The sequence below is a fragment of the Cydia amplana genome, chromosome 1 (assembly GCF_948474715.1).
Source record: "Cydia amplana chromosome 1, ilCydAmpl1.1, whole genome shotgun sequence".
Taxonomy (NCBI): domain Eukaryota; kingdom Metazoa; phylum Arthropoda; class Insecta; order Lepidoptera; family Tortricidae; genus Cydia; species Cydia amplana.
The window spans coordinates 6,288,905-6,407,391 of NC_086069.1; the positions used below are offsets into that span (position 1 = coordinate 6,288,905).

Below are 118,487 nucleotides of genomic sequence, written 5' to 3' on the forward strand. Positions count from 1 at the left end.
ACCAGAACATATCTGAGTATAACAGAAGTCTAAGTACTGTTCACGTTGCTTCCTCTGCCGCTCATACATACGTGCGGTCGTTTACTATGTAGATAAGCCCAAACAAAGCGGGTACCTATGCCTACCATAGGTAGGAGTATAATATTACTAGCCCGTAAATTCTTGCTTGCTGTGTCTGATGGAAGTTTTGTGATTAAAATTGTTATTAAAATGATGAAGAAGGTTCAAAAAGCGCTTCTACGCTTTGTTTACAAGAATTATGCATTAATATATTGCTCTACTATGTTTCTACTTGGCGTTTTGATTTTAAATCCCTGTAAGTGTGTAGAAGCTGCGAGCGGCTGGTTTGCGTATAAGGTGCTGCGGAACAAAATTAACTTATACATAAATCTCCTCTTTGAGCATGTCCTCAGTTGTGGCAATTCCCACTTCACCTCACGGTGATTGAGTCTTTCGTGATTGCCGTCTTTATATAATTGTATTTCATACCTTTTATCGAAGATAGCTTGTTTGTGAATCCGATCCAGATGCCTACCCTGAACACTGGAAATTCTTAAATACCTTTTCCAGGCATGTTGTGTATCTAACTCCTAGGTTAGACCATAATGATGAGGATTCGCGACCTTACGCTGAGAGGATGGCATCTTGCTATGTAGGTCTTTACATGACTGCAGTCGGTGACATCGTGAAGCCAGTGGTGACCTTCGATCTGTAGCCATCGTTTTCTTGTATTTTACACATGTATTATTTAAGTAGTACCGAAGGCTCGTGTGCCTCAGGAGGTCATTAAAGCAGACAGCCCTTAGCTTAACGCATCAAACGCGTTGCGGCCGTTTGGTAACGATACCTACTCAATTATTCATAAACTGTTTTTTGTTAATATTGCCTGGTGAAATAGAAATGGGCAATCTAACAATATAAATCATAAAATGATTATTATTTCTTTATGGTAGTCACGGAACCGAACCATACAAAAGTAAACAGTGCACAAAGATTCGTGATATTGCGAAAAAAATATGGTAGCCAAATCCATTTGTTCCTGTCCAGCTCGCCATGAAATTTCATGAATTTTCGTCTCGTTAACGAGTTTTGCATCGTTAGATACCCGCAGCTAATTTAGCATATTAAATGTGATGAAGTCCAGTCCGGCTCAGAAAAATATGTAATATAAGTAAATATTGCTTATGACTTAAACAAAGTGTTCAAAAGATCAGCAAACCAAGTTCCAATTTCATTGTTCCTAAATTACTAGGTATGCCTCTCTTGTCCAACCCCACTATCTACAGCAACACCCTATTAGCTGAAAAATAAGAATAACACTTTGATGAATACCTGAAAAATACGCGGACTACGCGGTCCCGTGAATTTAAACGCTAACAATAGCATTGTTGATCCGCGGAGAGTTTACACGCTCCTTAAGCCAAACCCTTTCAGTAATAACCGCAAAGCTCGTCGTCAAGCCTGCGGAAGCCTCTGTCCTGTACAAACTTGCGGCAGTGCCCGAAGGTCCGCTGCGCCGGCCGCTCGCGCTCATACCGCCCTGCGCGGAAAACATCGCAACTTCACCAAGTCAATAGGTACGATTACTGTGTTGTGTTCATAGAACATTATTCAAGCACTAAGGTAACACTTTTGATCTGTTTGTTATAATACTTTTTAAACAGTGATGTGTAATGTATAAATAAGTGATTACTTTCATTCTGTGTGAATTTATGTTAAGTGACAGGTGCAACTAATTTTCTTGCCCCAACGTAGGTAAGTGACGGTTTTAATTGAGTAACAACTTAGTTTTGATAAATGTTCAGTTTACAAGGTTGTTCCAAAGTTACAAAATTTACAGGCTTAGTTTTGTTTTAAAATACAGCAAAAGTTTTAATGAGTAAAACTATCAGAAAAGCCGAAACAAAGAATTCGGTACCTAATAAAACGAACCATTTTAAGTAACAGTATAAAACTATGCTTTTCATTTTCACTTACTTCATACCGACGTAGCGTGTCTATGACAAACATTCCCGGTACATAATAGCAAAACTTCACGCTACTTTCCAAGGCACTTTGCAATGTAATTTTATAAGAGTTCTACCTATTATAGTGGAGCTACAGACTGCTCTGAAAGCCGGGGCAAAGTAATGAAAAGGAATTCTCAAAGGCGAAGTAACCGAAGAATGAAGCCTGATATGAAATAAAAAGAATTGAAACATGCTCTAATAAGAAATACTATGCTGTGATAAAACGACAAAGAAAACCGTACTACGACGGAAGGAAATCGTTTGAGTCTTACTCTATAGTAATAAAGTGCAGAATAGGTTCAGAAGAGCTTGTCAGGCGTTAGGTTTTTAGCAGAATACCGCACATTTTATTAACAATGCGGAATAAAGGTTACCCTTTACGTGCCATTATAAGCATGCGTGGGTGTTATATGTGTGACATAGTGTAACCACGGAGGTAAAAGGATTAAAGGATTTATGTGCACACACTATGTATAAGCTTAGCACTCCTTTTTCCGTACCCAAAGGGTAAAAACGGGACCCCATTACTAAGACTTGGCTCGAATGGACAGGACTAAGTGGACAAATAAAGCCACCTTCTGGAAAGGCCCTGAAGGCCAGCGAAGGTCGGGCAAACCGACAGAACGATGGGTTGACGAGATCAGACAGATAGGCGGAGACAGATGGAGACATGAGGCGCAAGATAGAGACAAATGGAGACAACTGGAGGAGGCCTTCACCCTAAGAGGGGTCCTTACATAATTTAGATTAATAGATAATAGTAAATAAATTTTTAATTTAATTTTCATTATATTAACAAATGATATACCTAAGTGATAATTTAACTGTTGATAAAATAACTAATAATGAATGCATGCAAAATTATGTACTTCAAATAAGGAATTAAAAGGCTTTTTATTTTATTTTATTTTATTTATTTTATTTTTATTATTACTAAGACTCCGCTGTCCGTCCGTCCGTCCGTCCGTCCGTCCGTCCGTCCGCCCGTCCGTCCGTCCGTCCGTCCATCCGTCCGTCCGTCTGTCACCAGGCTGTATCTCACGAACCGTGATAGCTAGACAGTTGAAATTTTCACAGAAAATTTATTTCTGTTGCCGTATAGCAACAAATACTAAAAACAGAATGAAATAAAGATTTAAGTGGGGCTCCCATACAACAAACGTGATTTTTGACCGAAGTTAAGCAACGTCGGGCGGGGTCAGTACTTGGATGGGTGACCGTTTTTTTGCTTGTTTTTTTTGCTTGTTTTGCTCTATTTTCTGTTGATGGTGCGGAACCCTCCGTGCGCGAGTCCGACTCGCACTTGGCCGGTTTTTTTATTATTATTTCTAAATGTATGTCATAGTTAATCATAAGTAAAAAATATATTTAATTGCAGAGTCGATGACAATGTCTTATGATAATTCTTATATTAATGTTTTATGTTCTAAATACTTAATCACTTGCTAATACCAAACAGCATTGCTTCTTCACTTCAACATCTCATCAGAAACTTACAAACTACCCGCTTCCATCACAGTCACCCCCACCCGCGTTTGGAATAAAATGATTGATTATGCTTTTTCCCGAACTTTTGTTTGAACACGATCATTCGATTTGGGTTCCATGCGGTGGAAATCTGATAGGCTAATGCTCAAAAGCAACTAAGAAAGGGTGTGGGATACAAAGTTTTGTACGAAACACTAAAACACCGCATCAAAATCCGTTGCGTAGTTTTAAAGATCTAAGCATACATATGGACAGACAGACAGCGGGAACCGACTTTATTTTATATGTACTATGTAGGTAGTGATTTCAAATCAGCCTGAGCATAGGCACCTTTCTTAACCCTTAAAAAGTTACGTAAGGTTCACAAATTTAAAAATAACACTAGTTCTTAATGCTAGGTAGTAATAAAAGTTAGTTACATAATACATATGTATAATATAAAATAGTTAATAGTAGTTTATGCAACAGTGATATAATAAGGGTTCTTAAAATTCAAGGGTCGAAGTTACAAAACGAGACGTAGTCGAGTTTTGTAAAAAAAGACCCGAGAATTTTAAGAACCAATTATGAGCTGTTGCATACATTACTTTTTCTATGACAGCTGCAGCAAAAAAAAAAAAAAAAAAAAAAAAAAAAAAAAAAAAAAAAAAAAAAAGAGATTATTAAAAAAAGAGATTATTAAAAAAAGAGTTATTATTAAAAAAAAGAGTTGTTATTTAAAAAAAATTGAGTTATTATTTAAAAAAAAAAGAGTTATTATTTAAAAAAAAAAAGAGTTATTATTGTAAATGAAAACATACCTCTTTCAATCAAGATGATCGGAACTTGTATCTTTAAAAAAAATAAAGCAGTTGTATTATACTCATAAGATGACTGCTAGCAGTCATCTTATGAGCCTATAGACAAAGCATTCAAATGACATTGCTTTAGATATCACTGTCAGTCATTTAATTGACACATTTGAGTGCTGGAGTAGAAAAATTTAGTTATTTAGTTAATGACTTTATTATGTACCTACTAATATTAATTTAAGATTGAAATGTTACCACTGCCTTACGAATTGAACGGGTGGTATTGAATGAACGTGGTTTCATTTAATAACGTATACTTAATAAGAGCAATTAGCAATTAATATTCGGTTTCAACAGGTCGCGTTTTATTGACACGCTCCACTCACCACTATCAATATATGACGTGATATTCGAAAATCTATATATATAAACGTGAAAGACCTGACTGACTGACTTAAATCAACGCACAGCCCAAACCGCTGGGACTAGAAAGTCCAAATTTGGCAAGTAGGTTCCTTAGGTCTAGGGGTCCACTAAGAAAGGATTTTTCAAAATTCATAAAAAAAAATTTTTTTTAAATGTCTCCTGCGCGTGCGAAGCTGCGGGCAAAAGCTAGTATTATATGTAAGTGGTATTCGAAAATTCATTTACCTACCTAACTGTAAATCGTAATATTCTCACGCAATAAATTTCAAGTTCAAACTGATTATCCAATGTTGCTTACGAGTACTGTTGTTGAGCACTATTATGCGTGATGGAGCACTATTCTGATACTTTACGAATAGGTACGTAAGTTTAGTTTTTAATCTCTAATGGCATCAGGTTTTATGGTGTCGCCTGAATCGTGATCGCGGGTATGAAACAGTGATATCGACCCGTGCCACTCGGTCACTAGCCTCAGATATTGATTAAACACATTTTGTTAGGCCATTGATACAATGATCAAAGTCCAAACAACGTTTAAATACTCTTTTTCTACTCCAGCACTCAAATGTGTCAATTAAATGACTGACAGTGATATCTAAAGCAATGTCATTTGAATGCTTTGTCTATAGGCTCATAAGATGACTGCTAGCAGTCATCTTATGAGTATAATACAACTGCTTTATTTTTTTTAAAGATACAAGTTCCGATCATCTTGATTGAAAGAGGTATGTTTTCATTTACAATAATAACTCTTTTTTTTTTTAAATAATAACTCTTTTTTTTTTAAATAATAACTCAATTTTTTTTAAATAACAACTCTTTTTTTTAATAATAACTCTTTTTTTAATAATCTCTTTTTTTAATAATCTCTTTTTTTTTTTTTTTTTTTTTTTTTTTTTTTTTTTTTTTTTTTTTTTTTGCTGCAGCTGTCATAGAAAAAGTAATGTATGCAACAGCTCATAATTGGTTCTTAAAATTCTCGGGTCTTTTTTTACAAAACTCGACTACGTCTCGTTTTGTAACTTCGACCCTTGAATTTTAAGAACCCTTATTATATCACTGTTGCATAAACTACTATACTAAGCGCTCTTAGATGCTAAAATGAGTAGACAGTTAGATAGACCAGGCGGTCTAGCATGAGTTGCGATCTCGCGCGCGACTCCATACCAGGGATGTTGCGAACATCCGCATCCGCATCCGCAACCGCGGAACATCCGCATTATTTTCAACATCCGCATCCGCATCCGCATCCGCATAAAATCAATGCGGAGCTTATGCGGATGCGGATGTCGAACAAGTCGGTACAGGAACGTCTTAGCGGCGGCGTAAGTGCTAGGTAATTTCGTCATTACCTATAACGAAATCGTCTAGATCCAGAAAAGTCGGCGAAGTTACTGTTTATTAAATATAACGCACCTATATTCTTGCTCAAATAGGTACTAAACGTTTGATTTTTTTTAATAAAAAAATACTAAAAATTTAATATTTGACGTTTTCTAAGTACCTAATCTTGACATCCGCATCCGCATCCGCATCCGCGGATGTGAGCCTTTAAAAATCCGCATCCGCATCCGCATCCGCGGATGTCAAAAAATCTGCATCCGCAACATCCCTGCTCCATACATCTTGCGCGACTTCAAGTATGAAGTCGCGCGCGAGAACGCAAGTCATGCTAGACCGCCAGGTAAATGTTATTGAATATTAAGTAAGTAGTTGGAGGTAGTATACATGGAAAATAAAATAAAACGGAATTTTAATTAAATACCAACTTTTAGGCGTGCTGTCGCAAAAAAATTCAAAAGAATTGAATATTACATAAAAAAGAACCCATTCCTTTTTTTAAAAGGCCTGCCTACATACCTATGAAAAAAAAACAATTCACTTTTAGCCCACGATAATCCCTCTGATTCCAACGATTCTGTACAGGGAGTAATATAACTACCCCCACGAAGTGTACCTATGGTGCCCAAGATGTATGTAATAACATGTTTTTTTTATTAGTATCTACTCATTATTTGAAAAATTATTAATGTCGAAGCCAAAAATCCTTACATAGCACATCTAAGTAATATTTTCTCCTCAATTCTTCATCATGTTTTATTTATTCTGATCACGTCTTCGATATTTAGGAAAGGAAGTAGGTTCAAGTAACTCTATTACGTATAATCATACGTCTCGAGTAACTTATCCGACCGAAACTCTTATAATATAAGGGTCAATTTCTGAACACGATTTTTTTTCTGTCCGTGATGAAAATCGCGGGTTAGCATCAGATAATACTTACCATTTTTTTTTTACATAAAGAAGTCACCCTTTCACACCGAGTTCCATATGAATTCACTGATTAGTTGGTTTTTAGAGTACACTTAAAAATACCTAAAGGCTCAAATTACTACTCCCGTGCCCTGTCCGGAATCGACTTTTGAGCATAATGAAAAATCCTACGAAAAATTCTACATTAGTATCACTAATTTAGTGTCAAATACTTAAACTAGATGATATTTACTATCACTGAGCACATACACTATTAGCTTCATTGTGGTAAATAACTCGTGATCGATGTTTAAATTTTGTCCGAGCGCGCGAGTACAATTTCGTTGGCAAAACTCAAAGGGCTCTGACAGCCGACGTTTGTATTTGAACCGCCTCGTATCCCGCCTCACCTGTACTGGCAGTATTCGGCTGTCTCTCAAAGCAAGCGGATGTAAGTCAAGCCGCGGCGTGTTCGAGCAAATCGCGTAAGTATTTCGGAAGCCGGGTGGGCGACAATTTTTTTCTAATTTCGATGCCCCTTATAAATTTTATTTTCCACATAGCTTTTCAATAACAATTGTCATATTTAGGAGCCCTTTATGTATCTTTATGTAAGAGATAACATAACAGTTTGGTCAAACACGAATTAAATTTTTGGCGATTTTTTTTATTATGAATTCTAATTTCCGTGCCCTAATTCCCATAGCATATTTACCTAAAACAGCTGATTAAGTGGCACGGGAATTAGAAAGTATTACATATATTGTCAACAAATCTTTTATTGGGGGCACTGTAAGTTAATTGGCAATGTTTACATCATATTATTATTACATATATATATTGGCATTGAATATATATTATATGTAATAATAATATGAAGTATATCTTTTTATTTTACATTTAAGGAAATCTTAAAGAATGCACAAAAATCTGTGAACGGTTTGTTAGTATAAGTATTATAGTACATACAGGGTGGACCCGAATAACCCGGGCAATTTTAATACGTAAGGTAAGGTGGGGTAAGACGACACCGGGGTAAGACTATCACTTGTATGGAATCCTTGTACTGTTAGTCTTGCCCCACCTTACCTTATTCATTGATCATATTATAACATTAAAATATTATATAAACATAAAACTATTTCTGGAATGATTACATATTATAATACCTGTACCTAAGGTTACATGAAACAAAATGAGTCAAATTTGCAATGTTTTTTTTTGTAAATTTGACAGCTGACAGCGTATGCCGTATAAAGTTTAAATATCTGGGAGACTGAGCTTTGCTTGGAAAACATATACCTACCTAAAAACTCAAAAATGCGCGTGTTTCCAGAAATAACACCTAGCTAGATCGATTTTTCACCCCAGAAAACCCTCATATATGATCAAATTTCATCGAAATCGTTAGAGCCGTTTCCGAGATCCCCGAAATATATACAAGAATTGCTCGTTTAATAGATTAGTTGTTATAAATTAGCTTTTCTAATACAAGAAAAATTAAATATATCCTATTCTTACTATATTATAAATGCGAAAGTATCTCTGTCTGTCTGTCTGTTATCTCGTCATGCTTAAACCGCTGAACCAATATTATGTTGATGATATTTGGCATGGAGATAGTTTGAGGCCCGGGGAAGGACAAAGGATCTGGGGGCACGGCAGTGCCGCCGCCAAGTCGAGCAAAACAAAGTGGCACGGCCGTACCATCAAATCTCAATAACATTCTATCAAAATAACATTTAATTTGAACATGTAGTCTAAGAATTAATGCACTTTATAATCCCTTAGTTTTGTCACTGACACAATCACTCACGATTAGGGATTGCAGAACCGGTACTGTTTAAAAGAACCGGAATTTTTGGTACCGGGCAAAAACGGGAACCGGGATTTCCTGGTATTTTCGGTACTTTCGGGACTGCTTTCAAAAATCAGTTTTTTAAATATGTAAGACGTTTTGTGAAAAAGAATAAAAAAAATTGATAATTTTCGCATGCGTTCAAAATGGGCTGTGGACCTTCGAACATATAATAACAGAACTATCAATACGACAAATCAAGAAATTATTCAGCCAGAATTATTAATTCATTTAAAATATCGTTATCATATGTAAGTTTCTTATACCGTGTTTGAATTTGAATTAAAAGTAGTATTTTATTAATTACAAAATTGTCTCTATTTTTGCTTCTAGTTAGTATACAAATATGATATAACTAATTGTTCGTATAAAATTATTTATCGTACAAACATGTATGCCCTTAAAGTATCAAATTACGCAATTTTATATTGTCGGCATTGTCAAACCCATTGACTTTTTTTAAATTTATTTTAATGTAGTGGTCAGCCGTAAAAGTATTATTATCAGCCTTAGATTGATAAAATATATTTATTTTCTTTATAAAACATGATATTTCATGCTAAGTAACAGAAAGCAGTCAAATATTGTACCGGAAATTTTAGTCCCGAAAATCCCGGGAGTACCGGGATTTTAATTTTGAAATCCCGGTTCTTTGCTTGGCTCTAAATCCCGGGAATTCCCGGTACTTTCGGTACCGGTATTTCCCGGGAGCAAACCCTACTCACGATCATCATTATTCTAGGGTACTTCTAGCATACCCACAAGTTCCAAATTTGAAACGTAATACTGCAATATTAGTCATGTTCTAAAGATCTAATAACTGCATAAATAAGTTTGTAATCCTAGAAATATATGCGATAACAAATTTACCTTTTAGTTCTTACAACTAGTAGGGAAAGTAAAGGTACACTACGATGTACGATGTGAGTATGTATAAAGATGTGTATAGTTATGATATATGTGTATACATAGTATCAGTATGGTATGGGTATGATTACCTGAAAAGAAGGACAGCCTACAAAAAGAGATGGGATCCTATCAAAAACATTACATGTAAAAAGATGCAAGTCTCGCAACGCAGTTCTACTATAAAAAAGTTTTGAGATCAAGACCAAGTCGGTTATTTTAATCAGTGCCAGGGGGTATTAAAACCGTAATACTATTAGATACCTTATTAGGGTTCCGTAGCCAAATGGCAAAAAACGGAACCCTTATGGATTCGTCATGTCTGTCTGTCTGTGATAGTCTTACCCCGGTGATAGTTTTACCCCACCTTACCTCATATGTGGTCAAACAATTTTTTGTGTTATGAATTTATGAAGGCAGCATATTCGATTTCTTCAGATTAACTTACACAATAACTTCTTCTCTCTGTGCCCCTATTTATTTCTTAGTATCATTTCCTATACGGCCATATACCAGATCATACACCTTGTACCTATCTACATGCAGATACATAATGACACTTTTTAATGAATAGTTTTGTATGTAAGGCGGACAAGTTTACGCAACTACTCAAAGTATTGTTTTGAAATATGTATATTTTACTAAGAAAGAGAGATTAGTTGCCATTAAAATCAAGGAAACGATTAGTCAAATACGTAGTTTTTAGTGTATCATACTTTCGTAGATTTGTCGTCCGAAACTAAAATTAAAGAAGGTAAATATTCGATGCCACTTCAGTATGGTCGAAGTATATTATTGTAGATTAAAATATACATAAATAATAGTTTTAACTACCAAAATAAGTTAAGAAAACAATTCCTGTGCTATGTTCTAATTTACGTGCTAGTAAAATCTAATTTCCATGGACACACTAATTCCCGTGCCCTGACCAAACTTTTAAATTGAAATAACTTTTATAGTTTTATGAATATTTTTACCCCATAAGAAAATTAATATTTATTATATTTTTTATCAAATTATCAGCATAATTTTTTTTGTGTAATGTTGGTATTTCAAAATTCCATGGGAATTAGACAAAAATGCTCGTTTGGTGAAATTGACCCATAAACGTTCTTTCCCTGAAAACCAAAGACATTCAATCGCATAATTTATAAGTCCATACATTTCGGTTTAGGGTTGACAAAGTCGTAAATTTTTGCTTTACATGCCGATACTGGGTATCAAAAGCAATAGTCACAGCGTTTTAAGCCAATAGACTCGCCAATAGTAATTTATTTATTACAACAGCAGAAAAACTTATTTTGAATGAAAACAAAATGGTAACAAATTAATTTAATTAAATAACAATATCTGGGTGACCGAGCTTCGCTCGGAAAACATATAAAAACTCGAAAATGCGCGTTTTCCCAGAGATAAGACCTAGATCGATTTTTCGCCCCCGAAAACCCCCATATAGCAAATTTCATCGAAATCGTTAGAGCCGTTTCCGAGATCCCCGATATATATATATATATATATGTCGGCGACGGATGGTCCCGATGGCGGTGGGCGCGTGGGGGTAGTACCTAGATGTATTACTTCACAGCCAAAATAGTAGGTATGCTACCAACGCATGAAATAAACATTCGGACTCATTAACCATACTAGTGCCTACTATATTTCAGTACTAAATGATGAAAAGAACTAATTGCTATTAGAATGTTGACTGGTTAAATTGAAAATAAAAAGATCACATGAAATCGTTCAAATCTTTATTTCAGTCAAACTAAACCGGTTCCAACCCTACACCTCTGACCCGAGAAGATTTAACCCGGCAACAAACTCGGCGGGACACATCTTTTCAAAACAACACATAGTTTCTTTATTTTACAAAAGTAAGCTTATAATGGCACATAAGAAATCAAAATAACACTTGGAATAAAACACTTAGCTAAACGGTTAAAGAACGTGAGAATCTATAAGCTTTCAGAATAATCCTTCAGGTGTAAGCCTTCAGGAACGTAGCGAATTAGGCACGAGCTTGGCTAACGTCCGATCTCTAGCGCGGTCCGATCAAGAAGAAGGAAGCCAGTCCCAGCGGCGGAGCCAACTACTCCCGCCTCAAATTCAAGTTGGTAAACCTGCCTGACCAGTCTACCAACATAACGACAAAAATGCCTGCTCGTGCCTACGTTCACTCAAGATACGCCTCTTGACGTTCCAAAGCCTTCTACCTGTCATTTTCGTTCAACAATACACCAATAGATGGCGGATTATACTCTCTGCGCAACTTTATTATTTCGTTACAAGCAAATAATACGTAGCCAAACATTGCTAATCGATTTTATACAGGCGTCTAACTATGAACTGTAATGCTGCAATACGTCTTTCTGGTGTCTCGCTCCGACATATATATATATATATATATAAATAAATAAATAAATAAATATATAAATAACCAAGAATGGCTCGTTTAAAGGTATTAGATAGACCAGTATTTAAGAACACTCTGTGGTTCTGGTTTCCTAAATAAACATTATTTGAATATTGCTGTCAGTCATTCTATTGGTAGTGAATAAAGTACATAATTAAACTCTAGCGTTTTGTAGGTACACATATTTAATGATTGGTATGAACGGGTCTACCGTGATATAATTTCATTATTTTTATCTTAATTGTAATTGTATCTGAACATGAGTAATAGTCTATCTATTTATTACCAAAACTGCAGAGGGTTAAGATCTAAATTACATTCTTTGTACATGAATATCCTATCCCATTCTTTTGACATTGTGATCCTAACTGAGACATGGTTACATCCCGACATTGCCGATAGTGAATTCATAGACCTGCGATATTCTGTGTTTCGAAGCGACAGGGACCGCGTCGGCACTGGACGGCGCGACGGCGGCGGCGTGCTTGTGGCGGCGCGTCGCGAGCTCGGCGCGGCACCATACGTCGCTCCCGCCGGCGCCGCGCGTGCCGTGCCGGCGCCGACCAGCCCTATTGTTGATCACGTCCTACTTGAACTACCAGTGAACCGGAACCATAAATACGTCATTAGTGCTACCTATATCCCTCCCAATGAAAAACTAGAAACATATGCTACACACTTGAATATCTAGAAGCTATGCTACTTTCTCCTTCGGTTAGTGGTTACTGGGTTTTAGGGGATTATAACTTACCTACATTAAACTGGGTTCCAGTGGGCCCTTGCTGCACGCCTGATATTAATGCTCCACAAGTCCCACAAAATGACTGTGTTCGTAATTTTATGGCCATCACAGGTTCTTTTCAAATAAACACTCATAAAAACCTTAATAATCGTATACTAGATTTGTTTTTTTCTAACGACGCTGATTGTAAGTGCGCATTGGCACCTGTACCGCTTGTGCCAGTTGACCCGCATCACCCACCACTTGCCATACTAACCCCTTTAATAACCAGTAATAATACAACTAATATAAGCAATACCCCTAAACTGTTATTCTACAAAGCAGATTACAATGCCATAAATATGGAATTGTCTACCGTTAACTGGAATAGTTTATTGTTAGGTCTCAATGCGGAACAGGCGGTACAGACATTTTATGAAGAATTATACACGATAATAAAAAAAACTGTTCTTCTAAAACCTGTTTATCCCTCACGTTTTCCTGTGTGGTTCACTCCTGCCTTAAAACATATATTTAATAATAATAAAAAAGGCCTGGATAAAGTGGAAAAAATATCAAAATCAAAACGACTATGAAACTTTTTCAGTTTACAGGGAAAGGTTTAAAAGGCAGTCAACTGTTTGTTATAATGCTTACTCGTACTTAAAATTAGTGGAAACAAGCATTCAAACCAACATTAAGTACTTCTGGACATTTGTTGCTAATAAGCGTGGAACTACAAATATCCCCACCACCGTTTCTTACAACGACGTAACCACCAGTGACCCCGCCAAGGTGTGTGACTTATTTTCTGACTTCTTTCAATCTGTTTTTACACCTTCTAATACTTCCCCTCACTTAGATCCTCACGGATTAACAACTAGCCCATCTAATGTTCATCTTAATGATGTTCACATACCGATCCATCTTGTCATAGTGCACTGAAAACTGTTGATACATCGAAAAGTTCTGGTTCTGATAACATCCCCCCAATATTCCTAAAAAATGTAGCTGACAATATTACACATCCTCTGTATCACATTTATAATAGCTGCCTCAAAGAAGGTACCTTTCCTGACGTCTGGAAAATCGCAAGAGTTGTCCCTGTCCACAAGGGAGGTTCCAAGAAAGAAGTAAAAAATTACCGGCCTATTTCTCTTCTTCCCGTATTATCCAAACTTTTCGAAAAACTAGTTCATGATGCGCTTTATCCAAGTTTACACAACATTATCCTCCCGCAGCAACATGGCTTTGTTAAGAAAAGATCAACAACAACAAACCTAATTCTATATACCTCATACCTATTCAGAAGTTTGGACGTAAATAAACGTGTTGATAGTATATACACGGACTTCTGCAAAGCTTTCGATAGAGTAGATCACAAACCCTATTACAAAAAATATACTTCAACGGCATACGTGGAAACTTGTGGAGATGGTTTAAGTCATACATTACAAACCGCACACAAAAAGTTGCAGTCAACGGATATGAGTCTAAGTGTGTCCATGTAACTTCTGGAGTCCCACAAGGATCTATATTAGGGCCTTTGTTATTCACTCTATTCATTAATGACATAGACAGTTGTTTTAAATTTTGTAACTTTCTACTCTACGCCGATGATCTTAAAATCTACCATATTGTTGAAAACGAAGAGGACCGTCTCAAATTCCAAAGTGATTGAAACAGATTCAGCGAGTATTGTCATAAAAATAAATTGGGTTTCAGCTTGCCTAAATGCAAACAAATTACTTTTACCAAGAAACCCCACGCCTTTCCCACTTCCTACACCCTTAGCGGATCGACTCTCGAAAAAGTCTCGGTAATAAAAGATCTTGATGTCAATTTAGACTCAAAACTACATTTAGATTGTCATATCAGCCATATTATCGGTAAAGCATATAAAATGTACGGTCTTATTATGCGTCTCGGAATGGATTTTAAACAACCCTCAACTTATTAAATTATACAACGGGACTTTATCGCGTATCTAAGTTTTAAGATTTACCCCCGACGTTTCGAGGACGGCGTTGTCCCCGTGGTCTCGGAGAAGACTGGCTTAAGTTGACATCAGCATCGTCTAACCGCGCGAGTTTTTCGAACTACCCGCACTTGGTCTTGTTTATGCGCTTGAACGTTTTGCGCACTAGGGATGTCACTCTGTCGACACACAACACTAACGATATTCGATTTATCGACTGTCGATATTCGTTTACGCTTACATTTACTAATGACTGGATAAACAACAACAAACAACGAACGACAACGAATATCGACAGTCGATAAATCGAATATCGTTAGTGTTGTGTGTCGACAGAGTGACATCCCTAGTGCGCAAAACGTTCAAGCGGATAAACAAGACCAAGTGCGGGTAGTTCGAAAAACTCGCGCGGTTAGACGATGCTGATGTCAACTTAAGCCAGTCTTCTCCGAGACCACGGGGACAACGCCGTCCTCGAAACGTCGGGGGTAAATCTTAAAACTTAGATACGCGATTAAGTCCCGTTGTATAATTTAATAATGTGTAAAAATCGTGAAAGTTTAAATCAACCCTCAACTTACCTCTATTTATATAAGTCGCTGGTTAGGTCACAAGTCACAAATTGAATACGCCGTGTCGATATGGAATCCTTTCTACAATAAGTACAAAAGCTCAATAGAGACTGTTCCATGGTATAATAATATACTCCGCCTGGTACTCTCTTCCGAGATTCGCGAATGACCTAACTGTCACTTGCCTACGTCATCATGCTGTTTACAGGTTTTCAAACTTTAAAATGTGGGAGAATTTTAACCAACGCTGAAAATTATTTTAGCGGCATTAATTTTAAGTTATTCATGTAGAAACAGTAAATTAAAACAAATCTATACTGCACTTTTCACTCCTACTTTTACAGTTCCGAATAGAGCAGCCAACCATTTTCGTAACAAAACATTCATTACCAAGCTTACGACGTGAAAAGTTTGGAAAACACTGCGACTGCTGACACTGAGCGAGAAGGAAATAACAATTAACACGCGTTCGACAAGGATGACGGTCAGGGACAAAATGGCGGATTGTCAAATGTGACAGCGCTATCCTGTGTTGCCAGTAGTGTAAACAGAATTACCCGAACGTCTGAAATTTCTTTCGTGAATCGGAAGATATTGCTAACGAATAATTAAAAATTACGTGTTATTGTAAAATTTAAGATAAAATACATATAAATGAAAATTATAAAATTATAAAGAAATATTTTAACTTGTTAACCATAGATATAATGTACCCATGTAACATGTTATGTTGAAATAAAGTGGCAATGTTATTGTGACGTAGGCAAGTGACACTCTGGGAAGAGAAGACCATGTTTTATTAGACCATGGACTGTTCAAAAGAAATTCTTGCGTGCCATGCATTTCCGATGTTACCGTTCGCGTTTAAGTTACCAACAGCTTCTCGATACGTACAAATTACTCAACTTACAAAACCGACGCCTCCTCCTGGATGCGATGGTCCTATATAACCTTTGCCACAACAAATTCGACTGTCCCAGCCTGAGCGGCGCTATTAGCTATCGCGTACCGACGCGGGCGCGGGAGCGCGCTGCGCGCAAGCACCAGCTGTTTGCAGACTCGCGCTGCCGCACCCACGCTGGAGAACGTGATCCCATATACAGGCTGGTTAAATGTCACAATTTGTATTTTAATGAAATTGACATTTTCATGATGTCTGATAATGTGTATAAAAATAATTTGATTCAGTCGCTTCAAACAAAACATAATTAAAATGTTGCTCCGATGGGCCATGCTGTTTTAACTGTTTTTACTCGCTCGTTACATTGTATAGACTACTCCTGCTAATATGAATTTGTTACTGTATGTATTCACAAACCTATTTTGTAATCGTAGCTTTGTTACTTTTAGCTTTATGTTGTTACCTAGCGCTATATATTTTAGATTTATCAGTAGGTAATCTAGTAATCTGTGGACGATGTTGTTGGTCTCACACTTTATTACCCTTTGTATTCTATTTCTGTGTCTTAACCCTGTGTGTTACTGTTTTTTGTCCCAAATAAATTGAAAAAAAAAAAAATGCCGCCGTTTCAACTGGGTTTCACCAGCACCACCAGGGTTGCAAAGTATTATAGTTAAAAAAGAGTAGAAGTAATTGGTTACTTTCCTACTAGTCAAATCAGCTTTTTTTTAGAACTGTCAAAACGATTTGCCAATATGGAATTTATATGAAAACGTGTGTAGTGACGTCACGGTCAACTCGCCTACTTTTTATAGTGTTTAAAAATAACTTCTTTTGTTTTTCTAAGAATTATCTGGTGCTTTATTTCGTGCACGGTGTGAAATAATTTATTTTAATTAGAGGAAAGTACCCAATTGCAAAGATATAAGAGATAAAAGGCATAGTTACCCCATACTCGTACATGTTTATATTTTTTTTTCCAAATGAACACGTTTTTCTTCTTTTATGCTATGATAATTATAATTTGGCTAAGAGTGTAAACCAGATAAATCCATTTTTGAAAATAGAGTATTTGTACCCTACTTGTATACCTATATAGTTTAAAGTTAAAAATAAATCAAATTAAAAAATAGATTTAGCAGGTTTACACTCTTAGCCAACGATATCTATTTTTCCATTGCTTTTTATAAGGTCATTATTAGGTATGTACGGTTGTGGGTCCAAACGTCGTGCCGCTTCAGTTTAAGCGCATGCACGTCGTATATCAGGATGTCTCGCTCTCACACCGGAGCGGCGTGCGGATCCGCATCCGAAAGGAAGATGGTCTCATCCATCCTGACACGTCTGCTAGGATGTAAGCTGTGTCCGCAACATTTACTCGGGATTTCATACAATGCCGCAAGCATGTTGCGGGCTCTGCGAAATAATTCGAGTCGGTTTCCCGATCAAAATTCCTCTAATGGTTTGCATAATTTTCGGTTAATTAATCTCTCTAATTGGATTAGGATTCTAGAGCCGGTGCGGTGTGGTCTGTACTTCGCATAATCATCTGAGCTGGCTTTCTCGAATCGATTATTCTAAATTGGTTTACATTACATTTGAAGAAGGCCGTCACTAATTGAACGTGGATAGATTACACCACTTCATTGGGGTGAATGCTCATTAAATTGTGTTATTAAAAAATACAATGATTACATAGAGTTGATGAGACAGCGCGAGGGTTGATTATGGTTTTAAGAAAGTACATAACACTCTCACTGTATCGTCGCTAAAAGAACATTTTAAAAACCCGAATCATTAAAGTCTCATATTGAATCGCCTGATACCGCAAAAAAATACTTCAAAAACAAATGAATGCGATGAAAACTGTTGGGAACAGAATAACTCACAGGCTGGCCATAATAGTTAACCGCCTGCCGCAATTCAATAGCATTTCCATTTTATCTGTTTTCACATTTCCAATCAACGTTCTGTCAACAGGACTGTGTTTAAATACTTATTGAATAACGTCAATGTTAAGTTTTGTAACGTTATGATCATTGGATAATAAACTGATAATTTTCCATAATTAATGAACATAGTCGGGAAAGGTACGACGTAAATTGTGGGTGTCCATTATTGTGTTACACAATTTATGTTTATGGTCAACGCAGGACTTACATTTACACTTAGTAATTGGAAAGCTTCGTAATGATGTATTAATGTAGATATACCTATATATGTCGTAGGCAGGGGCGTATTTTGAAATTTGGCGCCCCGGGCCAATACGTTTCGCCGCCCCAAAAGTCAAGGAAGAAAAACAAAATGCAATCCGCTAGGGGCGGCATATGCCGCCCCATGCCGCCCCTGAGGTTTGGCCCCCGGGCCATGGCCCGGATGGCCCTAGGCCCTAAATACGCCCCTGAACTCGTAGGTGCATACATACACAAGACGGTCCAAGACTTGGCCGTTGCACGAGTTGAACTCCTTATAACACATGACGAGTATGACTAGCCGTTTTGTGGGCAATTTGCGGCTCCTTATTGTTTTTTTCTGACTGACGAAAAATTACGAGCCCCTAAAATTTCGAAACTACAACATCAGTCCAGCAAATAATAAGTCCGGTTAGTTGATTTTCCGGTGCATTTCGCTAAATAAATCAAGGTTTCTTTCAGTGTCGGCGCCATGATGGATCGCGTGTTCTGCCCACTGCGCCCATTTGTTACTTGTTAACGGGGGCGAAGAGGCGATTGTGTTCTGTGTCCAACAGTTTGTTTTTTACAGTACAAATAAATACGCTCCTTATATTATACCTAGGTAAAACCGGCAGGCAAAAATGCATTTACAACACCTACCTATACTGTGTTATGTGTACTCCTACTTGATAGTTTGAATCAGTATAAAATAACTTCGGCATATATACCCGTACGTCCCACTACATTAAAGACAGTCCTTGACTAATTACATTAAATATACTTGCATTAATTCGATACTAGTTGTTGCGAAAAGTCTTCGTATAAATATAGGAGTCTAATCCTTTCATAATCACATTCACAAACTTTGACCTAAGTACCGAATTAGTTTGAAACATTGCCAAATTTGTCATTTGCTAGTTTTGCTACACCCTCCGTAGAATTTACGCGAGTCAACCTAGTATCGCTTCGTAATAGCTACCTAACAGTTAAACTTACAGAGAGTGTTACTAATTACTTGTAGAGGACGTATAATAAATACAATAGCGTGCCTTGAACTTTGCCGCCAATCTTGCTATATTGCAGCTTCGTGGTCAGGCATTAAATCCCTAACCTAACAAGTTCAGAAATGACGCGATGTTATACGGTACAACTAGTTGATCGGGGCCTTTATGAAGGTTCTGAATATTTACCTGCGCTATCGCTTACCCAGGAAGCATTTGAAGCATGATATTTCAAATTTTGTGCGTCAGTAGTTTCGCTTAATACCTAAATATCTGGCACACCGAGCTTTGCTCGGAAAACATATAGAATATAAAAAATAGCGTTTTTCCAGAGATAAGACCTAGCTAGATCGATTTATCGCCCCCGAAAACCCCCATATACCAAATTTCATCGAAATCGTTAGAGCCGTTTCCGAGATCCCCGAAATAAATAAATATGCATGAATGGCTCGTTTAAAGGTATTAGATAGATTCAATGCATTATTCTGTATGTTGTTGATATGCTAAGTAGCAAAAATTGATTATTGATTAAACTTATTTTCTTTAAGCAAATCGCTTCAACCATCAACATTTTAAGTAGTCAAGATATTTTTTCTGGTAAAATAATATGATAAAACCAGACTTCAGTTTGACCTTCAAGGTTCATATTAGTTACTTGGCGTTATATACATTTAACAGCCTTTAGGTGAAAGTTCATTTTACACTTAAACTCTTCCGAACTCGTTGCGTCACTATCGAGAATACCTATTCATTTCATATAACTCTTACAAGACGCCCGCCTTAAAATATTCGATTACCATTTGCAATGTGTCTATCTCAATAAACATCACACTTATTGCAATTCAAGTATAAATTCAATTTCGCAAACTCTCAAATTCAACGGACACAGCACGGCGTGGAGTTGAAAGTACATTTACATTGAACATTTCAGGTCGGCTGTCTCGAAAGGAAGTTTCATCTTGAAGAGCATTCGCGCCAACCGGCCGGTGCCTTCGAAAATAGTAGCGGCGCTCTGCATATTTTCACGATAATAAACTTTTGAAATGGATGAACCGATGCACGATGAAAGGTAACTATTTTAAAGGGTTGCGTTTGATATTAGACCAAGCAAATATATACAGTGTGTGGTCTACAACACGGGCGAAAAATTAAAACGTAGATTCTACTCCTCAAACTAGACAATGTTTGTTCAGCGACTTTTAAAAATAACTTGTGGTTTGTATTTTAAAACACTTTAAAATTTATTCGAACACGCAATGTATTACGAAATTGATTATGCCTGTACGGTGACAAGACTGACGGGCAATGTCAATTAGACGGAATTTAAAGTACATTGAAAATATTATTTAGTTTGTTTGAAAAAGGGACAATTTTAAGACTACATAATTTCAAAAAGTTGTTGAACAAAAGTTTTATTGTTTGAGGAGTAGAATCTACGTTTTAATTATTCGCCCGTGTTGTAGGCCACACACTGTATACACAATAATGCACTACTGATTGAATTGACATTATTTTATTTAGCATCAACTGGTTTTCCTCGACGTCTTGGTGAAAACTAATCTTAAGTAGATTTTTTTGACTCCTTCAATTTAGCAAAGTAATTTAATATCTCGGTAATAAAGTTTGCGTTTTTCGCCTTTAAGTTATATAACTTTTCTAAACCCCTCCTGAACAAATATATAGTTGATTAATGTATATAAATATGGAATTTCTTCTTTACATTAACGTATTTTTCATTGTAGAAATGTCACGTACCTACTTAGGTATTGCAAATTACTAGGTACATTATCCTAATCACTTCGACTGATCAAATAAAGCGTTTTGTTATTTTATTTAAGAAAATCTATTATGGAACTTCGATCCCTTATTTGATTTTATACTTAATTGTTTGAATATCAAGATAGTATATTTTTTACTAATAGTACCTATTATTTCACCAAGACTAAGATTTATATGTAAACAAAAAACCTAATGTGAATTTCACAAATTAAATGAACTTCTCTTTAATAAACCCTCGGCGTGTGCATGTTTATTCATGATTTAAACTTTACTCTGCGAGTCAACAAGTCGAGCTCTGTAGGCATGAACTTTGAAAATCCCAAATAATTTATACAATCTCGTATGAATACGGTATCGGGTGAAGGTTCAGCTACTACATATATAGCTCCTATGAGTGTCATCACGTTAGCCTGCTACCCCATGCCTGAATATCTCACGATTGTGTCCATTTTATTTTATTTTTCCAAGGAATATTTTACAATTTACGTTAAAGGTTAACGTTGACTGGTAAAGAATGCCTTCTTGCATTAAGTCCGCCTTTTGTACGATAAGTTTTCTTTTGTGCAATAAAGTTTAAAAAATAAAACTATTTCTAGTTAGCCGGAGGATTTCATTTTTCAGCATTCAATTTAAATTTCCGTTTTGAGAATTTCCGTGGTTATCTATATATATAAATGCAAGTGTCCTGACTGACTGACTGACTGACTGATTCATCAACGCAGAGCCGAAACTACAAAAGCTAGAAAGTTGAAATTTGCACACTAGGTTGCATTTATAAAGTGTACAAGAGATAAGAAGCGATTTTGAAAAATTCAACCCCTAAGGGGGTTAAAAAGGGGATGAAAGGTTGTATGGGGTTCAAGTTTTATTTTAAGCTAGGAATTTAAAACTTTGTAAAAATGTATTATATTAAAAAACAAGAAAAGTAATTTCAGTGTTTTCGAAAATTCATCCCCCAAGGTGGTGAAAAAGGGGTTGAAAGTTTGTATGGAGATCAAATATTTTTGTGAGTGTGGGACTTGAAACTTTGTATATGGGTATATTATTATAAGACAGGAAAAGTAATTTCAGCGTTTTTGAAAATTCATCCCCTAATAGGGTTAAAAAGGGGTTGAAAATTTGAATCCATTACAAATGCTTTGAAACTTCTTAGAAAGGCACAGTAGCCGATTACAAAATAAAGTAATTGGGACGTTTTTGGAAATTCAACCCCTAAGGGGGTTAAAAAGGGGATGAAAGTTCGTCTTGGGGTGCAAATTTCATTTTAAGCTAGGAACTTGAAACTTTGCAAATAGATATTAAATTTAAATACAAGAAAACTAATTTTAGCGTTTTTGAAATTTTATCCCCTAAGGTGGTGAAAAAAGGGTTGAAAGTTTGTATGGATATCAAACATTTTTTCGAGCGCGGGACTTGAATCTTTGTATTTGGGGATATTATTAAAAGACAGGAAAAGTAATTTCAGCGTTTTGTAAAATTCATCCCATAACAGGGTTAAAAAGGGGTTGAAAGTTTGTATGTGGTTCAAATTTTATTTTAAGCTAGGTACTTGAAACTTCGGAAAAAGATATATTATTAAAATACAAGAAAACTCATTTCAGCATTTTTGAAAATTCATCCTGTAAGGTGGTGAAAAAGGGGTTGAAAGTTTGTATGGATATCAAACATTTTTTCGAACGCGGGTCTTGAATCTTTGTATGTGGGGATATTATTAAAAGACAGGAAAAGTAATTTCAGCGTTTTGTAAAATTCATCCCCTAACAGGGTTAAAAAGGAGTTGAAAGTTTGAATCCATAACAAATGCTTTAAAACTTCTTAGAAAGGCATAATAGCCGATTAGAAAATAAAGTAATTGCAACGTTTTTGGAAATTCAACCTCTAAGGGAGTTAAAAAGGGGATGAAAGTTCGTTCGTCTTGGGATGCAAATTTTATATTAGGTAGGAACTTGAAAATTTGCAAAAAGATATTAAATTTAAAAACAAGAAAACTAATTTCAGCGTTTTTGAAAATTCATCCCCTAAGGTGATGATAAAGGGGTTGAAAGTTTGTATGGATATCAAACATTTTTCCGAGCGCGGGACTTGAATCTTTGTATTTGGGGATATTATTAAAATACAGGAAAAATAATTTCAGCGTTTTGTAAAATTCATCCCCTAACAGGGTTAAAAAGGGGTCGAAAGTTTGAATCCATTACAAATGCTTTGAAACTTCTTAGAAAGGCATAATAGCCGATCACAAAATAAAGTAATTCAAACTACGTTGCAAGGCTTATTTACTGGACCTCCAAAAGGAATTAACGTATACTTTTGGTTGAGTGACCTTATAGATATTTAATTTTAATTAAGTTAGCACTTTTTTATCCACTGCGCATTGTTCGGTTTTGCTATCCTGTCCTATGTGTAATAGTGTAAATGTTTCTACTGTCCTTAGCTAGATATAAATTCGGCGGTGGCAGAATAACAGCGTCCGTTGCTGGAAGTCTTTAGGGCCGCTATGCCCCGTAGTCTTTTGGCACAGACATTAGCTGAGCCACCTTCCCTTTCAATTAGTTTGTAAGCATTATTGTGTACTTTTATTATGTACCTATGTTCAAACTCTTTGAATAAACGTCTTTTATTATTATTATTTATTATAATTGCGACGTTTTTGGAAATTCAACCCCTTAGGGGGTTAAAAAAGGGATGAAAGTTCGCCTTGGGGTGCAAATTTCATTTTAAGCTAGGAACTTGAAACTTTGCAAATAGATATTAAATTTAAATACAAGAAAACTAAATTCAGAGTTTTTGAAAATTCATCCCCTAAGGTGGTGAAAAAAGGGTTGAAAGTTTGTATGGATATCAAACATTTTTTCGAGCGCGGGACTTGAATCTTTGTATTTGGGGATATTATTATAAGACAATACAAGTAATTTCAGCGTTTTCTAAAATTCATCCCCTAACAGGTTTAAAAAGGGGTTGAAAGTTTGTACGGGGTTCAAATTTTATTTTAAGCTAGGAACTTGAAACTTCATAAAAAGGTATTATTTTAAAAAGGAAAAAAAATAATTTCAGCGTTTTTGAAAATTTATATCTCAAGGTGGTGGTTTGTATGGAGTTCAAACATTTTTGTGAGAACGGGGCTTGAATCTTTGTACAGAGGCATATTATTAGAATACAAGAAAAGTAATTTCAGCGTTTTTAAAAATTCATCCCCTAAAATGGTTAAAAAGGGGTTGAAAGTTTATATAGGGTTCAAATTTTATTTACTTCAAACTTCGTAAATAGGTAGTTAGGTAGTAGGTTTTATTAAATAGAGGACATGAAATTCTTCTAAGGGGGTTGAGAGGGATTATGTCGAGAACAATTTTATTTAGTTAGGGGCTAGAAACTTTGTAGGTTGTGAAAGACAAGTCTCATGCGTTGTATAATATTAATAATTAACAAATGATTAACCGTCCTACTGCAATATTTTGCTGCATAATGTTCTAAGCTAATGTAGAATATATAACCACCAATATACAAATCCACGCGTACGAAGTCGCGGGCAACAGCTAGTCAATAATATTTACTTACCTAATATGTAAGTAGGTACATCATGATGAAGTAGGCATGCTTTACTTTAAGCCCGCACAGAACGAACAGCGGCTACTACCGAAATCGGCAGAGAGTTGGTGATAGTAGTATTGAATTGGTAAATTTTTCATTGCTTAGTTATTGCATAACTGTTTCTTATTCATTAATAATAAAACAATTATAATAATGTTAGGTTTACTTCTTTTAGCACGAGTTTGACTTTGACATGATTCTTATTCTAATGTAAAAAAAATAATATGTAATACTCACACATTACAACGTAAAAGTTGTTTTTATTACTCGTACATTGTTGTTATGATTACGATATTTACGATTCATATTTCCTTAAACAAATAAGATAATAACGTACGTTACTAACTAGAAGCAATAAGTTACCATTTGCCTTCAGGAAATATTGCCTTACTTCAAAAAAAGAGGTTATAAAGCAATCCAGTTAAATACTTTGAATCTCTCGAGAGTTGTGAATTTATAAAGTTGTAAATCCAACTAGGTCAGACATAACCCAGCCGGGTCTGACCAGTATAATTCAAGACTGGATGAAGTGGGTGATACATCTTACCGTGGATAGCGATTAAATGATTATGATTATGATTATGAAATTCTAGGGCTAATGGCCTTAATTTTGAAGAATCAATATGTCAAACTGATATACACAGCACCTCTATAATTTTTTTTATTTTTCTATAGTACGATAGTCAATAATCAGATAATCATTCTACACGAGTCAGATTATTAACCCTTTAACCGCCAGAGTCAGATATATAAGACATTACATATCCAGCTCATTTCGCCACAGTCTGATAAATAAGACACAGATCTGATTTGGTTTTTACAGCACATTTATAACTCCCGTAACTATGCCAACCTTACTCTACGCGGTAAAATTACTGTCGGTGGCGACACGAGCACGCTTGATCAAAAATTGCTGGCGGTTAAAAGGTTAAAGCACCATCAAACTGTCGTAGTGAGTTCTCTCTTATCAACTTCCAACGTACGGTGTGTAGATACATTTTACCCCAAGATGTCAAGATAAATTATTACTATTATTAGTAACAACTCGAGTAGCTGCTTGTATTAATAGGCTATTTTGCTATTTACTTTAAGTAAATACTGGGCAGTCCTAGGCACTTTTAATTATTATGAGCCAATCCTCATAATAATTTAAATTAACTAATGGTTAGAATAAGACTCGAAAGTGATCTGTTTTATCGAATTATACTTATATAGAATTGTGTAGGTATACTTACACGTACCGGTAGTTGATACCTAAGTTAGAATCCCACTATGACTGGACGAAATTACCATTAATAAATACGGGCTTTGAATTCATCTACGAGTGTAATGTTTCATCCATACTTCTGTATAGGACATTTGAGTATTTAGAAGGCAAAATTTACCTATGTTAAATAAAATAAAACAAGTAAATTGACTGAAATCAAATAAAACAAGTGCGATTCGAAAAAACGACTTACTAGATCTCGTTCAAACCAATTTTCGGTGGAAGTTTGCATGGTAATATACATCATATATTTTTATTTTTATCATTCTCTTATTTTAGAAGTTACCGGGGGGGGGGGGACACATTATACCACTTTGGAAGTGTCTCTCGCGCAAACTATTCAGTTTAGAAAAAAATGATATTAGTAACCTCAATATCATTTTTAAAGACCTATCCATAGATACCCCACACACACATTGATGAAAAAAAAATTTTTGAGTTTCAGTTCTAAGTATGGGGAACCCCCAAAATTTATTGTTTTTTTTTTCTATTTTTGTGTGAAAATCTTAACGCGGTTCACAGAATACATCTAACTACTTACCAAGTTTCAACAGTATAGTTCGGAAAAAAGTGGCTGTGACATACGGACGGACAGACAGACAGACATGACGAATCCATAAGGGTTCCGTTTTTTGCCATTTGGCTACCGAACCCTAAAAATAAGAAACTAGTTAGTTAAGCCCAAAACATTAGCGTTAAAACAATTTCTTGATTATTTGTCATATAGTTTCTCAAGAATTTACATATGTTTCTAATAGTTATTTTCAAACTGCATCCGTGGTTGAACTTACATCCACTAGATACTAGTTTCGCTGGACGTTTATGACTTTACTTTGGTACTCTCGAGATTTAAACTTAATAGGTATGGTCCGCTCTTCTGCCGCAATGTACGTCATATCTCTGTTGAAACATGACATGACTGCAGTAAAAAATAAATGAAGAGGGTTTATGTCGAGTCGGCCACAACCCTAATGTAAAACTTTTAACTTAGTTTTGGTAGTCAATAAAGGATGACTCACATTAGACCGGGCCGTGTCCGGACCGGAGCTTCTGGCGCTTACTTTTCTATGACAGATGGTGATCACGTGATGCTTTCTATGGAAATCGAAGCACCGGAAGCTGCGGTCCGGACACGGCCCGGTCTAACGTGAGTCGTCCTTTATAAGGGGAGTAGCCGACAGTAAATATCCTAATCAAGGTCTTTGAGCAGTTATAATAAGACGAGTCGATTTATTTAACATGGACACGACGCGTTATTTTGTAGAAAGTGTTACTTACAATATTTTCTTACTTCTTTTTATTGTAAACTTGGTCCTTAAATGTTGTATATTTTATAATATACGCTCTTTTTGAGGTGATAAAGATATTTACTATAATGCTCGGGGCTTGAGCAAATATTTAGCACTGAGCATGAAATACGGGAGACGGTTTTATGCCACGCAGCGCACTTTATGAGTTTACATTTTAAATCTCTAGCTTGGCTGCTACGCTCGGCAAGATACATACTTATTATAATTTATGGTTAATATCAAAATGTTTCAATTTGTCTACACGAAAAATAAAATATTTATTTAGTCTAAAACGGCATCACAAAAATTCAGGTCACTGGGTATGTTTGTTTTCAGAACTACCAGAAAAAAAAACTAAACATATGTAGCAAAACATAGGCTAACTTGTAACACTCCCTTCGGTCGTGTTTTAATGTATCGCCACTCGTTGCGAATTTCCTACTTTTCGCACTTATACCTGTCAAGGTTCTTATTTACAAAGCTCTCCCACAATTTGCCACTACAAAAGTCACGATTCGCTAACGGCATAATAGCAATAGGAACAATTCTATTTTAAACAGTCGTAAAACAAATGGTACTCTTTAGTTAAAACCCGAACTCTAGTAACATTCTTTACACGGCTTCTAACAACGTTATAAGCATTACGCTGAAGTGAAAAATATCTCGGAAGCGCGAGAATTAAGTTTTAAGTTTGAGCTTTAGCCCAGACTTTCGTGTTACGTCAAACCTTGGAACGGAGTCAAAATAATAAACAATTTTAGCTAACAGGCACTTTACTAAAGTCTGTTTTCTGATCCCGGAAACTAAATTGACATTTCATGAGGCAACACATGAAATGTCAATTTAGTTTCCGGGATCAGAAAACAGACTTTATATGATGACAGAGTTTATACTTATTTATAGATATTGGTAGCTACTAATGGAGATGCGTACTATAATCATCTTATTTTGAGCCTACGCCAAAGATGACAATCGTTTGCGCAACGACAAAGAAAGGCTTTCTGTCTCTATCACTCTTCCATATTAGTGCGATAGAGATACAGAGAGCGTGAAATATGAATTGATTTACGATTTTAGTACAAGATGCATTGTTATTGAAGCCCTGTCGTAGGCTAACTTTTTATTACTTTTACGGTATAAAAGCAAACAGGTCATTTTGTAAATAATTTCTTATTGTTCTCTAGAATCCTAGTTTCAATATTACATACCTATTTGTTGCACTTATTATCAAGAGGTGATTTTATTTTAAAAAATATAATAAGTACTTATATTTCACTGGGATCTCCTTTCTCCCTTGAAAAATGTACATACATAACGCCACATGACTTTTCGTCCATTGTATCGCAAGATTCGCAAGTAAGCAAGGACTCCCGACATCCCAGCATGGAACGCGTAAATAATGAAAATGATCTTTACGAAACTCTTGGCCTACTTCCCAAAGTAGCCGAGTTCTTATAATGGAACGGAATCGCGGGGCCGCAGATACCACAGCGGCCTTAATGCAGGCATTTACATACATTTGACAACTGACATACGTACGGCTTCGGAGGATGCTATCACGCGGATTCATCCGTTTCTGCCGGAAAAGATAATGGGTTCGATGGAAACTGTTTATTCTAAGTCATGGCGCACTTATTCAGAAGTACTTATGACTTACATAGCTAAAATCACAACCCTTCCTGTTAGCGTTGCCGTAGTTAAATAACAAATCATGTAATTTTATTCCGTTGCGACACAAGTCAAAAACGTGGATAGTCAAATTAGTTAACGATTTGGGTAGGCACTGAATTAATAAAGAAAATGTTAAGTATAAGCGACCTAAATCCGAAGATATCCCATATTCACCGAACCTCTGATTCCGGATAAATTTTATAGGATTCATTTAACGACTCACTTTAACAGGTCGGTCGCCCGCATCCTTTGTTCGAGAACCTCCTTGCTTATAAAACTTTTACGTTCACTGTAATGTTATTCGAGATTTTTTTTTATTAAACGTAATAAATTTTCCATGAGTTTCTTACGTTTTATATGGCTAAGGGGAAACAACGTATTTTCATTTCCCTACAAGCTCACGCAAACTGCGTACCTACTGCACGTTGTGTATGAAATATTATCCTGTTCTTTTATTGCGTTTTTATTTTATAACACAATACGGAATGAGAATAAAATGTTATTTGTTTTATAAGAGCTCATTTAGCTTGTGGGATTTAATTTTCATATCATTAAACAATGAGCTACATAGCAACAAACTAACCAATTAAACTGATACAAAATTAAATTTGTCAGTTTTCTCGTATCAAGGACGGGAATTAAAGTGTGAAATATTAATTAAAGCCAAAATGTTAAATGGAACATTTTCTTTAAAATTACAACAGATCTTAAATTAACCATCATTAAAAAGTCAAATTGGCGGAAAGTAGCCAATTTGGCTACTTTCCTACTAGTCAAAGTCAGCTTCTTTTTTAGAACTGTCAAAACGATTTTCTAATATGCAATTTATATGAAAACGTGTGTAGTGACATCACGGTCAACTCACCTACTTTTTATATTTCAATCCAATTTATTAAATAGAAATAGTATTTAAAAATAACTGCTATCTATGTTTTTCTAATAATTATCTGGTGCTTTATTTCGTGCACGGTGTGAAATAATTTATTTTAAGTAGAGGAAAGTACCCAATTGACATACCTAGTCTTTTTTATTTTATAGTTTCAAACTTCCCTGGTTGGCTTGCCTTTGAAAACTGTAACTTTTACTTTGTATATCTATCTTGTACCTAAATCGCAAGTAAATGAAATGAAGATCTAGAACGATAAGGATACAGTGGTATAACTGTCAAAACGAGTCTCGTCTCGTCTCGTTAAGGACGTGGCACTTTTAAAACCGGATTTTTTGGATAAGTACCTACCGTACTACCTACGTAAAAGACTATCCGTTTTGTGCACGTCTGCGCTTCTAAATCGCGGATCCATTTCGAGGCGAATGAAAGGAAAACATTCGCGAGAAAGATAATTTTTAAAGCCAAAGTTCTTACACGAAACTGAAGACTGTATTATAATATTTTTCTACTCCCGTACTTTTATTTGTCATTTAAAGGGTCGTACCCACACCTTTCAAACCCTACTTTATAGTTGTCAAGACAAGTCTTTAGTTTATTCCCCTAAAAAAGCATTTGTGCATACACGCATTATCTTTTTGGCACTTTTTCGATACTTCGTATACCACTTAAAATATATTGAATGAAATACATTGTTGCCAACCTTATTTTAAATGTCATCTCTGACAAATAAGTGAACCATAGACCATTTTTTCCCGCCCATGCCCTCCATTCGTTGCTACTTCTTGAATGAAAAACATTTGTTACATTTACAATTTTATTTCCAAGTAAGTGCTTAGTCGTAGAAAAAGTATTCTATGCAACGTTGGAGTCAAAAAATATTCGTGGCGTCTTTATTAACAATTTTCGGCTTCGCCTCAAATTGTTACTCACGCCACTAGCCTTTTTTGATCTCTCTTAAACAACGGTTGCATAAAATACTATTATAATAGACCAATTAATGTTATGAATCAACGAGTGTGCTGGCGTATCGAATCAAGAACGAAGTGGAAGACTCCAGAATAAATTCCCTAGTGTTAACGAGGTTAGTTACAGTAAAAGTAGTTTCTACAAAATGAGCTCTTCATGCGACGGAGCACTATTAAGGAAATTGGAACCTGTTAGATGATAACATCAAATTTCCTTCATTCTGATTGTAAGTTCTCCTTGCAGGAAATCATCTCTGACGTGAATCAAGTTTAACAACGAACGAACGAACTTCGGAATTTCTAGCTAGCGTAAATACTCTGCGCGTTCTCCGCTATTTTATCATATTATTTAAGTACTTATTGAAGCAATTCCCCAGACTAACCAGTATAAATGTGCATACTCGTTACGGACTGGGAGTTCAATGTACCTATGTTGGGATCAAGTTCACGGTGGAGTCATTATATTTTGTGAATTCGGTAGCAGGCCTAGAGAGCTGTGTCTATTGTCATCTCGGACCAATTTGGCTCGTGAATTGTCGTGACATTTACGTGAATCGACAAGTTTTCATTCAATAGCACGCCTAGAGCCTCGTTTAAGCTCTGGCGCAGGCATGTCTTGAATGGTAAATAATATGTAGAGTCCAGCACTTCCAGCAGCCATATTCGAACTTTAAGATACGTCAAATATTAGACATCCAAACGATATGTATTGGATATGTCAGTGTCAAACAAGTGTCAAAAGTGACGTTTCTTCAAACAAAAACGTCACTTTTGACACTTTGACACAGACATATCTTGGTGATGTCTAATTGATATCTAATAGATATCTGGGGGGTTATTCGTCGACCGCCATTTTGGTAACATCGCCTCGTGATTCATTTCTTTGTTTTTGCTTATTAATATTGTTTAAAGTGTAATATTGATAGCGTATTATGCAGTAAACTAATGTGGAAGTGTGCAGATAATGAAAAAATAATCATGAAACGCGTTTAACCACCATTCTGGCGTCAACGCCGGGTAGCCCACGCGGGTTCTTGTAAAGTCCAGCTATCGCCTTACAAGAACTGAGAACCCAACTACTTACCGAACAACGTCGTGCTCTAGAGCATTTATTTTGGTATTTCTACCTCTAACCGTGGCTGGCTAGAGCCCTAGAGGCCATAATTTTATACTTTTATACCGTACACTGGCTGAATTTTATTACAAATAATCAAAATAATAATAATTCGATCCCACGTGGGATCCACTTTGACGTTGGCGAAATCATCGACAGTATCGATGGAGCCATATTACCCAAAGATTGATTGATTGATAGATATCTAGTTCAAAATCCGAATCCGGCCCCAGGTCCGCTTCTATCTGCTATTATTGAAAAACTATTTTGTACCAGATATTCTACGTCATCAAATATACTTGACACTTTACATTAATTTACATTAATTCTTGAACCCATAGTGGACACTGCTGGGAAACTCAATAACATATAATAAGTACCTACCTACCTACCCACAAAATCTTACTAGTCGTAGCACGTTAGTACTGTGCTAAGTAACGAGGCGGCATCGGGAGCGACTTACCAAGATTAGTTCCCTAATTTAATATCACTATGCACTTTCTAGGCTCAAACCTCAAAGGTCGCGCCCCCAACCCGCCTTTCATATCTAACTTTATTTTAGATCCAGAACCAGGTCACTTGCTAATTTGAGTGCTTCAGACTTTGGCAAGTTTATTCGACATGTTATGTTCTAGAAAATTTAATCTAATTTTAGGATTATCGATTAGATTAGGTTTATACATAAAAGGAAAGTAAACTAGGTCTATAAAACGTTTTATTTGTAGAAATTGGTAATTAAAATGTAGTGTGGATATAACAATTATCTGGCACAATATTAAGTAGGTACCCAACTAAAACCTAGACAGTGTAGGAAACGCTCTATCTTGCAAAATCTATTAACTACTTAAGTTGACGTTACCTTGTTAGGAACCTGTGAGAGTCAAGAAAATTCCTTATTAATTTGTCCCAATCTAACCCACAGCAAGAACTCGGCTACTTTGGGAAGTAGGCCAAGAGTTTCGTAAAGATCATTTTCATTATTTACGCGTTCCATGCTGGGATGTCGGGAGTCCTTGCTTACTTGCGAATCTTGCGATACAATGGACGAAAAGTCATGTGGCGTTATGTATGTACATTTTTCAAGGGAGAAAGGAGATCCCAGTGAAATATAAGTACTTATTATATTTTTTAAAATAAAATCACCTCTTGATAATAAGTGCAACAAATAGGTATGTAATATTGAAACTAGGATTCTAGAGAACAATAAGAAATTATTTACAAAATGACCTGTTTGCTTTTATACCGTAAAAGTAATAAAAAGTTAGCCTACGACAGGGCTTCAATAACAATGCATCTTGTACTAAAATCGTAAATCAATTCATATTTCACGCTCTCTGTATCTCTATCGCACTAATATGGAAGAGTGATAGAGACAGAAAGCCTTTCTTTGTCGTTGCGCAAACGATTGTCATCTTTGGCGTAGGCTCAAAATAAGATGATTATAGTACGCATCTCCATTAGTAGCTACCAATATCTATAAATAAGTATAAACTCTGTCATCATATAAAGTCTGTTTTCTGATCCCGGAAACTAAATTGACATTTCATGAGGCAACACATGAAATGTCAATTTAGTTTCCGGGATCAGAAAACAGACTTTATATGATGACAGAGTTTATACTTATTTATAGATATTGGTAGCTACTAATGGAGATGCGTACTATAATCATCTTATTTTGAGCCTACGCCAAAGATGACAATCGTTTGCGCAACGACAAAGAAAGGCTTTCTGTCTCTATCACTCTTCCATATTAGTGCGATAGAGATACAGAGAGCGTGAAATATGAATTGATTTACGATTTTAGTACAAGATGCATTGTTATTGAAGCCCTGTCGTAGGCTAACTTTTTATTACTTTTACGGTATAAAAGCAAACAGGTCATTTTGTAAATAATTTCTTATTGTTCTCTAGAATCCTAGTTTCAATATTACATACCTATTTGTTGCACTTATTATCAAGAGGTGATTTTATTTTAAAAAATATAATAAGTACTTATATTTCACTGGGATCTCCTTTCTCCCTTGAAAAATGTACATACATAACGCCACACGACTTTTCGTCCATTGTATCGCAAGATTCGCAAGTAAGCAAGGACTCCCGACATCCCAGCATGGAACGCGTAAATAATGAAAATGATCTTTACGAAACTCTTGGCCTACTTCCCAAAGTAGCCGAGTTCTTGCTGTGGGTTAGATTGGGACAAATTAATAAGGAATTTTCTTGACTCTCACAGGTTCCTAACAAGGTAACGTCAACTTAAGTAGTTAATAGATTTTGCAAGATAGAGCGTTTCCTACACTGTCTAGGTTTTAGTTGGGTACCTACTTAATATTGTGCCAGATAATTGTTATATCCACACTACATTTTAATTACCAATTTCTACAAATAAAACGTTTTATAGACCTAGTTTACTTTCCTTTTATGTATAAACCTAATCTAATCGATAATCCTAAAATTAGATTAAATTTTCTAGAACATAACATGTCGAATAAACTTGCCAAAGTCTGAAGCACTCAAATTAGCAAGTGACCTGGTTCTGGATCTAAAATAAAGTTAGATATGAAAGGCGGGTTGGGGGCGCGACCTTTGAGGTTTGAGCCTAGAAAGTGCATAGTGATATTAAATTAGGGAACTAATCTTGGTAAGTCGCTCCCGATGCCGCCTCGTTACTTAGCACAGTACTAACGTGCTACGACTAGTAAGATTTTGTGGGTAGGTAGGTAGGTACTTATTATATGTTATTGAGTTTCCCAGCAGTGTCCACTATGGGTTCAAGAATTAATGTAAATTAATGTAAAGTGTCAAGTATATTTGATGACGTAGAATATCTGGTACAAAATAGTTTTTCAATAATAGCAGATAGAAGCGGACCTGGGGCCGGATTCGGATTTTGAACTAGATATCTATCAATCAATCAATCTTTGGGTAATATGGCTCCATCGATACTGTCGATGATTTCGCCAACGTCAAAGTGGATCCCACGTGGGATCGAATTATTATTATTTTGATTATTTGTAATAAAATTCAGCCAGTGTACGGTATAAAAGTATAAAATTATGGCCTCTAGGGCTCTAGCCAGCCACGGTTAGAGGTAGAAATACCAAAATAAATGCTCTAGAGCACGACGTTGTTCGGTAAGTAGTTGGGTTCTCAGTTCTTGTAAGGCGATAGCTGGACTTTACAAGAACCCGCGTGGGCTACCCGGCGTTGACGCCAGAATGGTGGTTAAACGCGTTTCATGATTATTTTTTCATTATCTGCACACTTCCACATTAGTTTACTGCATAATACGCTATCAATATTACACTTTAAACAATATTAATAAGCAAAAACAAAGAAATGAATCACGAGGCGATGTTACCAAAATGGCGGTCGACGAATAACCCCCCAGATATCTATTAGATATCAATTAGACATCACCAAGATATGTCTGTGTCAAAGTGTCAAAAGTGACGTTTTTGTTTGAAGAAACGTCACTTTTGACACTTGTTTGACACTGACATATCCAATACATATCGTTTGGATGTCTAATATTTGACGTATCTTAAAGTTCGAATATGGCTGCTGGAAGTGCTGGACTCTACATATTATTTACCATTCAAGACATGCCTGCGCCAGAGCTTAAACGAGGCTCTAGGCGTGCTATTGAATGAAAACTTGTCGATTCACGTAAATGTCACGACAATTCACGAGCCAAATTGGTCCGAGATGACAATAGACACAGCTCTCTAGGCCTGCTACCGAATTCACAAAATATAATGACTCCACCGTGAACTTGATCCCAACATAGGTACATTGAACTCCCAGTCCGTAACGAGTATGCACATTTATACTGGTTAGTCTGGGGAATTGCTTCAATAAGTACTTAAATAATATGATAAAATAGCGGAGAACGCGCAGAGTATTTACGCTAGCTAGAAATTCCGAAGTTCGTTCGTTCGTTGTTAAACTTGATTCACGTCAGAGATGATTTCCTGCAAGGAGAACTTACAATCAGAATGAAGGAAATTTGATGTTATCATCTAACAGGTTCCAATTTCCTTAATAGTGCTCCGTCGCATGAAGAGCTCATTTTGTAGAAACTACTTTTACTGTAACTAACCTCCTTAACACTAGGGAATTTATTCTGGAGTCTTCCACTTCGTTCTTGATTCGATACGCCAGCACACTCGTTGATTCATAACATTAATTGGTCTATTATAATAGTATTTTATGCAACCGTTGTTTAAGAGAGATCAAAAAAGGCTAGTGGCGTGAGTAACAATTTGAGGCGAAGCCGAAAATTGTTAATAAAGACGCCACGAATATTTTTTGACTCCAACGTTGCATAGAATACTTTTTCTACGACTAAGCACTTACTTGGAAATAAAATTGTAAATGTAACAAATGTTTTTCATTCAAGAAGTAGCAACGAATGGAGGGCATGGGCGGGAAAAAATGGTCTATGGTTCACTTATTTGTCAGAGATGACATTTAAAATAAGGTTGGCAACAATGTATTTCATTCAATATATTTTAAGTGGTATACGAAGTATCGAAAAAGTGCCAAAAAGATAATGCGTGTATGCACAAATGCTTTTTTAGGGGAATAAACTAAAGACTTGTCTTGACAACTATAAAGTAGGGTTTGAAAGGTGTGGGTACGACCCTTTAAATGACAAATAAAAGTACGGGAGTAGAAAAATATTATAATACAGTCTTCAGTTTCGTGTAAGAACTTTGGCTTTAAAAATTATCTTTCTCGCGAATGTTTTCCTTTCATTCGCCTCGAAATGGATCCGCGATTTAGAAGCGCAGACGTGCACAAAACGGATAGTCTTTTACGTAGGTAGTACGGTAGGTACTTATCCAAAAAATCCGGTTTTAAAAGTGCCACGTCCTTAACGAGACGAGACGAGACTCGTTTTGACAGTTATACCACTGTATCCTTATCGTTCTAGATCTTCATTTCATTTACTTGCGATTTAGGTACAAGATAGATATACAAAGTAAAAGTTACAGTTTTCAAAGGCAAGCCAACCAGGGAAGTTTGAAACTATAAAATAAAAAAGACTAGGTATGTCAATTGGGTACTTTCCTCTACTTAAAATAAATTATTTCACACCGTGCACGAAATAAAGCACCAGATAATTATTAGAAAAACATAGATAGCAGTTATTTTTAAATACTATTTCTATTTAATAAATTGGATTGAAATATAAAAAGTAGGTGAGTTGACCGTGATGTCACTACACACGTTTTCATATAAATTGCATATTAGAAAATCGTTTTGACAGTTCTAAAAAAGAAGCTGACTTTGACTAGTAGGAAAGTAGCCAAATTGGCTACTTTCCGCCAATTTGACTTTTTAATGATGGTTAATTTAAGATCTGTTGTAATTTTAAAGAAAATGTTCCATTTAACATTTTGGCTTTAATTAATATTTCACACTTTAATTCCCGTCCTTGATACGAGAAAACTGACAAATTTAATTTTGTATCAGTTTAATTGGTTAGTTTGTTGCTATGTAGCTCAGTGTTTAATGATATGAAAATTAAATCCCACAAGCTAAATGAGCTCTTATAAAACAAATAACATTTTATTCTCATTCCGTATTGTGTTATAAAATAAAAACGCAATAAAAGAACAGGATAATATTTCATACACAACGTGCAGTAGGTACGCAGTTTGCGTGAGCTTGTAGGGAAATGAAAATACGTTGTTTCCCCTTAGCCATATAAAACGTAAGAAACTCATGGAAAATTTATTACGTTTAATAAAAAAAAATCTCGAATAACATTACAGTGAACGTAAAAGTTTTATAAGCAAGGAGGTTCTCGAACAAAGGATGCGGGCGACCGACCTGTTAAAGTGAGTCGTTAAATGAATCCTATAAAATTTATCCGGAATCAGAGGTTCGGTGAATATGGGATATCTTCGGATTTAGGTCGCTTATACTTAACATTTTCTTTATTAATTCAGTGCCTACCCAAATCGTTAACTAATTTGACTATCCACGTTTTTGACTTGTGTCGCAACGGAATAAAATTACATGATTTGTTATTTAACTACGGCAACGCTAACAGGAAGGGTTGTGATTTTAGCTATGTAAGTCATAAGTACTTCTGAATAAGTGCGCCATGACTTAGAATAAACAGTTTCCATCGAACCCATTATCTTTTCCGGCAGAAACGGATGAATCCGCGTGATAGCATCCTCCGAAGCCGTACGTATGTCAGTTGTCAAATGTATGTAAATGCCTGCATTAAGGCCGCTGTGGTATCTGCGGCCCCGCGATTCCGTTCCATTATAAGCCGATCAAGCCTGAAATTGTTTTTCACGTGAGCTCGCACCTACATACAATCGAGGAAATATAACGGTGATACAAAACTTACAATAACACTAGACTGAAAACGGCCTTACACATTCTTCGCTATATACCTACGTAATTGATTTTAATTAATAGCTATATTGATTTGTTTTTGTGGCCCAAGTAACATACCTGCATTTACCTCAGTAAATTCCAAGAAAACGGATCTACTTACATCAAAAGTCCCGTAACTGGGTTAAAGGTTTTCCCACCGTTATTGGGCGAAACTAATTGTAGGTATTCATTAGCGATAATTCTAGTATTCAAACATTCGATTTATATACCTTTGGAACTACCGGAAGGAAGGTTTTATTTCGAGATTTACAAAATCGTCATCATTTTATCCAAATCCGTTTGTGATTGAGTAACTTGTACTTATCTAAGAATATCAGTCAGTAGCACAACTTTTGGCAGGTCAGGATTGTCACAACTCTCGCCTTAAAATTTCCATGCTAATCAGGAGGCATGTAAAATACTTCGTATCATATCAACTTCATCTATAGGTACTTACATTGAAACTGCCCGCGATTTGGTCTGCGTGGAATGATGACGATGATTGATAAGTAAACGCTATCCTATGTCCTTCCCCGAGCCTCTAACTATCTCCATATCAAATTTAATCTTAATCGGTTCAGCGGTTTAAGCTTGTAATGGTAACAGACAGATAGACAAACTGAGAGACACATTTATAAAATTAGCAGGGATTGCAAATGCTTTCTGCATTTTTTGCACTTCCCGGTGTGTTATTTACTAAAAATGTCAGGCTATTTTAGAGAGCGAGTGCAATACTATCCCCATATTTCAAATAAAAAGGCTTTTGTATTCAGCTAGTTCGCTGAAAACTTCGTGTCTCGTTATTTGAAAACGGCTGCCAATAACTCCGAACCGAACGGTATTCATGTGCGGACTACATCCATCCAGAAATCATTATATTTCCGACTCAGCGCCTCAATAGATTAAAACTAGTTCGGAATAGGCAGTAAATAACACCGCCGGACGCTCCCGCTGCTGCGGATGAAGAATGTTTGCAAACTAGCTTTCGACCTTAGCTAACTACCTGGAAAATACCGGAAAATGGAGGAGAGAATTTAAATGAACTTGGAAAAAGATGAACGAACAAAGTTTTAATGAAAAGAGTAAGTGTTTATATTTTCAAACAAATTTTCATTTTCCGAGAAAGACCTATGGCAAACATAAGGTTTGAAGGTTTGTTAGGTACCTACTGTTAATAAACAAACCATATTTTAAAACGTTCACCAGATTTATAATTAACAAGGGAATCTAAATGTTTAATTTAGTCCGTCCTGTTTATTATGAAAACGTATCCATTACTTTATTAACTCAAATTCGTTCTGACAATTCACAAGCAAAATAGCAGAATTGTATTTAAACGCCCTTGATTTGAATGGTAAAAGTTTAAAAAGTTTGGCAAACCTTTGTTCCAGCTAAGCATTGAGCAAAAATGTTTTAGGATTTGGATTGACTGTTTACTTTAACTTCGTTAGAGTTGGTACAGAGAAAACTGGCTTATTTTTACAGAGAAATTATATATGTTATCCGGTGGGGCATATCGACGGAACCTGATTGGAAGGATCAACGGCCTTATGACACCCATTTTAGTGAAAATTGGTCATTATCATTTTGAGTGTCTTTATGCTTTTATTGTATTTTAGTTACTTATAATTACAAAATCCAAATGGTTTTAGAATGACTATGCGTCAAAAGTATCTTCTTTTCTTTTATAAGTGTACTATAAGAGATTCCGTTGAAACGCAAACTGTAGAGGTAGGTATGTAGGTATTATAATTTTATCTATAAATAAAGCCAAACCCCATTTCAAATGTTAAATAAACGTATGGCATTTATGGTAAAGCGGTAATTACAAAACATAATCTTGGTTGCTCGTAATCTGTCAAATCTTCCGATTTTTTTTTACTCTTATCGGAATTTATTGTTGTAATTTTTGTATAAGTAGGAGAGAGTGGGTCACGATGGATCAAGGGTAACAGTGGATCTTTTGCAATAACTTTACTAATAACATTACTTGTAGGTACAGGGTTAAGCGCTCACGACGACGTTACCGCTGTGATCAAAATTGTGCACATATATCGTAAAATTTAATAATTAATTTGGATAAATGCTTAAACAACTTGCTGCTTAATGGATAAATGCTCAAAACAATGCAGCAGCTCTTATCGTTTTATTCAATCAAAAATGGCGCAACTACAGCTCTTACAAAAAAAGCTGTGACCCACTCGCCCTTGTGTCCAGTATTACTCAATTGTTTAACAATGCAATGTATATTAAAAGTAAAGTACAATGTAGATTTAATTTATCAATTATTTTCGTTATATATTTACATAAAAATGAAAAATAAATAACATTGATGTAATTTTATATAACGGCTGATCGCTAATCGGTGATCACGTGGTGCTTTCCATAGAAAACGAAGCTCTGGAAGCTCCGGCCCGTTCCGGTCAGTCTAGCGTGCATCATCCTTTAATCCTCGGAAACAAAAAAATTACTTTACATAAAATAAATACATTTTTTTTTATAAATGATCTACTATTTACTTTATAATGCTTGCAAGGAATAATTATAACTTTTATCTGATACAAAACTCGATTTCAGTCCACTAATAAACTTTCCGTTCCTCTACGCGGAATCAAGATCTTATTCGTGAGAAACCATTTATCTTACAAAAAAGGTCTAAAACAAACACCAGTAACCGAATAAGAGATTTTCCCGTCAAATCGGATTTAACCCCAGAAAGCTGCTGGTGAGGATCATTTATCTCGCGCGATCTTCTAGTTCAGGAACGACAACGACGTAATTTCCGCAGGCGGCTCCAAACGACCTGCTTCAACTGAATAGCGTTTCGATAATGCTCCATATCAGACACTAATGTGCTGTCTTTGTGCGGGGTCGCTTGTACGTATGTAGTATGAAGAACCTAAATAATTAAAGATAGGCTCCAAGGTTTTTTTTAGATGTCTAAAAGAATACCTACCTTTGAGTACCTTAATGATCACTTGACTAATTTGTAATTGTAACGTGGTGGTATTTTTTTTTTCCTTATACATATACATACGAGGGGCGTTCAAAATATTCTCGGTATTGATATCTTACGACCTCTTCTAAAATTTCTTTCGTTACTGGCCGCTAAGGTTTATTCATTGACATTAAAAAAAAGTATAATTCGAACCGAGATAGTCTTTTGTTTTTCTGCAATTGCTGAACAAACATGAACATCCTGTGCGAATTGACAATGTTAACTAAATTAGAACATCAATGCGTGATAAAATTCTTGACAAAACAGGGTAAAAATCAAAAAACCATAAAAGAGGAAATGGATTGTGTTTACCGTGAGTCTGCTCCTTCTTTATCTACCATTCAAAAGTGGTCAAGCGAGTTTAAACGCGGAAGGGAGAGTATTGAAGATGACCCTAGACCTGGCCGGCCTGTAGTAGCTACTTCACAAGAAAATATTGATAAAGTGGAAAAACTTATATTGGAAGATGGTCGAGTGAAGGTAAAATCTATAGCACAAGTAACCAATCTCTCTATTGGTACCGTACATGATATTATACATGACCATCTTAATATGTCAAAAGTAAGTGCAAGATGGGTTCCGCGAATGCTGACTCGGCTACAAAAAGACATGCGTGTAGCTTGTTGTTCCGATTTTATTGACCTGTGCGGTGAAAATCCTGATGAGGTGCTGCAAAGAATAGTTACTGGAGATGAAACCTGGGTTCATCATTATGACCCAGAGAGTAAACAAGAGTCCATGCAGTGGCACATTAAGGGTTCAGCTCATCCCAAGAAGTTCAAGGTCATCCCTTCAGCTGGCAAGGTCATGGCCACGATATTTTGGGATTGTGAAGGAGTATTACTAATCGATTATAAAGAAAAAGGTGTAAATATCACAGGACAGTACTACGCTAACATTCTACGTCAATTAAAGGATGTAATTAAAGAAAAGAGGCGAGGAAAGTTAACCAAAGGTATTCTGCTTCTGCATGACAACGCCCCCGTCCATACTGCTCATATTGCCAAGGCAGCTATTGTTGAATGTGAGTTTAAAACTGTTACTCACCCACCGTATAGTCCGGACTTAGCCCCCAGCGACTTCTTTTTGCTCCCCAATCTTAAAAAGGATCTGCGTGGAAATAAATTTTCTGACGATGAAGCATTGAAGGCGGCAGTGGAGGAGCATTTTTACACGAAAGATAAAAAATATTTTTACGAGGGATTAAAAAAAATAATTGATCGATCTTTTAAGTGTATGAACATAGGGGGGGAGTATATTGAAAAATAAAAATATCAAACTTTTCGTACTTGTTTGTTTTCATTCTCATACCGAGAATATTTTGAACACCCCTCGTACCTATAGGTAATAAGTATCTGATCACCCAATTAAGCTGAGCATGTGAAAGTATATCAGATGCCCTGTTCACTACGCTTGTCGTACAAAAAGTAAAGTCTTTAGTGGTGAAGCAACCAATCATAGGTAGAGAACCTTTGTTCCTTTGAACCTTTGTTTTGTGTTGAACTTTAAAAATTGTATCTAAAAATACTTATCATGCAAAATAGCGTGAAAAAATAAAATAAACCTCATGTGTGTTGAATTTCGTTCTTCAATAGGTACTACTCATCCGCTTGCGCTTTTCCCATCACTTAGGGTCGGCGCAGCATGTCTTTTTCCCCCATAGTTACCTCTCTGTCGTTCGTCAGTTTATCATTCACCTACTTTCTTTTCATATCATCTCCCACACAGTCCATCCACCTTTTCCTACTATAGAGGATTAAATAAGATTTTTTTTCACTGATTTATGATGGGTGAAACAAAGTTTTTACGCAGTTAGTTGCACAATTCCGAATCCACACAGCCAAAATAAGGCTTCTATGACAATAATGTTAATTACTTTAATTGCAAATTATGCTTTACGTAAGCAGAGAGGTAAGCTGCCAAAAACTTCTCCAAGTCCTATCGGGTGTTATACCCACAGCGGTACCACTTCTGGCATATTATTATAAGAACAGTTTTCGCCAAGTTGCATCGCATGCATTTATGACATCCATGCATTAAATTGAAACTTTACAACGTGTGTCGGTATAACGAGCTCAGTTTTCAACGAGTTTAGTTTCCTAATTCGAGTTTGAATATCGTTAACAGGTATTTGTCATGTATTACATAATTCAAGCAGAAGTTGCACTGCATTATATTAAATGAAGATTTTGTTTTATATCTTGTTATTTATTGTAGTCTATCCTAATTTTAATTAATTATTGAATACCTTATTGAGTCCCTCTTCGCCAAGTGAAATATTGTCGAGTAATAAATTAATATTTACGTTGCACGTAGGAAGATATTAAATAAATTAAAGATAACTTTAATTTATTTAATATCTTATAAACTATATAAACAGTACATACAACCATAATAGTATTCTCAATTATTTTGACCTTGCCGCCAATTAGCGGGAAGCCCGACTTTAATTACGCGAAATGCTAGCGAAATTTGTTAAAGCTATGGGGCACCTAATATAAAGCACATTGTTATAACAATAAATTACGGGCTCCTGAAACGTTTATACCTGCTATATATACCTACATTTGTAGAGCCTTATCTTCAATCTTCATTATATATCTAAGGAAATGGCAATATAATGAGCCATTACTCGTATGTCTATAGGCCGCGACCGATAACTTTGACGTGACCCTTGATAGCAATAATGTGAGAGAGGTGGATAGATTAGATAGGTGCTTAATCTTAGAAAAAAATCCTATCTACTTTTGAAATCAAAGGGAAGGGCGAAATAAAACAAGTTACCTCACGCTCCTAATTGAATTGTAGTGTCGATTTTTAATAACATTTTATACTTAGGAGAGTAATTCGTCAATTACTGGCCATTGTTTAGTAACTGGCCACCTTATACTAAAATGAAATATTCACCTATAAACAATTCATTTTGGTCACTTAATCTATTCAGATATTGTCAATGGCCTATGGCACCTGTCTTTATGGAAAAATCTGTACGGTCCCGGAGGCGTATTCTGATTGTAATAACAGGTGATTGTTCAACCAGAAACGTCACTTTTGACACTGACAGATTATATCCATAGCAAATCCAGATCAAATTTTTACCTGCCTATTGAGACCTGGTTATTACAATCAAAAATACGCCTACAGTTCTAAGTTTGGGTTTGGTACCAAACTACAAACAAAAATGTTCATTTACTCGGGTATAAAAAAGGTAAACATCAGGCGCAATATTTCAGGCTTATTCTACCCGCCTCGGATCACAAGTTAGGTACCTACCTAACAACTCACTTACAAGTTACTCTGTCTATACAAGATCCAATGTCTAGACTCTAGAGTAAGTTTTAGTTGAATATGAGTTAAGAACTAAGAATTTCAGACTTGAATATAATCATAAAATAGAAAATAGTACAGGTACCTTTATCTACATTTGACTGCATATTCAAATTTCCAATTGATAGAGCTAGTTACGTATATAAGTATACATACGTAAGGTTATGTAATCTATCCAAGTGTAAAGGCATCGTCTCCAGGCAAATTAATTCAGCCCAAGAGAATATGTTCGCAATGCTATACCAGCTCTCTGGTGCATGTATGTCATCCATGTTATTGAATTAGTTGCAAGCTCGAGAATTTAATTGGATAGATGCTTTGTTTGATTTGCAGAGAACAGTGTTACATAAATGTGCTCCTAATATCAGCAGGTAACAAAAAATACATCACATTGTTGAATAATACACAATGTAATAAGGCTTTGATTCGACGTAGTTAGGTTTTACATGAAAACCATGGGCAAGAATGTCTGTTTGTGCCCTTCTATCACAACAATATTTCACTCAAAGAGGCTTTAAAATGCACTAGATATAGTTTTAACCATCATTCTAAACGGGAATAATAATTTTTACTAAGTATTCATTCTCATAAATTCATTCAACGCTGCTTGATACCTACGTAGGTAATAAGCGTATATAAAGGTCGTATTGCTTGCTCACTAAAATTGACTCGGTTAACCGCGAAGAATAATAAAATAATCCAAATAAGAATCATGGTAGGTACATTTCATCGTAATGAAATTAACGTAGTTTGTTCATTTTTATTGTATTTATATTGTACACATGCGAGATAAGTAGACATTCTAATGCTTCCATATACTTTGCCTAATACTTATCATAACAATAAAAACGCTTCAATAATGGTAGGTTTTCCGACAGCCAGAAAGGTTTGGTATTCGACACTCTTTTCAATTTCAAAAGCATCTCCGGTAACATAAGAATGAGTTCGCCTACATTCAACGCAGGGGTAACAAAGTAGGCTCGAATAATGTTTATACCGCCGCGGAATCAATAAGACCTGCCTTACCTATGCCCTATATAACAGTTCTCGCGAAGAAGGTGCCCTCAAAGGTTCCCCTCCATTTATTTTTATTGCCCCTATTAGGGGTATAAGTAGCCACGTGCAAGAACGCGGGGTTTTCCCACGGGTGGTGTTGCTAGCGGGTCAGGTATGTGTGACCCCGTTTAGTTCCCATAGACTACGGTTCCCATACTTTACGGATTAGGATTGATACCATTGCGATTTTTATTTTAAACCCGAATTTGATACTGGGCCAGGCCAGGCCACATGACTCGCATAGCAACCGGAGTATTGGTTACAGCTTAGAAACTGCGATATGTGACAGTTAAAAAATAGATAAAAAATAATTAAAAAATTAAAAATAAACAAAAATAAAACCAAAATAAAATAACTTAATATAATATCTTTTTTAAAAAAAGGGAACCGCCTTCAAAAAACCAACCCACTGAAAAGTACAAAATAATTTTTATATGGCACCCCTTTACGTGTCCAGTCCCTATCCCACGGCGTAAAGCAATTTTTTGCCAAAAAGTAATTAATACGTAATAATAAGAAAATTAATAATCATCCGGGTAATTACTTAGTTTTTGAAGTCGGTGCCAAACCAAAATTTTTGAGAACCGATATTTTAGACAACAAAGAACGCTGTACTTACTTGCATTATAAAGACATACTTAGTTTACTCATTAATTTAGTTCTTGTAGGTACTACGTACTCGTATTGTTTTTCTGATTTACCAATCACCATAGGCCAATTTATTACCATAAAGACTGTTTTTGTTGGTTTGGCACCGCCTTCAAAAACTAAGTAATTACCCGGATGATTATTAGTGATGGGTAGGACATCAATTTAAAATGAGTTTGTATGAGTACCTCATTCTCTAAAATGAGGTGTTACAATGTCTTACTTCAAATGAGGTGAGGTACTAGCATATTTTCAGCGTCGACTATTCCATTAATTCCAACGACGACAAAAATATTTAATGTACATACTTATTTATGTATTCATCACTTCCTTTATAAATAAATAAATAGTAACATTTAATTGGAGTGCAATTCTGGAGGTTAAAAATAGAACTTTTAGGAGAAAGATAATTTTAGAATCAAGTAAAATGAATAGAGGAGTGAAGTAAGACATTTTTGCGGTACGAAGTACTGCGACAAATTAACAAAATGAGTGGTACAAATGAGGTGCCTCACGAGTGAGCGACTCAACACTAATGATTATTAATTTTCTTATTATTACGTATTAATTACTTTTTGGCAAAAAATTGCTTTACGCCGTGGGATAGGGAGTGGACACGTAAAGGGGTGCCATATAAAAATTATTTTGTACTTTTCAGTGGGTTGGTTTTTTGAAGGCGGTTCCCTTTTTTTTAAAAAGATATTATATTAAGTTATTTTATTTTGGTTTTATTTTTGTTTATTTTTAATTTTTTAATTATTTTTTATCTATTTTATTTTATTTTATACTTTTTAGTGATAGGTAGATACTTTATTTATTTTAGGTTTTGGGCTAAAATACTCGTTTGTTAGGCTCTCCATTTAGTCTACTAATGTTGGTGATGGCCTAACTCGATGATAATCGCGACACAACATAATATGACGTTTTGGTGCTAAACGATTTGTATGTATATTGCTCCCACTTCCACTCCCATTCCCAGTCCCAGTCCGAGTCCGACTCCCACTCCCACTATTTTATCTAAATCGGTTTTAGCAACATAAATTTGTTGGTAGGTATACCGATAGCATGGCCACCTACCGGGTCCAATTGGTTTTTCAAACCATCCATGAACTGTACACTAAAACCTTCTCCAGAATGTAACAAACACTTTTCTGAAAACCGCATCAAAATCGGTTCAGCCAAACGCGAGATAATCACGAAGAAACATACACACATACATACGTACATACATACTACGGGTCAAACTGAGAACGTCCTTTTTTTAAAGGCAGTTAGAAAAAAGTTCATCGACCCACCTAGTGGAACTCCGCAACATAGGCACACGACGACAAGTCGGTTAACCAAAACAAAGTGTGCCTATGTTGCACCAAACCTAAGTTCCACTAGGTGCAGCAAGGGTTCAGCATCAGCTCTATCTTGGGTACTGCTCTCCCAAGTGCTCATCAAGATGTGACAGATTACCAAAATAGCGTGGGCATATGTTGCACCAAACCTGAATTCTACTAGGTACAGCAAGGGTTCAGCATCAGCTCTATCTTGGGTACTGCTCTCCCAAGTGCTCATCAAGATGTGACGGATGACCAAAATAGCGTGGGCCTATGTTGCACCAAACCTGAGTTCCACTAGGTACAGCCAGGGTTCAGCATCAGCTCTATCTTGGGTACTGCTCTCCCAAGTGCTGATCATGATGTGATGGATGACTAAAATAGCGTGGGCCTATGTTGCACCAAACTTGAGTTCCACTAGGTACAGCCAGGGTTCAGCATCAGCTCTATCTTGGGTACTGCTCTCCCAAGTGCTCATCAAGATGTGACGGATGACCAAAATAGCGTGGGCCTATGTTGCACCAAACTTGAGTTCCACTTGGTACAGCCAGGGTGAACCCTGCCAGCCAGGGTGGTTTGGTGCATCAGCTCTATCTTGGGTACTGCTCTCCCAAGTGCTCATCAAGATGTGACGGATGGCCAAAATAGCGTTGGCCTATGTTGCACCAAACCTGAGTTCCACTAGGTACAGCCAGGGTTCAGCATCAGCTCTATCTTGGGTACTGCTCTCCCAAGTGCTGATCATGATGTGATGGATGACTAAAATAGCGTGGGCCTATGTTGCACCAAACTTGAGTTCCACTAGGTACAGCCAGGGTTCAGCATCAGCTCTATCTTGGGTACTGCTCTCCCAAGTGCTCATCAAGATGTGACGGATGACCAAAATAGCGTGGGCCTATGTTGCACCAAACTTGAGTTCCACTTGGTACAGCCAGGGTGAACCCTGCCAGCCAGGGTGGTTTGGTGCATCAGCTCTATCTTGGGTACTGCTCTCCCAAGTGCTCATCAAGATGTGACGGATGGCCAAAATAGCGTTGGCCTATGTTGCACCAAACCTGAGTTCCACTAGGTACAGCCAGGGTTCAGCATTAGCTCTATCTTGGGCACTGCTCTCCCAAGTGCTCATCAAGATGAGACGGATGACCAAAACAGCGTGGGCCTATGTTGCACCAAACCTGAGTTCCACTAGGTACATCCCGAGTTCCACTAGGTACATCCAGGGTTCAGCATCAGCTCTATCTTGGGTACTGCTCTCCCAAGTGCTCATCAAGGCGTGTCGGATGACCAAAACAGCGTGAGCCTATGTTGCACCAAACCTGAGTTCCACTAGCTACAGCCAGGGTTCAGCATCAGCTCAGATCTATGTATACTAAAACCTTCTCCAGAATGTAAGAAACACTTTTCTGAAAACCGCATCAAAATCGGTTCGGCCAAACGCGAGATAATCGCGAACAAATATACATACATACATACATACATACATACATACGGGTCAAACTGAGAACCTCCTTTTTTTTTGAAGGCGGTTAAAAAATGCCAATATTCCAGTCTCTGGGTCAGTTTTTCTACTATTTTTATTGGTTTAAGTATAGGGGCAGTTCTTGTTCACAACTGATAGCCTACTCCCAGGTAAATGATACCTACATCTATATATAGTTAGGTTTTATTACTTGAACCTGATTAGTCATATATTATGTAGGTAATAGAAGTTAAACATTGTTCCATAAATGCAACTACTGAATAATATTGTGATATGGACCAAAGGAAAAGGAAAGGTTAATTTTATACATAATATGCCGCTGGCGAGCTCAATGCCGCCGAGCCTCACGCAATATTTTAGCTTATTCACTTGGCGTGCCGCAGAAACAAAATAACAGGGATGACTCTCGCGTCCGTGTAATAATGTGCCCACATTACGTGCATGAGTGGCAAAAGCTGCATGTGCTGCCTACACAGTACCACATTCCTAACTTACGTGCGCTTCACAGCGTGTATTCCGAAACATTTAGCACGGTATGCAAGTAGAATTTAGGTTGGCAATGAAGTGAAAAAGATATGAAATAAAAATGACATGAACTCTGTGCTAAATATATATAGTTACACCCTGTTTTTATTGAATTCCGATAATTCAGGGTATGGTTACGGTTAAGTACCTAGCCTACGTCTATTAAGAAAACTAAATGGGTTTATAGTTAATTTTTAAACAAAACATTATTTTTTGTAATTAAATGTTGCTTAAAGCGTTGTTGTTACACGGGCATTAAATGTAACTCAACCAAACAATTGAAAACTGTGACATATCAATATCATTTCTAATCGAACATCGATCGTCCGAGACAGGGAGACTGCTATAATTATTGGCCCCTCCATAATATTGAGTGTATACTGTAGTTTCCTAAATGGCAGTTAATACCATTCTCATTTTTTTCCACTTTTTATTTTTCTCGTAAGCTTCATTTATCAATAGCAATTATAATCATTCTCATATTTACCCATTCTATGTATTTATTAGTAGCTTATTTTCTCGATATGTTTTTGAACCGTTTTCATATTTACCCATTCTATGTATTTATTAGTAGCTTATTTTCTGCCTGACATAACAACAACAAACTATGAAAAACGCTGGGGTGTCCATCAAATCTGGAGTTCGTCGGACTGTTTCTTTTCAAAAAACATTTCCTTTGCAACTTAACTAGACGGAGCCCCTACGCTCCTATTTCCTATTTCTGAGCGGTTTGCCCTTCGGGCATCTGAAGCTACCTAACGAACCTAACCTACCTAGCTATTGATTTAGTGAGACGTCCGTGAAAACATTACACTTTGGGGAAAAAAGCGTAGGTAGGTAAGTAGGTTAGGTTCGTTAGGTAGCTTCAGATGCCCGAAGGGCAAACCGCCCAGAAATAGGAGCCCCGCGAAGCGGGGCTCCGTCTATTTAAGTTGTGAAGGAAATGTTTTGGAAAAGAAACACATGAAGTGCGGTGGGACCATGGTAAAAATAAATTAAATTGCAAACATTGTCAAACTCGGCGTAATACGGCGGATTATACAATCTGACTATGACATATATAATAAGTGTTCCGGACGTTTGTATGGAAAATAATGCGAATGGTTACAAAACATACCGGGAAAATAAGTTTTTCAAAAAAAAATAGAATGGAAAAATATGCGAATGACTAAAGTTGCTATAGGGAAAGGAAGATTACGAGAAAAATATAAAGTGAGAAATAATGCGAATGGTATTAACTGCAATTAGGAAATAACGATTTTCGAAACATACAGTATACACTCATAATATTAATTGGCCACTTTTAACAAATCGGAAATAACAAAGCAATAGAAATCTTATTGTTACGAGTGACCAACAACTATATAGCAGTCAGCCTATGTTACCGTAAAAACCCGTTTTAAACATAATTAAAAGAAGTTTTCACGGTATTATGCTAAAGTCAAAATATAGGTGCGACGACGAGCGAAGCGAACCATTGACCAACTTTATATTTATTACTCTACATACCTACATCGTTATGTGAAACAATTTCATTTATCAGAAAATATATTTTGTATTATTACGTTAATTTTCAAGTATTCATAACTTATTACTGTTTTTGGAAGTCCTAGGAAAACACATTCGTCTGCGGGCGGTGCAGTGCAATCAACTAGGCTCCATTGTTGTATGCAAACGAGTCAATACGCCTGCCGCGAATTTCAAATACAAGCAAAAATAACTGAAGTGTGTAGGTTGCAACATACCTATTCAATCTCGTCTATTTAATTGACAATAACGTAAAAAGTAACTATGTAGTTACTAAATACCTACGTGTAGTTATTTAGAATATTTAGTGTTTATATTTTCTAATAACAAGACTTGAACAATGAAAATAGACCGATACGCATACGCCATAATTCAAACTGTTATTATATACGTAGGTACTTGCTTTTACAAGTTATTTTCTTGTCGATTTATTAAAGTTAATAAAGTCAAATGCCATACATTTGTCAGAAAATGAAAATTTTGACGTGACTCAAACATAACTTTAACACATTCACTGCCAAGAACATGGTAGGTGAAATCATTTTGTATTAGATATGGGGGGCTTGACACTGAAAGTGTTAAATACAAATAAAAATACCGTTTTTTTTTAGGTAGATATGTATAAATTTGTTACGCTCTTATTTTGCCTATTACATCTTATTTATTTTAGTTTCATGTCATGCCTCTTGAATAGGTACCTATATAATTAGAGTAAAGGTATTGTATTTGTGAGCTCCCAATCCTATCTATTAGAAGTCTATAGGCTATTTCATGTTGAGGACGTGTTGTCAACGAGGACCGTCAGGTAAACAGCCTGTGCACCGTAAATGGATTAAGCCATCAACTGCGCTTGCAAACAGCCGCCAAGCTTAAATAAAACGGTGGCCATTAGTGCGGCATTTGCGGGGTTCATATAATATTCTAGTGATTTAATGTAAGCTTTTATTGCATTAGTAAACACACAGCCTTTCAAATGCGTCATTAGACTATACTGACGCGTTCAGGCATAGGTAAATCGCAAAAATATACCTATTAAATTCACTTCCAATACGCTATTAATTAGGATTACGCAGCCGACCTCGAAATTCAGATGAGAGCGAGAGAAATATCTAAAACAATTAAGCAGGTTAAGCAGGTACTTTCAGAAACAAATTTCGACACTGAACGAAAATCTGCTTTGAAATAAATTGTCAGCCTAAACTGTATAATATTCCAACTTTACCTATTCATTTCATTTATTTCCCTCGGGATTTCCCAAGAAATAGGAGAATGTTTTAATATGAGCTTGAATAGATTCGACAGCCTTGTTATCCAACTCCCTTGGCCTCAGGACGATCACTTCAGTATTGTCTAACAACAGTAACAACACTTAATTAACATCTGCTATCGCAGTAATAAAGACGAATATCTACCAGCAAGTCGGTAAAAACTTTCAACCACGTTTTCACACCCTTAAGGGTTAAATTACAAATAAATCTTACTGCACTTCTACAACCCTTAAGAACATCTAAATATATAGGTGAGGTAACAGTTATATATGTTGGTTTTTTTACATACGTTTGGATTTTCATTACGCCAATTGTATCGGCTAGGTACTAACACCAGCACATGACAAGTGACAACCCATTACGTGTGGACACCACCAACATTCATGGCCACATGGCTGACACCTTCATTTAAGAGCGCCTAGTACCTAGTCTAAGCTCTACATTATACCTACTGCACCGCGAATTAAGGTAAGTGACTATGTATGTACGAAGTTACTTGATTAGTCAGTCACCTAATGGATATCCCTGCACTCTGGAAAGCTCTCACTGCGAATGTAGGGGTGGTTGGGACACAGCGTGCGCAGTCATCAGACTAAGTGAGTATGATTTAACAAGAAACAATAAATACCTTGCTTGCTCTTCCGTCTGTGAAGGCTGCCATATTATATAGCTACTTTTCATTGTTAATTGTTGTTAACAATAAAGTTCGGTTACCTATTTTTATAGTGACTGCCTATAAATAAAAGCTATAGTTTCTAATTGAAATCTGTGTAAGGAAAATATTACAGAGACGAGCACGAATTTGTGCGAAACAAGTCCTCCTATGAAGTTTGTTTTACCTAGTCGTCAATTAAGTTTGGGACTACGCTGATTGAATTAGGATTGCTCTTTTTTATGTTACATTATTTTACATTGCCTGGAGCTGAATGAGTGATAAACGCCTTTTCTGGTGTTATTTGCAATTCAAATGACAAATACACATTTATAAATTTCCATACAATGTTACCCAATTTTAATGGTGGAAGTACCTGGTGGTAATGGAAGCATAAATTTAATTCCATTATTTTCTTCTGCGTTACGTTTCTGCACGGTTTCTGTAATGATATAAAAAATATTTTTTATCTCAGTAGGTATTGTTTATACTTCATTTCCCATTGTACGGTCACTGGTCAGCAGTAAGTAAGTCGCGGATGAGATTAACAAAAAGATATATTTTTATCGAGTGTAAATATTCAGAATCGTAAACCCGACAGTTGCTCGTACTGGCAGCTCATTTAAGATTAACCTGGATTATTTATTTGTGCCAACCTACGGCCCCATTAGGTTGCGCATACTTAATGTAGGTAGGTACCTACCTACCTGGAGAGCTTTCAATGTCTCGAATACTTCTGTCTACCCGTACTCAATTTTAAGTTGGGAAGGTGTCAACATTACTTGGAATAGTACCTAAACTGCTTAAAATAAAAAAATGTTACATGATATTCAAGTGAATTGAGCTTCATACGTGACAAAAAACGCATGGTCACGGACCCGATAATTAAATTCAAACTATTTATTAGCAAGTGCAACAATTCCAAGCAATAACAAAATAAAACACACCAACAATCAAGAGTACCTCTATGTAGTTACCTATCTTTACATTCCCAAGACACCACCCTTCGTTGTTAGTAGTATTAATTGTACCTACCTAGTTGTGACATTACAGTTGCCCTAACATGCCCGTCTAATGTCATGTATGAGGCAGCTGAAATTCAGAATTGGCCTTAGAACCGGTAACAAGGAACCCACGTCTAACGTCGTCCTTAGGGGAATGCAACCTTCTCGAAACGAACACGATATATTTTTACCTGCGAGGATATTTAAATAAAACAAAAGTAGAATGCTGATGGCAAAATCTATAAAAAATCTGCGTAGAAATAAAGGCTAACGAATTTAAGGTAGGATTAAATTCGTTAGCCTTTATTTTAACGGGCAAATTTGAATCACTATGAAATCTCACCATTTGTTTGTCTACCCAACTTTAAGGGCTCATCAATCTCGACAGTAAATTACCTTGACAGCCGAATTAGCGCTAAGACGCTGAATAACATTATTCATTAGTAGAATTACCATGAGCGATGAGATTTCATAATCTCCACTTAAGTAAATCCTTTAACTATTTAGCCAACCTACCTAAGTGAAAACTGAAGGGATTTTTAATGTGTTATTTTGACATTAAAGATATTGAAATTAAAATAAAAGTTTGTGTATCGCCCGCCGGTGCCTGTTGTTGCGTCCATAGTTTTTTATTTACCTATACAAAATTATTAATTCAACATCAAATAAAACCTTATTTATATAAGGTTTTATTTAGCTAGGCAGACATTTCGAGCCAGCTATATTTCCATCAGAATGTTAAATTATTAGTTATTTTATTACTGGTACCAATTTCAATGCAAATGCCAATTGATTGAAAATCAATAATTAATTTATTGATTGTCATGTGCTCATCACTTGCACAAGCTACAAAAAATACTGCCAAATGCTTCTCTGAATTTGCGCCAAATGGAGGTATTACGTACGTAGAATTTACCTAATTGATGGTCATTTATTGTAAATCATGTCAATCATGTGTATAGTTATGTAGTTACAACCAGACGTTTAAAAAATACGTGACAAAATGTAGTAGTTAAGAAAAGTAAACACAAACTGTTTCGAGTATAAAATATCCATCAACGGAAAGCAAACGAGGGAACGAATTTCAAAGCGTCAGAAATTCTGGGAAACTTTCAATAGTCATTGATTACTGCTATGATGGATTGGTTTCTAGAAAAATTGTAAATCAATTTTGTTAAAAGGCCTGTATCCAATGTTAGAACTGATCGATAATGCGTATTCCAAAGATAAACAAATCAAAACAATCAACAAAATGCTCTTTCACTGAAACTGAAAACAAGTTCAAATTGAAAGGGCCATTAGAGCACGTGTCGTGACTAAACATGCCGTGACTTTAGTGAGGCACAATGAGAATAAATGCTGAATGAGCCGGCAGGTCAAGCGTCTGACCCACATTTGCTTTATTAAGGCGCTTTACCAACTATTATTTCGCTTAGGCCTGCGACTTGCAATGAATGCTTTTCCTTATTGCATATTCGCTTTCACTTATTAACCTTTTGCGGCTGGGAACACGCTCAAAAGAAATGCCGACAAAGAAATCCCAATGACTACGGAACCTTAAAAAAGAAAACAGTGTGCAAAATCCTATTTAATTGCATTAGCATGAAGTACCAAATTAAATCTGGGGGCACGGCAGTGCCCCCGCGAAGTCGAGCGCGAAGCAAACACTGCCGTACCATCCTTTACTGGAACCATTTCGCCGCATTTTCAGGCCCCTATTTGAGAACCTCTGGATAAGACCAGAACGCAGAAATTTTCGTCATTCAGTAAGCTATAATGACATACTTAAAATCCAAAATTTCAAGTCTGTAGGTCATTTAGTTCCGAAGTTAAGCGAAAGCAAAATTTCGCATTTATGACACTCATTCATTCACTCATGATCATCAGAATAGAATTAGTACTTCCCATAAACTCATAGAGCTGAAATTTGGTACAGAGTTAGGGTTTAATGGCCACATAAAGGGTAAACCTAAAAATATTGCAATATCAGTCACGTTTTAAAGATCTAAGAACTGCATAAGTAAGTTTGTAATCCCATATAAATATATGATATTACAAAGTTACTGTTGCAGTTCCTACAAATAGTAGGTAAAGTAAAGGTACACTACGATGTACGATGTGAGTATGAATGAAGATATGTTTAGTTATGATATGTGTATACATAGTATGGGTATGAGTACCCGAAAAGAAGGACTGCCTACAAAAAGAGATGAGATCCCATCAAAAACATTACATGTAAAAAGGTGCAAGTCTCGCAACGCTTTTACTACAAAAAAGTTTTGAGATGTAATGTGAAACCAAGTCGGTTATTTTAATCAGTGCCAGGGGGTGTTAAAACCGTATTAATAAGATATCTTTAATTTGTAAGTGGAGTCCGATTAGTACGACTTCGCATATAACAACCAACCGCTTATAGCGACGTAAGTATAGGCACTTGTTTGGTTTTAGTATGAGCTACTATGAAAGTACAACCGTTTATTACGACTCCGCTTATAACGACCGATCGCTTTTAACGACGGAAATTGACTCAAAATCCGTCCGTCGAGTCCGGTTACAACGACGAGCGACGTAGTTTTTACAAATAAGTAGTTGGTAAGATGCTTACTCCGTCCCGCGCACCTAACCCCTCCCCCTTTTGCCTATAGGTACGCAGCAAGATGAAATAGTCATGTGACTTGCAAACTAAATAAAACCCAATTCCCATTATTCAATTGAGCTTAAACTTCACATACATAATTATGTACATAAGTTGGGTACAATATTTTGGTAGGTACCTTCTAGCTGATCTGATTATAGACACAGGAGATGGCCATAGGAACTGTGTGATAAAACAACGTCAGCTGGATTAGATCCCCAAGAATTACGACTTTTTATTTTATGGGGTTCGAGTAATTTGCGGATGACGAATGAGTTTACTATGCGTACCTTGAATAGTGGCTTCTTCTAAACGTACAAGTTTCTCCATTTAAGACAAAGTATTGTAATACTAACGTAAATAAATATTTTAAAGAAAATGTGTTTTTTCTTTGATTGTCGCATAAGCATTCATAAATACAAAATTACGTAATTATTTTGATTAAAAAAATATATTAAAATTGGCAGTTCGTTTAGTGCGACGTCCGGTTAGTACGACGTAATGTCAGCGGTCCCTTGGGCGTCGTTATAACCGGACTCTACTGTACATATAATGACTTGGCAATCGCACATAATGCATAACTCGTACCGTACTCGTAAATATGTGTAATGCTCAAACTGCAATTAGCGCTAGCGTTATGTTCAATTAGAATTATTTTTAATAGGGACGATGATCCTTTTGTCATTATGCAGCCGTGCGATGGCCAAGTCATTATACGTATTACAAAGTAAAGATATCTTATTGATACGGTTTTAACACCCCCTGGCACTGATTAAAATAACCGACTTGGTTTCACATTACATCTCAAAACTTTTTTGTAGTAAAAGCGTTGCGAGACTTGCACCTTTTTACATGTAATGTTTTTGATGGGATACACCTAACAGTTTTGTTAATCCAAGTTTTTAATAACTGACGTTATCGACATTAACCCTTTGAGCGCCGTTGGCATGTATACAAGACAACGATAGAACGGTACACTGGCGCCGCTGTCTTGTATACAAGACACAAATTCAACCGCTCGGTAAATGTGAAAAAAATATCGATTGTAAAAAAAATTACACTCATTTTAATGTTTTAGGTCTTTGTTTTTATAAAAAAATGCATTTAAAGCAGCTATATACATCCATTATTTTATAATAAGGCTATCCAAGAATTTGCTCCAGTTTTCAACGTTTTTCATGTTCCTCGTCGCCGTTGCCTTGTATACAAGACAGCTAGGGATGGGAATGTTAACTCGATATGAGAATATTCAAAATAAATATCAAATCGCAAATCACGTTTTATTTAAGCATTTGAAGACTTGTTAAATGCCAATTGGTGGTAACTAGATTACGTAAAACGAGAGAGAGAGACAGGCATAACTATAGCTGAAGTTCAGGGAGCTTCTTCAGCTGTAGACAGTAGAGTCAGACAAGTAAATCTGTCCTTGTGGTCTCTATTTGCAGAACAAATGATTCATTTTGACATGATAGTGTAGTGGGTAGTGATACCCCTGCAGTGAGTCATTTTAAATTAAAGATGATTACAATTTTCACATGCATATTTTTAGTCACGCACACGTGTTCAAGTGTATAAAAATACCACACTGTTTTAAATCACACGTAGGAACAAAGGACGCGCCGCGCGCCGAACGTTTATTATGTGACGGTTTATAACCCTTAAAATTTTCTTTGTTCACTCGAACCGTAAAACACAGGAACCAAACCGAAAAAGGACAGCTGATTATTTTTTGATGGAAAGTAAAAAAACTCCTAATTGTTCGTTGATAAGGAGTTAGGATACAAAGTAAAGCTAGGTATGCTACTATTAAATTGTTTGTCAAACTATTACATTAATAAATGACTGAATAAATAGTATTGTTCTTCACTCATTGACAATTCAACCCACGTGTAATTTTCCCCAATGCAGTTCCGGTACATTTATGTTATCGACACACTATGCGCGGCTCTAACGTTACGCTTATAAAGTTTACGTACCGACGAGCGCTTACGCCGTTGACCTAGAGACTATTATTACTTAATCCGCGCGGAAACAGTCCTTGTCGGTCTGCACTGCGGCCAGTCCATGCGCGCCGTTGTCTTGTATAAATGACTTCTCGTACAGCCTAGTGCAGTGATATTACGTCATGAATCGATATTGTTTAATGGTTGTTTTTAATGATAAAGACCTTTATTTTTAACATTGTCGTGTGTAACAAATATGTTAATTTTTGGCATTTTCGAAATACATTAAAGTTGGTTAAGAACAAAGCCAAATTGAGAAGATTTTTACCATAAATTGAAAATATCGATATCACTATTTGCAATCCCTAAACTTTTTATTAGTTGTTTACTTAAAATTTACTCTGGCGTGTGAGTGAGCGTCTTTGCGGACTAGGTCTGGCGGCCAAAAGGTTAAATGTTTAAACCTACTGCAATCGTACTTATTGAAATACCACTGAGGAAAATGTGTATTTCGTGGTAATACTAGAATAGGCTAGACGAGGTTAGCCAATAAAGGCATGACACTAGCCGTGGATCCTAGCCCAATGAAAGAAAGGTTTTTCAATCATCGTCGAATAAAAGGGATTCCGGAGCTCAGGAATCTCGTTTGAAATTTTTATATAGCCTCAGGGAGACTTAGTAGACGATATTTATTTTTAAAAACGTGCTTTAACGTTTTAAATAGGCCTGCAGTTATTATAGTTCCTATGAAAACTATTAGAAGGAAAACTAGTTCTGAGCTTCTAATTCTCCGAGAATTAATATTAACTAATTTTTATGTTAATGGTTATTAATGAATGTTAATGTGTATGTTATTTAATGATAGTATCCATGTATTAATATGATAAGTATTAAACTTATTGATTAGGTAAATCAATGTAGATACTAATCCTTATATCAACACATCATAGCTGAGACGCGTTACGCATTTCCGGTGTCTGGAAGCCGACCTGCGACCGCCAAAACTTTAACCCATGACGCCTCTCTGTCAAAACTTTCTTCGTGAGGTCCCTAGATGTTTGGTGGGCACTCTAACGTGAAAAGTAAACTACAGCCCTAGTAGCACGGTCGCATTTTTATCATTTATCACCATACCTGTCACGTTCTAACAAGTATGTAAGTGCGAAAGTGACGGGCTTAGTGATAGTGGATAAAAATGGAACCGTGCTGAGCCCGCAGGATAAAACCGGCTTTCACTCACATTTGGCTTTCGTAGATGTAGGTAGCTGGGATTCGTACAGCTGCGTGTACAGAGGTGCGGATGCAGTAAAGTAGTTCGTTATAGTCGGTGAGATACCGCGCTATTAATGCTAACGAGCTAGCTTATTTGTGTTCTCTATGTTAATACAGCTAGCCGCATGGACACATTATGAATGGAACTCATTCATAAAGTTTTCCAGCTGGATGTACGTTAAGCCCTTTCTATTGAATCGCTACTCCAAGACTCCAAGAGTCGAGTCACGTCGAGTGTGGTAAAGGTTTACCTCCGTATTTCGTGCCCCTTGAGGGCACTCTCTTTGACAGCTGCTGGGCTAGCACGCTATATGCTATTACTAGCCTAGAAATAAATTAAAAATGGAAAAATTTACTGTATTGGATGGGACTTGAACCCACGACCACTAATAAATTTATTTCTAAGCTTAATTTAATACAGTTAGAAAGGCGGTTAGTCTATCTCCTCCTGTGCTAAGCGTACCGCTTAGATACGCAGCAAGCCGGGCGGCATTAGCAACGCAAGAAAAGAACATTCAGGGATCAAAGAAGGTTTACATGCACGTCTGGTTAACGCATTAACTTCAATAACTAAGAGCCTGTATGCTACATGCTATGTAATTCATTCAAGGTTCAAAGTTGAAACTACTGGGACAAGAATTTTTGAATGACGATACAAATAGGGTTTGCACGACGGATCCGAAATGTATGGGAATATCCGCGGATCCGGATCCAGATCCGGATAATTTCATACATCTTGGATCCGAATTGCAAACCCTAGATACAAACAATCGCATAATTTCATAAAATTGATATGCCAAAAACCAATAAACGACTTCCGTTATTGAATTTGACAACGGAACATGACGCCCGTTAATTATGAATGGACGCGGGCAGTATTTGCTTTCATCCACCGGGCTGGATAATGGAAGTTTAATATTTAATACAACGTTATAAATTCTACGAGCAGTGTCTACACTAGCGGAGCTGAATAACTTGTGCGCTGGTCCGTAGTCGTTTCTCCAAGTTGCACTAAACTTTTAACAATGCAAGATACCTTGTTATTTTAATCATGAGCACATAATAATTACCTGGAAATATCTTAGGTAAATCCTAGCTCTTATACATTAACTACTTGTTTCGGTATAATGCGTAGAATTTCTTATATTTATTTTATACACTTTTTCATTTAGATTCAACTAAATAGTTGAAGTCCTAATCACGACTATCCTCATTTATTTAGTTGAAATGACCATAGTAACTATACATAAAATTATGGATTTTACATAAACTGTAACTATCCAACTACGAGTATAGCGGTGCGCATTGAACTAAGCAGCAGATTTAAAACACTTATAAAAGTCCTGAAATAAGGATTACTGTTGATAAACTTTTTGTTACAGATAACCCGCTACAATGACAGCTGATATCATAAAATGGAGATGAAGAAACAAGACAAACCTGGCAGTTTATCGCCACTAAAGCCAACATTAAGGTTACCTTAATTATTTATAATTTACTTATAAAGTATTAATGCAATTTTTATAGCAATCTGGTTTCTGACCTACCTATACAAACTACTTTCAGCATGTGCTTCTACAGTACTTGTAGCATGATTCTTTTATCCGATATAATAAATTAATAGTTTTTGTCGCACTTATTTAAATGTGGGGTAAATTTATGGTATTTCGAACTTAATGCGGCCGAGCTAGCCACCAGTGACTTGAATTATATGTACAAAGAACAATTAAAAGGCAGTCAGCAATCGTGTACCAATCAAATTGTCATTTTTGTCAGCAACTTGTGTATCTATAATATATACCAGCAGGGTCGACAGCAGCGAAGAGAGGACCTCGCGCTCTGGCAGCAAAGCGGAGAAAGAGCTCAAGCTACCGCCGGAAAAGTCGCCCGACGAGGGTGGCGGCAAGAAAGAAAGACGGCTGTCAAAGGCTAGTGATAGTTCCCGAGAGACTTTTGAAAGGTAATGTGATAGTATAGTTAATCTAGTTTTCTGAAGATAAATATAATTGTGAATCTGATTCAAAGGCCCTCGGAGCTGCCGATCACTATTCTATTTTAAATATAACTAGGTGGAATCATCTGCGTATAAATATTGCCTACAATATTACGCCATACGCGTAAATAAATAGTTGAAAGTGAGAGGAATTCAATTGAGATGACTGTTCTCGTATATTCAGCGCAGAAGTGCTTAAGAGCCAACAGGAGCTAAGATTTAAATATTTTAGGTAAATATACCCGTCTCGCTAACGGAAGCGGCTCCTAAAACTAGTGCGATAAGGACAAGGCGAAAAATCCTGCGTAAAAATCTCAAAAATCGAGGTTTCGTACTCGACTGTTTCCTCCTCCAAAACTTAACCAATCGTAACCAAATTTGGAAATCTAAATGATTATGACCAGGGGTCGGACAAAAAGTGCGGATGACGTCAAACCACTTATAGGATGATTTCAAATAGTATTTTTGATTTTCATAAACAATTATCACTTATCATTTATCAACCTCTTTATTCGCCACTTGAAATGAGTAAGTACGTTTTTGACTGACACATTGTCAATCAGATGAACAATAAATTGACTTCGTTATTGTTTAGCTATTGTATCTTCACGATTATATTTAGCTAAAATTTATATTTACTAATGTATAAGAAAACGCTCTAAAATGTCATCTTTACTCGAATATTGTGGCAAGGTTCGTGAAATTTATTTTATTCACTACATCACCCTACTTACCACCTGTATTATTAATTCCATGGATTTATTTACGATTATTTTGTTACTTCATTAATACTACTTTGTTACTACATGTCACACGGAAGTTTAAATACAAACTCAAACATCATCCTGTGTGCAAGATTACGTCATTTTTACGTCATCCGCACTTTTTGTCCGACCCCTGATTATGACATTTTCTGTGTCGGACCGTTTTGCTTTTTTGACTAATTGGTGTCAGTTTTGAATAGCACGCCTCTCATTGCGGCATAGACAATTAGGCCATTTTGGCCATTTTTTAAGGCCTCTAGCGCTTTAAAAAACAAAAATATCAAAAAAAGCAAAACGGTCCGACACAGATATTGACAATATTAATCTTTGTTGAAAAAATTAAGTCAAAATGATCTGTACAGTGCACACGCTCTGCTTTCTCCCTTGCGTTATATTATCTAACTAGGTCTTAAATGAATGATGCGTGGATTTGTTTAGTGCACCCATTTCTAATTATGAAAGTTAATAAAAACTTTACGGATTTAAAACACCACACGTGTTCCAACTACTATGAAATATTTGGACTCGTATTAAATATCACTCAAATCTCTACAAAATTCCAAATAGCCTTATTTAGCGAGTCGTACTTCACGTTTGTCGAGAAATAAAAGCAAGTAAACAAGCCTTCCAGTCAGCTCAAGTGTCAGCACTCGACGCTATCCTTTCTTATTAAGCGCCGCAAACAAACGAGAGCGCTTTCAATTGCATCACGTAGAAAACGTTTCATTCCACCACTTTTCCACACCGGCCCGCTGCAACGAAAGGGGGCTTGGGCTCAATCAATTTGTGAAAAAATATGACGAAATATTCGCCCAACCACGCATGCCCACCAACCCTGTGTTACATTGGAAGATCAGTTTGAATGTGTATTTTATTGCCCGCGAATATGCTATCCAATTTATGAACTTCCCGATGTTAAAAAAATATATACTATTTTATTTTTTAAGTATAAGTACATATAGGTACCTTCCACAGGTACCTTTGCTGTGGAAGGGTAAATTATTACCTAATTTACCCAGTTCGTGACAAAACTTTAACTTTTAGTTCCTTTTCAAAATATATTACCTCCCTAGGGATATAATTCATTTTACGTAAGCAAAACTATGGTCCAAGTTTTAGAGTATAAAGAGGTGAGTTACTGCAATGTTTGTATAATAATGAAACCGGACTTCCTTTCTGTAAACCAGCCCCCATATGAAGTAAGGCCTGCTCAATAAAATTAATGTATGTTTTTCTGGTATGTCAAGATACCCGAAACTGCCGTACTATCCGAAGACGGTTATTTTTATTGTATAACTTGGAGGGTGGTAAGGCTAATTTATAAGGCAAATTAATTATCCGAGATAAATAAGAATTGTTCTTTTTGCCCGAGAACAGCACAGATAATGGCTAGCCCGTAATGGGGAGACAAGAGAACAAAGTGGCCGTCAGCGACCGGCGACTGCAATAACGGTGGCTTCCTTGCAAGTGCATGCAGACAACTAGCATTTAAAAATATAACAACCTCTTTTCAGTACTTGTATTCGTTTTTACGTGCCATGGAAAGATCCATACTTAATATAAAATTAATCCATAAAAAGAGGAGCAAAGACATAAGGCAAATAACTGGTGTAATCGACGCATTATCATTTGCGCAAAAATTAAAGTGGAAATGGTGTGGCCATACAGCACGAATGCATAAAGACAGGTGGGCAAAAATAACCACCCTATGGCGGGGCCCTTCGGGGACAAGGAATAGAGGGAAGGTAAAAGAAAAATGGCTCGACGAAATCGTGACTACAGCCGGACAAGACTGGTCACAGAAGGCAAATGACAGGAAAATCTGGCGGAATCTGGAGGAGGCCTTCGCCCGAAGAGGGGTCTCTACAAAATAACAATACTATCTTAAACTTTTTTTTTAAACATTTTTAATTTTTTATGTAATACTGTAGAGAATAAATAAAGGCTTTTTATTTTTATTTTATTTATTTTATTTTATTCGTTTTTACGACGTAAAATCTGTAACATATTGAATTATGAAAACCAAATTATGTTTTGAGTTATGAAAAACATCTGGGCATATCTATTTTATACCTCTTGTGTGGTCCAGAATATGTAGCACCGACCGAAAAGTCTTATGTTGTTGATCATTAGACTTTCCGGTCGGTGCTACATCTATTATCAAGTAGCAGTACTGAATATTCCGCTACTCGATGCTAGATATCGACACTGAAAATAATAGTCTTTTTGGTACCAAAACTTATGTATGGAGTGAGCAATCTATGTATTTTTTCTCTATGGTTAAAGTGATCTGTACCTATATTTAATTTCAATTGAGATTATAAATTAGAGTTCACAGTACAATGAAGCCTAATTGATGATCTATATAGGAATTGGTTTTACCTATTCCTTTAATTCAACTTCGCTGCACCGAAATGCTACAAAATTTACGATGCCTGATTATTACCTACTAAAAACCGACATAAAACCACAGTAATAGAGAACGCTTTTCAGAATTAATTCACTGGTTTCATCAACTGCCGCGGCCATAACTCATGTCAGTTTGGTTTGCGCTGGCAACTTCTGAAACGACCGCACACACTGCAGCTAGTTTCGCCGTCGCATTGAATTTTTATGGTAGTGTTTTGAAATTTATTAGCCCAGTTTTGGAACGACCATAAAGAAACAAAAGATTTGCAGTGCCGCTATTGCGATAGTACTTAGCAGACCTCCTATCGTTTATGATAAATTCCCCGTTTGCATGCACATTATCACTATACTTAACTATCAAACTCTAGTTTACAGGTGTAATGAAATTATAATTTTACAACAATAGAGTTTTTTTTATAAAATCCCTTACCGGATTGTACTTGTATTGTGATTGTCTATGTCCAAACATCTATTCGGTCAATTAAAGGCCAAATAGAATATTTACGTAAAATGCCTAAATGGAAACCAATTCCTATCAATTTACGTAATAACGCCTGTTAGTTAGGTATCCAATAACTCGATAATTGCAGCAACTATGCGCATGTGGAGCGTGTACGGTAATTATGCCTAGCGATCGATGTCGCCAATCCGTCATGCAGCAAGTCTGTACCATGGACCTAGAATATTACGGACGGACTGTCACCTAAGACAAACTGTGACACTGCAATGGCGGACGGTTTGAATGTGTGCGTGTAGACGAGTGTTACCATGTAACACAAATTCTCCCCTAATTGTGAAACAATTATTTTTAATATCGTCCTTGTTTTCAAATAAAAAAATTAGGACAGTTTTACGTTAGACAATAAAAAAGGTGTGTACGTATCTGATTTTATAGGTCTTGAAAATGCGCAATATTGCACAATTACTTTGTGCAATCATTATTTTCAATACCTAATGATATTTAGCATCGTAATGAAATCAGTTCGTCATGTTTTTTAATTTATACATTTAACTTGAAACATATCTGGTTTTCAACAAAAAATTATAATACATAACAAACAAACGTTAAGTATCGCTCCTTAGTATCGGGAAATTACCATACCGACCTATTTTGAAATGCACAATCAATAATTTAACCATTTACCTAAATGATCTCTTAATACATAATTATTTAATAAGAAGGGTATCAATTACCCTACTTTCGGGAAATTACCCTATTCATGTTACTGGTCACACTCCTGTTTTGCAGTTTGATAATTTGTAAACAACAAATTATCGTGATTTTACGTACTAATTGTTAAACTTAAGTATGAAAAGATATTCCGTGACTTTTTTTCTTTCGATCGGTACAATTCTAGCCGGATTTAGCTACGCATGCCGGCATATTTTATATTTTTCTTCGACATGTTTACTTCAATGACGTTTCGATTCGTCTGACGGCAAACTGGTGGATGTGGGCTGTCAATGTGTGTGTGTCACGCGTAAATACTTAGAAACTGGTGGATGTTGGAATCACAGTTGTGTTGTAAGCGAAACTCTGTCCGTAATATTATAGGTTCATGGTCTGTACTCTCAACCTCGGACATATTAAGGGGTAGGTAACTAACTAACTGTAAAAATCACACATAACTAAATCCTGCCTTCCCCAGGAATCATATTTTGCAGAGCAATTTTGCAACTCTGTAGATAGGTATTGCCATAGAGAAATATAGTATATTGCTATCCATCTCGATGATGCAAAGTGACAGTCATGAAAACTTGTGTCTATAATACCAAATGGGCTGTCAACAGTAGGTACGCGTCAAAGTTTGAAAATCAACTTTTGTTACCGGTATCCCGGTGCCTCTTATTTTTGTGACATATTCTGTGATAACTTGGGACATGAACAAGAACATTGTAAGCCTCGGTGGACACATTTTGCCGCTGGTTTGTGAAAACGGTAAATGTTCAAGAAAAATTCTGTTCACTTATTCTTTCCTTTTAGAAAACAGATAAGATTTGTAACTATGCTGAGAGATAAGTAAGAGTGACAGCGTGGACAAAGAAGCGGCTTAATTAGAAACAGAAGAAGGATGACTTGTGCAAAAAACTTTACAGGATTTATTTTAATCAAAGTGTAATCTGTAACGTTTTGTATGCTCTTACGTACAAATTGAATACATTTGCAAATCTAATTGAATTTTATCCTGTGTAGCCTGTACACAGGATAAAATTCAATTAGTAGTACACAGGAGTAGCGCGGCACTATCTTGCCCGCGAGATGGACTACCCGTCCCTCTTTAATTAATACAGTTAGAAAAAGATAGGTCGCGGGCGAGATACTTACTCGTATTGTCGCGGCCCTCGGTGTGCTAGCCGACGTGTCCGGCTGAAAACGATGGCGATACAATCGTTAGGTTAGGTATGTAAGGTTTTGTGCTCCAATAACTTGTGACGACAATGTCATGTTAGGTACTGTATGGTTAATCACCAATTCATCACTCGAGCATGCAATGCAAATATTAAATTTCCAAGATATTTCTCACCACATCAGGTAATAAACTGCCGTATTCGAACTTCAAGATTCAAAAGAGACGACACGTACCTACTAGATCCATTCTAGATACCTACGTTATAGTTTAGATTTCAACTAGTTCTCTTTTGCAGCGCAATTCGGGCAACCAATGTCACTTTTACGATAGATCGTGTTAGATATCTATTAGATGTGAATTAGATCTCTAAGTAATATCTTGTGGAAATCGTTCAAAAGTATCTCCAGAATCGCGGAAATGTCAAATTTGACAGGTTAGATCTTAAACATATCGTTATCGTATCTTGGCGATGTCTAATAGTATCTATTACAAAATCCGAATCGGGCCCTAAGGCTCTCTTTATCCTTCAAAAACTGACAAGACAGTTGTATTTTGAGTTGCTTCCTCATGTTGGCTGGTAGAATTGACTTTATAATGATGTTTTTGAATGCCAAATAATTATTAGCGTTCATTTGGATTTGATTTACTTATAATGTTTTGTAGTTAGTATTTTCTCGCTTTGGTGTGGTGAAAAATATTGTGATTCACTCGGCAGCTAAGTTTGTTTAACCCTCGTGCCTTGAAGCCCTCGCAATGCTAAAGATTCCACTTTTCGACCCACTTGCTCGTGGTTAAAACACGAAGGGAAGCAACAACTTTCTCCCCTTGTAAAACAAATAACTAATATACATATATTATGCTGTTAGCAGCGTCAGCGAATTACAGGACGCCAGGGGCGCGTTACCGCGATCTCAGGTCGCGTTATGGGGTCCTGTCGACATGTTTACGGACTTGACCCCTCGTACTGACCCATAGAAAGTGAGGCTTAATCAGGCAAAGTGCAGGTATTAAATAGGCAATGAATGGGCCCACCCGGTACGAACATATTTTTTTTAAATCCTTTTCCTTGTATTTCTTTATTAAGAATACTTAAATTAAATTACCGTACAGTATTCCATTATGTTAATTGGTATCATTTCTACAAGCAATATAAATAAAAATCGGCAAAAGTACGATAAGATACGAGTACGTAAATGAAAAATCTTGGTTAGGTCACATGATTTTAGCCCTAAGGCCCTTTATTTCTACGATTTTATTACAGACCGCGAGTGACAAACCTTGCCCAGTCGAGTAAAACTCTGAGAACATTTCCTTTTTACAAGGAAAAGCAACTAGGAAACAAATATTTATCTTCAAAAATACTTTCCAAAACAATCCTTTTAGGTGAAGAGGGAGAATAAAATATGTGATTTTGTAAATGGAAGACGTAATGTAATATTTGCCGATGAATAACTCAGACGCAATTTTGTTTATACAAGGTGTTATTTCCTTCAGGCTCCAGTCAACCCAGAAATGAGCTAGGGCTTGAAAAACACTCTGAACTCGTATTTTCTTCTCTGCGAGCTAGGTTAGCTGAAATAGATATAAGCTAAAAAGGATAGGTACAATCATTTTTAAATGGTTTAGTTTTAATATTATTCAAGAGTTCTCCAGCAGAACCCAAGAACTCCTGTATATGGTCGTCTCTCTTGAAACCAATATACAAATGAGTAATAAAACCTAAGAATTAACTAAGTAAGTTCAACCGTCCTATTCATGGCCAAGGTATATAAGATCCTCGAAACATTAATTAGCCCGTGTTAAACCGTCTACCAGCGAAGTTAAAAGTTAGTTCGGTCGGGACCAGTCCGGTTGGAGTTGAACGTGTGCGTGGTTGTAACTATTAACTATACCTAAAGCATTTATACAGTGTGTAAACAAATCCAATACGGGCAATAAATTAAACACGGATAAATTTTAAACCAGATGTACCTATAATTTATCCATGGAATCATTCATTTAAGAAGTTTTTTATGTTACACTTAATTCATAGAATATAATATAAATAATTTATTCTTGAGCACGAACACAAAATAAGAAATTATACAAGACTGTAATTTACATGATTTTTTAAATAACCCGACATTTTGAAGTAAGTATTCCAACAACAGTTTTGAATGATTCACAGTTAGTTTCACTAGACTTACCCGTGAACAAAGATGCATGTAACTGCATCGAAATATCGAGAGCTCGAAGACAATACTAAAGGTAATCACGGTTCATATCCCAGTCTATATGTATAAGTCTAGTGAAGAATTCCAACTCGAAATGGTTTACATTTTTTTTAATTTGAGCGATATCTCATTTTAAAATATGTACCTAAATAATATGTTATTGAATCAACAAATAAGTAATTATTATTATAAATCTACACTCAGCTGCATTGCCAACTGCAACTGAAATGAAACAATGCGTTAGACAGTTAAGCAATTGATATACCTACATTAAACCGATTCGAGCTATTTAGGTCAGGTCAAACCACCACCATTGCCTTTCGTCCAAAATATATTTGGAAACATTTCGGACTAATCAAGACTGAGGTTAGGGACAACTCTCAACAGTCGGTGCCATTTGTCACATCCCACTTTGGTTGTCGTTTTGTTGAAGGAAGTTAGAAATCAGATAATTTGATTATTCTCGTCTTTCTCTGTTTAATGACACGTTTGTATCTGTAACAAAATGTATTTTATCTTTTTATACCAAAGTACATAATATGTATACGTATTTACTATTAGTAGACATTAAAAGTGAAATAATTAAATATGTTTCCTCTCCGCCCTGTTCACTAACAGATTACATTACATTCTTGTAAAGTACGAGTATAACCGATATAGGCAATACGAGAATAAAATTTCTTCCGTTAGGTACTTGACTCGTTGTGAACAACATTTTTAACCTACTTGTTATGTAGGTACCTATATATATGTCACCGTAAAATTGTAAACACTCGTCATATTATAATCTCGCTAATTACATTATAAACTGACGGTAGGGAGATTATAATCTAACCCTTTTTTTTTTTACATGGGGAATGCTTCTACGCATACCGCCGGGCCGGGGAGAAACCCGGACGGTTATGTGGGACTCAGGGCTGTAAAGAGGCCCCACTACCCACTAAACCCCATGGTGTCCTCTCGCCGCTATGGTTACGGGGAAGCTCGCGCAATGCGTCCGCGACCCCGCAGCGGCTATCCTGACTAGATCCATACCCATGTTTTTTTTTATATCCGTCCCAGCGGAAGCGCTTCCGGGACACAAGGTCGCGCTTACCATCTCGGGAGCCAGCGTCATGGGCGGGGACGCCCCCATGTCCGCCGCCCGCTGGCTCTCATCAGGGCGGCAGGTTCCGCTCATGAGCGGCACGCCTGCGGCCTATGCGGCGGCGGCGCATTGGGTCAGCCTCGGCCCGGACTTCCCGTTCGCGCTCGGCCGCCTCCTTGTCTCCCATGACGTGCTCGTAGAACGTGAGCACAGTCTCCCACGCACTTTCGCTGCCCAGCATGGCCTGAACTACGGCTGGCAGCGAAAGGTCTTGCCCTACCTGGGCGACCAACTCCTCCCGTTCCTCGCCGAAAACTGGGCACTCAGCTAATGTGTGTTGGGCCGAGTCTACGCCGGCTCCGCATTGGTGACACTCCGGTGTCGGTTCCCGCTGGGCAACCTTGTGCAGGTACCTGCCGAAACAGCCATGCCCCGACAGTACCTGCGTTAGTCTGAAAGTAAGGACACCGGAGCATCTTTCAACCCAGTCACGAAGGACTGTGGGCGTACGGGCTCTATAGTGCGGGAGCCAGCCCTCGGCCGTTCTAGCCGCTGCACCCACATCTCCGTCGCGTCTTCTAGCAGCTCGGTGCGCCGCTTCGCCACCTCCTGAGGTGCTTTCGGGTCACCCCGGGCTCGCGCCTCCCCGCGCCACTGGTACAGCGCCGCGAATTATAATCTAACCTAACCTAACCTACGTTAGATTATAAACTAACGGGTTCACAATCTTACGGTGTCATATACATCCTACAGATTCACTTACCCTAGAGCGCTACAATAATGTAGTAGGAATATTTATATTTAGCAAACTGAAGAATGTCGATATACCGCCAGTTTCCGATATCGTGCTCAACCAAACGCAACTTTAAATTGTTCAATTTAAACTTTCAAACTGCTACTTCACGTCGGTAATGGATCGAAACGAATACCGTTCTATAAACATTTTTGGTTCCATTTCAAATACCACAATGCTCTTTCTGAGATTTTAGATTTTTTATTGTTCACAGACAAGATTCTAAACAGTCGTCGATTACTAGTCCAAAAGTCTCTCGGAAGTACTTTACCAATTGGAAACAAGCGTGCGACAAGACAAAAGACAAAACAAAAGAGTTGCTGAAGCGTTGGAGGACGCTGCCCGAAACTGAGGTGCCGGAGAACCAGATGCAGGCTGCGGCCAACCATGACCACGAGGGGGAGGAACACCGCGGCTGGAGCGTGCATGTGTGGAGTACGTATATTTTTTCTATACCTATCGAAATCTCATGTATAAGGGTCATGAGACCGAGACTATATCAAACATTCCATAGGTTACATTCATTCTGAGCAGGCGAGCAGGGTGCCTAGCCAAGGTGACAATGGCTTGCGCTACGACAACGAAACGCTTTGTGTATCTCTATCACTCTTTCATATTAGTACGATAGTGGCAGTTCCGTTTTTAAGAAAGAGAAATTAATAACTCAACACATATACGTAGGTAAGGACGTACCTACACACATTCACATTGACTACCAACCAATAGAATTAAAGTATTTCGAAAGGTTTAACATTAAAAGGAAATCGAATTACAAACTTGTGTTAAATTTGCTTAAATAACGTACAAATCACACCTAAAACAATCAAAACCACTCCAAGTAACAACACCAGATGCTTCAAGTAATAAATCTCCCAGCCAAAACTAATAATCGAAGACGAATGTTTCCATTTACTGTATACTTAGGTCCGAGGCGAATCCGTCAGTCTCTTGTGTAGTAAATTGCACTCAAATTGGGTCTTCTATAGTGTTTCCTTTGTTTTCTGACATCTCATTATAACAAAATGGGGCAGCCTGAATTGGAAGCTAGCAAAAGGTCACATCGAATGAACTAAAATATCTTCGGGGCATTGCTATTAATTCCCAGTAGAGTGGTGGGGTTTTAGATTATAATAACTTTAATCGGTAACAAAAAATTCAAATAGTCTATAAACATTCATTTATTTTTCTAAGTCGGCTTTCAAAGTGAAAAACTTAAAGGTACCATTTGAGTTTGTGATCAATTCAGCCCAGGTCTAGTTTGCCCAAACTAGATTGTCTAGGCTAGTTCAAATCCTAAGGTCCTAAAGCACCTGGGTTAAACGAATTTAGTTCTAATCTAATTAAAAAGATAGTCGATATATTTCCAATCTGAAATTTTTAAATTCAGCATTCCTTAATTTACATAACAAAATTATTGTGGCATTTCCCTAGTACCGCGGAATTTCGTAACAGGAATTATGTATGTAACAATGTTCCAGTCAATTGTTTCTAACGTGCGGAGTAAGCACCTAGGATCAACTTTTTGTTATTAGTATTGTTACGGCCGCAAAGGAAACGATACCTAAGCATAAAATAATTTTAGAATATAATGTTCAAAGTTATATATGGGACTCATTTACATTTTCCTACAAAAGCTTGTAACATTGACACCCGACAAACTCATTTAATATCGTCACATAAAGGTCCCTCGCGCAACAGGATAACTTAGGACACATTTATTCTTCCTTAACATTTTGGGATCATTGTTGTCATATTTACAACAAAAGCAAAAGTTGGAGAAAATATAATACGCCGCCGCAGGAAACTTTACCATTTTTGATTCGCAATTTTCTTTGTATTGCTATTCACATCTTTCGTTGCCCCATATTTCAAGGCATCAAATCAACGGCGTAACTTGTTCGGAGACCTCGCTTACTCATTCAAAACTTTGTGGGGAAAAATATAATAATAATTCCGTGAAAGTTTCGTGTGGAAATTACTTTCGTGAATTGCGAAGTAATTCAGGTGCTCGTAAAGACAACACAAGGGAAGCCTGCTGTTATATTGTTCAATAACTAATGCACGGACTTCGGGACTGAACTCTTTTATTGGTCTAATATTTTTTCAGCTATTAAGAGCTTATTTATTTATGGGGACAACTAACCCATTTAGTCTCATATACCTTATGATCATCATATCAGTCAAAGACATCTACTGCTGCTGTTTATCGTAGACCTCTCCCGAGGAGATCCACAACTGTTCTAACGGCTCCCTGCTGCCTTGACCAGATCAACACCAAGCTGGACTGCGCACATTTAATTATCATTAACCTAAACATGGTCTGGATAAAGAATTAAAAACACCTAGCCTGACCCACCTCACAGGCTTGCAATACTAAAGATTAAAATAAACTAATTGGTAAATACTTCGTAATTTGTAAGTTTTAATTATAGGTACAATTTAATATACAAATGTATATTAAATTATCGGTGTCGTTCATCATACAATTCAATCAGCTTGGTTTAAGTTAAGGTATAATTAATATTGAAATCTAAATTACCGAAGCGTGCTTTCGCATCGCAGATTTAATATTTAATTCCAAGTTTATTAGCATATGTGTGCAATTGAATTGCCGAATACTCATGCATAAATGAGTATTCTAAAGCAAAACGGACCATTCTACTCTGTATTCGCTGCCATTTTCAACACAGCTTCTATTTGCGAAGTGTGTCATTGGAATGAGATCGGTTTCGGAGTTAGTAGTTTGCTTTTTAGTAGTAAATAACCTAAATGATATTCATGCACACGCATAATTATTGAGCTTTTCAGAAAAAGCAACCGACGACAAGGTTTTAGGCCCCGTCGTTATTAAGCTAATAGTACCTAACTAGTAGTTCGCCCCGAACTGAGAACTCGCGGTTAACCAAAAATTATATAGCGATTGACTTTGTTGCACCTACTTAGGTACTCGTATAGTGCGACATAAAATAATAGAAAATAAATGAGGGCGCCACTTTCTACATACCTGTCACATTTTTGACGTAAAATGCTTACACATGACAACAATTTAGTATGGACATTTTTGAGTTCCATTTTATTTAATTTCTACTATTTTATGTCGCTCTATAGGCGGCAATGGATCAAAGTCGAATGTAAGAACTTCGCTTCGCTTCGCTCGCTCGTTCGATAACGCTCACGAACAACGACTCCTTGGGACGATAAATATTGGTTGTGACACTTGTGACTATTTAATGTATTACAATATAATAATGTAAACCAATATTACATACAGTGATTTTAAGGTAATTATCGAACGAGCGAGCGAAGCGAAGCGAAGTTCTTACATTCGACTTTGAATACGCGGCTGGCTAGCGGCACGTCTCGGCATTTCGATGTTTTTAAGCTGAACTGTCAGAAGATAGTTTGATACTCAATAACTTAAGTAAATTTGTTCTAATTTAAATTAAATTGGGTAAACGTGTAGTCGAGGGCATTATATTTTAGTCATTAAATTATGAGCAGGCCCGATCAAGAGGTTATTGAGCTAGAAGAGCTTAGAAGGCCAAAAAGCTGTTTGTGAGGGGTCTTGCTATTCTGGTAAATTTTTTGCAAGAAACATGGTCGAGTTTAGTATCAAATGAAAGTGCTCGACTTACACTTTTATAATATCGTTTTTAAATTTACCATTTTGAAATAATTAGCAAGATAAAAATAAAATAGAATAAACATAATATATGTATGTGACATTTGACAAGAAATATTTCGGCTTAGCACAGATACAGTTTATTTTAATCTCTATGGTGGTGACTTAAATCCAGGGGAGGGACAACCATATACGAAGCCCTTTATTCGAAAAAATAGCGCCATCTATATTACTTAACGCTAAACTTGTAAATGGCGCTTCAAAATTGATGCAAAAAAGCAAATCTTGTCAGTAGAAAAAGGCGCGAAACTCAAATTTTCTATGAGACCATATCCCTTCGCGCCTACATTTTTTCTACTGACAAGATCTGCTTGGCCAACTATATATACATATTAATCTTTGCTTAAATCAATCAGTTAAAGGCTCCACAGACCTTGCAATAAATCCACGCGATCTTTGATCCATTGCCGCCTATAGAGCGACATAAAATAGTAGAAATTAAATAAAATGGAACTCAAAAATGTCCACTCCATACTAAATTGTTGTCATGTGTAAGCATTTTACGTCAAAAATGTGACAGGTACGTAGAAAGTGGCGCCCTCATTTATTTTCTATTATTTTATGTCGCACTATACGAGTACCTAAGTAGGTGCAACAAAGTCAATCGCTATATAATTTTTGGTTAACCGCGAGTTCTCAGTTCGGGGCGAACTACTAGTTTATTTATTTGTTAAATTTACGCTGTTTTGAATGACAAGATTAATCATAATTTAGTGATTACTTAAATGTTGTGCCATTCGGTTAAATGAAATGGTTTGTCTAATAATTATTTAGACACTCTGAATGATTAATGATTAATAATTAATGATTAATAATGATTGATAATTAATGATTTACTAGGTAGACATTTACCGTGCATCAGAGAATACAGACTACTCATGATTTATAATTAATGATTAATGACGAAGTCCATGGTGTTTTAGTAAACTAGTGTTTATTTTAATAAAAAAAATACTGTTTAAAATATATACAGTTTACAATACATGTACAGAAACATAAACAAATACAATTGTATAGAGGTACCAACAGGCGGTCTTCTCTCTTAACGACGGCTTGTAGGTACTTTAGTAAACATTAAACTTTACTAGGCAATAAGTACTAGTCAAGTTTTGGACGCATTCAACTCATGTTTCCAGTATTTGGTTCAAAATTTCCGCGTTACAACATGAGAGACTGCTAGGGATTGCAGAACCGGTACTGTTTAAAAGAACCGGGATTTTCGGTACCGGGCAAAAATGGAACCGGGATTTCCCGGTATTTTCGGTACTTTCGGGAATGCCTTCAAAAATCAGTTTTCACATCAATTTTCAGTAAAAAAAAAGCGTAAAACGACCACGAATCTTTCTTAAAACAATAAAAAAGTAGCACAGTGAAGGTACACACTTTTTTTGTACCATAATATGTGTCTTTAAGTCACACAATCATTAATATAATTTGTTTTTTTTTCCTAAACCACATGATATTTTTACTATCTTTGTTGATTGGCAAAAACTGAATTGTGGCTCAGTAATATCATATTTTTTTTTCAATATGTAAGACGCTAGACGTTTTGTGAAAAAGGATAAAAAAAAATTGATAATTTTTGCATGTGTTCAAAATGGGCTGTGGACCTTCAAACATATAATAACAGAATTATCAATACGACAAATCAAGAAATTATTCAGCCAGAATTATTAATTCATTTAAAATATCATTATCATATGTGAGTTTCTTATACCGTGTTTGAATTTGAATTAAAAGTAGTATTTTATTAATTACAAAATTGTCTCTATTTTTTGATGTATGGGTTAATTTAAACACATATTATTATAAAATATGTAAGCAGAGTATATTCAGCACAAGAGTAAAAACAAGAACAAGAATAGAAAGATAACAAGCACGTCAATCACATTTAGATATGTCATATGCCGTCGGCCAGGATCCTGTGCCCAGGCGAGTGCAGTCCGGTCCGGCCAGAGCGGCCGGTCGGCAGAACAATAGGATAAGGAAAAATGTTATTTATTTAGCGCTCAGTGCAGTGGTGTCGGTTGTTGTAATTTAAATGATAGATTAAGTTGAGCATGTTATGAATGTAAGTAGTTTCTTAAGTTAAAAGATATGATATTCTATTGTTGTATAAAATCTACCGCGGATGGAGTATCGAGACTAACCTTACTGGTTTACCGATACTTTTGTAATTAAGATTAGATATTGTGTTGTAATTACCTGAATAAATAATAATAAAAAATACAATAAGCAGGTTACTATTCTACAGATATGAAACCTCTAACACGCCCTCTTAATCTTGGACGACTTCCATCAAGTCATGAACAAAAGACTCGTGTTTACAATATGGCAATGCCTTCGTAAGTATATCTGCAGTCATCTGCTCAGTAGGCATATAAGACAACTCTATGACGTTATTCTCAATAGTCTCACGAATATAGTGATATCTAACGTCCACATGTTTAGATCGTTTGTGGAAAACTGGATTAGTAGCCAGCTTAGCAGCAGACTGGTTATCACTATACAAAGTAACAGTATTACTACGACCTGTCAACTCAGCAAGAATCGCACGGACGTATACCGCCTCTTTAGCAGCTTCAGACAAAGCTACATACTCCGCCTCGGTAGACGACTGTGAGATACAAGATTGCTTGTAACAACCCCAGGAAATGACATTCTTACCTAGCTTAAATAAATACCCCGTGTATGATTTACGATCTGCCCCGTTAGCCCAATCAGCGTCAGTAAATCCGAAAACACGAAATTTATCATTAACATCATTTTTCCTGTACACAAGACCTAAATTCATTGTACCTTTCAAATAACGTAATACACGTTTGGCCGCAGCAAAATGTTCAGCTGTGAAACGATTATTAAACTGACTAAGAAAACTGGCAGCAAATGAAATGTCAGGTCTAGTAGTCACAGACAAGTACATCAGGCAACCTATTAACTCCTGATATGGTAGATTACTATCGTGAGTAACACTATCAGAAAACTTCAGACCTAAGTCTAAGGGCGTCTTTGCGAATTTACAGTCTTTCATACCGAACCGTTCGAGCATCTTTTCGATATAGTTCTTCTGACTCAGCTTCAACTCACTACTAGTGCGATCTACTTTAATGCCTAGCATATGTTTAACTTCACCTAAGTCTTTTATAGTGAAGTGAGACTTCAGTGACGTTTTCAGCTTATTTGCAAGCTCGTCACAATCGTAAAATACGAAAAAATCGTCTACATAAAGTGCGATAATAATGGTTCGCTTACCCACACGGCGACTGAAGATACAGCTCTCGTACTTGCTCTGCGTGAACTTCTCTGTGAGTAAAACTTCCTTTACCTTATCGTACCAGGCGCGGGACGCCTGCTTTAACCCATACACAGCTTTCTTGAGTCTATAGACTTTATGCTCATTGCCTTGTTTGATGAATCCTTCCGGCTGTGACATATAAATCTCTTCACTCAAATTGCCATTCAGGAAGGCAGTTTTAACGTCAAGGTGATCAATCTTCAGATCTAAGTCGACCGCAAGAGACAGCAACATTCTCAACGAACTATGTCGAACAACAGGAGAATACGTATCCATATAGTCAATTCCGAACTTCTGGGTAAACCCTTTCGCAACCAATCGTGCTCTATAACACGCTATTTTTCCATTAGCGTCGCGTTTTATTTTGAATAGCCACCGGTTCTTCACAATATTTTTGCCCGCCGGTCTATCAACAAGCTCCCAAGCCTCATGCTTATTAAATGAATCTATCTCATCCTGCATAGCTTGTCGCCACAGCTTGCTATCACTCGACTGCAAAGCCTCCTTGACAGTTGTCGGCTCACATGCCTCTACATCGAGTGCCGACGTAACATTACATCTCGGTAATCTGGGTCGTAAATTATAGGCTGGTCCGTCACCATGCGGCTCCCTTGAAGCACCGCCTGTATCAGTAGATGAACTCGGCATCTGCGCGTCCGCCTCAAACCAAACTTCAGGTACTGCTGGCCTCTCCGCCTCAACCTGAACCTCTACATTTGGTAGCACTGGCATCTCCGCCTCAAGCTCAATCACAGGCTGATCTTCCATAAGACTCTCTTCATCGGTAGCTCCGCCGTCACTTACAGGGAAGAATATCTCCACCGACCGTTTACTGGTGGCACCTGGAAAAATTGTTTCATTAATAACAACATCACGAATACGAAAAACTTCATTTTTCGCCAAATCGTACAGCCTATATCCATTACTCTCATAGCCAAGAAAGATACAACGCTTGCTTTTGGGTTCAAGCTTATTCCGCTTCACTTTATCAACATGAGCATAAGCTTCACAGCCGAAGACACGTAAGTGTTTCAAGCTCACCTTCCTCCCTGTCCAGGCCTCCTCAGGAGTCTTGCCCGAGACCCTTTTTGAAGGAGACACGTTTATCAAATACGCTGCCATACGAGCAGCTTCAGCCCAAAATTTGTGATCTAGGTTTGACGTGTACAACAGACATCTTACTTTTTCCAGAAGGGTACGGTTGAGCCTCTCGCTGGCTCCATTCATTTGAGGACTATACGGAACTGTCACCTGGTGGACTATTCCCTTACCATTCAAAAAATTGTCAAGTTCTCTGTTCACATACTCGGTCCCGTTGTCAGATCTCAGGGCTTTCACTTTATCACCAGTTTGAGTTTCAACTAGAGTAATAAAGTCTTTCGTGTACTGACTCACCTCGCTTTTGTGCTTCAGGAAATACACGAACACCTTCCTCGTATGATCATCCAAGAATGTCAGGATGTACCTCTTGCCTCCAAGCGAATTCACCGGCAACGGACCGCACAAATCAGTGTGAATTAAATCCAACCGATTTGCAGCCACAGACTTCTCAGGATTGCTGACAAAAGGAAATCGCGCTTGCTTTCCTTTCAAACAAACCTCACATGCGACGTCTTTACAAGGGTCATCCTGAAAACTAATATCATTAGCAAGCCCCTGCCTCAAAAGCTTCATATTGTTGCCACTCAAGTGGCCAAGACGCTTATGCCAAGTTGCAGTGCTAATAGTCACGTTCGCCCTTAGACTAGAGGTCTGAAGTTTGTACACACCTCCTACGTCATTTGCCTTTATCAAAACATCGCTCAACATAGAAATTGTACAACCATTAGTATCAAAATGTACAATACAACCATTCTTAATCATTTGAGAAACAGATATGAGATTAACAGACAGTTTAGGTACAAACAGCACGTTAGTCAACATCGCGTTATCCGACAACTTAACATTACCTATACCTGTGCACTGTAGTTTATCTCCACTAGCAATAGTGATGTATCCACTCTGCGATCTAAAGTCTGTCATCAAATCGCGCCTGCTAGTCATGTGATTCGTTGCTCCCGAGTCCACATACCACGAAGATTCAGAGTACGCTTCAGTGCTGTATGCTGACAAGTCACAGTAGCCTAAACAACCAACGTCGCTACGACAGTTTTTCTTCAGGTGACCTTTTTGTTTGCATTTCCAGCACCACGGTTCTCTCTTACGATCAGTAGTGTCCTTCGTTTTAGACTCGGCCTTGTGCTGTTGCGCTTTTCTCGTCCAGGAGTCACTCGTAGTAGCGCCTTTTCTCATCGAAGACAAGCACTCACTCGAATCTCCACGAGTAGTCCACCGTTGATCCTGCAGCAGTTTGGATTTGACAAGATCGGCCGTAATGACAACTCCCGAATGCTCAAGTGCCATGATCATGGGCTCGTAGTCCGTCGGTAAACCTTTGAGCATCAGCGCACCAAGAAACTCGTCATCAACTGGTTTGTTCATATTCGCTAATTGTTGCGCTAGCGATAAAATCCCATTGACGTAAGCTTCCATGCTGTTGAAGTTCTCAAGTTTGACAGCGCACAAATTCTGGAGAGTTCTCACTCTAGAACCGAGACCTTTATCATCATACGCACGTTCCAGTGCATCCCAGGCGTCTTTCGCCGTGTTCGCCGACATCAAATGTACGAAACAAGACTTCTCGACGCTCAAACAAATCTTTGATTTTGCTTTTTCGTCACGTCTATTTCTTACCTCGGGCGTTGTTGTGTCGCCCTCGGCGTAGCCGCTTACACAGGTCCATAAATTGTCGTGTATCAAAGCATTTTTTATAACAAATTTCCATTCGACGAAATTTTCACGTCCACGTAATTTTTCGTGCGAAAAATGATTATTGTTATTTTCCGACATATTCACAACAACGGTAAACTATTTTACGCTGACCATAACCTGATGTATGGGTTAATTTAAACACATATTATTATAAAATATGTAAGCAGAGTATATTCAGCACAAGAGTAAAAACAAGAACAAGAATAGAAAGATAACAAGCACGTCAATCACATTTAGATGTCATATGCCGTCGGCCAGGATTACAATAAGCAGGTTACTATTCTACAGATATGAAACCTCTAACATTTTTGCTTCTAGTTAGTATACAAATAAATATGAAATAACTAATTGTTCATATAAATTTATTTATCGTACAAATATTTATGCCCTTAACTTAAAGTATGAAATTACGCAATTTTATATTGTCGGCATTGTCAAACCCATTGCCTTTTTTTTATTTATTTTAATGTAGTGGTCAGCCGTAAAAGTATTACCAACAGCCTTAGATTGATAAAATATATTTATTTTCTTTATAAAACATGATATTTCATGCTAAGTAACAGAAAGCAGGCAAATATTTTACCGAAAATTTTAGTCCCGAAAATCCCGGGAGTACCGGGATTTTAATTTTGAAATCCCGGTTCTTTGCTTGGCTCTAAATCCCGGGAATTCCCGGTACTTTCGGTACCGGTATTTCCCGGGAGCAAACCCTAGAGACTGCATACTACTGCCTCTACATTGTTACGTACTAGTCCACATCGAACAAAGGGCTTTATACTAAATGGCGAAGTTCACTTAACAGCATATGCCATCCGTATATTAGTAGAATGTTGCCAACAATGCGACTGCCGTTGTATAATTTATTCACACCTCTCATTGTTTGAAATTAGTCCCAAAAGGGTCCCTCTGTAATCGATGTTACAAATGCGGAATGTGGCGTCGTACTAAGTTATTGAGTAAAACTGGAAACTGAGGACAGAAATAAAAGCTTTTCAGATTTCGATCTGTGTGTTAGTACTTACACTAAAGCTCTCAGGCCTAGCAGGCGCGTTATGGATCGATTTCCAACTATTTCTGTCGCTGCTTAATCGGTCTCCGTCTCCACCAAATATTTGCTGTCACGCCAGCGACGCATACATTACTTGATGGAAAATAGAAACTTGACACGATCGATTACCTACTACAATCTGGCCTATTAATACTAATAATATACGCGGAGTAGGTAATTAAAATAAAAGGTCAGATTTTGAAGCACTCTAATCAACATTGTTTCTTACAAAAACATGTATCAATCAATGGATCTTACACAATCAGATCAAAGAAAAATCATGATTCTTACACATTATTATTCAGTAAAACGGGACTTATTCAATCGCGTTTCGAGGACGATATTATTGTCCCCTTAGTCTCGAGGAAAGACTGACTAAAGTTGAAATTAACAACTTTTAGCTGCAAAAGTTATTCGAACTACCCGCACTTGGTCTTGTATATCAACATGAACCTTTTGCACACTAGGGATGGCAACAACGGTAGTCGACACAACAATACTCACGATGTTTGGTTATTCAACTAATAACCAGGTAATAATCAAGTTGATTTACGCGATACGCGATTACGTCTCGTGTTAATAGTGCATTATAATGTGTACAATGGCATCAATTTTCTATTAGATAATAAAATAAATGATAGGTACGTGTAAATATAAGAGAATAAAAATACTATATTCTACTAAACTAATAATAGTATACAAACGACACTTTTTGACAAAGAATTAAGTACATATATCCGAACTTTTTACTAATTTCCACAAGACTCGAGTAATTTTACCTTATTTTTTCAAGTTCCAACAGCAAGTTTTCTTGTATTGTATTTGTATTGTATTTATTTATTGCAATTCACATGTACATTACAGGTTTTCCAAGTACTTAAGAGTATAGGTAGGTACACAAATGACACATGAAACCCTGTTGGGCGCAGCAATCAGGTAGATATGTAAACAATACTAGTCGTTTCGAGCATAATTTCATCAATTGCAGGGTGGTTGAATAGTAAATATTCTAGAATTATACAAATAAGTAGGTATGTAAATTTTTCTTTCGCACCGAGACCGTGGTACACACAAGTACGATTATGTAAAATGGATCAGCTATATTTACTCGCAAGTAGGTATCTAGAAGTTAGACCAGCGTACCTAATATTTATTTGCTGTTTACTCATTTTCATTAAAATACTCCTGTAAGCTGTAATGACATTTTTTGATTAAGTATTGTTTTAAAGTTTTATTAAATATTTTTTCCAATTCGATGTCTTTTATTTCGTTAGGTAAATTGTTATAAATTTTTATGGCCATATTTTGTGGGCTTGTGCTATGTAGTTTCAGATTTGAGTTTGTTGTCTGTATAAGGTTATTTTTATATCTCGATTCGTATCGTCTAGGTTGGTCAGCAATTTTTTTAAATAGAGCGGGGTATTTACGTACAAATTTGCAAATTTCAAAGATATAAATTGAAGTTAAGGTTAAGAGTTTAAATTTTATGAAGTAGGGTTGGCAACTGTCAGGGCAATAGATATTTGCTAATATTCTTACGCATGTTTTTTGGAGAATAAACAACTCGTTTGCATCTGTGCTATTCCCCCATAGGATGATAGAATATTTTAACCATGAATAGGCGTACGCGTAGTAAGCTGCAAGGGCAGATTTTAGGTCAGTGGTTTTTTTTAGTTCTCTTAGTGCATAGGTGAATTTAGACATTTTATTTGCAATCTTTTTTACGTGCGCTTTCCAATTTATATTGGAGTCGATATCCAAGCCAAGAAGTGTAAAGCTATCAACGCATTCTAGTTTTATGTTATTGTATGAGAAGTCTATTTGTAACGGGGTTTTTTGGTAGGGCCTAAATTGCATTAACTTAGTCTTTGAAAAATTTATTTCTAAGTTATGATCGTTCATCCAGTGAGTTATATTTGTCAATATGTTTTTTAGATTTTCGTTAAGATTTTGGTCATTTAGGCATGATGTGAGCACGGAAATATCGTCAGCGAATAGTACGCAATTTTGATTTATTATTTTTGGGAGGTCGTTTATATAAATTAAAAATAGCAAACATCCGACGACACTTCTCTTACATGATCCATCCCCATTACATTAAAGAGCAGTGAAAGATCTGTAGATCCTATGTTCTGTAGGTACGCTAGCATAACATTCCTTTATTTTCTTGTTCCCGGTGTAAAATTGCCTTCCCGCGCATTGAATGCTGAACGAGCCTCCCACGAATCACAAAAGATGCTCGGCTGCGCCGTGCATTACAATAATGCATGTTCATGGACAATAACGGCTAATTGAATCTTTGTCTTTCTTCTGATTACCTTCTGCGTTTTTATTTTACATTTATATTTTACTCAATGATAACTCAATGATCCGTAGGTAGTCAACTAGGAAGCCTTATAGTTACGATATGTCCGTCTGTCTGTTTGTCTATCCGTCTGTCCGTCCGCAGCTTATCTCACTAACCGTGAATGCTAGAAAACTGCAGTTTTTCTTGGGTATACATATATACAAATCAATCACGCCGACAAAGTCGTAAAATAAAATTGAGAAATGTATTTATTAGGGTATGAAAACGTATGGCTTTTTTTAACACGCTTTTATTAGGTCGACCTGTATGTAATGTAACTAACATGTAATGGAATCTTGTAAGTTAAATTTGATCCACTTCCCGGTTTCCGATTGAGCTGAAACTTTGCATACACATGTAAGTCAGGTGACAATGCAATATTATGGTACCATCGAGCTGATCTGATGATGGAGACAGGAGGTGGCCATAGGAACTCTGTGATGGAACAACGCAACCTAATCGTGTTAGGGGTTTTTAGAATTGTCTCGATGAGTATTAGTTGTCTGTCGTAAGAAAAGTACAGTCAACGATAAAAGCATGTACCAAAAATGAAATTTTTGCCAAGAACTTATTTCGCTTGAACCCTATGCTGTGGTGAAAAATGTGAAACGACAGCGCACCGACCTTTTCGTATTCTCGTCTCTCGTTATTTGGCAATTGGCAATCTCAGTCGACTAGATTAAAAAGTAAAATATTGACAGTAGAAAACGTCTAATATATATACAGAAACAATCTATGTGGTTTCATAGCGGTTTATTGTTGGTGCCACTAAAATAACTAATCGTAGACCACCATATATGCCTATAGCCAAGGCTAAAGAAAGTTAATATGGAAAAAGAAGATACCAAACCGAAGCAAAATAAACGAAACGATAACAAAGCGAAGACTGTTTCGGAGCTGAAGTCTCAGGCAATCAGTCGAAGCACCCGACTGAGCAATGTTAAGGAAATGGGCTTCTACCAGTTCAAGAGCATGCTGGAACGAAATGTTACCTCTCAGCCGTCGCCCGCTCCTAAAATACCCAAACAGAATAAAAAACGAGTGAAAAGCAAGAGGCCCCAAAAGCAATCTCCATGCATCACATCGAGGGTTTAGGCCTCAAGATCCCTTTTTCCCTTCAGTCAATCTTAACAAGATACGTTAAAATATTTAGCACGTATTTGAATAAATTTTATCAATAAGCTCTAGTGTTTCTAAGTCATGAAATATTACAATTAAGTTAATATTTTTGCACCACACCATTGGCGCCAATTTTTTAGTTTCGAGCGCTTGATTTCGTCACTCGAAAATCTGTGGAAAACGGCAATTGATATTTTTGAAATACGAGCAATAGAAATTGGGAATCTAGTTGTATTGACTCGTTTTTAAAACTGTTAGTAGAATTTAAATGCCAGTAGTGGAGATAATATTATATTGAAATCGCGAGCTCGAAATTCAGAAATAATAAGACTCTTTTTATTCTTCAAAAACTTCTAAAACTGAACTGAACACAACAGTAGCAAAGTAACATGATGCAAATTTTGAGTTTTTCCTCATGTTAGCTGGTAGAATTGACTTTAAGGTCATGATTTTGAAAGGTAAATATTTAATAACGTTCATATGGATTTAATTTATAATGAATGAATGGTGTGGTGAACATTTTGTGTTGCACTCGATAGCAAAGTTTGTTTCACCCTCGCGCCTTGAAACTCTCGTAACGCTCAAGACTTTTCTAACCAATTACTATGCTTAACACTGATTTAAACTTTCACGATTTTTACACATTATTAAATTGTACAACGGGACTTAATCGCGTATCTAAGTTTTTAAGATTTACCTCCGACGTTTCGAGGACGGCGTTGTCCCCGTGGAATCTTAAAAACTTAGATACGCGATTAAGTCCCGTTGTACAATTTAATAATTACTATGCTAGTGGTTAAAGTCTATCTTTCGCTTGCTCGCGGGTATCAATATTAGCACGAGAGGTTAAACCACAACTTGATTGCTCTCTGATGAAATAAATAACTATTTCCATTAGAAACTTAGTACCGCTACAGTACCTAACCATGTAGGTACATATATCTGCTCCAAGTTCACAATTCAAACTGCAGCTTTTGCAAGCAAGGCCCCAAATGTGACAACAAAGTCGAAACGTCGATAAAACGTGAACCATGTTTTATTCTCATTTCCACGTGAATAAGAGAATATTCTGAATTGAAGTGCCATTCTATTCGTTGGGTTCTCCTATGAAATATTAATCCAATACGCTCAAAGCTTTTCCAAAGCCCGATACAGTAAGTGGGTAGTAGGTAAGTTTGTAAGTGTAGTGCCATTAGGTTTTTCGAAACGTGGTGAACATCATGGATTAACATAGGTCTATCTAAAGTAAAGTACGTGTAGGTACAATCTGAAAATTTAATCATCTAACGTTTGATTTTATCTTTTACCAAATTAAATATGCGTTTCGAAATTAAACTCACAATCCGTCGAATGCAGATAAACATCAGGAACTGGATATATAGGCATGTAAGTACTTACGAACGAACATAAAAACACTTAAACTTTAAATAAATGTCATATACTAATAAAAAGTGACCAAGGCCTCAAGGTGTTTATAATTTATATAGTAGTGTGTCTACTTCAAATAAAAACAAATTAAAATATTTTCTGAAAATAATTTAATTTGTTCTAATACATGAAAACACTTTTTATTGCACGCCTCAGTAAACACACATTCAGAAAAATGCATATTTATGTGTGTGTGTGTTTACTGAGGCGTGCATGTAATCTATTATCTAAATGTATGTCCTTCAGTCAACCTAAATAAATAAATTAAATGTTATATATTGTAATTTCAACGTTCTTGTGAAATTAAATTAAGTAAATGAGAAATACAAAAAAAAACTGGTTTCTAATAGCAAAGAGAGAGTGTGTTGAAACACGCACAATTCTCTTTTCTAATAGTTAACCAGTGTCCAGCTAGAATATAGAGTAAAAAGAAATTATGAGCTTCACCTGTCTCTGTTTTGGGTAGGTGTCTCCGGTATATTTCTTTATTTGATGTTTTTATTGTAGTCCGGAAACCTTGTTTTGATACATTATGCATACACCTTTCCAACGGGCAAAGGTTCCATCGGGAACTTTATTGAAACCCTGTCTCGACCCGAATTTACGACGGTTTCCGTACTCCTCCGTTTTACGACTACAAATTATATAATTGTGCCGCAAGCTTTATAGCTGGAAAAGTTTGAATGAATCTTGAATTCGGTTACAAAGTAAACAATAAGTATTTGCTGACATTGCATTTCGGAAGCTGAAAAGAAACTCAGTTTTAAGCTCGCCAAATAAATTATGCAATGGTCCTAAGTGTTCTCTTGCATGGAAAATAAAAGGTTAGTACTGGTATTATGTTATTAAATGGCAGCGGAGCTAAATCATTTTTATTATACTGTAAGGGTAAAAACACCAGAGCACCATTTTAAACAATATTTATTAGGGAATCACAATAATAATCAGAGTTTTGGACTTAGGTAATACGCGACGCTGTTCACGCGCAAAAACCGATCTCTAGATGACAGACGTCAAAGTGTTGTAGCATTCCCGATTCTGGTAGTGATGTGAATACCGCTAAATGACGATGCCGCCTTTTAGCTCGGCCATCGCCTGACCCGACCAGCGCCCCGCAGGTCACTGTCATCAGTGCAGCCACTGAAGTCTGCCACAGCCAACGCAGTCGCAGCAAGCTGGATCTTCACCAGGTGGATGTAGCCTCCACCAGTTCAATATTCTGCGAATTGAACAAGCACCTTTTACGCTCAGCCGATATACAAGCCTTGGTCCTTTTGAGTAATTCGACTCGAGTTCCGTTGAAACGGTCTATTTCGTTATTGTCAACTTACACCAAGATATTTAGTTCTATTTCAGTCGAATTGGAGTAAGGGCTTAAGCCGACTGAACCAAATGTAAGAAAGCATGACCAGGCTAGGTACCAAATAATCCGTGGTATGAGAGGTGTTAGGATATGCAAGTCTGCTCAGCACTTGCTTGAAATACACAAAAGGCTTAATTCACGTGCATATGACACCAAGAGGATATAAATACCAATTAATTAATTATGCAAAATAATAAAATATTGCGATGAGCGTGACATCTAGCGGCAGGTAGATAAACCACCCCCTTTTTTTGTAACACTATCTAACATAAATTATTTTCTTGTGAATAACGTCATATAACTTTGAAGGATTTATTAGATTTTGATAAATTTCTAGCATGTATACCCATGCAGCTAACCCAAACCTTCCATTGAGCGGTGCGTTCATACTGACCGCTTAACGTAACAATGACTATTTGTGTCGTTTTAAAAGCAAAGACTTGGAACAAACTCACAATTGGCTTCTCCGTTGTAGGATGTAAGACTCCCTCGCATGCACGCACAAAAATGCGTACAACTCGTGAGAGGCTAACATGGGACACGTCTCATGCATGTGCGGAGCTGCCTAGGCTAGGACACCACTGCCCTTGTAGGCGCAACGACCGTAGAAGTCAGCCCTCCACGATAAGGTTGTCACGGAGCCCGGTGCACGCACTCGCTCCAACTGGGTATTTCGAACAGGCACTCCCTCCAACTCTACTGGATCCGGTACTTCGCCAGCGATCCCTAGAAGGTATAAGTGCAAGCAACCCTTTCAAGGTAACCTTGAGATCATCAGTCTTAAGGTCATTAAAATATCCTTTTGTAAACAAGGTCTCAAGCCAACCTCTCAAGGTCAACAACAAATAGTACGATACGATATAGATAAAACATTCATCGGTAGTAGAAATAATGGTCCTCTTAAGGATAATATCATATCACATGCAATGGTCCGCCTCTTAAAGCCTGCACTGCAGATACCAGGAACAAACTAGCCTGTTAAAGATAGTCTTGTATCACATGCAATGGTCCGCCTCTTAAGGCCTGCACTGCAGATATACCAGTAACAAAATTAGCCTATTAAGGATAATCTAAGCTCACATGCAACGGTCCGCCTTTTAAGGCCTGCATTGCAGCAAATACCAGTAACAACCATCCTCTTAAGGATAGTCTTATATCACATGCAATGGCCCGCCTCTTAAGGCCTACACCGCAAATACCAGTAACATCCATCCTCTTAAGGATGTCTTATATCACATGCAATGGTCCGCCTCTTAAGGCCTACACCGCAAATACCAGTAACAACCATCCTCTTAAGGATGTCTTATATCACATGCAATGGTCCACCTTTTAAGGTCTACACTGCAAATACCAGTAACAACCATCCTCTGAAGGATAGTCTTATATCACATGCAATGGTCCGCCTCTTAAGGCCTACACTGCAAATACAAGTAACAACCATCCTCTTAAGGATAGCCTTATATCACATGCAATGGTCCACCTCTTAAGGCCTGCACTGCAAATACAAGTAACAACCATCCTCTTAAGGATAGTCTTATATCACATGCAATGGTCCGCCTCTTAAGGCCTACACTGCAAATACAAGTAACAACCATCCTCTTAAGGATAGTCTTATATCACATGCAATGGTCCGCCTCTTAAGGCCTACACTGCAAATATCAGCAACAACCACCCTCTCAAGGATAGTGACAAGCAACAGGCCGCTCCTTAAAGCCTCTGTTGCGATTACCGGCGCCAGGAAGTAGCCTATTAAGGATAGCATCCCTTGCCAAGACTAAAGTAACAGCCCTTCTTAAAGAGCACATAATAATTAAAGCTCTATAGCAGACATTGAAGAGAGTAAGTAATATAAATAAAATAATCACTCAGTTCTCAATCCGAGTGTCTAATAAAATTAATCAAGCACAACGTGTTTATTTTAGTCGCCAAACCTGTTAACAAAACACATAAGTATGACAACAGTAACCCAGTTCTAAATCTGGGATAAACAAAATCACAACTCGATTCCAAACTCGAGAGTAAGTAATATAAATAAAATAATCACTCAGTTCTCAATCCGAGTGTCTAATAAAATTAATCAAGCACAATGTGTTTATTTTAGTCGGCAAACCTGTTAACAAAACACATAAGTATGACAACAGTAACCCAGTTCTAAATCTGGGATAAAACAAAATCACAACTCGATTCCAAACTCGAGAGTAAGTAATATAAATAAAATAATCACTCAGTCTAATAAAATTATATCTCAGTTCCTAATCTGAGAATATACTCGTAGTCAGTTCTTAATCTGAAAACGGTACCTGAAATAACAGCATTTTCCCTTAACATGGAAAATATAAAATAATAAGCAGTTGCTACTATGCAACCAATTGTAAATGATCATGTGGAACTTGGCTTGCCTCTTCCGTGCCCCTAAATAAAGGCAACACTCTTACCACCATTGAACTATAGTAGAGCCTGAACAGAAGTTCATGTTATTGAGGTTCCACTTTTACCCAGGTTCGCCTTATCGAGGTTTCACAAATTGTATTTTTCAACCATCATGAAGTGTATATTGATAATGACCAATCAGTCAAATCATGGCACATATGCTTAAACCATAAAGCTTCCAATCCCAAGACACACATGGTTTGTGCATTTTATGTGTAGATAACTCAACACATCATCATCCAGGTTAACTTATACCTGCACAAAACTAAATAATTTTGTTAAATGCCATGCAAGCACACATTGTAAGATAAATGAGTTCATAACATAATAAACCACAATTTATGCATTTTTCAAAACAATGAAATACATACTTAGTGAACCCACAAAATTTGTGAAACATATTATTATTTATAACTTCTGATTTATGAAACCCAGAAGTAATAAAAGTGTACTGTTTATTAATGCAAACGGTACCATAACACACTACAAGTTCAGACGAAAACCGTCAATAACTTCAAACAGTAGCTCATGACATGATATTCTTCGGTCAATGTTCATTAGCAGTGAATGGGTTAAAATAGTTATTTGGAAAGCTTTAACCAAGCTGTTTACCTTCGTTTAATATTCACCCATAAAACACTTATCGGACTGGAACGTTTAGAGTCCAGTCGCACTTGTATGTAAAAGACATGTATCATGTAGACCGTCAATATCCATATTGACTCCTGAAAGTATTTACCTCGCTTACCATTAGCAACAACCTGCTTTACCAGTGTCATACTCAGCTCAGTAAATTTCTTGTTCAATATGTCCATCTCTTTGACAAGATTTTAACCTTGGAAATTCATCAAACTTCATCAGTAATAAAGTTTTGTTATAATGAAATGCATCTGAAACATACTGTTAGAACACAAATGATTATCATTGTCAATAACTCAAACACTTGACAATGTCATGCCAAAAAAACTTTCATTAGTTTGGTAAGTCTGTTTAAATATATGTCTTTGGTTCATTTTATAACATGACATTTTGTGAAAAATATTTGCAATGCAAACTTTAACCAACATCCCAATGAACAAAACAACAACCACAACATACTATAAGCTGTATGCAATTAATTTGTATAAACATTCATAAGATTTTTCATACATAGAACCAATCAATAATATGTACAGACAGAAATTTTCTCAACATCTCAAATGATTTACTGCCTTGTTTATCAGTATGTCTGCAGCTTAATGTTAATTGCAAAGATGCAGGAGGTTATATGTGAAATGAACTGTCTTTTAAAATATTCAGTCCGAGGAGGCTCCGGATACATGGAGTGACTACATTTGTCGCAGACACTACTAACCAGCTTGAAATAAATGTCACCTTTCGCTTATTCACAAAGCGCATTTTACTAACCACACACAGTCAATGTAACACGTACTGACCGTTAGTATACATGTACAACATGAACAAACATTTTATTTCTAAATAAATACCTCATTTTCCATGACATCGGAGATTAGTCACTTATCAACATATTTTCTCCATATAATGAATTAGTTGAACACTAGGACATATTATACCTGGCATCCATAACCAACTAATTTTGAAATATTAGCCATGTCCATCCGGGTTCATTACAGAGGCCTGACCCGATAGCCACTCTAGTGTCTTCAATGACGGTATGGTCGTTCAATTCAAGAATCATTGCTGTCAAATTTCTGGAAATTACACAAACCAACAACACACCAACAAAGCATTATGTCAGTTGCAATAAGCATGTGTAATATCATACACACACACATATGAAACAACAAGTAATTTCTCCTTATTGTTGTTGTAACCAATATTCCAGTGTTTTTGAAAACTTGTAATCTATTTTAATTTGACTGAAAGGATAAAATATTAAATAGCACTCATTGTTAATCATGAAAGCATAATACCACCATACATATAGCATCAATCAAGGCTAAATTTACATTACCAAACTTGTTTTATATGCTTTTTACTTGAATGCAAATCTCACCACGACACAAACTTTAGAAAATGTTCATAGCATTTTGTTAATATGTCATGTAGACATACTTAATCACATTATGTTATGTATCTGAAAGCACATAGATTACAAAAATAACACAACATATAAGTGAGGCAGTGAATATTTACCACTATGGCCCCGGAGCATTGTTAGGTGTTGGATCAACAAAGACTTCTTACCTGAGTTAACTTTTACCTGAGTTACTCTGTAATCCCAAGGATTTATTTTATTCATACCAATATCAAAATTCAATTGTACCTAATGGTATCTGTCAGCTTATGTCTTGTGATCTTCTGCTGTGAATATTGTAATACATACATGCCAGCAGCTTTATTACACTGTCAATATGTTTTATTTTTGACAGTCATGATCATTGATGTACATAAACTGAAATAGGTATCTGTAATCAAACACAAAACACACAAAACACACGGCAAAGGTACGATACGCCAGCCAATAGCCGGCACAGGTTAGTTTTGTAGGCTATTCTTGTAGGTATGATTTTGACACCAATCTTGGACTTTGTATATTTAAGTCCCTAACTGATGAGTGGTGTTGGTGCATTTACTCATTACAATCAGATTAACGATCAGAACAATGAAACAAGGAAGGACTACGCGCGGTAAATTTCGTAATGTCAATTTCGACAAATTATATCGTAGTAGGCGAGGAATCACTATCGCACTTCTGAAGCTGTAAGGGTAAAAACACCAGAGCACCATTTTAAACAATATTTATTAGGGAATCACAATAATAATCAGAGTTTTGGACTTAGGTAATACGCGACGCTGTTCACGCGCAAAAACCGATCTCTAGATGACAGACGTCAAAGTGTTGTAGCATTCCCGATTCTGGTAGTGATGTGAATACCGCTAAATGACGATGCCGCCTTTTAATACCTATCTAAAATTCATATGAATATATCGAATTCGAAACTCATCCTAATTTATGTCATGTAATATGAAATTGATGTTTGTACACAAATAAATATTTAGTTAGGTAGGTAGGTACGCATTAAATAAATGCATTAAAGTAATGAAATAAATGCATTTGTATTTGTAAATATCACCGCACGGCCAATAATTATGGGAATTATTCTTTCGTGCCTTACTGTGCTTGGATCGTTTGATCAGTTGAAACCACAACATTTCTGGCACGCGATTTGTTCGTTTGCTTAACGATTATGACGTTGTTATTGAAAAGAGTTAACTGGCTTTAACAGAAATGTGGAGTTTTGTAAACGATGGGAAGATTTATTGCCATGTGAAAGTTCATGATTACTGATGGAGCCAAGTTCATTCGGCACTTTCAGGCAACGTAGAATAAACAGGGAGAGCTCTTACCACCCCTTATGGTTTCAAAAACAATTCTATAATAAAAATTGTTTTCATTGTACTTTTTTGCACGCGTACCTGCCTAAGTCTTTAATTGATGAGTTTACTTTCCAAGGCACTGCTTGGTTTGAAATCCGTGGTGGTATTTGTTTCTCGGTAACGAGGGTGTATAATTATTACGGAGATAGGACACTTAAGAAACGTTTACCCTATTTACTCAACACTTTGCCCGCGGACATAACGAGCCCAAAAAAAATAGATTTGAAAATTGTCTGAAAAAGTGTATCTTGGATACTCTATAGGGGATGCGTTCCCTTATGGAGTATTTATGGCATATACCTACTTACTAGAACTTACAAATGTAAGCTTATTATAATATTAATTTAATTATGTATAAAATAGGGAGACCTTGACTCCACAGTCAAGCTTAATGTAGTTTTGTGGAGATTTTGTCCCAAAATTTGTTACGTCTTGTTGTAATAAATAACTAAATATATAAATAGGTAATCTAACAGCAGCATGTATACGAAACTCTGTACAAATGCATGTAGGTACACCCTGCTGCAAAAGTGCATAGTGATGAATTCCATTCATAAAGTGGGTATGCACTTTTGCAGCTCGCTGTACATGTCTCTAACTACACCTAAGATTATGCTAACTTCCCAAGTTTGCGTTGGTACATTATTTAAAATTAATAGTGTAAAACTATAGTAAGTGTTAGTGACACAGTGCGATCAATTTTAAATATAATTATAGGTATCCGATAACAAAACAAACCAAGTTCTTCTCGCCAGCATTTTACATTCACCCAATAAATGGTTCAGGTAGGGTAGACTGGGGGCAATTGAAACAATTTGCCTTTAACCGCCTGTAACCGTCATATTTTTATGAGTAGAAAGATGTACGCCCAAAATATTTCAAGGTTAGTTATCTGGTTCCTAAATGAAGTGTATTTGGATGGTCTATAATCCATAGTTTTTTTACAATAATTTAATAAAGAGAATGGGGCAGTATGGTTCAATTGACCCCACATGTGTGTCAATTGAAACACTATGTGAGGTCAATTGAAACACTCAAATATCTTCGGCACAATGAAAGTACTTATATCTTTTTTAATCTTTTCCATCACTACATCTGCATACAATGAGCTCATCAAAAGTTCGCAAGCATAAAATAAATATTTCTCAATTTATGAGCATCTGAACATCTCGATCAAAACACGCGGGAAAAAAAAGAGTGAACGACTTTTACGAGACGACGTTGCTGCTACCTTATACATTTATCTTAACCAAATTAGTTTTAATGCACTTATAATATATAACGATATAAAATCGCTAAAAATAAGCATAATCATGTTTCATACAAAAGTGCTTGTTTCAACTATAACAATGATTCAATCACAACCATTCCGTGTACCTACCCTGTGACGAGTGTTGCATGTGGTTGCAAACGCCGGGATGTAAAATGAAATAATACTTAGACGCAATAAAATAATCAGTTCAAATTGTTTTATTAAACAAAACATTACAAATTAAAACATTAAAAATCAAACATTTGGGCCGCTTTTCCGAAGGTCTTTCCAGAGATCACTTAAATTCCTCGCCTGCTGGACGTTTTCGGGGCATCTAAAAAAAACGGTTCAATAAATGTATTTTACAGAAATAGGATGTAGGTAGTAGTGTAGTATTATATTTTTAATATGAAACTAATAAACCTAGGTAGGTCAAAAACTACATAAATAATAGTGAACATTAATAGAACAAACATAATGTGCATCTAATACAGAACCTCCTTATATTTTGAAGTTGGCTACTTTTGGGGACGATTAAAACGTTTCAATCGTCCACAAGCAAGTTGTTTCTATCGTCCCCACACCTCGTTTTTCACTTAAAAGTCAAATATAATATATAAAAAAGACTCGAACGCTGATCAACGGCCATTAAAACATTCGTTTATTCCTAACTCGAACACCAACATAATTTGATTAGTCAAAATACAAGAGTAAACGAAGTTATAAGAAAAAATACGAGAGGACAAATACTTACTTTTTACCGCGAAAAACTGGTTTGGCGCATGGACACTTCCGTCGCGCACCGTCGCTCGAGCGCTACTGGTCAAGGATTCAAACATGGCCGACCGCGTGTACTGAGTGTTGCGTCAGACGCGTAGGTATTATAGTTTTCGAGAAATTTGACTTGTTTCAATCATGATGTGTTTCAATTGCCCCCAGTCTACCCTACTTATTCTGCTGGCAGAATATTGGTTGACCAATATTATCCTCGAAAATCTTTCAGAGGTACCTACTGTATTAGTGTAAGTTTAGACCGCTATTCAATTCGATTGTTCCGATTCAGATTGAGACAACGCACAATGGTGGCGCAGTGCGTCGCATTAATTCGGTCACCCTTAGGGCGGACCGAACTCTGTGTTTAATAAGTAAATTCAATTCCACGCCCTTTTCGCGTAAAAATGTGCTGTTTTGAATTTAATTTAGCTTTAATTACCTGGATCGCAATTAAGTGGCAAAGTATTTTCCTTGGCTAGAGAGTACTAACTATATGTAAGTAGGTAGTAATCACCCCTCATATTCGACTTTGTTACACCTCGAACATCATATCAAGAAATGGTCGTAACCTGCTATCCACTTCAAAGTGTTCCTGTGATTTTTAGTTAATAGCAAAACACCGTTTACAAAGTGGTCGCAATCGCAATGTCACGTAATCACAAAAAGTTGAATGCTACTGATGTTTGCAAAAAGAAACAGTTTTGCCAGGCTATAGATATGCGCAAATTGTGTCAAACCTCGAGCTTCTCCGTCGAGGCATGAATAAACATCACCGCACATCGTTACTGGATGCACACGACACGACACGACGACGTTAGCGTCGCTAACTTGAGCCAGTAGGTACGACGTGAGCCAGTTTGATTTTAGTTTTACTAAGATATGTATTTATGAAACAATATATTTTAATACATTCCAGTTTTTCAACCGCCTAACGGCTTAATTTCTTATCCAGTACGACGTACACTTCTCTGAATATAATCCATAACACTTTACTCAAGAAACTCCACGGAATAATAAAGGGATGGTAATTTTAACAAAGCTTCCATTCAAAGTCATTTCTCATTTTCGTGTTTATTTACAGCTTTTCGTGAATCTATAGTTTGCTAGGTACTTATTTAGTAGGTAAGGTAGACGTCGGATACGTCACTACCAAACTTGAATGGAGCTGGGCGAGACATGTTGCCAGGCACAGTGATGGCAGGTGGGCTAAAATGTTTACGGAATGATGGCCGCTTACAGACGAAAGTGCCTGGCGTCCGTTGGCTCGTTGGGTGAACGATATTCGGAAGATTGCGGGTCACTTCTGGATGAGATTTTCTCAGGACCGGGATAAGTGGCGTACTCAAAGAGAGGCCTATGCTCAGCAGTGGGCGACAAAAGGCTGATATGATGATGATGATAAGGTAAACGTACTAGTGCTCGATATGCTAATGCCCAATAGATGACACCCTGCTGTCACCTCTATTGACAATGACCTAAGTTTCAAGATGGCATGTACTGGTACCGCGTCGAGCACCAGTATCAGTACGTTTACCTTACCTATCTATTTTTAAGTTATTGTAATGACATTGTAATGAATGATGATGATTTTAATTTCTTTTTTGGGTTAAAAATTAGGCAGGCACGTAGTTAAATACTTGCAGTCCTTTGATGTATGGACGAAATTAAATTTAACGGCCATATCAAACGATAAAAGTTGCAAACGCGCAAAGTTTTGAATTTTAATTGAAAGGATAACCTCCATCGAATAAATTGTTTAGGCGTTGAGACCCTTGTCACCTTGATAGACCCGTCGCAGTTTTGCCAACAAGTTTGTTATGATACTTATGATCACATAGCTATGGAGTTCTCTGGTACATTTAAAATATGGTGTAAATGTATATGTTTCAGGAGCATGTTTTGTGAAGGACAGCCCAAGTAATGTAAATAAAGTAAGGGCATAATTATAACAACTGTCACTATAAATGAAAATGACTGTTTTGCAGGCAGAAAGAGTAAATATATAACATTTCAAAGGCCGATAAAATAAAAACAGTTCTACAATAACTTAAAAATAGATAGGTAAGGTAAACGTACTAGTGCTCGATATGCTAATGCCCAATAGATGACACCCTGCTGTCACCTCTATTGACAATGACCTAAGTTTCAAGATGGCATGTACTGGTACCGCGTCGAGCACCAGTATCAGTACGTTTACCTTACCTATCTATTTTTAAGTTATTGTAGAACTGTTTTTATTTTATCGGCCTTTGAAATGTTATATATTTACTCTTTCTGCCTGCAAAACAGTCATTTTCATTTATAGTGACAGTTGTTATAATTATGCCCTTACTTTACTTACATTACTTGGGCTGTCCTTCACAAAACATGCTTCTGAAACATATACATTTACACCATATTTTAAATGTACCAGAGAACTCCATAGCTATGTGATCATAAGTATCATAACAAACTTGTTGGCAAAACTGCGACGGGTCTATCAAGGTGACAAGGGTCTCAACGCCTAAACAATTTATTCGATGGAGGTTATCCTTTCAATTAAAATTCAAAACTTTGCGCGTTTGCAACTTTTATCGTTTGATATGGCCGTTAAATTTAATTTCGTCCATACATCAAAGGACTGCAAGTATTTAACTACGTGCCTGCCTAATTTTTAACCCAATAAAGAATTTAAAATACCAGGCCCCGGATAAAAAAAAGAAATTATAAAATTCTTATGTAATATACCGGTTTTGGTGTATAACATGCCATACGAGATGTAAACCCTCTAATTAGTCTGTTGCATTCACGTTCTTAATGTAAGTAAAAATCACTACATAGTATAAAACAAAGTCGCTTCCCGCTGTCTGTCTGTCTGTATGTATGCTTAGATCTTTAGAACTACGCAACTGATTATGATGCGGTTTTATTTAATAGATAGAGTGATTCAAGAGGATGGTTTATGTATAATTTGTTAACCCGTGCGAAGCCGCGGCGGGTCGCTAGGGCGGGTAGTAGTAGTAGTAGTATAATGATCTCAACAACAGAGCAGCTTCCTACTCAACTTGTGACAATGACCAACATACTAATTGTCTGCTCGTGCAGCGACGTGGGTCAACCGCTTCAGCGAAGACCTGGGCTGCCTGGAGCTGGAGGACGAGCAGCCGCTGGCGCAGCTGAGCTCCGTCCAAACCGACAAGCTGACGCTCTTCTTCACCGAGCTACTCGACCACGACAGAGATGACGTCATTTGTGATCAAGACTTTGATCCCTTCTTTGAGGTAACGAATAATCACTGCCAAACAATTCCAATCAAAACACCGGAACTACCAGAAAATAGCAACTTTCATAATGATAAACTATTTCTACCTAAAATTAAATTAGCGCAACTATTTATGCCGAGCTTAAACGCTTTTGTGGAGCGCGAAACATTATCCCTCCATAAAAAGATAAAAACACTAAATCATAAAGCAATTTACTACCGTTTTAAACTCTATGAGTCGTAATTCTAAACTGAGATTGAATCTTCCTCGGTTTGTCACTTAAAACAGTTTAGTTTTGAAGATGTCATGTGTTTGCTAAACCCCATCTGAAAGCGGGTGTCGCCGTGAAGCGATTTTATTACGGTCATAATTAAGGTGACGATGACTAATGAATTCCGCGCCCTATTAACCACATAGATTAACTAGCGCTATAATGAAAAAGAATAATTAAATTTGTTTGATGTCGCAATTTGCAGAAGCTCGCTCACTTCGCCGACTGGTCGCTCGACTCGTCCGAGTTCCACATCATGTTAGAAGTGAAACGGGAATTCATAGAGCAGTTCATCAACCCGCTGCCTCCCAAGTGAGTAGACTCTTCGCTAGGTGAACTCGAATAATTAATGGGCCGTAGTAATGAATTATAATTATTCATCAAGATTAAGGTTCGCCTTCGCGAATTAAAGATACAAAATGCCATTAGGCCATTACAATACAATGGCAAGTCCGTCACTTTAAAAATGGAAGGGCATTCCAGACATTAATACTGTTGCTATTTTGGGCATTTGAGACTTAACTTTGATTTAGGCCAGTACCTAATTTATTTCAGCAAAAAGCAGCAACTCAATTTGGTCTGAAATGAAAATTATTTTATTTTATGTGTAATGTCAATTAGCCTCTATCGTATCTGTCTGTCTATCTATTCACTATCTACTTACCTATCTCACTACTCTAGTTTTACGTATAATATATAGGGGTCAAAGCAGTGTCTAAAAAAAGTGTCATAAACTTCCTCCTGTAATATATATGTACTTCATTTTACGTAGGTACAAGTATATGCCTTAGTACTTTTAGTACGTTTTAATTTTCAGCTGAGTTTTCCTAATTTAAGTAACGAGGCATGTGTAACGACTTAATAAGACAAGGCAGGTGTTACACATAATGAAAATACCTTTTATAAAACAACATTACCTACTTATTATTTCAGTAAAATTAGTCAGTTGTAACATGTCTATATTATCTACTTGTCTTGACTTTAATATAATTATGCACAAGAAACGTAGGACCTATTTCAAAAAGGTTAGGACATCGCGGGGGCTCGTTGCGCCTCACCATCTCATCCCACATAATGACGTGATAAACCCTATTACGGCCATCATAGGCCGCAGTATAAGGGGAATAAAGCGGCTGCGTTTATATTAGCTATTTTCTACAAGAATGAGCCATAGAACCCATTGAAAAGACGAATCCATTGAAACTGAAGGTCAACAATATATAATATAATTAGTATTCTTGCTGGGTCACGTTTTCGTATTGGTTGATTTTAAATGAATTTCATTCTTATTGTACTTGTAGAAGTTCTAAATAAAAAGGTTTTAGAGCAACGTAAACATTCTGCGGCCGTTAGAACAAGCGACCGCGAAATTGGGAAATTGTGACAGTCATTAGCAAGCTCGCGGCTCCAACGCCGCGCCGGCCTGAGGGCCTACCGCGAACCACGTTCGACGTGTTGCCTCCCTGTCACACTTACGTACGAATTTACAAGTGCAACAGAGAGGCAACACGTCGAACGTGGTTCGCGGTAGGCCCTCTGCTCCCGGCATTCTTGTGCACATTAATAGGTATACTTTATTTATGTACATTTATGCCAGTACATTAAAGCCAGTCTTCTTAAATTAGGATAGCGAATTTAAGAACCGTGAGATCAACTTACCTATAAAATATTATACTTTGTCAAGTCACTACTGCTACGCCGTAGCAGACATAGAGGAGCTACGATTCATACAATAGAATATTTTACTGAATATAAATAAATTATTTTACACCATGCATGAAATAGAGCACCAAAAGAGAGAGAAACTTAGACAGCAGTTATTTTTAGACACAATTTATATTTTAAAACCCGTATAAAACTATAAAGAGTCGGTTTTTTTATTGTGACGTCACATGCTAGTGTTTCATATAAATTCCATAGTAGCACAATCGTTTTGACAATTCTAAAATAGAACTACTACTACTACTAGTAGTCAAATACCCTATCATATACTTACTTAGTTTACTCCTTGTACCCTAAATTATTATGTAATAATGGGCTGTATTGTAGAACTCGTAAAATTGACAAAGAAGTTAACTCAAGAATAAGAAAACATAAGTCTTGTTAACTCATAAAAATCTGTCAAAACTTTCAAATAAGAGTTGACTTCTCACCGATACTAATTCCAATTCCATACGTGTCGTGTCTTGCCCACAACTTGCAATTATCGCGCGGCAGCCCCTTTGAGCTCAATAGCGCGAGCCGATTGTTGTCAGTAGCAAGCAAGCCACGTGCCTAGTTCCTGGATAGCTGTGTATAATCCCGTAAAACTGTAAATTAACCAATTAAACTCCAGTACTTAACAGACACCTTTGAAATTTTTCATTAATTTTCTGTTTGTCTTTAATAAAGTTTGGGTATAGGTTACCTACTCAAAAATATCTGAACACGCACTCTAACACCTTGACAATAGAGGCGTGTTCTGATATTTGTGAGCACCTTGGCCGCTCCGGTATATCTGATGGCGACTGTACCTTAATACGTATAGCATAAATGAAAATAATGAAGGCTTGGTCGGGGAATTTCGAAATTACTGTTAAACATAAACATTTTCTTTATTAAAACTTTATCACACCCTAAAAATATACATACAAAAGGCGGATTTACCACATTTCTACAAGTAAATTTTCAGACCAAACTGACTGACATTTTTGGTGCGATGGATATAAGGAATACATAATATGTAGATATTTTGTTACAATTTATAATAATATTATTGCATTTTATTTTTAAAAGGTTCTTCTTCGCGTTTAAAACTTCCTTACTTTTTTCTTAACTGCTCAACTAATTAATATTTACCTAAATTATATTTTAACGTGGTACCTAAAGATTAAAGAAACTAACTTTTCGATTGGCGGCGCCCAGCTTTGCATAATATCAATCAAGTAAATTTTGATTCTGAAGGAAAACCACCAGGCACGTCGTGAATCATTTACAATAACCTGAATAATAATTTTACCGAAAAACATTATTAGGTAGAGATAAATAAGTGGGCGGCGATATTGTCCTTTTTAGGGTTCCGTAGCCAAATGGCAAAAAACGGAACCCTTATAGATTCGTCATGTCTGTCTGTCTGTCCGTCTGTCTGTCCGTCTGTCTGTCCGTCCGTATGTCACAGCCACTTTTCTCCGAAACTATAAGAACTATACTGTTGAAACTTGGTAAGTAGATGTATTCTGTGAACCGCATTAAGATTTTCACACAAAAATAGAAAAAAAACAATTAATTTTTGGGGTTTCCCATACTTCGAACTGAAACTCAAAATTTTTTTTTTCATCAAACCCATACGTGTGGGGTATCTATGGATAGGTCTTCAAAAATGATATTGAGGTTCCTAATATCATTTTTTTCTAAACTGAATAGTTTGCGCGAGAGACACTTCCAAAGTGGTAAAATGTGTGTCGTCGTCCCCCCCCCCTAACTTCTAAAATAAGAGAATGATAAAACTAAAAAAAATATATGATGTACATTACCAAGTAAACTTCCACCGAAAATTGGTTTGAACGAGATCTAGCAAGTAGTTTTTTTTTAATACGTCATAAATCGCCTAAATACGGAACCCTTCATGGGCGAGTCCGACTCGCACTTGGCCGCTTTTATTATTAGGCCGGTGCTATCGTGGCGCTTCTATCTCTCCTTATCATAGTGCATTGGATTGGGATAAGCTTTGTGAATATTGATGGGGACTCAAATAATCTAATACCTTTAAACGAGCAATTCTTATTTGTCTATTTATATATTAATATCTGGGATATTAATATATAAATATATATATTTCGTGGACCTCGGAAACGGCTCTAACGATTTCGATGAAATTTACTATTTGGGGGTTTTCGGGGGCGAAAAATCGATCTAGAGATAAGACCTAGATCTCAGGGAAAACGCGCATTTTTGCGTTTTTATATGTTTTCCGAGCAAAGCTCGGTCTCCCAGATATTAATATTTATTATGCATGATCGTCCGTTGTTCGTTACAACGCAATCTCAAGTGAATAATATGTACCTATTAGGTACTTAGTTAGATATATGGGTAGTTAGAGAGTAGATACATATCCGACATGTCATAGTAATGTAATAGCTATGACGTGGACATCTGGACATGTGTCAGTGATGTCGGCCACGTCACGACATGTATTCAGTCGTATAGATCCACCCCTGGTATCCTCTCATACTGTCTGTGTACCTCGTCTCGTGACGTCATTACGCCGTTCACGCGGCGTCGCCTTCTATCGAGGTGCGCAGATACTTTGACCGAGTATAAGATTCTCACCACACTTTGTAATGGTCACAGGATCATGGCTACACACTAACTAAAGATAAATTAAAAATGCGTTATAGTTTAACGCATTTTTTTATACTGCTCTGTCACCTGCAAACTGACTTGTAGTGCCAGATCCGTTACCTAGATCCGTGGACAATTTTGCTTAAAATAAGAGCTAATCTCCAATGCTTCTGACGCCAGATACGGTGAGCTACCCTACTACAAGCGGGTGTGCGGCCCTGATGCCGGAGGATACCCGGGCCGGACCACGCTGGAAGGCTGGCTGGCGAGGTGGGCGCTACTTCTGAGTCGATACCGTCGCTTCTCTGACCTGCCGCTATACCTGCAGTACCTGTGCAAGATACTGTTCCACGTCGTAGACAGAACCAGTAAGTAATACTTCGTACGACAACGTCTCTCGATGGATGTTCCTAATTCCTCTCAGATTTCGAAAACCTTTTTTTATGGTGCCACTAAGTACTCCATTTTCGTTTTTCTTCCCTTATATGCCTATAGTAAAAAGATCTAAGTATGACTGTACCATAAAGTTACTACCTAGGTACTTAGGTATGTTTCCAATTATATCTAAGGAACTTCCGTCTATTTACCCAACAGCAAACCTATGATTATGTTGTAGGGCTACTGGAAATATCCCTTAGGTACTTAAATTATTATTACTAATACTGGCAAGAACACAATCCCTCGGCGGCTGTAGTTTTCGTTAGATACCGGTCAATGATACCGAAACTTAAGACGAAACAGGAGCTGAGATTTAAATATTTTAGGTAAATATACCCGTCTCGCTAACGGAAGCGGCTCCTAAAACTAGTGCGATAAGAACAAGGCGAAAAATCCTGCGTAAAAAGCTCAAAAATCGAGGTTTCGTACTCGACTGTTTCCTCCTGCAAAACTTAACCAATCGTAACCAAATTTGGAAATCTAAATGATTATGATTTTATCTGTGTCGGACCGTTTTCCTTTTTTGGGTAATTGATATCAGTTTTGAATACCACCCCTCTCATTGCGGCATAGTCAATTAGGCCATTTTGGCCATTTTTGAAGGGCTCTAGCGCCTTAAGAAACAAAAATATCAAATAAAGCAAAACGGTCCGACACAGATATTGACAATATTAATCTGTGTTAAAAAAATCACTGCTCTAGCTTCAAAACCCACGGAGGAAACAGTCGAGTACGTTTGTATGGAGAAATGACCACTCCTGTTGGCTCTTATACTTTGAGTAATGTAACGTACATAAACGTTATTATTTATTAACGTGGCTTTCCTTTGGGAATGATCCTCTGCATTTTTAAAAACTATTCACAGCAATGCTGTATTCGATTTCTCCCCCACAAAAGTCGAGAGTTAAAAATAGGTCCCATTAATCTGCAATCAATCGGCGGCTCTCCAGTTTTATATTTCGTTCTCACGCAAAGAGAACAAATATTTTATGTTTTGCGCAATTAGTGTGATTCACGAGGCCGAGCCAGGCCGGCCAGCGGTTCCACGTCAAAAAGCCGATTCATTCTCGGCCGAAACTAATTTAGGCTGTCAAAGCTTTCAATAATTTGCTTCAATTAAAAATAACGATATTTACAAGTATTGATGAATGCGGTAGCGTGCTTTATAGTATAGGATTACAATTTCAGGCCGTTTTTACACGGTTTGGGAAAGTTAAAATAACCGACTACACAAAACAGTTTATAATGCCATTAAAAGCATTCAAGGCCTTACCGCATCTTATAACAATCCCAATTAGCACAAAAAGATAGCTAACTTTAATCAGAATACATTTTCAAGTCGGTTAAAAGGGCAAGCAAATATGACAGATTTACTTAGCTATAGTTCGTTTTATTAGCGTGTAGGCAAAAGGTAAACAATCTTGACGTGTCCTTTTATTAAAAACCCTTTTGAAAAATAAGCCACGACGAATATATTTTACAATTATGAATCATATACGATTATTTACATTCTCTTGCTTTCACAAGTAATAGTTAGTTACTGATTTTTAGGATTCCCTACCTCAAAAGGAAAAAACGGAACCCTTATAAGATCACTCGTGTGTCTGGCTGTCCGTCTGTCACAGCCTATTTGCTCCGAAACTACTGGACCAATTAAGTTGAAATTTGGTACACACGTGTAAGTCTATAACCCAAAGACATACATGTAAACTAAATAACAGAAATTTAAATAAAGGGGTCACTTTTGGGGGGGTACATGAGAAATAGAAAACTCCGACTCGCACTTGGCCGGTTTTGTTTAAAGCGTTTTTCAATTAAAAGACACGTCAAGATCGCGTAGTCTTTTTCTAATACTAAAATGAATACAAGAATGTATACAAGTTTTACATCCAGGCACCAGATGTAGAATTTTAGACTTTAAGCAAAAGTTTAAAATATTCAAACAAAATGGCGGCACAATTGTTAATCAAGCCATCACGTCGTAGTGGCAGGCTGGTGGCCTCGAATTAATCCTGTCGATCAGTCCGACAGCGGCTGTAAATCCACCCGACAAAGCAACTTTCGTTGAAACACGGCTTTTTGATAACGAATAAAGTCACGCGTTGAGCTCTAAGTAGCTTTGTAATAATAAAGTTTCATATTATTAGGAGAGGCTATAAAGGAAAAGGCCAAAGTAAGTACCTAAATGTCGAAGATTCGGATTTTCGAAATACAGTTGATCAAAAGACCGACCTACTCGTAATCCTAGCTTACATTACGCTGGTGCGGCATTTACTCAACCATACCTTAATACGTCAAAAACGCAACATGTGGAGGGACGTAGATGCTTACTGCAATAACGTCGAAGTGAAATTGAATACTTATTTAAAAAAAGTTTGCCGGCTAGAACGAACAAGTCCTGAATCAAGCAGATTTCTTTTCGTATTGTTGGGGATTTATATTATTCCAGAGATTTTGGGTACATTCCAAGTTTTGGCACTTCGCGCAGCGTCTGCAGCCAAAATTCAGTGAGCGGTGCATGGCAGCGGGCTTCCTGTTTCGTTCAAGTTTTATATGAATGCATCTCGCGTCCCGCCGCGCCAACTCTTTGTCTTCAGTTCGTCTGACGTTCATCATAATATTCATAATACAAAGTTACCTACCTACTTTCGTGACTTCTTAAATTAAAACTGAATTATAGTTTAGGATTGGCATTAAATATGATTTGAAAGGTTAAATAAACTTCATGTCGCATATCCTACTCGTACAAGGTATCTAATAAGCAGGATGTATTCTTAAAGGGGTCAGTCAAAGCAGCTGTCGTGGCATTGCCTTCTGCCCCGGACTCCGAGACAGAAGACAGGAGACAGAAGAGAGTAGATATTCGATATTTGATATTTATTTAAATAAAATTTTACATCATTACAGCTAACGCCAATGCGCTGTAAAATTAAGTAAATAATAATAAAGCTATATAGTTATATGTATAGTTGAGGATCGAACCAAGATTGAGAGAGAGCTCGCATAGATAAGCTATACCTATAGTAATATAATAATAGGCACCTTTTGTACCTGCCTAATTATTATGTGCTTCTTAAACTCTGAAGAAATGTTGTAGCTAAATAAATGAAGATACATTAACGAATTCATTTTTCTTACTTAAAGCTGAGTTCCAGCTAAGTAGTGAATTATAGTGAGCATTTAAATTGCACATTTGCAGGCACTGGCGAGATAACGAAGGCAGCGCTCGCGGCGTTCTACCGGTCGGTGATCGGGCTCAGCGCACAGCGCGTCGAGGAAATCATCGACACGGCCTATGACCGCATGACTAGTGTATGGGTTTCATTATTTAAAGTTATTTATGGATATTCGGAGCAAAAGTAGTTTTTTATACAGTCCACATCAAAGATATGTTTACACTTATGCACTACTCCTTAGTAATGCGAAATTAGAACTACTCCAGCTTTTTACCGGTCAATCGTCGAGCTTGCCGCATCGACAAAATTGCTCTACTTATAGTACATAGGTACTTATCTATCGATGCACCCACTTATTTATTTATAATATGACGTACACATCAATATTTGATCCAATGTAAATGTAAATAAACAAGGTGCTTGCTACTTTTATCATAAACCCATCGATTAACGATAACAGATCTAGTGTGATTTGATATTATAGGTACACTGAGCATTTTATTTTATCAAACGCCTACTTCGTAATTCTACTACTTACACTACACATGAGCGGATGAAAATATGTACTTTCACGTTTCCACGTAATACAATCCAAAAACATGTACCTACGTGTATGTGTGTGTACCTATAGTGTATACACGACTTTATATTTAAAAAAACATGACGGTATTCATTGCTCTTGCGTGTGGACATTTACCCGCATTTATTTTAAACGCGTCATCTAAATTCAACAGCCTGTTATCTTTTCAGAACAGTTACCTAATCCTGGACTACGGCACGTACGTGCACTGCTTCACTAACTGGCTGATGGGGAAGAACCCCAACGGCCCTGGACAGTGGGTTCTAGTGCCCTCTAAAGACACCCTCCCCGAGCCCCCCTTCCCCGTGGACTACAGCGCGCTCAACACCGAGCCAGCCAAGTTGGAGCCCTACGCTCCGGATAAGAAGACTAATAGACACTCTGTTATAGTGTAAGTGACAAGATTAGGCTACGGTTTTATAACCGAAGAAAAGATAATCTTTCCGTGTTTTATACAAATGTAATGTAAGAAGTGAAGGTCAGTCCATAGATCTTAAGGAAGTAGGGAATCAAAAATCAACCTACTCATATCTAACGGCGCGATTCGGGAAACGAATAAGAGATTCACTAGATATGAAATAGTAAAGATATGTGACGTTCCACGGCAAAAGGTACCATTGCCCCAGCTGAATATTGGAGCGGCGTTAATAATAGCGTAAGCCCCAGCCATAAGGTACCTTTTGCCGTGGAACGTCACATATCTTTACTATTTCATATCTAGTGAATCACTAATTCATTTCCCGAATCGCGCCGTAACTTAAATTCTTTTCCACTACCCTGTGTGACTATCACCAGTTTGTCACTGACATAAACGCTATCGAGAAAGTAACTTAGGTACTTTCTATGCATCTCGCTCGTACTCGCATATTAGTGCGAGCGAGATGTAGGTATAGAAAGTAAATTACGAAGAGGTTAGCGTATATGTCAGTTTTGACACTGTCAGTGACTCATGATACGGGCTCTAGTTTAGTTTCATTAACGCCTTACTCTGTTAGGTGTTTGTCGCCGGGCGACGTCTACGGTAATCATGATAACAAATATAACAATGATATTTTATGGAAATCATGATTGTAACTAATGCGACTTACGTGATTTAGACTCTAACATAACGTACAGAGCCCGCACACTAACATTTATCATAATTTACTCCAGCGATTCTCACCCAAATCACGTAAAACATTGTTCACAAGCTAAGGTTAATTCCACACAATTATACAAGGAGTAACAGCTGTTACTTATTACTCCCAAGAGTGTTTTTTATTTCATTATTATGTAACTAAGTTAAGCGAAGCAGATTGCACCCTAGTCTATTTTTTTTTAAGTCTTCGGCAAACTATAGCACTATTTTTCAGTGAGGACCTAACTTACAACTAAAAATCGAAGCGATGGGGGTTATGATTGACTCTAATAGTTATTAAATTTAGCCATATCCCCTTTATTGCGAAATGTACCTACTAAGTGTCGCATTCAGGCATGCTTATCCTCTCCGGTGCGCTTTAGGTTCGACCTCAATGTAAATAAAACGTACTTATTGTAGCTAATCAGGGTTTAATGAGATAGAAGTTTTCACCAATGGCGACATTGGTGAAAACGTACAAAATTTATTCAAATAACCGTACGAACTTATTCTAGTCTTCTAACATAATATGTATAGAACATTGAGTACGAACTTAGCAATAAGTATATAGGTATATATTAGATAATATGAATAAACTTTATGTAAGTGACTAGAACCGGTTGGGAACTATGTTAAAAGCCCCCTAGAATATTAGACCTACACCACTGTCATACATATCTAACGTATTAAAGTAACTGCACTAACGCAGAGCGGTCTTGCGCATTTGTCACGTAGGTACTTATTTGTTAGATCTAGTCGCACCTTACGTTTGAAAAGGTAATTCCCATATACCTACAGCCCATGGGCCTTTAGCTTAGCCCCCAACCTCAGGTATGTTTTGGCTTCTATTTGCAAACGCTTTATATAAATTGTATGTGGGTGCAACTCGACCAAGTCTATTATCTCTACAATGTATTAGAAAATATATAATAAGTCGATGTAAATAGTAGGTATAATGCACAACACGAAAAGCAAAAACTGCCTTAAATAAGCGTATTCACATCTCACGATATAGCCTTATTTTGTACCTTAGTATTTAATGGAGACTAATATATTGTTAGAATAAAATACCTACCACTTTGAACCGAATTACTTTGACATTATTTAACCCATTCCTTATCCGTAAATACCTCCTTAATGAATTAGTAATTCATGTTGGCAGGGACGTCTGTTCACACATAATATTTTGTGATAAGATTTTGGTAGTAATAAATTCAAAGATTTAGGTCAGTGTTGGTACACATTTGTTTTTGAAGTGAAAACTTCTTTAGCCGCGCTGGGCACTTTTTGGGGTGGGGAAAAAATGATAAACTCGAGACAGCGTAAGGCGATCACGTGACCTTAAGGGGCGTAAGGCGATGACGTGACCGTAAGCCCCGTAAGGTGGCCACTTATAATTTAAATGGCATTTAAATCAATAAAGAAAAACTCAATGTTATTTGACATTTATGTTGCAGACTCCTTTTCAAGACCTATGTTCAAATAATTTGACGTTGTCATGGCAGTATGTAAATAAACATGTCAATGAAAAAGTGTGATCTTATTTGAGAATGATAATAATATATAATAAATAAATAGAATACCTCCGCTAAACGTATGTATCGTGTTACCGGGCGTCGGTAACATAGTGAGGTGAATTTTCACTTCTATCGGCACTCCCGGAGTGCAACCGTTGTTGCTTGTTTGGTTACTTTTTAGGGTTGCGTACCTCAAAAGGAAAAAACGAACCCTTATAGGATAACTTTTTCTTCTTTGTCTGTCTATCCGGACATTCCCCCCCATTTTTTGAAGAAAATACACTATAAGTATAGTTCTTTACCCATAGATGACAGGAATGTGCAGTCAAGCGTGAGTCGTACTTAATGTACGGAACCCTTGGAACGCGAGTCCGACTCGCACTTGACCGGTTTTTTCACTTCTCGATATTCCCTTGCGAAAAACAGAAGTAAAACAAACTTAAACATGCCTAGTTATACAGGTAATGTGTGCTACTTATGTAGTCTGTGCGGAAAGAGAAGAGTCGAGGAATGTATGTATGCCGTATGGGAATGGGACCCAATACATTAAGTATAATTTCATGACAAGATACAACGATTGATGTTTAGAAAGTTTTGCTAAATTTTCTCTAACTCACTTTGGCGGCATTAGGTACCCAATAACATTCAGCTCGCCCCACTACATCTCTACTAAGTTGATTCAGTGAGTCGCGTATTCAAAAAGCTTGATGATTGATGGCGGGTTACAAAGATGCTAAAGACGAAACATGGCCGCAGTGCTTCTTGCCAGGCAGTTGAGAATTCCACCCAAAGCATCAATCATCCAACGCCCGCGCGACAAATTGTGCGTATTTTTGAACGATGTTAAGTACAGCCTTGTCCAAAAATGATAAAAGGATATTTAAAACTCGGAGCTATAAGAAATCTCTTTGTTTTTTTACGCTTTGAATCAATTTTGAATACAAATCACATAAACGCGGCATTAATATTTAGGTAATGTATGTACTACCTAATACCTATTGGTATCATCAGGTTTTATCTTTTTTTTTTATTATTTGTAGGGTGGCCATGATTGTAGAGACGTCAAACGTAGGTATTTAACAAAAAGAAAAAAGCGGCCAAGTGCGAGTCGGACTCGCCCATGAAGGGTTCCGTATTTAGGGAATTTATGACTCGTTCAAACCAATTTTCGGTGGAAGTTTGCATGGATATCATATATTTTTTTTAGTTTTATCATTCTCTTATTTTATGGTAGGGGAGCCCAAGAGGGAATTTTTGTGTTTACTCGAGCGCGTCAGATTAAGATATGAGTGATATCTTGCTACCCCGTGTAGTCTACCTTTACCCCTTTTAGCCATCTGTGTTGAGCCCTTGGTTGGTGGAGGGTTCAACAAATTGTTAAGCAGATTGTGGATTTGGTCATATTAGTCCAAATTAACGTTATAATTGTGCTATTACTAAATCTGATAATTATTTGCACGCATTTCCTTAATCTGGGTTACAATGTAAAAATTAGGCGTCAAACTTGTGTTCGTCAGATTAAGAAAATGCCTACAAATAAGTGTTATATTAAGTTATAGAAAAAATATAGCATTAACGTGGACAAAAACGACCAAACCCACAAACTGCTTAACGATTTTTTAACCCTCCACCAACCTCCCGAAATTAAAAAAAAATTTTAGACGCTTTCCGCGGTTCGCTGCAAAAAAAAAACTTCATATAACTTTTTTTTCTTCTTATCATCTAATATTTCGATTCCAATAGGTCTGTACGACGCTCGAGTAAGTACACATTTAGCATCGTCGGCTCGCCAACTATTAGAAGTTACAGGGGGGGGGGGCACACATTTTACCACTTTGGAAGTGTCTCTCGCGCAAACTATTCAGTTTAGAAAAAAATGATATTAGAAACCTCAATATCATTTTTGAAGACCTATCCATAGATACACCACACGTTTGGGTTTGATGAAAAAAAAATTTTGAGTTTCAGTTCTAAGTATGGGGAACCCCCAAAATTTATTGTTTTTTTTTTCTATTTTTGTGTGAAAATCTTAATGCGGTTCACAGAATACATCTACTTACCAAGTTTCAACAGTATAGTTCTTATAGTTTCGGAAAAAAGTGGCTGTGACATACACGGACAGACAGACAGATAGACATGACGAATCCATAAGGGTTCCGTTTTTTGCCATTTGGCTACGGAACCCTAAAAAGTGAACTATGTAGGGTTGGTCCTGCTCGTGCTTACGTCTCCTGAATCAGCCTGTAGGTACCTATATCATTACTGACTAATTAATATAGCTGGTCAACCAAATCTTGTCAGTAAAAAAAGGCGCGAAATTCAAATTTTCTATGGGACGCGATACCTTCGCGCCTACATTTTTCAAATTTGCCGCCTTTTTCTACTGTCAAGATCTGGTTGACCAAGTTTATATTCAGCTGTTATGTCAAAAATATCATTAAAAACCTCTGATAATCGAGGCAAAGAGCCTCGATTATCCTCGATATCGGTCTACGATGGGATTAGCTTTAGCGTTTAACGTTCACGATATTCCGTTACCGATCACGTTAATGAAAATGACATCTTTACTCGTAGGTATACCTACTGAACTGCTCGAGTCTACTAGTAGGTAACCGGTTGAAATATCAAGCCAGGGCCGCATTCAATTGTTCCGCTGGTGTCCTGATATTGTTTCCCGTAACCGCAGTAATAGGATCATTAAACGAGAGCGGGCGGACATTTTTGTGCGGGAATATGGCGCCATGATAAATGGGCCACAATATCTACCAATGTTTTCAGGAAGCACTGTCGCTTCGAGTCGACCTTTTCACCTTTTTCTTTCTCCATTACGGTTGGTAAATATCTATAGGGCGGCACAACGATTTCTGTTGGAATTACAGATCACGGACCCAGTAGACTATGCATTGACACTCCCTTAGTACCCACAGCTACTTTCAACGCAATTTTCGACAGGTATAAATCTGGCAAACGAGTAATGCCGGATTTTAATTGGTACCTATCCTACCACTGGAGAGTTGAAATTTTAAAAATATTATTTCGATTTTTCGTTAGTCTCAGCGCAATCTCTTGCTCGCATTTTTACACTGGTGAGAACGAGGTGCACAGAGGTGAATAGCAAGTCAAGATCGTATTTGTAAAATTGAAATGTGCCTGCGTCTATTTTTTTATTCGGTAGACTGAAATGACAGTTAATAGTATGAACATAAAATGTCATTTCATACTATGAAATGTCATTTTAGTCTACCGAATAAAAAAATAGATTTTTATATACAGGATGCCTGCCTGCCTGGGACAATTGCATAAATAATACTTACTATACTATATAGATGTAAGAGCGACACAGAGGCAAATAGAAGAAACTTCGATTTGCGATGTTTGCGTGCGGTACGGTAGGTGTGCATTATGTAGCAAACAAAGATGAGTTTTTATAGTTTCAAGGTGCATAAGTAACTACACAAGCGAGGTAAGTCATTTTAAAAACGGCAAATATATAAAGCTAGAAGCACTTCATACCTTTAGCAACTTGTATTGTCTGTGTTAGCAAGACTTACGCTTCTTGCTTACTGTTGCTACAGTATAAAATGCTTCAATATAACTACATATATATTTGCCATTTTAAAAATTACCCTGCTTTTGAAGTTACTCCAATGCACCAAATCATATATTTTTCTAAAATTTCAATATCATTGATCGGTCATTTTATTTAAAGTTGTACAGTACCTACACTTTTTTTTCAGATTTGGGAATTTTACTCTGTGGTCATTTTCTATAAGGACTTGAGCATTAACAAAAGATAGGTAATTACAAATCATAGTGCTTCTGTAAAAGCTCATTTCTTATTGCACATCTTAATCTAATAACACTATTTTTATCTGTGTAATAAATTATCTCAGGGCCTGCAGTTTCCATACCCATGTTCAAACTTTTGTCAATCTTGGGCTCTTTGGCGACTTTACATGAGCTATGAATTAACGGGCATCCAAGTTTCACATATTTTTTAACATTTTCTGTATTGATACCAGCTCCAGGCATGATATGGATTTTGTCCTTGTAAAAGCCCATCAAATCGGTGATTAATTGCAATGCTTCATGATCCCCTACCGAAGGTCTCTGACCACTTGTAAGAACTCTGTCAAACCCAAGTTTAACAATCTTCTCAAGAGATACTAAAGTATTCTTGCACATATCAAAGGCTCTGTGAAAAGTCACCGGCAAGGGCTTAGCCTTAGCAATAATTTTGGCACATGTATCAACATCAACTTCTTGTTCACTAGTAAGTGCACCAAAGACAAACCTGTTTACACCCATGTTCTTCATTTTGACTAAGTCTAACAGCATTGTTTCCACTTCCAACGGTGTGTAACAAAAATCAGAGCCTGCTCTACATCTGATCATTATGTTCACACTTGGTTTCTGAAATAGATACAATATCTCATTATGTTTCCCAGACTCATTTCAGACAACAGCGAATAAGGAATAAAAGGTTTTTTGTACCGCAGTTAACTCTGTGCATTTACACTCTGAGCATGTGTGATGTATAGGCATCACTGTACCTATATTCTGTACCTGAAATAGATAATAAAATTTATAAAAGACATTAGTGATGTGGTGAAAGGAAAGGTCAATAGACTAGGAATATACTGAACTATTGCCTTTTGCCCTTTGCAAGTCTATATTTTGGATTCTTTCCAGTTATAATCTTTATAATTCATACAACTTAAAATAAAGATTTTGTATTTATGACATACCATGTGTAATATTAGTTTCACCAGTCCAACCGTAGGTGTAAGACCACCTTCAGCAAGTGAGCTACATACTTCAAGCTCATCCGCACCGCCATGGATGGCATTGATGGCGGACTCCAGGCTGTCTATACACACTTCCAGTTTCACCTGATAACATTAGCAAAATAATTAAGTTTGGAATAAGCAGTCTCTATCACACCTACAGCAACTAGCAACAAGATAGTAATGTACTACTTTTTTGGCAACCTTACACACTTAGTTATGCTTAGTTATTTTGCAAGATATAACTTAAATAAGATAAGGAAGCGAGAGTTCCAAATTGATCACATTAATAACAATTGTAAGCTAGCTACGAAGTACGAAACTACCATTTTCTAAGCAGCAACAGTAATCTATGTCATCTAAAATGTACTAGAATTTTTATTTTTAACTTAGTTTCAAATTATAAAGATTTTGTACTTTTTGTTTTGAAAAATGAAATGAATTTATGACATGTTGACAACAACAACTCGATTGTTGCGAAACTTGTCAAAGTATACTTGCTAGTCTGAAAAAAACTGAACGTGTTTTACGTTAATAGTCTTAACACACTACCGCACCGCACCGCAACCTTGATGCACCGCACTAAAGAATATAATACCCATAAGTGAGAGCGAGAGAGAGATAGCTCGGGCGCGACATTGTGCGTGACATTAGGGTTAGCCCTTTAACCCATTCAGGGCCAGCGACTCAGCGTATGGGTCATGCTCAAACAGTTCCGCAGGGCCAGTGACTCACATGTGAGTCCTGAATAAATTCTGATTTAAACTTAAACGAAACGTAATTTGATGTAATAACGTAAGTAACATATAAGCTAACCAGGGATGTTGCGAACATCCGCATCCGCATCCGCAACCGCGGAACATCCGCATTATTTTCAACATCCGCATCCGCATCCGCATCCGCATAAAATCGATGCGGAGCTTATGCGGATGCGGATGTCGAACAAGTCGGTACAGGAACGTCTTAGCGGCGGCGTAAGTGCTAGGTAATTTCGTCATTACCTCAGATCATAGAAGTAAGGAGATTTATAACGAAGCATAATTTCAACGAGACTCGGTGTCTCCAACTGTGCCCCACCACATCATTGAGGGCGTGGCCAGACAACCAACTCACGCGCTGTGATTGGCCGAACCGCGCGGGGTAAAGGACAAGAGCGGCGACGCTAGAGAGTAGGAGAAGTCGATAAATTTACAACAGCTATCGATATTTTGTATTATGATCTAAACATGACTTTATTGTTTTGGCATTAAACTATTTTAAGTAATAATTGCCATTGACTTAATTTATACACCTTTAAACATTTGACCTTATTTGCGACCTATGATTTTTAAGGTACGATTAAGGTAAGTACCTATAATATTATTCGGTCCATAAAGTTCTGTCACAAAGGTTTTTACTGATAGAATGTAATACAAAGCTTTTAATAAAAAAATTGCAAGGATTCGAAAGCTTGTTATGTTTATCAAAACGTACCTAACATAATTGGTATAAAATTTAGTAACGATTTTATTTACTGTTTGTTTATATTGTTTGGAGTGTTGTTAGACGAGAGCAGTCGCCTGGATTGTGAAAAATTAAACTCCACAAAAAGGAGTAAAAATCAGTGTTAAAGTAATAAAATAGTTACAATTGTATTTTTTAATGAACATAATTTATTATAGCATATTTCGTCACCCGAATCCGAATATTAGGTACATAGAGCTATGAAGAACTGAGAAAGAAAATATGTTAAATTATATTGTAAGTTAGGTATGCACCATTAAATAAGCTTTAAAATCATATACGAATAATAATAAACACTCTATACCTATAATTTTTATCGATAACGCTTAAACCTCAATTATGTACGAGCGCCACTCTAGTTCCTTGCGGAAAGAAGGGAACCGGTTAGCGGTCGTAACAATAATGCCGTTGTGGATATCGTTAGCGGCTTAATGCATTGTGCCGTTGCCTAGCACACTACAAATAGTTTTCCATGCTAAGCCGTCAATGTAGAATGCATATTCAAATTGCCACGCGTTTGTTTGGCAAAATGGTCCGACTCAGTAAAATCATGTCACTGGATTTATTTGTTAAAATGTGTTGTTTTATTGACTAATACGTAAAAAAAATGTACTCACATGTGGTATGTAACTCCATGATCCCTAAGCACTCCTATTTCTACACGAAACAACGCTACAAACCGGCATTTTACGTAAATTGACGAGCACATTTTTCTACGACAGCTAAATTGCGACTGTCTTACGGCGGAAAGAAAAATGGTCAGCCTGACCATGTTGCGGCGACACGCGCCACGCCTCCGTCAGATATCTAGTACCTTCTATGATCTGAGGTCATTACCTATAACGAAATCGTCTAGATCCAGA

The 118,487-nt window shown here is 36.8% G+C and overlaps 2 protein-coding genes across 3 annotated transcripts; one reads left to right on the forward strand and one right to left on the reverse strand.

Moving 5' to 3' along the window:
• Positions 1-1,628: 1,628 nt before the first annotated feature.
• Positions 1,629-109,230, forward strand: LOC134662423 (uncharacterized). Of its 2 annotated transcripts, XM_063518643.1 has the most exons (10): positions 1,629-1,755; positions 20,423-20,560; positions 61,495-61,586; positions 61,920-62,072; positions 71,937-72,157; positions 99,758-99,933; positions 100,392-100,498; positions 104,687-104,874; positions 108,144-108,256; positions 108,871-109,230. In XM_063518643.1, exons 3-10 carry the CDS (start codon positions 61,528-61,530, stop codon positions 109,093-109,095), a joined length of 1,242 nt encoding a protein of 413 aa, XP_063374713.1. In that variant the 5' UTR covers positions 1,629-1,755; positions 20,423-20,560; positions 61,495-61,527; the 3' UTR covers positions 109,096-109,230. The 2 variants fall into 2 exon arrangements, with proteins under 2 accessions (XP_063374713.1, XP_063374721.1); XM_063518651.1 differs by lacking the exon at positions 20,423-20,560.
• A 5,905-nt stretch (positions 109,231-115,135) lies between these two features.
• LOC134662005 (copper homeostasis protein cutC homolog) lies at positions 115,136-116,508 on the reverse strand. The gene is made up of 4 exons (XM_063518286.1): positions 116,448-116,508; positions 116,083-116,226; positions 115,829-115,900; positions 115,136-115,747 (listed from the first exon to the last, which is right to left on the reverse strand). Exons 1-4 carry the CDS (start codon positions 116,448-116,450, stop codon positions 115,136-115,138), a joined length of 831 nt encoding a protein of 276 aa, XP_063374356.1. The 5' UTR covers positions 116,451-116,508.
• Positions 116,509-118,487: the final 1,979 nt, after the last annotated feature.

Bases quoted from the DNA above. Each gene is read 5' to 3' on its own strand.
- LOC134662005 (XM_063518286.1), bottom strand. The intron at 115,901-116,082 runs GTATGTCATAAA...TATCTATTTCAG, and splicing joins TGAAACTAATATTACACATG to GTACAGAATATAGGTACAGT. The intron at 115,748-115,828 runs GTACAAAAAACC...TATCTATTTCAG, and splicing joins AATGCACAGAGTTAACTGCG to AAACCAAGTGTGAACATAAT.
- LOC134662423 (XM_063518643.1), top strand. From the start codon at position 61,528: ATGGAGATGAAGAAACAAGACAAACCTGGCAGTTTATCGCCACTAAAG. The intron at 72,158-99,757 runs GTACGTATATTT...CTGCTCGTGCAG, and splicing joins CTGGAGCGTGCATGTGTGGA to CGACGTGGGTCAACCGCTTC. The intron at 100,499-104,686 runs GTGAGTAGACTC...TTCTGACGCCAG, and splicing joins ATCAACCCGCTGCCTCCCAA to ATACGGTGAGCTACCCTACT.